The sequence below is a fragment of the Pristiophorus japonicus genome, chromosome 10 (genome assembly GCF_044704955.1).
Source record: "Pristiophorus japonicus isolate sPriJap1 chromosome 10, sPriJap1.hap1, whole genome shotgun sequence".
Taxonomy (NCBI): domain Eukaryota; kingdom Metazoa; phylum Chordata; class Chondrichthyes; family Pristiophoridae; genus Pristiophorus; species Pristiophorus japonicus.
Genome location: NC_091986.1, coordinates 179,943,809 through 180,065,704, shown reverse-complemented (window position 1 = coordinate 180,065,704; position 121,896 = coordinate 179,943,809). Strand labels below are relative to the sequence as shown.

General features: G+C 44.3%; 1 protein-coding gene across 3 annotated transcripts; it reads left to right on the top strand.

Annotated features, from left to right (window-relative positions):
• The first annotated feature begins 202 nt into the window (after window positions 1-202).
• LOC139275217 (periostin-like) lies at window positions 203-90,517 on the top strand. 3 transcript variants are annotated; one of them, XM_070892372.1, is made up of 23 exons: window positions 204-545; window positions 830-928; window positions 22,633-22,697; window positions 26,739-26,896; window positions 32,568-32,732; window positions 35,517-35,663; window positions 36,961-37,102; window positions 40,513-40,725; window positions 42,941-43,075; window positions 45,319-45,467; window positions 52,622-52,758; window positions 53,501-53,631; window positions 60,770-60,900; window positions 61,864-61,966; window positions 63,409-63,476; window positions 71,850-71,895; window positions 77,427-77,504; window positions 79,906-79,986; window positions 81,010-81,057; window positions 84,133-84,219; window positions 85,599-85,685; window positions 86,655-86,696; window positions 89,468-90,517. In XM_070892372.1, exons 1-23 carry the CDS (start codon window positions 427-429, stop codon window positions 89,530-89,532), a joined length of 2,496 nt encoding a protein of 831 aa, XP_070748473.1. In that variant the 5' UTR covers window positions 204-426; the 3' UTR covers window positions 89,533-90,517. The 3 variants fall into 3 exon arrangements, with proteins under 3 accessions (XP_070748475.1, XP_070748473.1, XP_070748474.1); XM_070892373.1 differs by lacking the exon at window positions 77,427-77,504; XM_070892374.1 differs by lacking the exons at window positions 77,427-77,504; window positions 79,906-79,986 and having other exon boundaries at window positions 203-545.
• The last annotated feature ends 31,379 nt before the right edge of the window (window positions 90,518-121,896 follow it).

The following is a 121,896-nucleotide window of genomic DNA, read 5'->3' as shown; positions in this document are numbered from 1 at the left end:
GCGAGAAACAGGCACCCTTGTATCTATCTGTCTCAGCCTCTCAGAAGGTAGTAGCACCTTTATGCCGAACTGAATCCGGATCGGTGTACAATTGGCAAATCAATTTACACTTGGATCAGGTTTCAGAGGGGGTGTGCGTTTTGTGCCTGGGTTGTTCAACTGGAGTGGCTGTGTTTATTTTAATGGGTCTGGGACACTTTCGGTAACTTTCGTGATTCATCGACCCGGATTGCGGGAGTTTTGTGTTGCAGTCTGCATGTTGTTCCTTTGGATGTGATCGACAGTTGAGTTTACTGCCTGTTCTCAGGGTGGGTGTAATGGTATGTTTGTCTGGGCTGGTCCTCCTCCGGGCTCAGCCGTGGTATAAAAGCTGCCTGCTGCCTCTTTCTCCTGCCCAGTCTGCGAAGGTGACACAGCTGCCAAAAGATGAAGCTCTTATTTTTAAGCACCTTCAGCCTCTTTGTTTTAACATCCTTCGATCAAGCCGAGTCATCTTACTATGACAAAATAGTGACCCACAGTCGAATCAGAGCAAAGGAGAAAGGGTAAGAAAATATATTGAATTTTCATCTGAAAATAACAATTCCACCAAACCACGAAAGTGTATACTCAGAATATATCTTCAATAAAAAAATCTACTTGTAACAAACAGAACTTACAAACTTTAAAGTGAACTTTCAGAGACGGTTTTAATGCTAAAAGTTTGAGGCTACTTTAGAAAGTGACTCAACAAGCCTCCTGCACACCATCCCATTCATTCTTTAATGGTTACATTATTAGACTGTTTCAATCGCTCTCTTCATTTATCTCTTTTGTTTTCTGTTTGCAGACCTAATGTGTGCGCCCTTCAACAAGTGGCCGGGACTAAAAAGAAATACTTCAGCACTTGTAGAAACTGGTATCGAAAGTCCATCTGCGGCAAAAAAGCGTAAGTTTAATGCAGCCTTTCATTCAAATAATCCCGAACCAGCGTGGTGAAACAGTCGATTTACTCCGGTGACTTGCAATCCTTGACCAGCTTCAAACTGTATGATTCATAGAATCAGCTGCACAGTTCCAAGTTTGGGAGGCAGATGGGATTGATACTAGTTGAATTTATTCGATCAAAATCTATCAGGTTAAACCTCGATTATTAGATGGTGTATTTTCTTGGTTCCAGAGCAGGTTGATTTTACTTTCTAAATCGAGGGGGCGCCAGGATTCTGTATTATTGACCAAAGTTAGCCAGCAAGGTTTTGAAATGTGGAAATCTAGTTGAAGTTCATTTAAGGACTCTTACAGATTGGCAAACGGATCATGCCACTTGAATTCGAATTAGTTGAACTGTTCTTGACCCAGATATTTGAATAACTTTGATAATTTGTAAGTTTATATATCTCATTACACTATAAAAAAATCTGCTTCTTTCAAATGTGGATGCAAAGTCTTATTGGCTCGTAGCTGCTCTATGATAGGAGCCCCTTTCGGCAGGCAAACGAGATTACCACGGCAAGTCCAACAAAGTTATACCACTGGAGCAGGGCAGCTCTGAGGAAATTTCCGGACATAGTGCCTGGCATTAATGTATAACAACAACTTGCATTTATATAGCACCTTTAATGCAGAAAAACATAAGAGGTACAGAAAATGGATGCTTGAGCCAAAGAAGGAGAAATCAGGAGGGGATAGGTGGGCTTCAAAGACCGTCTTAAAGGAGGAGGGAGAACTGGGGGGGTGAATTCCTGAACACAGTCTAGGTGGCTGAAGGCACAGCTGCCAAACGGTGGGATAAAAGGAGGAGGGGGATGCACAAGAGGTCAAAGTCAGAGGAGCGGAGAGTTTGGGAGAGGGTTTGTAGAGTTGGAGGAGGTTACAGAGGTGGGAAGGGAGGAAGCCATGAAACGATTTAAGAACACGGATGAAAATTTGAAATTTGAAATGTTGGGGGACTGAGAGTTGTCAGCCTTCTCGGATTGCCAGGGAGTCTCCCGAAATGTATGATCGATCTCCTGCGAGCTGCTGCTGGCAATCCTGGAGAACAGCTGCGGTTGACTCCTGGGCATCGATTGTGTGCCCATCGATTGTGTGCCCACCGATTGTGTGCCCATCGATTGTGTGCCCACCAATTGTGTGCCCACCGATTGTGTTGGTCAGTATCAATGCCTATCCCAAGTAAGCTTTACCAAACTCATCAGACATCATAGCATCTAGACATCCGTTTCAATGCTTTGTAACACTAATGGAAATACCATTCAACCTGTGATGTGGTTTGGAAGAAGTCCATAGCACGGTACATATCAAAGGCTTATTTTCTCATTTTCCGTCAGCCATGGAGATCAGCTAACAGATTCAATGCAAATCAAACGATTATAGCCAGAGGTGCATAGTCATTTTCAATAGCTGATTTCTAATCCCTAAAAAAAAAGGTACAGATCATAAAATAAAGATTATGCAAAGGAAGATGAAACTGTAATAAATTGGCAAATTATAAGAGTCTTACACATATAGTTTTAACGTTTTGTTATGAACCTTGTGAAAGGTGAGCATTGTTAGTGCTAAGGAGGTCAACAACAACTCTCAGGTGAGGTAATAGTTTTATAAACTTCAAATGATCAGCACTCAAATGAGAAAAAAAGAAAGACTTGCATTTATATAGCACCTTTCACAAGCACCAGACATCCCAAAGCACTTTACAGCCAATTAAGTAGTTTCGGAGTGTAGTCACTATTGTAATGTAGGAAATGCAGCAGCCAAATTGCGCACAGCAAGCTCCCACAAACAGTAATGTGATAATGACGAGATAATCTTTTATAGTGATGTTGATAGAACATAGAAACATAGAAATTAGGTGCAGGAGCACGCCATTCAGCCCTTCGAGCCTGCACCACCATTCAATAAGATCATGGCTGATCATTCAACCTCAGTACCCCTTTCCTGCTTTTTCTCCATACCCCTTCATCCCTTTGGTCGTAAGGGCCATATCTAATTCCCTTTTGAATATATCTAACGAACTGGCCTCAACAACTTTCTGCGGTAGAGAATTCCACAGGTTAACCACTCTCTGAGTGAAGAAGTTTCTCCTCATCTCGGGTCCTAAATGGCGTACCTCTTATTCTTAGACTGTGACCTCTTGTTCTGGAACTCCCCAGCAACAGGAATGTTCTTCCTGCCTCTAACCTGTCTAATCCTTTCAGGATTTTATATATTTCTATGAGATCCCCTCTCATTCTTCTAAACTCCAGTGGATACATGCCCAGTTGATCCAGTCTCTCCTCATATGTCAGTCCTGTCATCCCGGGAATCAATCTGGTGAACCTTCGCTGCACTCTCTCAATAGCAAGAATGTCCTTCCTCAGATTAGGAGACCAAAACTGAACACAATATTCCAGGTGTGGCCTCACCAAGGCTCTGTACAACTGCAGTAAGACCTCCCTGCTCCTATACTCAAATCCTCTAGCTATGAAGGCCAACATACCATTTGCCTTCTTCATCATCTGCTGTACCTGCATGCCAAACTTCAATGACTGATGTACCATGACACCCAGGTCTCATTACACATCCCCTTTTCCTAATCTGATTATATTCTGTCTTCCTGTTTTTTCCACCAAAGTGGATAACCTCACATTTATCCACATTATCCTGCATCTGCCACGCATTTGCCCACTCCACTAACCTGTCCAAGTCACCCTGCAGCCTCTTAGCATCCTCCTCACAGCTCACACCACCACCCAGCTAAGTGTCATCTGCAAACTTGGAGATATTACATTCAATTCCTTCATCTAAATCATTGATGTATATTGTAAATAGCTGGCGTCCCAGCACTGAACCCTGCGGCACCCCACTGGTCGCTGCCTACCATTCTGAAAAGGACCCGTTTATTCTGACTCTCTGCTTCCTGTCTGCCAACCAGTTCTCTATCCACATCAGTACATTACCTCAATACCATGTGCTTTAATTTTGCACACCAATCTCTTGTGTGGGACCTTGTCAAAAGCATTTTGAAAGTCGAAATACACCACATCCACTGGTTCTCCCTTGTCTACTCTACTCGCTACATCCTCAAAAAATTCTAGGAGATTTGTCAAGCATGATTTCCCTTTCATAAATCCATGCTGACTTGGACCGATCCTGTCACTGCTTTCCAAATGCGCTGCAATTTCATCTTTAATAATTGATTCCAACATTTTCCCCACCACCGATGTCAGGCTAACCGGTCTATAATTCCCTGTTTTCTCTCTCCCTCCTTTTTTAATAAGTGCTGTTACATTCGCTACCCTCCAGTCCATAGGAATTGATCCAGAGTCAATAGAATGTTGGAAAATGATCACCAATGCATCCACTATTTCTAGGGCCATTTCCTTAAGTACTCTGGGATGCAGACTATCAGGTCCTGGGGATTTATCGGCCTTCAATCCCATCAATTTCCCTAACACAATTTCCTGACTAATAAGGATTAAGGGGCAAATATTGGCCAGGACACTGGGGATAATTCCGCTGCTCTTCTTCGAAATAGTGCCATGAGATCATTTACATCAACCTGAGAGAGTAGATGGTGCTTCTGTTTAACGGCTCATCCGAAAGTCAGCACCTCCGACAGTGCAGCACTTCCTCAGGACTGCACTGGAATGTCAGCTAGCTTTATGTGCTCAAGTCCCTGGAGTGGGACTTGAACCCACAACTTTCTGACTCAGAGATGAGTGTGCTACGCACTGACATTGTGGCTCAGTGGGCAGCACAAATGAGGAAAGAAATATAATGGACATTTGAAGGTAGACCATTCATTTCTGCTGTATATTGTTAAATTAATTAATATATCATGCGACCAGATGCTATGTGATTGAACCTCCAGGAATAGATCCAAACAGAGTAGGTTGCTTAGGAATTGGTAACCAGCAGGTCAGCAAGTAATTGACAAACAGGACGTTATGTGGGATAAGATATGGGCAACAGAGTTTTTGATGAACTGAAGTTAACTGAGGGTGCAGAATGGGAGGTTGGCTAGAAGCCTGTTGAAATAGTTGAGTCTGGATGTGACAAAAGTATGGACACTTTCAGTGGCAGATGGGCTGAGGTAGTGGGAGAAGCATTTAGTGTTACGGAGGTGAAATACCTGGTCTATGTGATGGGTATAAATATATAAGATTAATTATTAAAGTTGAAAAATTACTGTTGCTAATATTAGTGGATGAATGCTTAACCTGTTTACATGGCATTTCTCTGCTATTTTTCGACTGCATTAATCCATTAAAAATGAACAGGTTAACTAGTATTGCCAACAATCTCTGGCAGATGGAGTATAATGTGGGAAAATGTGAGGTTATCCATTTTTGCAGAAAAAATAGAAAAGCACATTATAATTTAAATGGAGGAAAATTGCAAAGTACTGCGGTACAGTGGGACCTGGGGGCCCTTGTGCATGAAACACAAAAAGTTAGTATGCAGGTACAGCAAGTAATCAGGAAGGCAAATGGAGTGTTGGCCTTTATTGCAAGAGGGTTGGAGTATAAAAGCGGAGAAGTCCTGCTACAACTGTACAGGGTATTGGTGAGGCCACACCTAGAGTACTGCATACAGTTTTGGTCTCCATATTTAAGGAAGGATATACTTGCATTGGAGGCAGTTCAGAGAAGATTTACTAGGTTGATTCTGGAGATGAGGGGGTTGACTTATGAAGATAGGTTGAGTAAGTTGGGACTATACTCATTGGAATTCAGAAGAATAAGAGGTGATCTTAATGAAATATATAAGATAATGAGCTGGCTCAACAAGGTGGATGCAGAGAGGATATTTCCACTCATCGGGAAAACTAAAACTAGGGGGCATAGTCTCAGAGTAAGGGGCCACCCATTTAAAACTGAGATGAGGAGGAATTTCTTCTCTCAGAGGTTGTAAATCTGTGAAATTCTCTGCCCCAGAGAGCTGTGGAGGCTGGGTCATTAAATATATTTAAGGCGGAGACAGACAGGTTTTTGAGCGATAAAGGAATTGGGGTAATGTGGAGCGGGCAGGGAAGTGGAGCTGAGTCCATGATCAGATCAGCCATGATCTTATTAAATGGCGGAGCAGGCTCGAGGGGCCAAATGGCCTACTCCTGCTCCTTTTATGTTCTTATGTTAATCAGTCAGTGCCAATAGTGAAATTGTTCTCCTGCATCAGGTCCTTGTCTATATCATTAAGAGTGCATTAACACTTCCAGATTAATATCTTTGTGAAGTGATTGGGGCTTAACACCAACATTAAACTAGGAGTGTAAATCTGCTTCATGATCAAACCTGACTCCAGAGGGAAATTGTAGGGCACTCCTCAAAACAGACAGTCTCCATTTCCTTTGGAGTATAAATCCAGTGCGGTGTCAAACCTGGTAATGTGCAAACCCATCTAACCACAGTTTAAATTTTTATGGAGTGGAAGTCTGCCTGTGCTACTTTCTAAGCATTTAAATGTGAAAGTAATGTGAGCGCTCTGCCTGTGCCTGTATCCAGTTACGTACATGGCTCTCTCCTGGGCGGATGGATCAGTTCCAGCAGGTAGAGGCAGCAGTATGAATGCAGTTCTGCCTAACTGGAACCCAAACATTGTGATGGGCTCTAACAATGCGATTATAAAACTCCAAACTTGCGTTGAAGTAAAGCTGTGTTAGCATATTGACATAAAAGTGGAAATATAACTTGTCTTGTTCCCCAGTTGTGAGTCCCAACTCCAGGAGGTAGACTCACGTTGCCTGCAATTTTGCAGTATATCTGCCCACCCCCAGCATATACACGGAGAATTGACCCCAATAAACCCAGGCTAGTGCAAAGCTAAATTTTAAAATGCCCTGAAAAGTTTTGGAAACTTATTGTTGATTTGCCAGGATGCAAAGGTTAATGCAACAATATAACATTGCATAGACAGCAACAAGAACAGTTTACTGAGCACATGTCACTCCACTATTTAAGAACTGTGAGAGAGAGAAACTGGGGAATTATAGACCAGTTAGCCTAACATCTGTTGTCGGGATCTTACTAGAGTCTATAATTAAGGATAGAGTGACTGAAGCCCATGAAAATTTTCAGTCAATCAGAGTGAGCCAGCATGGAGTTGTAAAGGCTAAGCCATGCCTGACGAAGCTGACTGAATTTTTTGAAGAGATGACTAAAGTAGTGGACAGGGGAATGTCTATAAATGTTACTTATATGAACTTCCAAAAGGCATTTAATAAAGTCTCTGATAAGAGAATAGATCTGTGTTGGGGCCTCAATTATTCACTGTTTATTAGCGACATAGATAATGGGATAGAAAGCCACATATCCAATGACACAAAGCTAAGCAGCATAATAAGCAGTGTAGATTGAAGCATTAAATTACAAAGCGATATTAATAGATTAAACAAATGGGCAAAACTGCGGCAAATGGACTTCAATGTAGGCAAATGTGAGGTCATCCACTTTGGACCTAAAAAGGATAGAACAGGGTACTTTCTAAATTGTGAAAAGCTAAAAACAGTGAAGGTCCAAATAGACTTGGGGATCCATGTCCATAGATCATTAAACTGTCATGGACAGGGACAGAAAATAATCACAGTCTAATGGAATGCTGGCCTTTATATCTAAAGGACTAGAATACAAGCGGGTAGAAGTTATGCTGCAGCTATACAAAACCCTGGTTAGACCACACCTGGAGTACTGTGAGCAGATCTGGACACCACACCATAGGAAGGATATAATGGCCTTGGAGGGAGTGCAGCGTAGATTTACCAGAATGACACCCAGACTTCGAGGGTTAAATTTTGAGGAGAGATTATACAAACTAGGGTTGTATTCCTTAAGCTTTAGAAGGTTGTGTGGTGATTTGATCGAAGTTTTTAAGATATTATGGGGAACTGATAGGGCAGATAGAAACTATTTCCGATGGTTGGAGAGTCGAGGACTAGGGGGCATAGTCTAAAAATTAGAAAGAGGCCTTTCAGGAGTGAAGTGAGGAAGCACTTCTACACACAAATGATGGTAGCAGCTTAGAACTCTTGCCCGCAAATGGCAATTGATGCTAGGTCAATTGTTAATTTTAATTCTGTGATAGATAGATTTTTGTTAACGAAGGGCAATAAGGGATATGGGGCAGAGGTGGGTATATCGAGTTAGGTCAAAGATCAGCCATGATCTCATTGAATGGCGGAAGAGGCTCGAGGGGCTAAATGGCTGATTCCTGTTCCTACATTCCACAGATTGGCACATACTCAACAGTGTAACATCATCTGCTTATTTGCACTTTACTGTATACATTAACCTGCAGATTGTCAGGTTTTAAAACACTGAGGTATCAATGATCCCTCTAATTTTATTTTGGGTGTTAAATTTGCCACTGCGTGGTATCTTTTTCAGCAGCAGTAGCTGATGAGCAGCCTGTGCAGGACCTCCTGATTGATGCGCGGTGGCGCGCCATAGGGGGAACATTGTGAGGCATGTAGCTCAAGAGTTCAAAGGTCAATGGTTTTGGTTACTAAACTTTATAGGGAGCTGTAAAACACTATAAATTTGTTTTATTAGACAAATCTGAAGTGTGCTTATTTTTTTTCTAATATTGCCAATTTATGTTATAGTTTCTGTCTAATTAACGAGTACCTCAACTATTTCCATATACGTGCATTAGTATTATGTCAACTTCAAATTCAACTAAAGCAGGAATTGGATAGAGGGAAAAAAACAAAGCAGACTAGCATGGTATTGGAATGCATGTGTGTTAACGCAAAATGTGTTACAAATAAGGTTGACAAGCTACAGGCGCAGGTTGCCACATGGGGTTATGATATAGTAGCTATAACGGAGACCTGGTTGAAACAGGAGCAGGAATGGGAACTAAAAATTCTTGCAATGTATTCAGGGGGCATAGGGAAGGAAAAAGGGGGGAGGGGGGAGTAGTGGTTGGCATTATTGATCAAGACGGACGACGATATACGAGAGAGTTTAAAGACTGAAGGGCCGAAATTGACTCTTTTTCAAAGAGGTGGCCACAGGTCGGTAATGATTCGGTGCGGAGTAAAGACCTTTTTTGAAATTGCCCTGTCTGGGTTGTCCAGTGGTAATTGAAACCGCACCTGTGCTCCTGCCCCGTTGGGCACCCGCGGAACCTCCCCACCAGCCAGCGGTAACCCCCTTGCAGCCCCGCGTGGGAAATTGCCCCACAGGAACGGCACTGCCGCCGGTCAGTGCCACTGATAGCCTTCCTCTGCGGGAAGCTGTGTGTGCCTGGGCAGCACGTCCACCCATCTATAACAAGGAAAGCAACAGTATTAAAACCCATCCCATGGGATCCCACTGCATACTTCCAGGATGTCAAGGTTTTGGCGAGGGTACAGAGGAATGTTTACAAGAATGATATTAGGGATGAGGGACTTCAGTTATGTGGAGATATTGGAGAAGCTGGGATTGTTCTTCATGGAGCAGAGAAGGTCAAGGGGAGACATAATAGAGGTATTCAAAATTATGAGGGGTTTTGATAGAGTAAGCAGGGAGAAACTGTTTCCTCTGGCAAGTGGGTCAGTAACCAGAGGTCATAGATTTAAAATAATTGGCGAAAGAAGTAGAGGGGAAATGAGGAGAATTTTTTCACATAGGGTTGTTAAGATCTGGAAGGCACTACCTGAAAGGGTGGTGGAATCAGGTTCCATAGGAACTTTCAAAAGGCAATTAGATATGTATTTGAAGAGAACTAGGGGCCAAAATTACCCCTTTTAATAAGACCTCTAGCCGCCTGGAAGCGGCGGCCATGGGAGGCGCGGAATGGCTGCCGACTCTCAGTGGAGGGGCCGCCATTTTAGAAATTGCCCTTCCTCATGAGCGGAGTGGTGTCTGGGACCGTAACACCCATTTTCCCACTGCGACATACATACACCTGCCGACCTCTTACCATCTGGCGGGGACCCCTTTGCGAAATTGCCCCTTACCTGAAATTGCCCCTTACCTGAAATTGCCCCGGTTGAGCGGCGCCAGCGCAGGCCAGTGCCCCTGACTGCTTTTGCTCTTGGTGCACTCTAAATGGCGGCATGGCCGACTTTAAAGGGGAGGGCGTACTGCTGTGGCCGGCATGTTATTTTTTTTTGTCAGCCGACTGCCAGGTCAGCCCAACAATTATGTCCCCCGGGTTCGGCCGGGCCGCCAACAGGCAGCCTGGCAGCCCCTCTTGGGTACCAGGCAATTGGCCCGGCTGAAACCCTCTCTGGTGGCCCAGTGGACTTAACTAAAATAAACGCAGAGTTCGCATCAGCCCTCCGCTTGAAGTGAAGGGGAGAGACGTTGTGACGTGCTAGCCTGATGACATCATCAGCGCGGCGCTGATGACTGACAGCGGCGGACACTCTGTCCCGCCCCAACTTCCGTCCCGCTAGTGACGTCCACTCTGCTTTGCTCCCACGTCCGCCCCCACGATGATCCACTTCTGCCCCACTGGAAAAAAAACCCCATGGAGCTGAATTTTGCTGGATAGGCTGCCGCATCCATTGCGGCGGCCAATGCACTTCAAAAACGGTAGGTGTGCCCCGTTTCCGGCAGAGGGTAATTTCTACCCCCTAATTTGCAGGGTTATGGAGAAAGAGCTGGGGTGTGGGACTAAATTGGGCAACTCTTTCAAAGAGCCAGCACAGGCACGATTGGCCGAATGGCCTTCTTCTGTGCTGTATGATTCGATGATTTTATGATTGTAACAAATAGCATTGGAGATGTCTCCAGCACTCTTTTCTCCCAAGGACTTTATTTTCTTCTTTAATTTTGAAAAATGTTAAATAAGATGGTGTTAGCGACCAAAAATCAGCCATTTACACACATTTATAATAACGATCCTTTAACACTTCTCAAACAATGAAGTAGTCATTTAACTAGTACAGGTAATGAAAGGTTTGGTCGTCCAGCTGTGGAGTGTATATTTGATGTACGTACTGACTCAATGAAAATGCTGATTTATCCAGCCTTACAATAATTAGATAACCATCGGTGAAATCTAAAACATAATGTGGTCTTGGGGACTCTGTGTTCCAGCAAGCTGGAATCTAGTTCAGACATGTGGGATAAAGGTTTCCTTTCTTTGATGTTTTCAATGAAAGAACTTCCGGTAATCTTAAATCTATTCCCAGTGGAAGCAGCAATAATTGCCATTTTGGTAATATTCCCCTTCCTCTCCGCCGCCCCCCCCACCCTCCATTCCCACCCTTAGAGTTAAGCCAAAAGGATCGGGAGTACTGGAATATGAAATATCCTAATGGTATAGTAAAGGCTTCTCTTCTGAGCTTGTGAAAGAGGAAGAGGCTAAGACAAATGTAGGCAGATCATAGCCTTGCTTTTCATTTGACCCATGATATTCCAGACCTGAGAGTTTTGGATGTGGACACTACTTGAAGAGCTGAACATTTTCCCTGACTCCGAGCTTTCATCTTTTTCAGAATGAGCATAAAAAAAGACAAGTAAAAAAAGAAACAGGTGGCGCAGTCTCACATGACTTGAAGTCCCAACGTGCCATGCCACATCGGAGTAAGATAGGGATTCACACTCGTAATCTTGCTTGAGCTACAGTCTCAATCAGCCACATGATTGTGGGGAAGAACCAAACAGGCAGTTCCCTATAGAGACCAGGGAAGGAGGGGTAAACTAGAGGAAATTCTATCTTGAGCTATTTTCATATACCTCCTTGCGGCATTGGCAGAAGCCGGGGAGAAGCAATGAAGAGGGATTAGGAAGAAAAAAATATGGTGGCTCATTCTTAAAAAGGCAAATGGGTTGTATCAACACACTGAGTTGAGGAGCGGCAAGATACACGTTTGTGCCCACACACGCGAAAATATTGTTGACCAAGTCAGGAAGGAGCCACAAAGATGAAGCAAAATACTTCTCCACTGGGAGGAACAATCAACAGTTCTGACGAAGGGTCATCGAACCTGTCATGTATCTTACATTATTATAGATAACTGTATCCTAACATGTTATACATGACTGTAATAAGATATGACCTGTAACCACCAGCATACCTTACCACCAGAGGTGCACTTGCAAGAGACAGGTATATAAGGACAGGTCTCAGGCAAGTGCAGCATTCCAGAGCTGTGAAATAAAGGTGCAGGTCCAGAGTGACCTTGACTTCACTACATGTGAATCTGTACTAAGGGGACAGGACTTTACAGTGGCGACGAGTTACGGGATTACAGAATCCACAGAATGGCGAACAACGGATCAGATGAAAAGTACAATGCTGGAGACAATTGGGAGGACTTTATAGAAAGGCTTCAGCAAAGCTTTGTAACCAAAGACTGGTTAGGCGACGATAAGGCAGACAAGAGAAGAGCCCATCTCTTGACCAGCTGTGGCTCGAAAACATATGCTTTAATGAAGGATCTGTTGGCACCTGAGAAACCAGCAAGCAAGTCGTTTGAAGAATTGAGCACACTGGTAAGAGACCACCTGAAGCCAGCGAGCAGCCTACACATGGCCAGACACAGGTTCGACAACTACAGACGCTGTGTGGGCCAGAGCATACCCGACTTCGTGGCGGAACTTCGGAGGTTGGCTAGTTTATGTGAGTTCTCCAATGAACTGAGGAGAGAAATGCTGAGAGACTTTTTCATTGAAGGAATAGGCCACGCAGGCATATTCCGAAAGCTCATAGAGACCAAGAACCTGACCTTAGAGGCAACAGCACTGGTTGCACAGACATTCTTGGTAGGGGAAGAAGAAACGAGGTTGATTTACAATGCAGGTACAACAACTAACGAAATATCGGAACAAGAAGTTCACAGCACGAAACAAGCTGCTACCCCCACACACAGACAAAACCGGGAGAACAGGCTCTCGACAGCAGGCAGAAGCCATCAAGGGCCACAGGAACGGCCGTTCACACCTGATCAATCCACAATGCGAGCAATCAACTACAAACTGAGAGAAGCTCAAGAGAGATCAGCCAGACGCAGCTCATTCTTTGGGAACACTTTGAACAATGGAATAGGTCTGTGCTGGAGGTGTGGGCGTGGGCACTCGTCAAGGGAATGTCGATTTCAGCAGGCTGTTTGCAGAAATTGTGAATATACAGGGCATTTGGCCCGCATGTGCAAAAAAATGGCAGCTCGGCTGGTATACGAATCGGATGGGTCGGAAAGCGGACCAGAAGATGGTGGGGACAGTACCCGGGACACCGATGTACAGCGGGTCAACACGATCAATGGCCGTTGCTCCTACAACAGGACGCCTCCTATAATGATGAGGGTCCTACTCAACGGGATATCTGTCAACATGGAGCTGGATACGGGAGCGAGTCAATCTCTCATGGGCGCTCAACAATTTGAACAACTGTGGCCGCATAAAAGAGACAGACCAAAACTCACAAGGGTCGACACCAAACTAAGGACCTATACCAAAGAAATCGTACCAGTCCTCGGCAGCGCCATGCTCTCTGTCACACACAAAGGGACAGTGAACCGACTTTCCCTGTGGATTGTCCCCGGAGACCCCCCAGCAGTGCTGGGGAGAAGCTGGCTGGAAAAACTAAACTGGAAATGGGATGATGTCCATGCCATGTCATTAGAGGAACGGACCTCCTGCTCAACAGCTTTAAAGCGATTTGAACATCTCTTTCAGCCAGGTGTGGGCACTTTCAAAGGGGCCAAAGTCAAAATCTACATCACACAGGATGCTAGACCAGTCCATCACAAGGCCAGAGCTGTACCCTATGTGATGAGGGAAAAGATTGAAGACGAACTAGACAGGCTTCTGCGGGAAGGCATTATATCATCTGTGGAATTTAGTGACTGGGCAAGTCCCATCGTCCCAGTCATGAAGCCTGATGGATCCGTACGAATCTGTGGGGACTACAAATTCACCATAAACAGAGTCTCCCTACAGGACCAGCACCCGTTGCCCAGAGCGGAGGACTTATTTGCCACATTGGCTGGAGGTAAACTTTACTCAAAATTAGACCTCACATCTGTGTATATGACGCAAGAATTGACCGAGGAATCCAAGCTACTCACCACCATCAACACACATCGAGGCCTTTTCATGTACAATCGATGCCCATTCAGCATCAGGTCGGCAGCTGCCATATTTCAGCGCAACATGGAGAGTCTGCTCATGTCCATCCCGGGGACGGGGGTATTTCAAGACGACATACTTATCACGGGCAGGAACACCGACTCCCATCTCCGTAATTTGGAGGAAGTACTAAAGCGGTTGGATCGGGTTGGCCTACAAGTCAAGAAATTCAAGTGCCTGTTTCTCGCACCCGAGGTTGCATTTTTGGGCAGAAGGATTGCCGCTGATCGAATCCGCCCAATAGAGTCCAAAACAGAAGCAATTCGCCTGGCACCCAGGCCCCGAAATGTCTCAGAAGTGCGCACCTTTCTCGGGCTACTCAATTACTTTGGGAACTTTATGCAGAACATAAGCACGCTGCTGTAGCCTCTCCACGTGCTACTCAGGAAGGGGTGCGATTGGTTTTTGGGGGACGCCCAGGAACGCGCCTTCAATAAGGCACGCAACCTTCTGTGTTCCAACGGTGTTTTGACTTTCTTTGACCCAGGTAAAAAGCTAGTTCTGCAATGCGTCAGCATATGGGGTCGGGTGCGTTTTGCAACATGTCAATAGTGCGGGCAAATTACAACCCATAGCTTATGCTTCCAGGTCACTTTCCCGGGCGGAGCGCGGGTATGGAATGGTAGAGAAGGAGGCGCTCGCGTGCGTGTACGGTGTCAAAAAGATGCACCAATACCTTTTCGGGGCTCAGTTCGCGTTAGAAACCAACCACAAGCCCCTCACGTCCCTCCTATTCGAAAGCAAGGCAATAAACGCCAACGCCGCGGCGCGAATTCAACGGTGGGCACTCATGCTGGCGTCCTACGACTATACCATAAGGCACAGACCAAAGGTGCACCATTTGTGCCCAACTCAGCAATGCCCCCAGGGAGGCTCCACTGAGCCCCTGGCCCTGGCCTTCCAAACCGTGGTCACGGGTGCACATAGATTATGCGGGCTTATTCATGGGCAAAATTCATGGGTAGTTGTCGATGCATTTTCAAAGTGGATCGAATGCACCATTTTAAACTCGAGCACAACCTCCACCACTGTGGATTGCCTCGCAACCATGTTTGCAACGCATGGAATCCCTGACACATTGGTCAGTGACAATGGTCCGTGCTTCACCAGTGCAGAATTCCAAGACTTTATAATTGACCACGGCATAAATCACGTCAAGACGGCACCGTTCAAGCCGGCCTCCAACGGCCAGGCGGAGAGAGCAGTGCAAATCATTGAACAAGGCATGCTTAAAATCCAAGGTCCCACGCTGCAGGGTCGCCTGTCGCGACTGCTGCTGGCATACAGATGTCATCTGCACTCACTGACTGGGATCCCCCCCGCGCAACTGTTGATGAAAAGGACTTTAAAAACAAGGCTCTCATTAATCCTCCCAGACATGCACGAAATCGTTGAGGCAAAGCGCCGTAAGCGGACTGAGTACCATGACAGAAATTCGAGGGGGAGATGGAATGAGATAGGGGACAAAGTGTTTGTACTAAACTATGGCAGGGGTCCCAAATGGCTTGCAGGAGCAGTAACGGGCAAGGAAGGAAACAGGCTACTGGTAGTACAAATGGACAATGGCAAAACCTGCCGGAGGCATGTAGACCAAGTCAAAAGCAGATTTACCAACAACACTGCGGAACCAGAGGCAGACTACAATGTGGAACTCGCACCACACCTGGTGGAAGACAGAGGGAACAATCTGAGGAAAGGGCAATCCCAACAGACAGCCCAGGCGAGTCAACAATAATCACACCAATCAAAACAGACAGCCCAGGCGAGATACCAGCAACCACACCCAAAGAAAAACAGACACCAAGGCAAACAACTGAACCACAACTCAGACGCTCCACGCGAGAGCGTAGACCACCTGAGAGACTGAACCTATAAAGGCAATAAGACCTTGGGGGAGGTGATGTCATGTATCTTACATTATTATATATAACTGTATCCTAACATGCTAGACATGACTGCAATAAGATATGACCTGTAACCACCAGCATACCTTACCACCGGGGGTGCACTTGCAAGAGACAGGTATATAAGAACAGGTCTCAGGCAAGTGCAGCATTCCAGAGCTGTGAAATAAAGGTGCAGGTCCAGAGTGACCTTGACTTCACTACATGCCTTTTGTGAATCTGTACTGAGGGGACAGGACTTTACAGACCCGAAACGTTAACTCTGCTTTCTCTCCACAGATGCTGCCTGACCTGCTGAGATTTCCAGCATTTTCTGTTTTTAATCAGCAGCAACGTGTTCCTGAGAGTGTTCTATTCATCTCATAGTTTCTGATTGCAAGGCAGCATTACAGAGATCTGAGGGACAGATAATCTGCCTGCCTGTACTTTAGCAATAAATTAACACCTGTCACGGAATGAGAGAATAATTACAAATGAATACAGCCTGCATAAGCTTTTCAAAGGCAGCGGTGTCGCTCACTGGCACTGTACATTTGTTTAACATTTAAGTGAAAATTGATCTTCCCTTTTTAAAATACATTAAAATTAAATCTGTGCAGAACTTACTGTTGGGTCTCAAGATAAGCAATTGTTTGTACAAGAAAATGTGTCAAAGACTTTTAGTTTTTGAGGGATCTGCATTACTAACCATTGATGTGGTAGTGTATATTTACATTATTAGATTACACTGAAGAGATGTGTTCATGTGAAATCTGGACTTTGTTAAGTCTTTGACATTTAAATACTGCTATGACAGGAAATCAGCTCTCAGGCAGTTCCTGTTTGTGTACACATTATCTGTAGTAAAATATAAAACAGATCGTGCAAATCTGAAAGGAAACAGAAGTCAGCTGGTAAAACGTCATCTGTGGAGAGTACAGACAAGTTCACATTTCAGGTGTAACCTTTCATCAGTTCTTTCCACATTATCTGTAGTGTTTGTTTCTGTGAAAATCAAGGACATTTCTTTTACTGCAGGCTAACCAGGGAGATAAGCTACTAAGAAAGTAATCTTGGAACGTCTTTATTGTTAAGCTGGCTCCCTACTTTCTGGTCTACTGGAAAGATTTACTTCTGGTTGATAAGCAAACTCTAGTCCCAAGAGAAGTGCTGCGCCTAAATCACAATGATAAGGTACTAATGCAGTCTGGTACTTTGACTTACTCATTTTCATTTAAGGTTCTCCCACCATTGACATTGGTTGTTGTCCAATGATTCCTTCAAAAGCCGGCCTGAGCTCATATTCTGTAATGACCTCTGCTGAGATAATTTTCTGGTGCAGAGCCATTCCGTGGAACATATAGAACCGGCCACTCAGACTGCGGTCTGGTGATACCTTTTCCCTAAAGAGGTTTTTACTAAGCGGAAATGGGCTGCTTATTGAACTTAATATCATATCCCCAGTGTGCTGCTGTCTTGTAATCCTGGCTGGAAGGAATGTTTGCTTTTCCAGATGGCATCCTTCCAAAACTGCAAATGCAGTTTCCAAAAGTCTCAATGTAGGAAAAGACCATTCCTGCTGGGAACAGGTGGTGCAGACAATAGTTAATTGTATTGTTTTACCTTTTTTCTTGCAGCCACGTATGCTTTTGCCCTTATTACAGTCAATGGGCCGGCACAAATGAAGCCTATTAAATAAAGTTGTCTCCCTCGTGTCGGCCAGGTTATATTCCTGCAGACAGGGGTGTTCCACTTTTCTCTAAAACTTAGAATGCCACAGTCCATTCCAAGTGCTATGTATGGTGCAATGTGTGCATGCACAGCGACACTCCAAATTTAAGAGGCTGTAAAAGACTTACCAACCCACAGCTCAGCAATTCAAAGTTCATAATATTAAAAAAGTGTCAGTAATTGTATTTGTTTCTTTTCCAATAACTTTCATATAGTGAGAACAGGGCTGCTTTGAACCTGCTATCTAGTCTGGCTTGCATATGACTCTTGTCATATGTCTTTTACTCTTAAATACCCTTTGAACTGGCCCTCCACCTTTTCAAGGCAACTAGGGATGGTTAATAACTTATAGCCTTGCCAGCATGCCCCTTCCCAAGAGAGAACCATTCTTTTAAGCCAGAAGTTTCAGGAATGCCACCTGACATTGCGGGCATTTTTAGATCTGCAACTACACAAATTTGCGGACATAGTTTGAAGTAGTGTCACAGCATACATTCAGAGTTGAGGAGACAAACGGGCCAATTTTCCTGTCCCTTGACCTCTTTAATTTTGGCTTGGGGTTTCTGGGGCTTTCCGGGTGACACAGCAGTTAGCACAGGTCAAGTAAGTGGAGCAATTTTAATGAGGCACGAAGAGGCATTCCTGTCTTCCTGCCTCCTTCCTTGGTCTAATGTTATGGGGTTCCTCGAGGCAAATCATCCAAAGAAGACGGCCCTGTGACCTGCCCATAGACCCAAACCAACCAGAAAGTCTGTGGGGTTTCGGGGTAGTCAGAAAAAGTAAGACAGAGACTCGTTTGACATTGGGGGTAACTTTTAACTTTGGGGTTGCAAAACTGGCACTGTTGGCACTATTGGATAACCCAGTCCAATTTTCCTTTCCATTGAAGCCAGTTTTCTGCCCGCATCAAAGTTAAAAGTTATCCCCCATTGCTTACTCCTCCCCATGTTCCCCCCTGCCCCCCCATCAATTTTCTTTTCTCCAGTTGGTTGCCAGAAGGTTCCAATGTTTGAGGCTTGAGATCGAGCCATGGGCCTGAGAAGCCTTCAGTTGGATCTCATGTTTATCTGTCTCTTATCTCATTCATGACACACTTGTGAGATTGACACGTATAAATTATGCATTGTACTCGCACGTGGCACATAACTGCTGGTTATCATAAATCCCCGGCATCAACTATTTAAAAGAAATTAATTGAAAACATTTTTGCATTTGTTATATAAAAATACACAATGTTCAATAGCGTTACATCTTGATACGAACTTCCTTAAAGTGCCAGCCTTGCCTCAGATAGTAGTACTCTGTGCCTCTGAATTAGAAGATTCACTCCTTGACCTGAGCACCTAATCACCCCACCGCTTGAATGTAATACTGGGGGAGTGCTGCCCTGTCAGAGGTGCTATCTTCAGCTGAGACATTAAACCCGATCCCCGCCTGCCTTCTTGGGTGGATGTAAAAAAATATCCAATAGCACTATTCAAAGAAGAGCAGGGGCATTCTCTTGGCGAACATCTCAACTCTCAACCAACACCTAAAAAAGCAGGTGATGTGGTAATTGATTTAATTGATGTCAAGATCAGATCAGCCATAATCTTATTGAATGGCAGAGCAGGCTTGAGTGACCATGTGGCCTACTCCTGCTCCTATTTCTTAAGTTCTTATGTTTGTGGAAGCTTGCTGTGCACAAATGGGCTGTTGTGTTTCCTATGTTACAACACTGACTAAACTTCAACAGTATGTCATTGGCTGTAAAGCACTCTGGGACACCCTAAGGTTGTGAAAGGTGCCTTATGAATGTGTCTTTTTCTTTCAAGTGTTCGTTATCTTGCAAAGTATCTTCAGAGACTGTTTGATAAACAAATCCATCCATCTAATACAATTTAGGCTTTGAAATTGCATTGCCGGTTTTAAGCCTGTGGCTACGGATCCAATTTGACGGGTGGGGTGCACAGGCTCATTCTGCATCAGAGGGGCACCTGCTCGCCATATTGGTAAAAGCATTTCCATAGGCGTTGAGGGCGAATGCCAGAAACAGGCGTTAGATTCTTTTGCGTATTCAAATAACAGGCCTAATGCCTGTTTGATGCCCACTTTGCAAAATCTGGCTTGCAACTATCCGCAGCATGTGCCGTACATGTTGCAGTCAACCTCATCAAATGGTTGGGAACCAAATCAGCGATCCTTAAAGGGGCCGTTGGAGGCTGCCACCAAGAATGTAATTGTGGAGATGGAAGGAGAAGAATTGCTCCTCCTGGTTTCACGTTAATTCTGCGGGCTCCTGCTGGCCACCACTCACCTCCCACTCATCCCGATTGCCTCTCTCCCCGTCCAGGATGCTCCTCTGGACTTCGGCAGGCAGCTGAGCCAGACAAATTTTCTCCCCATCTGTGACCACGGCCTCTGAGGCCACGACTTGGACTCGCAACTCACCGGTAATAAAGAAATGAAGCCGTGTGCACCAATTTTGTGTGGGCCTCCCGCCACGAGGCACGTGCAGCATGTGTTGCCCCAATTCACACACGTGGCATATGTGGCACATTTGCTCGCCTCATCTTCTAAAGCAAACACCCCATGAAAAATAAAGCATTGGAGACACCACATTACCTCTATCTTCCCACAATAACATTCAGCTGTCTGGAATGTGACATGTCAGTGAACCTAATCAATGACTGTTAAACAAATGATTCCAAAGAGATCCATTTGTTTGCACGTTTTAGCATTGATCTTTCTTTACATCACATGGCTCCACAGTAAGTTATTTGTCTCCTACCCTGGTTACCTAGCAGCTGCCTTTCTTTGTTCATCAGGTTAGCAGATGTTCCGAATTAGGCATGTGCTCATGTATATAGCAAATAAAAGTGGCCTGATTTGGCTTTGTTGTGCAGCACAAGCTCCCACCTGCAGGGTGTAGGTTTAATTTTGCTTTGCAGCAATGTAACATGATTCATGGGTGTGTGCAAACAATCCAGGTGCAGCTAAAATGGACCTGCCTTCCCTGCAGTTGACTTAAGTTTTTTATTGTCAATTCTGAACCTTTCTAATCTGTAGATGTGCTATCTGATGTCAGTTCCATGAAATTCTGTCTGGCTTTCTGCTGTAGACATAATACACAGCTCTATTTGCTGTGTGACTTAAGTGCTTCAATGGAATGACTGAATTGCTTTTTTTCCCTTGGCAGTCACTGACACAATGTATGCTTTACGGCTACCTTAAGTATTTGAAGAAAAAACATATTGTCTAAAATTTGCATGTGGATTATCAACTATAGTGAGTATTCCCTCTTGGTGTTAGTAGGATCATAAACGTGGTGGGAAGGTTTCCTCTATTTGCCGTTTCCAGTGACATCCTGAACTTGCTCATTTTAGAATGATTTCACTGCAGAGAATAAACATGGGAAACCTTTCCACAGTGTTTATGATTTAGGTCACACTAACAACAACCAGGGGAAATCGTTCCCCTGTACTTTCTTCTGCTGGATTTTTTATCAACTTTTAATTGAGGGCAACAATCTCTGGCAACATCTTTTGCGAGGACTACTTGTGTATCGGTGATTTCTTACACATTGCACTCCACATTTCAAATATGTCATGCTGACTGGGCACTTCCAAAGTAGAAGTCAGGCACTTCCCTGGAAAGGACTGTCATCATTCTTGTTAAGACTAACCTTGTGGAGTGAGAACGATGCTGAATTCAGCTACAGCAACTGTTATGTATGTAACTATGTAATACTTGCCACCAGAGGGTGCGACTGTTGGAGTCCTAATGGTCACCTGCACACATGTGCAGGGCCAGTATAAAAGGTGGCTGCCATGTTGTTTAGGCACTCTGGAGTTGTAATACAGAAGACTAAGGCCACACTAAGTTTAGCTCACAGTACTCAGCCTCGTGGAGTTCTTCTATACACAACAACTACATCCTACAGCTAGACAAGCTGTGACTAAGAACTGGCTGATGAAATCCTGACTCCGGATTTAGTTGAGCCTCATGGTCTTGAGGGGGAGTTTTTGCCTGCCAAGAGTATATTCTGGGAAATCGAGAGCAAGTTCCATACAATTTCCAGACAATTAAGAGGAATGGCCAGGAAACCTTAGAAAACGAGCCTGCGATTTTACGATATGCGCTCCCAGTGGGCGAAGCTTTATGCTTTATTCCCAAAAGTGACCGCACCTTCACAAACAGGCTCTGCTGAGGGCCATTAATAAAGGAAAAGTGGGACACATATGGCCACCAGGCTATGTTGAGTACCACTATTCTTGGGCCTGTTATATCCTGTGTTGATTCCTAAATTAATGTAGGTGTTGCTATGCTGGGAGATCTTTAGTTGAACGTTAGTAGCATTTAAAACCTGCTTTATCCAATAGATGTGGAGTTCCTATCACTATACTATTTCATGCACACAGAATTAGGCTTTCTGCATATTATGCCAACAATGTATATGTGTATGACTCGGGTTAAAATTCAACAAGTAGCAGTATATTGCCAACCCATTATACACTCCACCCAATTTTTCTTTCAAAGGAACAGATAATTGAGCAGGATGTATAATAGGCGGCCAATTCACACCCAGCCATTTTGCACCAACAACAAAGCTGAATTTTAACCTTTTTATGTTGTAACCAAGAAGGATTGCACTAATAAAAAGACACATTTCCGGCTACCCAGTTGCAGGTTCATTTCATCCATCAGCACTGTGAGTTCCAGCAGGGTTCAACTTGCACCAGTGATTTGTGAATAGAACCCCTGACTTGACGAGTTAGACAGAGTATTTATTTGAGTGCGCAACAGTCTTGCATTTATTAACCAAGCTAGTGAACAGAACTACCAGCCACAGAGAATGGTATATTAAATGTTCAGAACTGTGAATAATCCAATCATAACTCATTATCAAAATACCTGTTTGTTCTCAGTAGAGGTTTAAACAGTATATGATTATCCAACTTCTCGGTTATTTTGTGGCCAGTTTATATTCTTATTTTCAATTTTTTAAATTATAGGATGATCCTATATGAATGCTGCCCAGGTTACATGAGGCTTGATGAAGCACGTGGGTGTCCAGCAGGTAATTAAAATGCCCTGAATTAATAACTTTAACACTAGGTTAGTTGTTATCTTAATTGTTGCGTATACCAAAATCACTGAGAAATAGTGAATTTTATTTAATTATAATACGTGCCAATTATATTTTTTCTTCATACAATGGTATCACCGTAATCTGCTACCATGCAGGGGCCTCACCTGTGGATAATGGAAATGAGTACGTAATCTAGAGTCCCTGGGGCCGAAATTCAGCCTCCCTATAAGGCCTGTTACCGCCGAAAAGCGGCGGTCACACAGCGATGTCGACGGCTGCTGATTTTTTGTCGAATGGCCGCCCTTCGCGAAATTCTCCTCGATGGTTTTCCCGGCGGTCCTCACTTCTGCCCTGCTGCTGCCGAAACCTCCGAAGTGCATCATCAAAGCGTGCACCACCGATCTCCCACCCTGCAAGCAAAATTCCCCCCCAAAAAATCTTGCGGCCGCTGCACGGTGTCCCCGAGTTTTTTCTGTGTTTGCAGTGTGTGCAAAATGGCAGTGCGGTCGCCATTAAAGGGGAGGGCGCACTGCTGTGGCCACCATCTTATTTTGTTTTGTTGGCCGATTACCAGATCGGCACAACAACTATGCCCCCTGGTTTGGCCAACAGGCAGCCTGGCACCCCCTCTTGGCCCGGCCGAAACCCTCCCTGGTTGCCCAGTGGACCTAACTAAAATAATCGCAGAGCTTGCAGCAGCCGTCCCCTTTAAGTTAAGGGGAGAGACATGGTGACATGCCAGTGTGATGACGTCATCAGTGCTACTGACAGCGGAAGACACTCCGCCCGCTCCCACTTCCGGCCCTAATATGACGGATACTCCACTTCCGGCTCCATTATGATTGACTTCCGCTGCACTCGGAAAAAAAAGACAAAGAGCTGAATTTCGCACAAGAGACCACCGTATCCACCGCGGCGGTGAAAACACAGAAAAAGCGGTCGGTGTAACTCGTTTCCAGCAGGGGTGAATTTCGACCCCCCTAACTGTTGGTTTTATATATATGTTACAGCATTACCCTAGACACAGCAATGAAAACAGATATCCTGCAAATAACATCAACTGAATTTAATCGTCCTTGTACGAAAAATTTGATTCATTTTAGACAAGATGAGATTGATGTTAACAATCTGTGCAATGAGATGACACCTTGCACAAAGCTTTGTCCCCACAAAAATTCTGGCAGAATATTAAGAAGGCACATGATTTGAATGAGACAATGAAGGTTGATTTTCAGTTGATATACCTGTATACTAACGCTCCATGATTGCGCACCAGTAACACAGAGCATAGAAGTATCAGCTTCCTCTACCGTTCAAGATTATCCTCATGAACCATGTGCCAAATGGAAGAAAGCCAATGTCATCTGCAATGATTCCAAGCTGGATTCTGAAGATGATTACATAACACCCAAATTTTGCTCTCAGCTCAACCCATGATGAGATTATCACCTTGTAATCACTTGTACTTGACTAATTTTCCTCTCCTCACCCCGAGACGCTGAGGGTAATTGTAGTTCCTTTAATGCTGCTCACTCTCCCCACCCAGGGATGCTGAGGGTAATCTCTCCGCCTCTCTACCTCTCCTTCCTCCTTCAAGACGCTCCTTAAAACATACCTCTTTGACCAAGCTTTTGGTCACCTGTGCTAATTTCTACTTATGTGGCTCAGGTGTCAATTTTTTTAATTTGATAATACTCCTGTGAAGCATCTTGGGACGTTTCACTACGTTAAAGGCGCTATATAAATACAAGTTGTTGTTATTATAGAACTGCTCCTCCTTTTCCCACCCAGAGATACTGAGGATAATTGTAGTGACCTTACTACTCCCCCTCTTCCCACCCAAAGATACTGTAGTGTTGCTGCTTCCTGCTCTCTGCAGCCAGAGATGCTGAAAGTATGATGAACCTTTATAAAACACTGGCTCGGCCTCAACTGGAGTTCTGTGTCCAATTCTGGGCACTGCACTTTAGGAAGGATGTGAAGGCCTTAGAGAGGGTGCAGAAAAGATTTACAAGACTCGATGGACAATGGCCTCGTTCTGTGCTGTAACCATTCTATGATTCTATGATTCTAAGTAATTTTAATACCCTGTTGCTATCTTACTTGAGATCAGCATATTCAGCATTGACAGCCTTCCTAGGCTGCATGGTGCAGCTATTCAATGGATAAACCTGATGAGCCATCAGGGGAGATGAATCACATTGTTAATCATTTAAAGAGAACTTATAAATCTTGCCTTGTCATGTTAATCATTGAGCATTTGTTGCTATAGTACAGCAATAGCCAATGGCCATATTAACCGTTATTTAATAATGTTTAACCAATCTATCAATCATAGTCTAACAATTTCAAACCAATTGCTCGCATCTGTGAAGAAGATAGCAATCTTGTAAGTTTATACATCACTAGTAACAGCAAAATCCTTCTTCGTAAGCTGTTTGCTCCACTTCCGTGTGTGCATGTTTTGGTTCCATTCCACTTATTATACTACTTAATAATTATACTTGAAATGTTACCAGTTGAAGACATTTTGAAACCATGTTAATGAAGCGAGATGAGTCTCAAAATGGGATTGCTTCATGAGTTATTTTTCCCTGATATAATTCTTTACTAGAACGCGAGCTTTAAGAGATGCAACAGGAGGTAATTTCAACATGGGGGAGTGGGTGGGATGGAGTGCAGGTGGAGGGCTAAATGGGGCAAAAATAGAAGCATGCTGGGAAGCTGGCTCCATCCCCTCGACTTCCGTCTTTTACTCAGGGAGGACACAGGGCAGGCAGTCGACCCGCTGCCAGGAGGCAGGTTGGCATTTTAAATATGTTGATGCAGCTGGAAGCCTCGGATTTAACCTGTTCTGCGGTCTTTCCTGTGGCCAGCCAGGTTTCCCGGGGCTAGGGAATCCCAGCAGCTGCATCGAGGTGACAACTTCGGGGAGTATTCCTTGTTGGCCAGGAGGAGCAAGAGTGCTTCCTCCCAGCTCCCCAAGCTCCCCACCATCAGACCACCCGCTCCCCCCATAAAAAAATTCCCACCTCCCCCAGGGTCAGAACCTCACCCCCCTGGGTTCAGAGATCCCTCTGAGGTCAGGGATCGGAACCGGGATTGGACCACCGCACCCCCCCCCCCCCCCCGAGAATCGTACCCCACCCCTGGTATCAGACCACCACCCGGAATCGGGGCTCAGACCATCTACTGCCAGACTCGGGGACTGGACCTACCTGGGTGGGCCTGTGGCCTCATCTCCAGTGTTCCCCGCCCGACTGGAGGCCAAGCCTGTCAATCAGGCTGACCTCTTAGTCAATAATGTAAGGTGCACGCTGTGGCGTTAAATCTCCACTGCATCCAAGGAAACCAAGTCTTCCGGGTTTCCTGCCATTACCGGGACCCCCATTCCCAGCACACCAAAATGTTCAAATTCACCCCAGAGTTTTGGTGGAATATGTGTCAGACACATTCAAAAAAGCATGCTCCATGAATAGATATCCTTGATCCAATGTGAATGAAGCAATAAATGCATCATTTGCACTTCAGTGAGTAACAGTGAGTCACTGTAGAACACAACATTTGGAATGACACTTTCCAACATTACTAAGCATTTGACATGATGTAACTGAAGCAGTTCACAGCCAATGAAATTTTAAGAGACTTATGGAAAAGGCAACCAGATGGTACACTTTACAATACCAGGAAAGGTATAGTGCACTGCCTGTCAGACCCTGCCTCAAAATCTCTGCCAGGGAAAGTAGATAAACATTGTGTAGTCCCAAATTAATCTTATATTGGCTGCCCAGCTTCTTCCACTTCGACAGTGTTATCCCAACTCTCAGCACTGTTACTACAGTACTGGGAATGCCCATCATGAAATTGGTGATATGGTGACACTTTGTATTATTAGTATAATATTGTGCAAGCCAGAAGTCAGTTTCGTAATGTAAAAAAACTCCAAAGGCATACATTCTGTTTACTGGTGTATATTCCTACGAAGATTAGCTTTGACTAAAACACTTCCTTGTTTATTTTTCTTTCTAGTTGCCCCTATTGACCATGTCTATGGTACTTTGGGTATTGTGGGTGCTCGAAGCACACAGAGTTATGCAGACAGATCTAATCTAAGAAAAGAGATTGAAGGAGTTGGATCTTTCACTTTCTTTGCACCAAGTAATGAAGCCTGGACGCTGCTGGATGCTGTAAGTTGTCTAGAAATCATTTGCAAGAGAAACGGTCCTTTTCAACAGCCAATAAGATCAATAAAGTTGTGCAAAGATGACAAGGTTTTGATGGAGTGGATGCAGAGAGAGTGTTTCCACTTGTGGAGAAGAGCATAAATATAAGATAGTCACCAAGAGATCCAATAGAGAATTCAGAAGAAACTTCTCTACCCAGGGCGTGGTGAGAATGTGGAACTCGCTACTGCAGGGAGTAGTTGAGGCAACTAGTACAGACGCATTTTTAATAATGTTAGTAATGAGGCTCGACAAGCATACGAGGCAGAAGGGGATAGAGGGTTTTGCTGATAGATTTAGATGAGGAAAGACGGGAGGAGACGGTGGAGCATAAATGCCGGCATGGGCTGGCTTGGCCGAATGGCCTGTTTCTGTGCCAGGTATCCTATGTAATCCTTTGTAAATTACAAGCTAGCTGAGGACAGTCAATTTGAACAGCTGTGGCTATAGTTTGAATTCCACCGCTAGCTGATAAAAGTAATCACTAGGCGTGATGAGCCACACTGCAATGTAGGTGTTCCACCTGAGAAAGTCACTCCTTAAAGTAAGAAAGACTCCTTTGAAAAAAAACATAAAACTTACAGAATTAAAAACGTCTGTTCAGATTGTGAATCAATCCACTGCCACTTCGGCTGAAGAAAGACTGTGCTGAGGCAGTGGCTGTGCTGGGGTGTGGGAGGAAGAGAGAACGAACTAGGAAGCAAAACATCAGGGTAAATACGATACTGAAAAAAGCTAAGGCCTTAAACAAAAACTTGGCATGAATCAAAAATATTTCTCTGTTCATAGAAACATAGAAACATAGAAAATAGGTGCAGGAGCAGGCCATTCAGCCCTTCTAGCCTGCACCGCCATTCAATGAGTTCATGGCTGAACATGAAACTTCAGTACCCCCTTCCTGCTTTCTCGCCATAACCCTTGATCCCCCGAGTAGTAAGGACTTCATCTAACTCCCTTTTGAATATATTTAGTGAATTGGCCTCAACTACTTTCTGTGGTAGAGAATTCCACAGGTTCACCACTCTCTGGGTGAAGAAGTTTCTCCTCATCTCGGTCCTAAATGGCTTACCCCTTATCCTCAGACTGTGACCCCTGGTTCTGGACTTCCCCAACATTGGGAACATTCTTTCTGCATCTAACCTGTCTAAACCCGTCAGAATTTTAAACGTTTCTATGAGGTCCCCTCTCATTCTTCTGAACTCCAGTGAATACAAGCCCAATTGATCCAATCTTTCTTGATAGGTCAGTCCCGCCATCCCGGGAATCAGTCTGGTGAACCTTCGCTGCACTCCCTCAATAGCAAGAATGTCCTTCCTCAAGTTAGGAGACCAAAACTGTACACAATACTCCAGGTGTGGCCTCACCAAGGCCCTGTACAACTGTAGCAACACCTCCCTGCCCCTGTATTCAAATCCCCTCGCTATGAAGGCCAACATGCCATTTGCTTTCTTAACCGCCTGCTGTACCTGCATGCCAACCTTCAATGACTGATGTACCATGACACCCAGGTCTCGTTGCACCTTCCCTTTTCCTAATCTGTCACCATTCAGATAATAGTCTGTCTCTCTGTTTTTACCACCAAAGTGGATAACCTCACATTTATCCACATTATACTTCATCTGCCATGCATTTGCCCACTCACCTAACCTATCCAAGTCACTCTGCAGCCTAATAGCATCCTCCTCGCAGCTCACACTGCCACCCAACTTAGTATCATCCGCAAATTTGGAGATACTGCATTTAATCCCCTCGTCTAAATCATTAATGTACAATGTAAACAGCTGGGGCCCCAGCACAGAACCTTGCGGCACTCCACTAGTCACTGCCTGCCATTCTGAAAAGTACCCGTTTACTCCTACTCTTTGCTTCCTGTCTGACAACCAGTTCTCAATCCACGTCAGCACACTACCCCCAATCCCATGTGCTTTAACTTTGCACATTAATCTCTTGTGTGGGACCTTGTCGAAAGCCTTCTGAAAGTCCAAATATACCACATCAACTGGTTCTCCTTTGTCCACTTTACTGGAAACATCCTCAAAAAATTCCAGAAGATTTGTCAAGCATGATTTCCCTTTCACAAATCCATGCTGACTTGGACCTATCATGTCACCATTTTCCAGATGCACTGCTATGACATCCTTAATAATTGATTCCATCATTTTACCCACTACTGAGGTCAGGCTGACCGGTCTATAATTCCCTGTTTTCTCTCTCCCTCCTTTTTTAAAAAGTGGGGTTACATTGGCTACCCTCCACTCCATAGGAACTGATCCAGAGTCAATGGAATGTTGGAAAATGACTGTCAATGCATCCGCTATTTCCAAGGCCACCTCCTTAAGTACTCTAGGATGCAGGCCATCAGGCCCTGGGGATTTATCTGCCTTCAATCCCATCAATTTCCCCAACACAATTTCCCGACTAATAAAGATTTCCCTCAGTTCCTCTTCCTTACTAGACCCTCTGACCCCTTTTATATCCGGAAGGTTGTTTGTATCCTCCTTAGTGAATACCGAACCAAAGTACTTGTTCAATTGATCCGCCATTTCTTTGTTCCCCGTTATGACTTCCCCTGATTCTGACTGCAGGGGACCTACGTTTGTCTTCACCAACCTTTTTCTCTTTACATACCTATAGAAACTTTTGCAATCCGCCTTAATGTTCCCTGCAAGCTTCTTCTCGTACTCCATTTTCCCTGTCCTAATCAAACCCTTTGTCCTCCTCTGCTGAGTTCTAAATTTCTCCCAGTCCCCAGGTTCGCTGCTATTTCTGGCCAATTTGTATGCCACTTCCTTGGCTTTAATACTATCCCTGATTTCCCTAGATAGCCACGGTTGAGCCACCTTCCCCTTTTTATTTTTACGCCAGACAGGAATGTACAATTGTTGTACTTCATCCATGCGGTCTCTAAATGTCTGCCATTGCCCATCCACAGTCAACCCCCTAAGTATCATTCGCCAATCTATCCTAGCCAATTCTCGCCTCATACCTTCAAAGTTACCCTTCTTTAAGTTCTGGACCATGGTCTCTGAATTTACTGTTTCATTCTCCATCCTAATGCAGAATTCCACCATATTATGGTCACTCTTCCCCAAGGGGCCTCGCACAATGAGATTGCTAATTAATCCTCTCTCATTACACAACACCCAGTCTAAGATGGCCTCCCCCCTAGTTGGTTCCTCAACATATTGGTCTAGAAAACCATCCCTTATGCACTCCAGGAAATCCTCCTCCACCGTATTGCTTCCAGTTTGGCTAGCCCAATCTATGTGCATATTAAAGTCACCCATTATAACTGCTACACCTTTATTGCATGCACCCCTAATTTCCTGTTTGATGCCCTCCCCAACATCCCTATTACTGTTTGGAGGTCTGTACACAACTCCTACTAACGTTTTTTGCCCTTTGGTGTTCTGCAGCTCTACCCATATAGATTCCACATCATCCAAGCTAATGTCTTTCCTAACTATTGCATTAATCTCCTCTTTAACCAGCAATGCTACCCCACCTCCTTTTCCTTTTATTCTATCCTTCCTGAATGTTGAATACCCCTGAATGTTGAGTTCCCAGCCCTGATCATCCTGGAGCCACGTCTCCGTAATCCCAATCACATCATATTTGTTAACATCTATTTGCACAATTAATTCATCCACCTTATTGCGGATACTCCTTGCATTAAGACACAAAGCCTTCAGGCTTGTTTTATTAACACCCTTTGTCCTTTTAGAATTTTGCTGTACAGTGGCCCTTTTTGTTCTTTGCCTTGGGTTTCTCTGCCCTACACTTTTCCTCATCTCCTTTCTGTCTTTTGCTTTTGGCTCCTTTTTGTTTCCCTCTGTCTCCCTGCATTGGTTCCCATCCCCCTGCCATATTAGTTTAAATCCTCCCCAACAGCACTAGCAAACACTCCCCCGAGGACATTGGTTCCAGTCCTGCCCAGGTGCAGACCGTCCGGTTTGTACTGGTCCCACCTCCCCCAGAACCGGTCCCAATGCCCCAGGAATTTGAATCCCTCCCTGCTGCACCACTGCTCAAGCCACGTATTCATCTGCGCTATCCTGCGATTCCTACTCTGACTATCACGTGGCACTGGTAGCAATCCCGAGATTACTACTTTTGAGGTCCTACTTTTTAATTTAGCTCCTAGCTCCTTAAATTCGTTTCGTAGGACCTCATCCCTTTTTTTGCCTATGTCGTTGGTACCAATGTGCACCACGACAACTGGCTGTTCTCCCTCCCATTTCAGAATGTCCTGCACCCGCTCCGAGACATCCTTGACCCTTGCACCAGGGAGGCAACATACCATCCTGGAGTCTCGGTTGCGGCCGCAGAAACGCCTATCTATTCCCCTCACAATTGAATCCCCTATCACTATCGCTCTCCCACTCTTTTTCTTGCCCTCCTGTGCAGCAGAGCCAGCCACGGTGCCATGAACTTGGCTGCTGCTGCCCTCCCCTGATGAGTCATTCCCCTCAACAGTACCCAAAGCGGTGTATCTGTTTTGCAGGGGGATGACCGCAGGGGACCCCTGCACTACCTTCCTTGCTCTACTCTTCCTGCTGGTCTTCCATTCCCTATCTGGCTGTGGACCCTTTCCCTGCGGTAAGACCAACTCACTACACGTGATACTCACGTCATTCTCAGCATCGTGGATGCTCCAGAGTGAATCCACCTTCAGCTCCAATTCCGTAACGCGGACCGTCAGGAGCTGGAGGCGGATACACTTCCCGCACACATAGTCGTCAGGGACACCGGAAGCGTCCCTGAGTTCCCACATGGTACAGGAGGAGCACAACACCCGACCGAGCTCTCCTGCCATGTCTTAACCCTTAGATACACTTAAACTGGTAATAACAATGTTAAAAGTTACTGACCAATATAAGAAGAAAAAGAAAAACTACTCACCAATCACCAGCCAATCACTTACCCCCTAGGCTGTGACGTCACCTTTGTTTTTTTGCCTTCTCCCTGTAGCTGCACCGGTACGCCTCTCGCCGACCCCGGACTCGCGCTGCTCCGAGCTCCCGCTGGCCTTTATAGGCCTCTTGCCGACCCCGGACTCGCGCTGCTCCGAGCTCCCGCTGGCCTTTATAGGCCTCTTGCCGACCCCGGACTCGCGCTGCTCCGAGCTCCCGCTGGCCTTTATAGGCCTCTCGCCGACCCCGGACTCGCGCTGCTCCGAGCTCCCGCCTCCTCGACTGACTGCTCCGAGCTCCCGCTGGCCTTTATAGGCCTCTCGCCGACCCCGGACTCGCGCTGCTCCGAGCTCCCGCCTCCTCGACTGACTGCTCCGAGCTCCCGCTGGCCTTTATAGGCCTCTCGCCGACCCCGGACTCGCGCTGCTCCGAGCTCCCGCCTCCTCGACTGACTGCTCCGAGCTCCCGCTGGCCTTTATAGGCCTCTCGCCGACCCCGGACTCGCGCTGCTCCGAGCTCCCGCCTCCTCGACATTTAACTTACGTGACATTTAATTATGAATATTTGTAAGATCCTACAAATAGTCTGTGATAATTTATGGTATTAATTCAATTATGAAGTTTTAGTCTTATATATAATATTATCTATTTGTAAATAGCATTGTAGATTGTAGGCACAAAGGAATAGTTAAGTAACTGACATTGCCTTGTGTTCCTTATCAGGAGATTCGTGATGCACTGCTAAGCAATGTGAACATTGAACTCCTCAATGCTTTACGTTACCATATGGTGAACTATCGCTTATTGACAAAGGATATGAAGGATGGAATGACTGTTGTGTCTATGTACAATGACCTCGGCCTCCTCATTAATCACTATCCAAATGGGGTAGGTTTGTGGCCTATACTCAGTTTTACACTTTTCAGCACTTTTGAAGCATGTCAGCCTTCAGTATAAAATAAGTTAGCATAAATGTTTCTGGTCAATGATGATGCCCATAATGTTGATGGTGGGGTATTCGATGATGGTAAAGACGTTGAATGTCAAGGGCTGGTGGTTAGACTCTCTCGTGTTGGAGATGGTCATTGCCTAGCACTTGTGTGGCGCGAATGTTACTTGCCACTTCAACAACCCTAGCCTGGTTGTTGTCCAGGTCTTGCTATATGTGGGCATGGACTGCTTCATTATCTTTCTTCTTTCCTTAAACTACTGAATCTCGCTGAGGTCCAAACCCTCACCCAAATGCCCATTTATGATATGTGAGCCTTTACAGTCAGTGTTGCTGAGTATCGACTTCGGAGACCATCACTGCCTTTCATTTGACATTCACGTGCCTGCACTTCAGGAGTGGTCATTACTAGGATCAGGAGCAGAATCCTGAGTTGGTTTTACCCCTTCCTAGCCCATGAGTGCTGTCATCAATTGTTGCACTGTAGGGTTTTTTTGCTCTGCCCAATTATGGGGGTCTTTGGGTGGCCTCTGTTGTTTGTCTGTGGTTCTGTAGGTCCTACTCCTCCAGCTGCTTTTCCAACTATATTCAAACTGGGCCGGGTAGTGCCCATTGGTTGAGGATTTCCCCGCTTCAGGCCCAACTTGACCCCTGATTGGCCTTCCAGAATGCACTTTTCCCCCATTGGCCAGTGCTTCTATCTCGCTTTTGAGCCAGACTCCAAAATGTAATCAGAAGATGTCACAGGTAAGTGTGAGCACAGATGTATTGTTTCAGTGCACATTGGTGCCTCAACGTCTGTTGGTCCATTGTAATGTCCCGGGAGTCAATTACCACAGTGATCTCCGGGCTATTGTCCATATTAATTCGGTAGATAATGGTCCACATTCATAATTTGATTATGGGTGAGTCATATTTTCAAACTGGGCCGAGTAGCCCCATTGGTTGAGGATTTCCCTGCTTCAGGCCCGACTCGACCCCTGATTGGCCTGCCAGAATGCACTTTTCCCCCATTGGCCAGTGCCTCTGTCTCACTTGTGAGCCAGACTCCACAATGTCTGTATCCGTCCACACATTTCCCAGCCTGTCTGGTTTGAGGGTTTGACTTGGCCAAAAATATTCATTTAAAATGAATAAGACAATCCCTTTTAGTTTACTTGTCCTTAGGGTATTCCAATAAAATGCGGCCGTGGATTTTTGAACCTTACAGCACCCATACCATTGCCACGATACATCAACTCACTTAATAGAAAGGAGGGATGGAACCTGGAACATTCCTTGTCTTTATGACACTTTAACAGTCTACTTATCCATTGAGATCCCTGGGCAGCTCCCATTTTATGAAACCAATTATATATTAGAGATATACTGTAAATGCAAAAATAGCCTTTTTTTAAAGACACAATTATGCTTTTTGGGAGGTTTTCGAGCATCCTTCACCCCGAGAACAGCCTGCTATGTAAACTCTAGGGCAAGATTTCCTTTGTTTTCTATCTGTACTGAAATCATAAATAAAGAATATGCTTATGACTTATTACAAATATTGAACAAAGGAAACCTCCCACCAGCTGGCCCCTCACTGCAGTATTGGCTGCTCAGGAATGTCTGTGTGCAGCAAATGCAGGGGTAGATTTTACGAATCAGTACTCCTGGAGCAGAGCTTTGCTTAGTGGGAGTACATATCAGAAATTCAGGTGCACAGGTCAGTGCAGCCCACACAATGTCCCATCCATTAAATGAATGACCTCTGAGCCAAAATTCTTGACATGTTCTCTTGTCACGACAGGAGTGCTAATTCATAAACTTTACCCCCGTGATATCTGCTGCAGCTCAACATATGAGTCGCAGCTTTTCAGCTGTTTTTGAAGAAATACTTTAAAAACGATTCGATGAATTTACTAATTACAATAGGAGTTGGGATCTATGGGAGTATTGATTAATATAATAAAACAGCAAAGAAAAAGATGACTGCAGGATAACATAATTAAAGATTACGGGGGGGAATTTTAACCCCCAAAAATGGGTGGGTTGGGGTCGGGTAGGAGGTTAAAGGGTTAAAAAAAAGAGAATCCTGACCCCCAACCCGCCTCCAACCCACCCACTTCCGGTTTTAACAGAGGCGGGACAGGTGGGGAGCGGGGTGGGGAGTGGGATTGGACAGCCAACCTGGTCCCAGGAGGTGGTTTGCCATTTAAGTATAACGAGGCTCGTGCTTCATGATCCACCATTTCAAATGTAACTTTGGCTGGCCAGGTTTTCCAGGCCTCAGAGAACTCGTTAGTTAAAGGGAGGCGGGGACTACTAGATCCAGGAGGTAAGTGTCTTTCTACTTACCTGCTGGATCCAACATCCCTGCCTCGCCAACCCATCGTGGTTGGATACCCCGACCCGTCTGAACTGCCCCCGAGGCCTCTGACCCTCGCCCGAAGCCTCCAATCTGCCCCTGACCCTCTGGCCTTCTGCCCTTCCACCTCCAACCCCCAATCACACCTCCGGCCCCCGAGCATGGAGGAAAGGGAGTGGAAGAAGATTGAAGTTATATCTGGAAAATACTCTTGTATACTTCAGCTATACAAATGTAACCTTTATAATATTCCTGGATGTGTTCAATTATCAGCAGTCTTGCAATTTAGGTTCAAAATGTTTGTATACTATGAGTTTAAAAAAATCTACCAATTGTAAAACCTGACTGAATATATTTCTTCCTTTTTGTCCTTTTGCAGATTGTTACAGTGAACTGTGCTAGAGTAATTTATGCAAACCAGATTGCCACCAATGGTATTGTGCATGTCATTGACCGCGTTATCACAGCAGTTGGTAACACCATAGAGGATGTCATTGAAGGAACTGATGAGCTTTCATCTCTCAGGGTAAGTGTCATCATTGTACAACAAAATGAAGGGGTATTCACTTCTGACTGTCAGCGCATTAAATAGTGACAATTATTGAAGTTGTTGGTGTTTATTGTAAACCTTCAGTTACACAGAAAGTATTCAAGCATTATTAGGTTTAAATGTTTGTAGACTAAATGCTTACTGTTCTGCCTGAAAACCTGAGTAACCTAGCACAATAATCCAATAGTTAAGACGAGATAACTTCCCACCTATCCTATAAATTCTGGCAAGATTAGCATTGTACAACACCATAAGGCATAAGCCTGGGATGCCTGTTGGGATCACAACCCAATGAAATTTGGAGCCAGTAATATTGATGCTTACAATGACCTAGTCAATGGAGTAACTCTTGTTCCTATACCCAATGTGGTTGCACATCATGGAAATCATACATCACTGATGATGGGAAGAGGCTAGGTGGACCATTATGTTCACCTATCACCTAAATACCAATAACATCACATGCCATGCCACTATCACTTGTAAACACATACACCTATATTCAGTTCTGATGAAGGGTCATCGACCTGAAACGTTAACTCTGTTTCTCCTGCCTGACATGCTGAGCATTTCCAGCATTTTCTGTTTTTATTTCAGATTCCAGCACCCACAGTATTTTGCTTTTGCGCCTATATTTCTCTATTCTGCTAATGTTCAACAAGCAGTTAACTGACCGTGAAAACCAGCTGTCTCAGCTTTAGTGAGCTGACACCTCTTGTAGTTCTGGAGTCAGCCCCATTAACAAAGTGGAGATGAACTCTTGGCATTGCAAATGTCTGATTGGGAGGTTGCCTATTGCAGAATGGATTTAAAGGCTCACAGCAGTTTAAAGGGGTAGACCTCATAGTTTGTGGCTTTTCAAACTTCTTTAGTGGTTCTTAATGTGCAGGGTCATGGTTCTTCATTCCAATTTTCCTTTTGGTTTTGCTCAATTTATACAGGTTTGTAAGTTAAAACTAATCAAGTAATTAAAAACGTGGCCATTTAACTTTAAATTGGGCCATCCCAGAGACTATTTTGCCATCTATATTTGTCATTGGACTGTTAACTGGAGGTGTCATTTATTTTATCAATGTACATGCCTGAAGATCGTTTATCTTAATGAAAATTCTAAAAAAAAATTGCACAATTCTGGTGGCTCAACTTGTTTTTATCACATAGCTATATTTGCATAGTGGATCATTAAAACACTTGGATGAATGTTTATATGCCGAATCCTAAAATGTCACGAATTCTAACTTATTGGATACCATCTAATGTTCCTTCCCTTTAGGCGGCTGCCACTGCCTCAGGGTTGCTTGAAATCCTTGGCAAAGATGGACATTACACAGTCTTTGCTCCAACCAATGAAGCCTTCGATAAACTTTCACAAGAGGTGCTGGAACGCATCCTGAGTGACCCTGTGGCACTAAAAGGTACTTTGTTAACTGATGTGTAATGCAATAAATGACTGAGCACAGGTCAGTTAGCTCAAAGCAAATATTTGGATTATCCTTTATGTTTGACGCTCTGCCCGCATTCCACAGTTTGTTTCAGTTTGTCTCTGTATTTGCATTTCAGATATGTTAAAACAGTTTGCTGGCCGAATAGGCACAAGGGCATGGATCTTGACTTTGTACAATAGTGTAAAATGGGTGATATCGAGTCAGCTATCCATTGAAGTCAATGGAAATATAACTCGGGGAGGTGTAAAACAGGCCGCTGACTCGCTATCATTCGTTTTAGACTGTCGCTTAATGTGTATCCCAATGTGTTTTCAGTCTGCAAAGGGTTTTTAAAAATAACATAGCATCCTGTTGGTCATAAATCCAGTCCTGATGCTATGTAAACATAGTTTGAAGAATGTAATTAGCTACTTGCATCTTTATTGTCCCATAAATGTCAGAATAGTCTTTGGGGATTCTGCAAGCAAATGGCTTTATGTATGCCAGAGACTTAGGACTCAATTTTTCCCAATTATCTGCGGCGTTTTTTTGGCGTGTACCGTTTCTTTTGAGTAAATTCAAATCTCCAAGTTTCCCCAAAGTTTCTGAGCTAGTGTAATTCAATTAGGTAGAATTTTATTCGGCTACAATTTTTTTTACCTCATTGAGGCGTAACCTGCCACCCGCGCCAATTCTGGCCATTTAAGCAAGTTTGGCCAGCTCCGATTTACTCCAATTTTTCTTAGGACGGTGTATGTGACCACTCTGGAAAAACCTTCTGGGCAGTTAACAAAATCGGCGCAGATAAGAGAACCAGCACAGCAGATGCAGTTCCAAGGTCGGGACAGCAGCAGCAGGGAGGGAGAGAGAGGAGGAGAGGAGAGAATGGTGGCGGGGGGGGGGGGGGGGGGTTGGGGGTGGGGGGGGAGAGGAGAGAGGGGGAGAGAGGAGAGAGGAGAGAGGGAAGCAGGTCTTTCGGTCAGGGTTAGGAGCGGCATCTGGCACCGGGAGGGGAGGGAAGCCTTTTGGCCAGGGCTTGCAGCAACAACTGGCACTGGGAGGAGGGGGGAAGGAGGCCTTTCGGCCAGGGCTAGGAGCGGCAACCGACACCGGGAGTGGGATTGGGGGGCGGGGGGAGAGGGGATAGACTTTTGACATAAACTCTTTAATAATTTAATGCTGGTAAGCTGCTGCAATGTGCAAGGTGCTTGTGCAGGTTGCTGTGAGCTGGCCAGAATATGTTGTATGTTTCACACTCAGCCTGCAGTGTGTCCCTCGTTACCCTGGCAACCCGATATTTTTGGCGCAGGTCTTAGGCTCCACCCCCAATGTTAAAGGACAGGTTACGCAGCGCCAAAATCAACAATTCAAATACAGGAGCGAGCTTCAGCTTGCTTCAGCGTCTCTGGTTGCCCTGGTAACTTCAGCTTTTCACACATGCCCAGAGTGTTTTTGGAGTAGACTTGAAGTTCCACCCCCCCCCAGACTAACTTCAGAGAGTGCTTCGCCATATTCAAATAATTCTTTGGCGACAGTCACAATTTTTTTTCCGGCACAAATGGACACAAAAAAATCGACCACACATCCTTCTGGGCACCAAAAATCAGCAAAGAGGTAAATTGAGCCCCAAGTGTGGTTTGGCAAGCTTTGCACCCACTCAGCTAATGCTCGTGAAAAGCCTCTCGGTTAAATTCCTGCCTACACTTGGCACCCCTCCGCTGGAGGGGAGGGAAGTGGCTGCTGCTGCAGGAGATGGACAGCTGTAGCAGTTAAAGGGACAGGCAGCCTCGGCGGCGTTGAGTCAACCGCTTCGTTCTATGCTTGTCAGCCACACGCTTCTAGTAAGACGTGCACAGCATTCGTTCAGCACACAGAACAGACTATATTCATACAGCATAGGTGATCAATATATGCAGCACCAAGGTAGTGCGGGTTTCTCTCTTTCGGACTTCTAACCTGTCCAGCTCCCTCATGATTAATTACCCTCCAGATGTAGTTCGGGTCCTTCATTGAAACACCTGTGAACTCATCCTCTTTTTGGCGTGGAAGCAAGTCATCCTCGTTTCGAGGGACCGCCTATGATTAATTACCTCCAGACTTCATGATTTAGCTGTCTCCAGACCTTCCCAAGGATAGCTTATTTACCTAAATTATAACAGACATCCATTCTATACTATGGTTAATTGATCCCTCTGCTTCTATTTGTTGCATTAATCACTAAAATTATATATTAATCATTCATGTCGATGTTGTTTCAGTCACATATTTCCTTGCACAGGCATTCCTTGCAGATGATGAAAAGACATCTGGAATGGAACATAACTCATCCCTCCCCCTCGCTCATAGCCAGTCTACTATTCCATCTCTCCTGTTGTCCCTAGGAAGCCTGTTGCTCCATGACCAGTTATAGTTATACAGTTCAGTTTGATTATTATTTCTCAATTCCCCAACAGGAGGTAGAAATGAATTGGCAAAATCTACCAATCAATTCAGCTACCCATTATACATTCCTCCTGATTTCATTTCTATTGACTTTAATTTTTATTTTTAGTTCAGTTGGTATATCGCTTTTTGCATTTTTGGCTTTAAACCATTTCTTGCCATACCATACTCTACCTGATGTCACCAATTTGGCAGCTGAATTGGGTACGATTAGAAGTGGAATCCACTGCATATGTGCTCTACATTTATTACCTTTCTATTGGCTTTGATTGAAATAATAGGCCTGTTTAATTTTAATCGCCCCTGCCTCCATTCCCAATCCCCACCTTCCATCCCCAATCTCTGCCCTGCCTCCGGCTCGGCAGGATCAGTGCAGGTGGGGGTTAATATCACATTCCAAATATGTTCCCACACCTGCCTGAATTCAGGTACAGAATGGTCTCCCGCCCCAGAGGAGCAAGGTCCTAATTTAAATGGCAAAGTTGCCCCCCAATGGCACCATTTTACACAGGCCTGACTACACCCTGCCCAGTCTCGGTCCCTTCAGCAAAATCTGGTGGTGGACATGAACCTGACCACAAAAGGCCCAGATAAGTCATATCTTGGGTTTCTTCTAGATCCTGGACTAACCCGATCCAGGACTATACCAATCCTTCTCCCCATTCCTGACTTATATTGTTGAGGACCAGTTTCCTAGGTCCCTGGCAGCGGTCTGACCCCCCCACAAATTTCACCTGCCACCCACCAGCAGTGATGTAATTCCAGACAGCTTTGAGTGGGAGTCAGTATCGGAATATTTTTCTGGGACTCAGAATTAAAATCTCCCAGGCCTCATGTTCCATATGATTGCCACCCTCTTTGGGCCCACACCCCCAAGTTAAAAATCCGGGCTTGCGTATCAGAGTTTGAATGTGATCTAGTCAGTTTGTCGACATAAATATATTGTTATTTTCTTGCAGCAATGCTGAACTACCACATTCTCAACTCTGTCCAGTGTTCAGAAGCCATCATGTCTGGATCAACGTATGCTACCTTGGAAGGAACACATATAGAGATTGGATGTGATGGTGATAGTCTTACTGTTAATGGACAGAAGATGGTCAATCGCAAAGACATTGTGACAAGTAATGGTGTGATTCACTTAATCGATAAAGTGCTGATTCCAGATGCAGGTAAATAGTTACATTATATGTACATCTTCTCTTCCTTGTACACTTTCCAAAGAAACTTTATTGCACGTGTAGCTTTTGACAATTGAATAAGAGTTAAGCACAATAAATTCATTTCAGCTAGTTTGAAACTAGGGTACTGAGGGAATGATCAGCCATGATCTTATTGAATGGCGGTGCAGGCTCGAAGGGCTGAATGGCCTACTCCTGCACCTATTTTCTATGTTTCTATGTAAAAGTTCTATACCTTTCTTACAAAAATTAGTGCTTACTGTATAAGGAGCAAAACTGGGAGTTTGTACCAATTTGAAAATATCTGCTTTAGTCCTGGGAATTAATTCATGAAGCAGAAGATGCTGAAATCACCCTTGTTTATAAAAATGCAAATATCCTTAGAATGGGGGTAACACTTTACCCCAAAGTTAGACTTATACCAGTTATTAAGTATACACAATGGCACTGATGCAGTGAATCAGTTGGAGCTGACACAATGAAAATCCATTGTGAAACCATTACCGTGGCTAGGTGTTATTACTGCTAGCCCAGTTAAGTGTGATACTGCACGAGTAAACCTACAGTGAGTTTTAGTGCCACATTTTCTCCAGTGGAGGAACTGATTTGATGGCATGTATGGAATTAAAGCCAAGCAGAATAATAAGGGTCATCACATCCAAGTCCGGTTATATAATTCCCCAACATTCACAGAGACATACAATTTCCATTTAATCGTACAGCTCATCAGCACAGACACTCAAATTGTGGAATAATGAAATGTTTGAAAAAAGAGCAAGTGTATTGCAGAAGAATATATTTAACACAATGGTGTTCAATGGAGCAATGCATCATTTCAAATGTGTGTGTTACACGTTCAAATAACTATTACAGCTATTGGAAGCCCAGTGAGACTATTATACTAGAAAGCTATATCATTAGGAAGATTAATACGACCCTATTTGTATAATATTTGTATAATACTCAGTCATTAAATTGCCAAAGATGTTTTATTAGAACAATATTCAATCATCTGAAAAATCATAATCCTTTAAACTACAATATATTTAAATGAGCAGAAAAATGTTTCATGTGTATTCACTATTATTTGTTTAATTTTCCTGATTTTGTCACTATAAATATGGGTATTCATCTCTTGTATTTGTGTGGAATTTCCTCTAAGTGAATGGGTAAAACTGTGGCAAATGGATTTCAATGTAGGCAAATGTGAGGTCATCAACTTAATTTTAAATCTGAGACTATAGATTTTTGGTAACCAAAGATATTGAGAGATATGAGGCTAAGGCGGGTAAATGGAGTTAGGTCGCAGATCAGCCATGATCTCATTGAATGGCGGAACAGGTCTCGAGGGGTTGAATGGCCTAATCCTGCTCCTATGTTCCTAAAAATAATTCTTGTTGGGTAGTTAGGTGCTCGGATTCCCTATACTGCTATTAAATTCTGCTTGTACGAGTCCTGATTGCGGAGGCGCAGTTTACAGTTTTTTTTAAGATGCCTCAATTATATTGGGCATTTACTATAAGTGTAGGTACACTGTGCTGATGACAATGTATCAGATCTGTATCTGTAGTGCTGCTCCAAACCACTGAGCAAGTTAGACCACCCAGGGTGCACGGCCAGTATAAACTCGCCCAAACGAATTAAAGTTACACACTCACGCATTGTTTGTTGACCTGGAAAGTTAGGTTGGAACCAGTTATTAAGTTCACATTATGGCACTGATGCAGTGGATTAATCAGAGCTGACATAATAAGTAACTATCAGCAGGTCTTATTTGTGCTGGCACAGTTAAATGATACTGTGCTGGTAGATCTACAATATCTTTTAGTGCCACATTTGCCATTAGAGTGATGTTAATGTGGTATTACAGGTCAAGTGAAATGAGCACATCATTCAAACGTTGGGTGTGTACAGAGGTCTGAGAGTTGAAAAATAACGAAGTGTATATGTGACTAGATCACATAATAACTCTGTACTGATAACGACAGAGATGAAAGATGGAAACTTACAGATCTCTAAGAGAAAATATCAATAGTCATTCATATATTACCCAATGATTTGAATCCGACAGCTAGATTAATACAATTGTTTATTGAGCAGAATGATTGATTGTTTTTAATACAAGCTTGGTTCCATTAAAGAACCTCTGATATACTACTGATAAAATGGACCATCACGAATAACCTATTCCTTGTTGCATTTAAAGCCATGCAGGTCTTGGAGCTGACAAACGGCAAACAGACCACGTTTTATGACTTAGTGAAGGAAACTGGAGTTTCTGCTGCTCTCACAGAAGATAATGAGTACACATTATTTGCTCCTATAAATGATGCCTTCAATGGTAAACTATCATTGTCAAATATTTCATGCTAAATTTTTTGGCAAAATTAACCTGGAAGTAACATTTGCGATATCATTGTGCAAATACTTAAGTCTGACTGCTCTTTTAACAGAGACATGACATTGGTTATTCTAAATACTATAATATCTCGTTAAGAATCGCAGAATAAGGAGTATGATATAAGCAATTAATCACTTGTGCATAATATTGTGGATTTTAATTAGTGGTGTCTTTATAACTTAAGTTCTAATAGAATCGATTAGTTCTGAAGACTAATCCTGATCAGGATAACTGTTTTAAGCACTTTCTTTCTATTTGGCAACATTAAATTATCCTTATTACACTTTAGATATAGTAACTTTTACATGTTTCAAAGTAGATAGTAACCTTTCTCACAACAAATTAATTTAGAGTTAGTCGTCATCATCATAGGCAGTCCCTCAGAATCGAGGAAGTCTTGTTTCCACTCTTAACATGAGTTCTTAGGTGGCTATACAGTCCAATATGAGAACCACAGTCTCTGTCACAGGTGGGGCAGATAGTCGTTGAAGGAAGGGGTGGGTGGGACAGGTTTGCTGCACGCTCTTTCCGCTGCCTGCGCTTGATTTCTGCATGCTCTCAGTGACGAGACTCGAGGTGCTCAGCGCCCTCCCGGATGCGCTTCCTCCACTTAGGGCGGTCTTTGGCCAGGATCTCCCAGGTGTCGGTGGGGATGTTGCACTTTATCAGGGAGGCTTTGATGGTACCCACCTTTGACTCATTTACCGTGAAGGAGTTCCGAATAGAGTGCTTGCTTTGGGAGTCTCATGTCTGGCATGCGAACTATGTGGCCTGCCCAGCAGAGCTGATCATGTGTGGTCAGTGCTTTGATGCTGGCGATGTTGGCCTGGTCGAGGACGCTAATATTGGTGCGTCTGTCCTCCCAGAGGATTTGTAGGATCTTGCGGAGACATCATTTCTCCAGCAACTTGAGGTGTCTACTGTACATGGTCCATGTTTCTGAGCCATACAGGAGGGCGGGTATTACCCTGTAGATCATGAACTTGGTGGCAGTTTTGAGGGCCTGGTCTTCAGACACTCTTTTCCTCAGGTGGCCGAAGAAGTTAGAATAGAAGTGCTAGGTGACAACCTTTATTCATTCACGGCAACACGTAGTCAGACTGCACAAAGCTTCGTGTCACTGTTTGTCTCTTCTGTTGCTCGTTAATATTATCTCAATGGAGCTATGTTCAAAATTATTCCTCTTTGTTAGTTTTTCTTCGCTAGTGGTGAGCCTCATTATACAATGTAAATCAGGGTCCCATAAAAGGGGTTCTTTTGGAGCTGGAGGTCTACTATCTGTTGTTTTTAGACAAGCAAACAGAAGGCCTCATGACCAGCAGCCATTAGTGCATATGCAGGCCTCTTTTTCCACTTTCTGCCCCTCATTCTAGTTACAGGACCTGCCAGTGAAGAGACTGCTGCTGGGGTAAGTCAGGGCTATGTTAATGACCTAAACCCACAAATCCAGGTGGGTTTGGGAAAGGTTAAGTACAGTATACTTTGACTGCGCTGTGCCTGATTAATGCTGCAGGACAGGGTGGTGAGGAATGCTGGGCCGATTTGTTAAAATTCCACTAATTCAGGAATACTGATGGATTCCAAGCATCTATGTTTGCACTATCTGCATTGTCATCTGCTTCCATTGCTAACCTGTTTTGTGGTTGACCTGCATGGTCCATGGTAAGATTAATTAACGAGGAAGGAGCATTCATTATCAGTACTCCTTTTAAAAATCAAACCATTAAAAAGAATCCTGTTCAACTAGTTGATATACTTTAGTTGCTTTTTTTTGGTTTCGATGGCTTGTTCAAATTTATTTTCTTAACCGCTGATAATGATTGATCTGAACAATTGGAATCTGTCAGTTTAAAGGAATCAAGTTAGCAGATCACATCACTAAGCATCCTGGGTTGATGACTGTACCTACTTAGCTTAATGTAGTTCGCTCACATAATATGCCTGGTAACCTTTCCAAACAAAGTCTCAGATAATGTAAGAAGTCATTATTATTTAAGCAAGCATATTACTGAATTAACAATAATAGATGTTGAATAAACAGTAATGTGGTGAAAGGGTGATTAGTTTATATCAATTCGATTTATGAGTATATACATATGACACCCCTTCCTTCAAAATAGATCTCCTCGAGGATCATCAGACTATTCAGTTTGAAGGTTATCTTTTCCTTTTCTATTTGACAGCGGAAATTATGGGACTTGATCAGCGAATACTGAAACTAATCCTGCAAAACCATGTTCTGAAACTGAAAGTGGTCCTCAATGAGTTGTACAACGGACAAAAGCTGGAGACGTTGGGAGGAAATTTCCTCAGAGTTTTTATCTACCGCACTGTAAGTACACAAGGAGGGAATTTCCATGTGTGCGTTCCTGAGGTAGATCCCTCATCTACAGATGAGGTGTAGTTCCCAAGCTCAAGTCTGAGGTGCAGTTCCCATGATTTTCCATTATGATTTCCCAATATGCATATCCTGCAAGCAAAGCTCCCCCAAGAGTGTGCAATGAAAAAATTCAACCCGTGACCTCGTCATTTAAATTGCACTTTTATTCCTTGCATTTTTCTACAATGTTTTTAATATATAATGATGTAAAAGCAATTTTGAAGAAATACTGAATTTGGAATTTTAAAGTTAAACTCCACATTGCTCAAACATATTGCCCAGGTATTGGGAAATAACTATAAGAAATAGAAAGCTTTGTTAGAAAAAAAAAATCAGCTGGTGAAAGACTATACTGATTTAGATTATAATTCTTTTTAGAAAGTCCCCCGGAGTCGAGGATGACTTGCTTCCACACTAAAATGAGTTCTAAGGTGACTGATGAGACCAATGCGGGATCTACAGTCTCTGTCACCGGTGGGGCAGATAGTGTTTGGAGGGACGGGTGGATGGGGTGCTTGATTGGTCGTTCGCTCCTCCCACCTTTTGTGCTTGGCTTCTGTGTGGTCCCGGTGAAGAGAATCGAAGTGTTCAGTGCCTTCTCGGCTGTTCCTCCTCCACTTTGAGTGGTCTTGGGCCAGGAATTCCCATGCGTCGGTGGAGATCTTACATTTTTTTCAAGGAGGCTTTGAGGTTACCCTTGAAGCGTTTTCTCTGCCCTCTTGGGGCTCGCCTGCCGTGACGTAGCTCGGAGTAGAGTGCTTGTTTCGGGAGTCTAGCATCGGGCATGCAGACTATGTGGCCCATCCATCGAAGCTGATCGAGCGTGGTCAATGCCTTGATGCTGGGGATATTGACCTGAGAGAGAACGCTGACATTAGTGCGCCTATCCTGACAATAAATTTGCAGGGGCAGCGTTGGTAGTGCTTCTCCAGTGCTTTGAGATAGTGCCATTTTTGGTACAGTTATTCATTTATAAAAATTAGACAGTGCTGAACATACACAGCAGGTTCATCAGCATCTATAAACTGAAAATACAGGTAAATGTCCAGGTACAATAACCATTCATCAGAACCGAAAACTGCAGGATAATATCCTGCATGTCCAGAACAATGTCCTTAGAAGAGTTAAAAAAAAAGAGGGAACAATAGATACTCCAGTCACAAAGATGAAACAAATGGGTAGATTATCTAAAATCTGCTTTAATAGAAAAGCAGAAAATTGTAAGATGATATAAAAGATCATCTCAATGAGACAATGAAAAGAGAATAAATCATCATAGACAGTCCCTCAAAGCGAGGATGACTTGCTTCCACGCCAAAAAGGGATGAGTTCACAGGTGTTTCAATGAAGGACCTAATATTCCAGATCCAGAACTACATCTTGGAGGGTGGAAGATGCCTATGTTTGGAATTTTTAAACGTGTGGTGGCCGTTGCACACCAGCCACCACACGGGCTTGACAGAGCTAGGTCTTGGTCCAGTGGCAAAGATTACCCAGGACGACTGGAGACCAGCTCTGCTGCATGGACCGAGCACGCACACATATAGCAGTATGGGCTTGTCCGTGCTGACCAATAAATAGCTGTGGTATTGAAAAGGTCTGGGAAAATGCTGCGCAAGGAAAAAGGCGAAATTAAGAATTCATTTTTTTATATCCCCCTGCTGACTCAGGAGTTCTAAAAAGTAAACAGAAAATATTGGAAACACATAATAAATAACGGTTCAATGCCATGCCCACCCCCAGTTAGAACTGTATTCTGATGAAAAGTCTAGAAAAATATGCCATTTCTCCAGGGTTTACGCAAACCTTCCATCGAAATTATGGTGGATATTTGGGAAAACGCCTGTGGAAATGCAACCCAGAAATTTCTAAATATTTAGATGCAGAGAAATGATTAGAAGTAGCAAGCATGAACTTCTGAAAGGAAGATCGTGCTTAACAAACATGAGCAGGATCTTTGAGGAGGCAATAGATATGGTGGATGAGAGAAATGCAGTGGATGTGGTGTACATGGACGTTCAGAAGGCCTTTGAGTATTGGAGAGGATTAAAAGGTATGAGATTAGGGGGGGATGGGGGGGAGAGTAGAAAATTGGATCAAAAACTGGATAGAAGGGAGGAAACTGAGAGTAGGAGTTGAAGGTAATGTCTCAGAGTGTTTGGATGTGGTTAATTCTAACTATATTCACAGTGATTGTTAAGAGTTGTTAAGAGTAAAACCGTTGCATTGGTCAGATGACAGGTTTATCCTTGAACTTTAAATGCCTTTTCAAAAAAATCTCAGGAAACAAATTACAATAAAAATTTGTAAGGAATCAGAATCCATTCAACAAGAAAATTATACCAAGAAAACTGTATTAAGTAAATACTTGCAGTTGCAACTTAAAAAAAAATGACATTAGGGAGCCGAAAGGCTCTAAATATATTGAAAGGCTGTCATCGTTTATAGGCTGAAAATACTTTCCTGGAAAACCCATGGAATTTTTTTGACTTTAGTTCTATTGGGCCCAAATTTGCCCAGGAGTTGCTCCGTTTTTTTTAGAGCAACTTGATTTTTCTGGAGCATCTTAAAAATCCCCAGTATCTTGTCCCCCCCCATCAAAACTCCCACCCCATCAAAACTCTCCCCGCCATCAAAACTCCCCCCGATCAAAACTCCCCCCCCCATCAAAACTCCCCCCCTCTACCCCCCATCAAACCCCCCATCAAAACTCCTCCCCATCAAAACTCCCCCCCCATCAAAACTTCCCCCCTCTACCCCCCCATAAATCCCCCCCATCAAAACTCCCACCCCATCAAAACTCTCCCCCCATCAAAACTCCCCCCCATCAAAACTCCCCCCCCCATCAAAACTCCCCCCCTCTACACCCCCCATCAAACCCCCCCCCATCAAAACTCCCCCTCCATCAAAACTCTCCTCCCCCATCAAAACTCCCCCTCCCATCAAAACTCTCCCCCATCAAAACTCTCCCCCCATCTAAAACTCCCCCCCCCCATCAAAACTCCCCCCATCAAAACTCTTCTCTCCCTGCCCCCCCCATCAAAACTCCCCCCCAACAAAACTCCCCCCACATCCTGATCAAAACTCTCTCCCCCGCCCCGGATCAAAACTCTTCCCCCCCCCCACCGCATCAAAGCTCTCCTCCTCCCCCCACCATCAAAACTCTCCTCACTAAACAAAGCACAACCATCAATAATAAATAAAAAATAAAACTTAAGTCCTACCTCGGCCCGGGAAGTCAGTGGGCCGGCCAGCCGGTGCGGGAGGCCACTCGGCCGGGGATAGATGCGGGACTCTCTCCATGACGTGCAGCAGCCCGTCGTGATGCCACTCGGCCTGAGATAGGGACGGGACATCGGGTCCCACGCTGCAGAGGAGCTACCGCGCATGCGCGAAACCTCCAGTGCATATGCGTTGAGCTGCCGGCACTCTTTTAAACGCAGGGCCCTAGCTCTACCCCGTAATTTAATTGCCATGCCGCGCCAAGCCCTGGGAGAGTCGGCAGAGGGACCAGAATCCGGGGATATCTTTTTGGTGCTGTTTGGATCATAGGAAATCGCCGCATCTCACATGAGTGCGCCGAAAAAAACGGGTGGACCAAATTTGGGCCCATTGGTACTAGGGATACATTTTTGGCAAGGTCATTTTGTCCCTCAAGATAATTGTTTAAAATTGTTGCCAGTGGATTGAATTGTATAAATTAGAACAGTATTGAAGAGATAGAAACAGGAAATGCTGGAAATCTCAGAGGGTCAGGCAGCATTTGTGAAGAGAAAAACAGAGTTAATGTTTCAGTTCAATGACCCTTCGTCAGAGTATTGAAGAGAGATTAATTACAGCTTTTATTCCCCAGTCATCTACTTTGCAAACTCAGACTAAATTGAGCTAAAATGAACCAACTAGGAATCTTGGTGTGTTCACAATTCTTCTGATGCAAAACAGAAATGTATTTGCTCAAATGAGGGTAACAGCATAGTCAATGAATAAAGTTGAAATAAAGTTTTTGGGAATTACGCTGCTTTTAGCCGATCAGATCTATGCCAGTGATGCTTCTGCATTTGTTGCAGAGCAATGGCCTGTAAAATGTCCAAGAGGTACATGCTGCAACATTATTGATGAAACTGCCAAACATTACTGTTATTTTTCAAAAATTACTTATAAATCAATAACAACTACATCAACAACTTATATTTATATGGCACTTCTAATGCAGTGAAACATCCCAAGGTGCTTCACAGGAGTATTATGTGCTATAAATTTGACACCGAGTCGTATAAGTAGAAATTAGTGCAGGTGTCCAAAATCTTGGTCAAAGAAGTAGATTTTGAGGAGCGTCTTGAAGGAGGAAAGAGAGGTAGAGAGATGTAGAGGTTTAGGCAGGGAGTTCCAGAGTTTCGGGCCTAGGCAACAGAAGGCACGGCCACCAATGGTTGAGTGATTATAATCAGAGATACTCAAGTGGGCAGTATTAGAGGAGCGTAGGCATCTCGGCGGGGGGGGGGGGGGGGGCGGGCGTCGGGGGGCGGGTGTTGTAGGGCTGGAGGAGATTACGGAGATAGGCCTGGGGCCAAATTCAATCACGCTGGAAAGCTGGCACACCTATCTTTTTTTAAAGAGTTTTTACTGCCGTTTTGAAAGAGGTCCCCTCTTTCGCGAAATTCAACTCATTGTCTTTTTTGTTTGAATCGGGCAGGAAGTCGATCATAAAGGGAGCAGAAGTGCTAGTGAGGAGCGAAGTGGACGCGCGATAGGTTCTCCGCCGCTGTCACTCAGCAGCGGAGCAGTGGTGACATCATTGCACATCTGTGTCACCACGTATCTTGCCTCCGTTAAAGGGGAGAGAATCAGCCATCAGTCGCATCGGACACTGGACCACCAGGGAGGGTTTTGGCCAGCCCAGCGGCTTGGCATCCAAGAGGGGGTGCCAGGCTGCCTGTTGACGGCCGGCCGAACCCGGGGACAAATGGAAGTTGGGCTGGCAAAAAAAATAAAATGGTGGCCGTGGCATTGGGCCCTCACCTTTAATGACTGCTGCACAGCCAGGGCGAGCGTGACTTGGTGCGAGTTAGGACAGGGGCAGCCAAATTTTGGATCACCTCTAGTTTACATAGGGTAGAATGTTGGAGGCCAGCCAGGAGCGCGTTGGAATAGTCAAGCATACAAGGTGCACCGACAGAAAAAGCTGTCAGGGCCAACACTCGGCGGCAATAACATTTTGCTCACTAAATTTCACGGGAGGTGGGGGTCCTGGCAGTGTGCGCACTGATGACGCATGCACGGCCGGTTAGCAGTGGCAGGGCTGAAGTGGGTACCGCCAGAAAACTTCCTGAGCTGACTTTAGTTTGTGGCGGCCATTCAACTAGAAATCGGCGGCCGCTCATCTCCGCTGCATGACCGCCGCAAACGGGTGGTAATGGGCCTTATTGGGGAGCTGAATTGGGGAGGAGTGAGGCCATGGAGAGATTTGAAAATAAGGATGAGAATCCTGAAATCGAGGCATTGCTTAACCAGAAGCCAACATAGGTCAGCAATCACAGGGGTAATGGGCGAGCGTGACTTGGTGCGAGTTAGGACAGGGGCAGCCAAATTTTGGATCACCTCTAGTTTACGTAGGGTAGAATGTTGGAGGCCAGCCAGGAGCGCGTTGGAATAGTCAAGTCTAGACTTAACAAAGGCATGGATGAGGGCTTCAGCAGCAGATGAGCTGAGGCAAGGACAGAGACGGGTGATGCTACGGAGATGGAAATAGGCGGTTTTAGTTATGCTGCAGATATGTGGTCAAAAGCTCATTTCAGGGTCAAATATGACAACCAGACTCAGACAGGAGTTGTAGAGAGGGATGGAGACAGTGGCTAGGGAATGGAGTTTGTGGCTGGGACCAAAAATAATGGGTTCGTTCTTCCCAATGTTCAATTGGAGAAAATTGCTGCTCATCCAGAACTTGATGTCGAACAAGCAGTCTGACAATTTACAGACCATAGAGGGGTCGAGCTAAGTGGCAGTGAGATAGAGCTAGGTTTCATCAGCTACAGGTGGAAACTGATGCTGTGTTTCCGGATGATGTCGCCAAGGGGAACCATGTAGATGAGAAATAGGAGGGGGCAAGGTTAGATCCCTGGGGCACCAGAGGTAACGAGGCGGGGGCAGGAAGAGAAGTCGTTGCAGGTGATTCTCTGGCTAAGATTGATAGATAAGAATGGAACCAGGCGAGTGCAGTCCCACCCAGCTGGACGACGGTGGAGAGGCGTGGAAAAGGATAGAGTGGTCAACCGCATCAAAGGCTGCAGACAAGTCAAGAAGGCCAAGGATGGATAGGTTGCCTTTATTACAGTCACAAAGGATGTAATTTGTGACTTAGATGAGCGCCATTTCGGTACTGTGGGAGGTGTGGAAACCGGATTGGAGGGATTCAAATATGGAATTGCGGGAAAGATGGGTACAGAATTGTGGAGGCGTCAACATGTTCAAGAACTTTGGAGAGGAAAGGGATGTTGGAGATGGGGCAGTAGTTTGCCAGGCCGGAGGTGTCGAAAGTTGGTTTTTTGAGGAGAGGGGTGATGGTGGTAGATTTGAGGGGGAGGGGGACAGTACCTGAGGAGAGAGAACCGTTAACAATGTCAGCTAACATGGGAGCCAGAAAAGGAAGTTGGGTGGTGAGCAGTTTGGAAGTTGGATGATCAACCGCCAATGTCTCATAGCAGATTTAAAATAGCTTTTGCTCTGTAAGTAACAATAAACCTGTAAAGTCCTGTCCCCTCAGTACAGATTCACACGAGGCATGTAGTGAAGTCAAGGTCACTCTGGACCTGCACCTTTATTTCACAGCTCTGGAATGCTGCACTTGCCTGAGACCTGTGCTTATATATCTGTCTCTTGCAAGTGCACCCCTGATGGTAAGGTATGCTGGTGGTTACAGGTCATATCTTATTACAGTCATGTCTAGCATGTTAGGATACAGTTATATATAATAATGTAAGATACATGACAAAACCAAGGGAAATATTAAGTCTTCCTTGATAAAACAACACTTCTTTCTAAGGTGCCAAAGAATGACCATGTTAAAACTGTCAGGCTAATGAAGGGAGATTGTCTTTGCTTTCCGGCAGGCGGTCTGCATTGAGAATTCCTGCATGATCAGAGGCAGCAAGCAGGGAAGAAACGGTGTCATTCACATGATCAGAAAGGTCATCGTTCCTGCAGAGAAGTCAATGCTGCAAATTCTGAGAGACGATCCTCGCTTTAGGTAAGCATTGAGTTGTTCCAGCTGTTAGGGTTTGGGTCCTTTGTCGTTCTTTTAGTTCATGGGAAACAATAGGCCAATTGCTTCAGATATGGCACTAACATTTGTATAACTGAACAGAGCAAGGAATAGGCACGTGATATCTGTGCACACAGCGGTAGATTTTAACTTCTGGCTGGCTGACTGGCGGAGCATGACGGCCACCCGCCCGCTTCTGGTGGCGAACAGGCTGCAGCCATTTTGACGCCCGACCCTCATTTAAATAGAACCGACAAGCTGTTGGGCATCAAACGGGCATCCTGATAAAGCTCGCTGGATCTGGGCTGACGCAATATTGGGTGGGGGTGGGGGCTCGTGATCATGGAAAGCGGGGGGGCAGGGCAACAGTCACCCAGGTTAATTTTGTGGGGACTCATGGAGCATTCCTACATAGAACCAAGAGAAATACAGTAGCTGGCATTACAAACTAAGGGAACCTTGAACCATGTGACTACACACACTTGCACTCGTCAACTTCTTGAATAGATTTCCACTTGGTGCAGTAATTTCTGACTGGATGGAGTAAAAGAATACAGAATAATTGTTAATGCTGAAGAGATATGAAACTGTTCTGTTTGGGTTCTCAACATGGATCTTCATATTAGAGCATGCTAAGTGGGAAGAATGTCCTTATCCCATTTATATCCTCCTCATTTTTTTTCCTGTCCATGAATTTCCACTAAATTTTTGGTTACTTTCTTATCAGCATATTCCTGAGTCTGGCAGAAAGTGCAGGTTTGACAGAACTGCTCACTGAAGGAGGAGACTGGACTTTATTTGTTCCAACCAATGATGTATTTGAAAGCCTATCATCAGCTGAGCTACAGGAGTTGACAAGTAAGAATTCAAAGATTTAAGAATCCATTTCGAAGGTTTCAGATTTTTTTTTAAACATTAAGTTCTAAATTTAATATTGTTGCGCCTATTTTATGGGCCTAAAACGGGTGCAATGATGCAGAGGTCCTGTTCCCGTCTGCATGAGAGCTCGGGACACTGCTAACATGCTCGGGGCCTTTTTTTACGGCATCCTGAAATGAGCACAGGCCTAATTTCAACATTGAAATGAGGCTCCAGTCTTGGTTTCAGATCCAGGTGTCTAAATTTGTTTGCTCTAGTCGGAAGTTGCAATGCCGAGGTCTTGAGCAGCTTAAAGGGAAGGCTGGAGACTGCTCCAAAAAAAAACGCACAAACATTTAAAATGTTGCTTTTTGTGGAGTCAAAGGAGCAGGCATGACCTTCGTGGCTCCACAAAACAATTGCCGGCCACTGCCGGCTGACCCTCGACCCCTCCCGATCGCTCCCCCCCAGAATTACCTCTGGGTCTTGGAGCAAGATGACTTGATTGGCACCTGCAGCTTGCCTGATCTATTCTGATGATTCTTCACTTTGGTCCTTGGGTCATCTCATCACTGTACGCTTCTGGAACCATGGCAGGTTTGGGGCATAAAGCAATTTCCTCCCAATTTTCTTTTATTTTTATGGCGCTTTTAAAATGCAAAGGCATATTCATGAATATTTATTCCCAAGGTGTACTTCAGGTATATTACTAAAATGTTATCTTAGTTTAGTTGATAGCCTGTGTTAGAATGTTGTGGGTTCAAGCCTCAATATCAACCTGAGTACGTAACGTAGGCTGAAGAAGAATTGCATTGTCAGAGAGATATTAAAGTGAGACTTTATCTATCTGCCTTCTTGGGTGGACATAAAAGATCCCGTAACATTATTTACAGTTTTGGTTTCCATATTTACAAAAGGATATACTTGCTTTGGAGGCAGTTCAGAGAAGGTTCACTAGATTGATTCCGGGGATGAGGGGATTGACTTATGAGGAAAGGTTGAGTAGGTTGGGCCTCTACTCATTGGAATTCAGAAGAATGAGAGGTGATCTTATCGTAACATATAAGATTATGAGGGGACTTGACGAGGTGGATGCAGCGAGGATGTTTCCACTGATGGGGGAGACTAGAACTAGGAGACATCATCTTAAATAGGCTGCCCATTTAAAACTGAGATGAGGAGGAATTTCTTCTCTCAGAGGGTTGTAAATCTATGGAATTTGCTGCCTCAGAGAGCTGTGAAAGCTGGGTCATTGAATAAATTTAAGACAGAAATAGACAGTTTCTTAACCAATAAGGGAATAAGGGGTTATGGGGAGTGGGCAGGGAAGAGGATCTGAGTCCATGATCAGATCAGCCATGATCATATTAAATGGCGGAGCAGGCTTGAGGGGCCATATGGCCTACTACCACTCCTACTTCTTATGTTCTTATTTGGAAAATAACGAGGGCAACGTTCTGGCCAGCATCCATCCCTTGACCAAAATCAGATTACTTGTTTATTTGTTCATTTGATGTACTGGCCAACATTCCTTCCTAGACCAGAAACAGATTATTTGGTCATTCATTGATTTGGCATCCTGGCCAATATTGCATCCGCAACCAAAAACAGATTCTTTGTTCATTCGGTGTCCTGCCAATATTACTCCTGCGACCAAAAACAGATTATTTGCAGATTCGTTTGTTCTTTGTGTGAAAACTGGCTGTTGCAGTTGCCCATGTAACAGTAGTGCATTGCAAAAAATGATTGAAATGTGCTTCGGAAACTTCTGAGGATGTGATCTGGTGCTGCTTAATGCAAGTTCTTGTGGTTTCATATATCTCTCTAAAAGTAATCATGGAAATTCACTGGCAGCTTTACAGTCCGAGGAGAGTGCTTTGTGTTCAAAGTATGGAGGAAAATCAGGGGCAATTTCCGTTGGCCTAATGCCCCTTACACTCTGAAAAAGAGGAAAGAGGGTGGAGACAGTCAAAAGTTGTAAAATAAAACCTTCTGATCATTGGCCATTTTCAAGCAGGTCTTGAAATGGGCGCTCAGTCTTATTTCAATATTTATATAGGGGTCCTACATCTGGTTCTTCCGTTCTCCCCCCTCCGCTCCCTGAGATTGCCTGCACCCACCCCACTTTATGTATACACTTTCGGCTGGACTCCACGGAGGAACCACCAGATTCCATGCCCTCTCAATCAATGAGCTGCCTGTTACCACTCACCAGGCTAGATTTTACACTTTTGTGCATGTTGTTCAAAAATGGGCGCGATTTCCGGCGTGGGCGATGAAAATGGGTTTTTAGATCGCTGGCTTCTCGTCCATTCTCAAAGCACCTAGTCTCCATTTTTGAAATTGGGTGTTACCACGAGCGATATGAAATGGGCGTTAGTGTTAAATCTCTCTGACCTTCTGCCCTAAAGTGTCGCCGTCCTTGGCAATGGCATTGCAACGCTTGATTTAGATGAAAGAATTGAGTGTAATATCTCAAGTTTGCAGATGACACTAAACTGGTTGGCGGTGTGAGCTGTGAGGGGGACGCTAAGAGGCTGCAGGGTGACTTGGACAGGTTAGGTGAGTGGGCAAATGCATGGCAGATGTAGTATAATGTGGATAAATGTGAGGTTATCCACTTTGGGGGCAAAAACGCGAAGACAGAATATTATCTGAATGGCGGTAGATTAGGAAAAGGGGAGGTGCAACGAGACCTGGATGTCATGGTTCATGAGTCATTGAAAGTTGGCATACAGGTACAGCAGGCAGTGAAGAAGGCAAATGGTATGTTGGCCTTCATAGCTAGGGGATTTGAGTATAGGAGCTGGGAGGTCTTACTGCAGTTGTACAGAGCGTTAGTGAGGCCTCACCTGGAATATTGTGTTCAGTTTTGATCTCCTAATCTGAGGAAGGACATTCTTGCTATTGGGGAAGTGCAGCGAAGGTTCACCAGACTGATTCCTGGGATGGTTGGACTGACATATGAGGAGAGACTGGATCAACTGGATCTTTATACATTGGAGTTTAGAAGGATGGGAGGGGATCTCATAGAAACATATAAGATTCTGACGGGACGGGACAGGTTAGATGCGGGTAGAATGTTCCCAATGTTGGGGAAGTGCAGAACCAGGGGACACAATCTTAGGATAAGGGGAAGGCCATTTAGGACTGTGATGAGGAGAAATTTCTTCACTCAGAGAGTTGTTAACCAGTGGAATTCCCTGCCGCAGAGAGTTGTTGATGCCAGTTCATTCGATATATTCAAGAGGGAGTTAGATCAAGGGATATGGAGAGAAAGCAGGAAAGGGGTACTGAGGTAATGATCAGCCATGATCTTATTGAATGGTGGTGCAGGCTCGAAGGGCCGAATGGCCTAATCCTGCACCTATTTTCTATGTTTCTATGTTTCTACGATTCCCGCGATTCAGGAGGTCAAGGATCATAGAAACATAGAAAATAGGTGCAGGAGTAGGCCATTCGGCCCTTCGAGCCTGCACCACCATTCAATATGATCACGGCTAATCATGCAACTTCAGTACCCCATTCCTGCTTTCTCTCTTGATCTAACTCCCTCTTGAATATATCTAACGAACTGGCCTCAACAACATTCTGTGGTAGAGAATTCCACAGGTTCACAATTCTCTGAGTGAAGAAATTTCTCCTCATCTCGGTCCTAAATGGCTTACCCTTTAGCCTTAGACTCCAACCCCTGGTTTTGGACTTCCCCAATATCGGGAACTTTCTTTCTGCATCTATCCTGTCCAATCCCGTCAGAATTGTATATGTTTCTATGAGATCCTCTCTCATTCTTCTAAATTCCAGTGAATATAAGCCTAGTCGATCCAGTCTTTCTTCATATGTCAGTCCTGCCATCCCGGGAATCAGTCTGGTGAACCTTCGCTGCCCTCCCTCAATAGCAAGAATGTCCTTTCTCAGATTAGGAGACCAAAACTGTATAAAATATTCAAGCTGTGGCCTCACCAAGGCCCTGTACAACTACAGTAAGACCTCCCTGCTCCTATACTCAAATCCTCTTGCTATGAAGGCCAACATGCCATTTTCCTCCTTCACCACCTGCTGTACCTGCATGCCTACCTTCAATGACTGATGTACCATGATACCCAGATCTCGTTGCACCTCCCCTTTTCCTAATCTGCCACCATTCAGATAATATTCTGCCTTCCTGTTTTTGCCACCAAAGTGGATAACCTCACATTTATCTACATTATACTGAATCTGCCATGCATTTGCCCACTCACCTAACCTGTCCAAGACACCCTGTTGCCTCTTAGCATCCCCCTTGCAGCTCACACCACCACTCAGCTTAGTGTTATCTGCAAACTTGGAGATATTACATTCAATTCCTTCGTCTAAATTATTAATGTATATTGTAAATAGCTGGGCTCCCAGCACTGAACCTTGTGGTACCCCACTAGTCACTGCCTGCCCATTCTGAAAAGGACCCGTTTATTCCTACTCTCTGCTTCCTGTCTGCCAACCAGTTCTGTATCCACGTCAATACATTACCCCAAATACAATGTGCTTTAATTTTGCACATTAATCTCTTGTGTGGGACCTTGTCAAAAGCCTTTTGAAAGTCCAAATACTCCAAATCCACTGGTTCTCCCTTGTTCACTCTACTAGTTACATCCTCAAAATATTCTAGAAGATTTGCATCATGACATGCACAGAAGAGGAGACAGAGAGAGAGGGAGCTGAGAGTGATTGAAAGTGTGTGTGGCTGTGGTGTGTGCTTGTTTGGCTGTTGTGGAGATTCACCAGCAGCAAAAAGCCTACAAAGCACCAAGAGCATAGTTGGCACCGAGTTTTTGTCCAACAAATAAGATATAACATGGAAGGGATGGAGGAGGCCCTGGAGCTGTTAGCCAGGAACATTGGTGGCAGAGGGCTCCCAGTGGTCCTGGAGCGCTGCACTGCACCCCAAGGTGCCAAGCCCCCATTGCCAACAACACATTAGAGCCAGGAGGAAGATCTTTCTTCTGGCTCAGAGCACGTTCCCACCTCAGGACCGTCCTCTCCCGTATCCGTCCAAGCAGCGGTTCTGCCGTCAACCCCTCTCCCCCACCCCCGAATGAAGCATTGCCTGGCTCCTTGGCCAGGCGGCTTGGAGTCAGGAGGGGAAGGGAGAGAGGTGGGAGGAGAAGCGGGGGTGGCGGGGGGGGGGGGAATGGGTTGGTTTTTACAGAAATACAGATGATTTCAGACAAATGTTCAGTTTAAATGTTTTTTATTTAACAAAACCTTGTTGCGCATTGGCTCAGATAGCTGCACCATTACATACTGGTGATTCCTTAACATCAAAGGGTATAATGACACTTAACTTCAATCAACTTAAACTTTAACTGTCACCAAGATGATGCCCACCATTGGTGTATGATCTGCACACCCAGCAGTACGTCAGCCTTGTAAATAACACCAACTTTCTTTCAGGCAAAGCGCTCATTGATGAACTCCTGATGTAAGGCTCTTACATCTATCATGACACCATGGGCCCTTTCATGCGGTCTACAGGGGGGCGGAGGCATGGCTTCAGCGTCAGCCTGATTGTCTGGGCCGATGTCAGCGTCCGCCTCCTCATCCTTCTCTTCCTCTCTGTGGTGAGGTGGACTGTCAGACTCCTCAGGCAATTCTTGTCCCCTCCTGATAGCCAAGTTGTGCAGCATGGAGCACACCACCACGAATTGAGCTACCTGTTCAGGGTGGTATTGGAGCTCGCCTCCTGAGTGGTCCAGGCATCTAAAGCGCTGCTTAAGCACTCCAATGGTTTTCTCCACGATATTGCGAGTGGCTCTGTGGCTCTCATTGTATCGCCTGTCGGCTTTGGTGTGGGTGTCACGCAGGGGAGGTCATCAGCCAGGTGGCGAGGCCATATCCTTTGTCACCAAGCATCCAGCATTGACCTTGTGGCTTATTGTTAAGTCAGATACAGTGCTCTCATGCAGGATGTGAGCTTCATGGATGCTGCCCGGAAATTTAGCATTCACTGCCATTATAATTTGCTTGTGGTCGACAACGAGTTGGACATTCAAGGGGTGGAATCCCTTCCGGTTCCTGAAAACCTCAGCATCCCGCATTGCGCTGTGCATTTAGTCTATTGCTCCCTTTACCTCCCCTTTTCCTAATCTATCACCATTCAGATAATATTCTGTCTTCCTGTTTTTGCCACCAAAGTGGATAACCTCACAGTTATCTACATTATACTGCATCTGCCATGCATTTACCCACTCACCTAACCTGTCCAATTCACCCTGCAGCCTCTTAGCATTCTCCTCACAGCTCACACTGCCACCCAGCTTAGTGTCATCTGCAAAGTTGGAGATATTACATTCAATTCCTTCGTCTAAATCATTAATGTATATTGGAAATAGCTGGGTTCCCAGCACTGAACCTTGCGGTACCCCAATAGTCACTACCTGCCATTCTGAAAAGGACCCGTTTATTCCTACTCTTTGCTTCCTGTCTGCCAACTAGTTCTCCATCCACGTCAATACATTACCCCCAATACCATATGCTTTAATTTTGCACACTAATCTTATGTGTGGCACTTTGTCAAAAGCCTTTTGAAAGTCCAAATAAATCACATTCTCTCTACTTGTTACATCCTCAAAAAATTCTAGAAGATTTGTCAAGGATGATTTCCCTTTCATAAATCCATGCTGACTTAGACCGATCCTGTCACTGCTTTCCAAATGCATTGCTATTATAGCTTTAATAATTGATTCCAACATTTTCCCCACTACCAATGTCAGGCTAACAAGTCTATAATTCCCTGTTTTCTCTCTCCCTCTTTTTTTAAAAAGTGGGGTCATATTAGCTACATGGGAACTGATCCAGAGTCGATAGAATTTTGGAAAATGACCTCCAATGCATCCACTTCTTTAAGAACTGACTTAAGTATTAAATATTGGATTTCTAATTACTGCGAGTTCAATGCAAAAACCCACAGAAAGTCTGTGGGCAAGTGCAAGTGTAATGAAAGGCTGCGCCATTTATTCGCCGCTGACCACAAAATCCGAGCCATTGATGAACACCGTCTGAGCACAGAACTTGCTCAAGCCTTGGTCTTCCAATTAGAAATTTCTTGAAAATTAACTTAGAGAGAAAATTAGACTGAAAATTGTTATTTGTTTTACAGGTGATAAAAATGCTCTCAGACACATCCTCCTTTACCACCTCCTCAAAGGCGTTTACATCGGAGGCGGTATTGAATATGGAGTCACAAATATACTGAAATCATACCAGGGCAGCAGAGTTATGATAAAACTGGTATGGTTCACCTCTGTCCCTTGACTAGATGTACATTGCAGCCTCGTTTACTTAAAGCTGAAATACTCCACAACATGTATGTTCAAACACATCCTTGTTATACAGTGGGAAAAGATGTCATTTAATCAACCAATACAAGGCATCTGTTGTTTATCGGATAAGTAATTAGCTGGCCAAAATCTTACCTGGTAAAATGACAGCCTATCATGTAGGGGAAATTTTAACAAGGAAAAATGGACTAACTTTTTACTGGGGGAAATGATAATGTATACCTGTATAGAGCATATGTCCTTAATACATGGAACATCTAACCTTCTCACGGGGCAATATCTGAGTCACAACATCTTGATCTGTTCCATGCCCTTCAGCAAGTCAGTAAACACCTGAAAGACTTGACTGTTTACTGTACTACAGTTCCATCGGTACAGGACACCCTTAGTACTTCACCTAAATGGTCATTATTCATGTGTGAGCCTTGTCAGTGAATGTTGGCAGTCTTTAAAACAATGGTGAGGAAAGGAACAGTGGGAATTTGTAGCCAAGCGTACCCCCACACCCCCCCCCCCTCCTTCCACCCACCTTCCCCTCCCCCTCCCTTTGTTTACCTGTATTTGTAACAGGGATTGCTGAATAACATTCGTGAGTGAGAACTCTGGGCAATTTATCCTCCATGACCCAGAGATGCCGTGGACACTTGTAACACGTCACTGCTTTCCCGGCTTGGATCAACTAATACAGCACAGACCGGGGATTGAACCTGAGACCTTTGTGGTTTGTATGGCTCAGTTACTCAATGGGTAAAATCACTGAACCATTAAGAGAGCCTTACTTAACTTTAAAGATGAAACCAAGAAATATCATTGTTCACAAATTAGAAGTACATGGGTCATCTATTGTAAAGAAAACAAATTATTGATCAAAGGCTGAGAGTGCACTCAAGTCATCAATCCTCTTTGCTTTTAGGTGAACAACACAATGTTGGTAAATAATGTGAAGTCCAAGGAATCTGATCTCATGGCAAACAATGGTGTTATTCATGTAGTCAACTCATTACTCTTTCCAAAAGGTAAGCTTTCTATTCTCTATATGATGGGTTACAGAACCTCTTCCAATTTTCCAATTAGTTAAATCTGAAAGGATTCATTGCTAAATGAACCCTTTCAATCTGTGTGCTGTCTGTCCATCTATCCCTGTGTGTTTCAGAATGGTAGCAGACCTGCATTGGGAATTTCCTCAGGGATTCTTCCGATCTTTGCCTGCCCCCATACCCCCATGACATTGGTGGTAGATTGGCACAAACTCGTTTTTACTCAGTTTATGTGGAGTTTCCTCTGTCCTCCTGTTGAAGTTACAGCAGCCAATCAGGAGAATCTCAGGGCATTTTTTTGTGCTGATATCATCTTAACCTAGGTGAAGTTTCAAAAAGGCCTAATATAGATACAAATCCAGCATGACATTTCTGACTGTTCCAATCCAAGAAAGACATTTTTTAAAGTTTCAGTCAGAACCATTAAAGTACACTTGGCATTTTGTTCTTTGCCAACATAACAACAGGTTCTATCTAATCACTTCAAAAGTGTGTGAAGGATTTTGAGATGTTTCAATGGTGGCATTTTTCATAATGACATGAATGCAGACATTTTTTCCTTGTTTATTCTCCCGGGACAAAGAATCTTGTGTACTTGAGTTATCTGTACAAATGGTCAGCCTGTGTAAATTCCACTTTGTGTGGGAAGAGCTAATGCCACCACCACATAGATCTCACCATAATCCAGCTTCCTTCTGAATTAATATGGATTAATCCACAATTTTTACCAAAATAAGAGTGGCCATTTTTTGACTTGTGAGCATGAGCAGTGAATGTTGGCATTCTACTCAATCATACGGGTGAATCCCCGTCTCGCTCAATCCCAACAACCGCACATAGACACTTTTTCAGTATAGGTCAGTGGCTAGCAGCCAATAGTAAGCACCACACGGACTACAGCGGTTCAAGAAGGCAGCTCACCACTGCCTTCTCAAGGACATTTGGGGATGGGCAATAAATGCTGGCCTTGCCAGTGATGCCCACATCCCAGGAATGAATTAAAAAAAGAATCAGGAATAAGAAGCATGGCTGATATGTTCTCCACTTCAGTCGAAGGATGCAAAGGCTATTTGTAGATCCTCACTGTCACCCCAGATACCTCCGCAGCAAGGATTGAACCTGACATCCTCCTGCTCTGTATGGTTCAGCACCACACAAAATGGCCACAAGGCACTGGATAAGCTTGTCATTTTTTTTTGTATTTTTCTCTAATGTGGGCAAATGCCAAATTTTGCTATGTATTACATGACGGGACATTATTAGTTGATATAATTCACCATTATGTTTTAATCACCAGTTATGAATGCTGCTTTTTGTCTTAATTATTAATGTAATTGATTATTAGAGTGTGGGAATATTGATTGTTTACATACATTAGTAAATTAAGGTCATGACTTTAAATCTTTAATCCATTTCAACAGATCTTCCTGTAGGAACTGACTATCTGTACAGAATTCTTACAAAAATAATCAAGTACATTCAGTTTAAGGTAAGTTTAAAAAAAATAAAATTGGAATGTCAAGAACCAAATAAATATATTATATACCTTTTGAATTAGTAAAATGAAATATGCTTAAATAAATGATATGTAACAATCAGCAGTGAGATACTATCAATATCCTTACAGGGAGCATGGCCACTTGTGAGCAACAAAGCCACAAGTGTGCTATGGCTAGTTCCTTGGGTGGAGATATTGAACATGGTGGAAATATTGATCATATCTTAATGCTGACAAGATTTTGCAAGCACCCCAGGGATCATGTGGATCTACCAACGAATGAAAGAAGGGAATCCCCATTCATGCTAATGGAAATTATGTATGTATGGAAACCCCATAAGTATGAATGGGAATACCACAAAACATACATGTACATATAAAATAAAGTTTTTAAAAATGACATATTTAAAATTAATTAAAGTGCCATTTAATTAAATATTGAAAAATAAATTTAAATGTTTTAAGGGTCTAAAAAAATAACTTTACCATTGTACAGGTTTTTTAATGTTTAAATGATTGAAAAAGGAACACTTCAATTTTTTTTTTAACTCTTACGCTGGTAAAAGCAGGCCGTGCAGGCGTAAGAATTTCACGGGCATTCGCGGGGCAGAAGTTGGGCAAATAGCCCAATTCTCCGCCCACGGATGCCCTTTACCCGGGACTGCGTTGGATCAGTAGATCACAAGTTCTGGGTTTTCAAGCATGCACTTTGCATACGAAAACTCGGAACATGTGCGGACCTTACGGGCACGTATGCACCTCATACTCACCCATAGGTGTCGCAAATTACAGGCCATTATCTTGCATTTTCCCACTAAAGGTAGCTGGAAATCATGATTTTTATCCTCATCTCTGATTTATGTAGGACTTTGTGACCTTGAAATTACACCGTCATAAATAACTGAGAAAACTTTCCGAAACTAAAGAACTAGTACAAGAGAGAGAGGCTGCACCTAAACCAAGTGGGAAGAGAGCCTTGCAAATAACATTGAGGCAGCAATCGAAAATCATTTAACCAACATAGGTTGTGAGCTGGGTCGATGGAGGGTTGAGGGCAGGGATGAAACGGGATCTCAGATGAGACTTATCGTAGGGGACAAGCTAGTCAACAGGTCGGTGTGGACATAAATATCTGGAGAGTCACACATGAGCTGGAGACCAGAAATAAGCGCAGGAGGGGTAACTTGAAAGGAGATGAGATGTACATGAATACAAGATTCATTAGGAATACAGGGGTCAGCTTTGACTTTTGGTTGAGTAACCGGTGGAGTGTGCTGGTCAGCTGACAATTCTGGCGACAAAGAGGCCCCTATGATTTTAAACCCTGGCATCATTTAAATCTAGCCAGTGACATGTGGGGTGCCAAATGGCTTGCAGGGTTGAGGCCTCCAAATCGGGCTGTTGTGATTGCCAGCAAAATAAGTTGCCGGGGAAAGGGGACGCGATCGTGGAGGGTGGGGGTCCCAGGATGACACTGGTTCAGATTATTTTTGTGGACCCCCAGAGGAGCAAGACCCACAAAATTAATTTGCCATTTATATTTAGTGGGCCTCTTTGGTTCCATCGTCCATGGCACTGCGTAGGCTCCGACGCATTCCTAAAATGAAAATCGGGGTTCTATTTATGTCATAGGACACCAATTTCCATATTAAAAGGAGCCTGTTGCCTGAAACGAGCAGATGTTTGGGACACCTGACAGTAGACCCCTTTCACAAGCAGTGCCAATAGACTAACACATAATTCATACCTAAATTATTAGCTGGTCAAATAAATTCAGCAGCTTGAAGGAAAAACCATGTACGTTTTACATGTTGCTGTTCAATCCTGGCTGCATCGCTGGTGCTAATGGGGTGGTAAGGTTTCTGATTCCATTTTGAGACCTGTTAATGCCAGTCAAAGGCGATCAAAATCGACCCCATGATGCCAGAACTGGAGGCTGTTGCAGCAATAAAAAACTACAAAGTAATGGGAATATCAGAAGCATGGTTAAATACTCAAGATGGCAATGAAAATAATATTCAGAGGCATAGGGTGTCCGGAAAAGACAGTGGTGACAAAAGAGGGGCTGGTGTAGCCTACACATGAGATACGTGGAAAGTAAATAAACATGATGCTGTGGAATGGGCGTGGGGGGAAGCTGCAGAATAAACCACTATGAGTAGACATCTCTAAAGTGAAAAAAATCCAAGATTATACGAGAGGTATTCTACAGATCCCAGGTCAACATAAGAAGGAGGACAAGTTGCTCTATGAAGGGATAGAAAGGGTAGATGAGAACAGAAAAGTTATTTCAATCAACCAAATATAAACTGGGGTAACACAAATGTTTTAGAATCAGAGAAATACAATGTAATATTGTAATGTAAGAACTGTTTTATGATCAAGTGCATCAAGTAAGCAATCAAAGCAGTTCTCATCTTGCTCTGATATTTGTAAATGATCCAGGTAATATATACAGGAAATAAAAATCATAGCACCCTGGGGAACAGTGACTATAAAATGATGAAGTATATTATGATCTAAGTGCCAGAAATGTCTAAACAGCAGCCAGGTGGATAACTTTAAAAGGGCTAAATTCAATGAAACGAGGAAACAGCTACAGTAAATAGATTGGCAGAGATTTTTCAACAATTCTCTGGAGGAAAGTGAAACACCTTTGAAAGTATAATGCTGAGCATGCAGGATAAATAAATTCCAAAACTTAACTAGCAAACGGAGCAAACCCAAAATCGATTAACAAATTCAAAGTGAGATAAAGAGGGAAATTACCTCTACAAATCCTATAGGGAAAAAAGAGGGAAGGGGATCAATGCGGAAACAGGTTAAAAAGATGATCAGGGCTGTGAAGAGAGAGACCAAAGAAGGCGTAGCAGCAGAAGCTAAATAAGTACATCAGTAGCATCATCATCATCATCATCATTATAGGCAGTCCCTCAAAATCGAGAAAGACTTGCTTCCACTCTAAGGTGACTGTACAGTCCAATATGGGAATTACAGTCCCTGTCACAGGTGGGGCAGAGAGTGGTTGAAGGAAAGGGTGGGTGGGTAGGCTGGTTTTCTGCATGCTTCTTCCGCTGTCTGCGCTTGGTTTCTGCATGCTCTCGGCGACGAGACTCGAGCTGCTCAGCGCTCTCCCGGATGCTCTTCCTCCATTAGGGTGGTCTTGGGCCAGGGACTCCCAGTAGCATAACAGTAAGAGGGCAGTCAAGAAAAGAGTTCAAAATGGTAAAAGGTGTAAATAGAATTGAATAGATACAGAATAGAATAGAATTGAAACTGAGATAAAGACAAAATGGTTCATAATGAATAGTTTATGTTCAAAAAGGGGGCGAGCGAAGGTATAGAAACATAGAAACATAGAAAATAGGTGCAGGAGTAGGCCATTCAGCCATTCGAGCCTGCATCACCATTCAATAAGATCATGGCTGATCATTCCCTCAGTACCTCTTTCCTGCTTACTCTCCATATCCCTTGATCCCTTTAGCCATAAGGGCAATATCTAATTCCCTCTTGAATATATCTAACAAACTGGCATCAACAACTCTCTGCGGTAGAGAATTCCACAGGTTCACAACTCTCTGAGTGAAGAAGATTCTCCTCATCTTGGTCCTACATGGCTTACCCCTTATCCTTAGACTGTTACCCCTGGTTCTGGACTTCCCCAACATCGGGAACATTCTTCCTGCATCTAACCTGTCCAAACCCGTCAGAATTCTATATGTTTCTATGAGATCACCTCTCATCCTTCTAAACTCCAGTGAATACAGGCCCAGTCGATCCAGTCTCTCCTCATATGTCAGTCCTTCCATCCCGGGAATCAGTCTGGTGAACCTTCGCTGTACTCCCTCAATAGCAAGAATGTCCTTCCTCAGATTATGAGACCAAAACTGAACACAATATTCCAGGTGAGACCTCACCAAGGCCCTGTACAACTGCAGTAAGACCTCCCTGCTCCAATACTCAAATCCCCTAGCTATGAAGGCCAACATGCCAATTGCCTTCTTCACAACCTGCTGTACCTACATACCAACTTTCAATGACTGATGTACCATAATACCCAGGTCTCGTTGCACCTCCCCTTTTCCTAATATGCCGCCATTCAGATAATATTCTGCCTTCACGTTTTTACTATCAAAGTGGATAACCTTACATTTATCCACATTATACTGCATCTGCCATGCATTTGCCCATTCACCTAACCTGTCCAAGTCACCCTGCAGCCTCTTAGCATCCTCCTTGCGGCTCACACCGCCACCCAGCTTCGTGTCATCTGCAAACTTGGAGATATTACACTCAATTCCTTCGTCCAAATAATGAACATATATTGTAAATAGCTGGGGTCCCAGCACTGAACCTTGCGGTACCCGAGTAGTCACTGCCTGGCATTCTGAAAAGGACCCGTTAATCCCGACTCTCTGCTTCCTGTCTGCCAACCAATTCTCTATCCACGTCAGTACATTACCCCCAATACCATGTGCTTTAATTTTGCACAACAATCTCTTGTGTGGGACCTTGTCAAAAACCTTTTGAAAGTCCAAATGCACCACATCCACTGTTTCTCCCTTGTGCACTCTACTAGTTACATCCTCAAAAAATTCTAGAAGATTTGTCAAGCATGATTTCCCTTTCATAAATCCATGCTGACTTCGACCAAGCCTGTCACTGCTTTCCAAATGCGCTCCTATTTCATCTTTAATAATTGATTCCAACATTTTCCCCACCACCGATGTCAGGCTAACCGGTCTATAGTTCTCCGTTTTCTCTCTCCCTTCTTTTTATAAAAGTGATGTTACATTAGCTACCCTCCAGTCCATAGGAACTGATCCAGAGTCGTTAGACTGTTGGAAAATGATCACCAATGCATCCACTATTTCTAGGGCCACTTCCTTAAGTACTCTGGGATGCAGACTATCAGGCCCTGGGGATTTATCGGCCTTCAATCCCATCAATTTCCCTAACACAATTTCCTGACTAATAAGGATTTCCTTCAGTTCCTCCTTCTCGCTAGATCCTCTGTCCCCTAGTATTTCCGGAAGGTTATTCGTGTCTTTCTTCAAGAAGACAGAACCAAAGTATTTGTTCAATTGGTCTGCCTTTTCTTTGTTCCCCATTATAAATTCACCTGATTCTGACTGTAAGGGACCTACATTTGTCTTCACTAATCTCTTTCTCTTCACACATCTAAGGAAGATTTTGCCTTCATTTTTTATGTTCCCAGCAAGCTTCCTCTCGCACTCTTATTTCCCCCCTCCCAATTAAACACTTTGTCCTCATCTGCTGAATTCTAAATTTCTCCCTGTCCTCAGGTTTGCTACTTTTTCTTGAATTTAACACTATCCCTAATTTCCCTTGTTAGCCACGGTTGAGCCACCTTCCTCGTTTTATTTTTACGCCAGACAGGAATGTACAATTGTTGAAGTTCATCCATGTGATACTTAAATACCTATCCACCGTCAACCTTTTAAGTATCATTTGCCAGTCTATTGTAGCCAATTCACGTCTTATACCATCAAAGTTACCTTTCTCCAAGTTCAGGATCCTAGTCTCTGAATTAACTGTGTCACTCTCCATCTTAGTAAAGAATTCTACCATATTATGGTCACTCTTCCCCAAGGGGCCTCGCACAACAAGATTGCTAATTAGCCCTTTCTCATTACACATCACCCAGTCTAGGATGGCCAGCCCTCTGGTTGGTTGCTCGACATATTGGTCTAGAAAACCATCCTTAATACTCTCCAGGAAATCCTCCTCTACCGTATTGCTACCAGTTTGGTTAGCCCAATCTATATGTAGATTAAAGTCGCCCATGATTACTGCTGTACCTTTATTGCACTCATCCCTAATTTCTTGTTTGATGCTGTCCCCAAACTCACTACTACTGTTTGGTGGTTTGTACACAACTCCCACTAGCGTCTTCTGCCCTTTGGAATTCCGCAGCTCTACCCATACAGATTCCACATCATCCAAGCTAATGTCCTTCCTTACTATTGCGTTAATTTCCTCTTTTACCAATAACGCTACCCCACCTCCTTTTCCTTTCTGTCTATCCTTCCTGAATGTTAACTACCCCTGGATGTTGAGTTTCCAGCCTTGGTCACCCTGGAGCCATATCTTCATAATCCCAATTATATCATATTCATTAATAGCTGCCTGCGCAGTTAATTCGTCCACCTTATTACGAATACTCCTCGCATTGAGGCATAGAGTCTTCAGGCTTGTCTTTTTAATCCCTTTATAATTTTGCTATAATGTGGCCCTTTTTGATTTTTGCCTTGGGTTTCTCTGCCCTCCACTTTTACTTTTCTTCTTTCTATCTTTTGTTTCTGCCCCATTTTACTTCCCTCTGTCTCCCTGCCCACTGCCATATTAGGTTAACCCCTCCCCAACAGCACTAGCAAACACTCTCACTAGGACATTGGTTCCAGTCCTGCCCAGGTGCAGACCGTCTGTTTTGTACTGGTCCCACCTCCCCCAGAACCGGTTCCAATGTACCAGGAATTTAAATCCCTCCCTTCTGCATCACTCCTCAAGCCACATATTCATCTTAGCTATCCTGCTATTTCTACTCTGATTAGCATGTGGAACTTGTAGCAATCCTGAGATTACTACGTTTGAGGTCCTGCTTTTTAACTTAATCCCTAGCTCCCTAAATTCAGCTTGTAGGACCTCATCCCATTTTTTACCTATATCTTTGGTACCTATATGCACCACGACAACTGGCTGTTCACCCTCCCCCTCCAAAATGTCCTGCAGCCGCTCCGAGACATCCTTGACCCTTGCACCAGGGAGGGAACATACTATCCTGGAGTCTCGGTTGCGACAGCAGAAATGCCTATCTATTCCCCTTACAATAGAATCCCCTACCACTATAGCTCCCCCATTCTTTTTCCTGCCCTTCTGTGCAGCAGAGCCACCTATGGTGCCATGAACTTGCTGCTGCTGCCCTCCCCTGATGAGTCATCCCCCCCAACAGTACCCAAAACGGTGTATCTGTTTTGCAGGGGATGACCATAGGGGACCCCTGCACTACCTTCCTTCCACTGCTCTTCCTGCTGGTCACCCATTCCCTCTCTGCCTTTGTAACCTGTGGTGTGATCAACTCACTAAACATGCTATTCACGACATCCTCAGCATTGCGGATGCTCCAGCGTGAAGCCACCTGCAGCTCCAGTGCCGCAATGTGGTCTGTCAGGAGCTGCAGCTGGACACACTTCCCGCACATGTAGTATCTCTCTTGTATGGTGAATGGTTGTACCCTACAGGATATATTTCATTTTAGTTATGCTTCTTGTGGCTGTGAATATTCTTTTTGTGAATTGGAATCTCAGTTTGACCTAACAGACAATCGGCTATAATGTTCCACTGGAAAGTATCATGGTGAAAAGTTAAGTTGTGGGACAAAACTTTGTGAGCATGCTTTAATGCTTACCTTGCCATACTTATTGGGTGACTGGGAATAACATTAACCTACAGGAGTTTGCTGTTTAGTCAATCGCTTTGCTGTCTTTCTTGTCCATGGGACTTTCGTTTTGTTCCCCCTAGATTTTTCAAATTTGTTCTTCTTTAAATAAAATGTAAATATTGTTGAAGAATAATACTGTAAGAGGAGTGATGAAAGATATGTGTGTTATCCCTTCACATCTCATTGTGAAACCTGTACAGTGTTCAATCAAATGGAAAAATATTAATGGTTTTATGAAATTTATGTATTTTATGAATTCTTTACAGATAAACTTTAATTTCTTCTTTTAGCTGCTATCATACTATTTTAACCAGAATAAAATACATTTCAGAGGAATGTAAACCCTCTAATATTTCTTCTATGGAAGAAGACTGAGTGAGGACTAAGTACATCACCCCTGTGCTCGCTGACCTACATTGGCTCTTGGTTAAGCAACGCCTCGATTTAAAAATTCTTATCCTTGTTTTCAAGTCCCACCATAGTCTCGCCCTGCTCTATCTCTGTAATCTCCTCCAGCCCTACAACCCTCCAAGATATCTGCACTCCAGCAATTGTGCCTCTTGCGCATCCCCGATTTTAATCACTCTACCATTGGTATCCGTGCCCTCAGCTGCCAAGGCCTTAAGCGCTGGAATTCCCTTCATAAACCTCTCCGCCTCTCTACCTCTCCTTCCTCCTTTAATACGCTCCTTAAACCTTACCTCTTTGACCAAGTTTTTGGTCATCTACCCTACTATCTCCTTATGTGGCTCAGTGTCAAATTTTGTATTATAATGTTCCTGTGAATCGCCTTGGGACGTTTTACCATGTTAAGGGTGCTATATAAATATAAGTTGTTGTTGTATTATATGAATAACATAATTATACAATATCTCTTTTGTTCCATTACTTTCTTTGTATAGTTTATCCCGGGTTACACCTACAAAGAAATCAGACTGCCCATCATCAGTAAGTTCTTTAACTATTCGCAGTATTTTTGAAAGTTTGAAATGTTTGTACATGTATTGTAATTAATGCTTTTTGCTATAAAACATCTATTTGTCTTCTTTTGAAATTAATAGTTTAAGATTTAAAACACAAAAAAATGTCATTAGGTTGTATCAAACAAAGAAAAAAATAAAACAAAATGATAAAACAGAAAGCATCAGAGGATGAAGGGGTCATCTGAGAGATCTGAGGTTGCTATATATGTTTGTCATGGTTATCAAGACTCGCCTGTCTTCAAGCTACACCGCGTTAAACCCAGACTATTTTCAATTCCAATGAATCTGTGAAGGGACTGCCAAATTCAAGTCTATGCCCATCCCTTGGAGAATCTTTCAGGAGCTACCATTGTCAGGAATCCCCCATCCAAAATCAGGCAGTATCACAGCGCAGAATGAAGGAAAATTCTGAGTGAAGCCTGCTGCTGCCTCACTCTGTCCCCACTGGGACTGCTGCTGTCCTCTCCTTCCATGGGAATGGAAGTTGGGGGTCCGGCGGGGGGCAGAGGGGGATCTGGGTTGTGGAGAACAGGGCCCATGTTCCCAGAGGATTTCCTGCCTATCTACTTCGGTTACTGCTGCTTCCTGGGGCCGCCATAAGGAAAGTGACAGTAAGTCCTGGGAAGCAGTGGGAACAACCCTGAGTTCTCCCCGTAGAGGAAAATGGCATTGTAGCAGCTTCCTCGTCCTCAAACTTCACCCCACTTGCCTTTTTATGTAGGCCTTGTTGTGTGCCAAGGCCTACCAGGATGCCAATTCCTGTAAATTTCTTCTGATGTTGCCTTGCCAGAACACTGCCACTGGGAGGAGAATCGTGGTCCATGACTCTTTATCAGAAACTTCTCATTTGGCTCTGATTTTTTTCTGTTTTTGAGTGTAATCCTCCAAGGTTGGTAATGACTGAGTATGTTGTCACTCAAGCATGTGAGTGTAACCTGGACCATAGTCTCCAGTTTAACAGCAGTCTGCTTTCCCTTGGTTTTGCATGTCCATGTCATGGGGATGTACTCCAAAGGTTGGTAGCAATGTATATCCTCAGGTTTAACCTTGCTCAAAGGGATTACTTGGAGGACGACCAAGAAAAATGCCCAAATAACTCTTGAGTTATTAGTTTATCCTCTGACCATTTTCTATCAAATGGAGCACAAACGGAAGGATTTGAAAACAATTTAAAAGCCATGATATAACTTTGATGGGAATCTACAGGATGACAACTTCTGCAGGCCTATGCATGAAAAGAAGCAGCTGAAGAGATAGAAAAGGAAAATGTTATAACAAATTGCAAGAGATGTTATGCCAAGTTCTCTGGCATGAACTTCTCCTGCTTATGGTTGGTTTTAAATTGTAAATGCACTCTTGTCTGTAAACTGGTCTTGGGTTGACATGAAATTGCATGGAAAATTAAAATGGAAGATGCCTTTTAACCTTCATAAGCCAGAATCAATTTTAAATTTATATAACACCCACTGGTAAGAGAAGAAAAGCCATATGTTAACCTGGACCTCACCAAATGGGATGACTGACTGATTAATAAATGAGTTGTGACAAAAGGACACCGTACCTCCGTATGGAAGAAGAGTCTGCCGACAAGTTAATACTGGATCTGACGAGTGCTTTGCTTAGCTGAAGTGCAGATGAAAATGACAAGAAGAATGCTCACAATATGAACCTGAATGTGCCGAAGGAATCCGTGAAGCCCACTCCATGATGGTAATCGGCAGACAATTTGCCCTATTTGCTGACCTGGCTGGTGAAGGAGATGGAAAGCTTATAGAATTCCTGGAAGAATCTGTGGTATAGACTGCTCGGACCAAAGAGAAAATTAAATCAGAAAGTGGCACAGGACCAAATACTGCTTTCTTGTGATAGAAGGGACTAAGTTAACCAGAAGTACAAGTGACATCAACTGTGGATAAAACTAGCAAAAATTAGATCCAAAAATAGTTTAGTCAAAGGTAGCAGGAACTGAGCAGTAAGATGAGACTTGATATTGTAGTTAAGTGTGAAAAACCATGAAGTGGGTAAGGCAAATTGACAAGATGGAACTAAGAAGCTCTTTGATTGCAAGTAAGATCATTGGTTCCAATCAAATGAAGGACAAAGAAGATGGTGAGGATCAAAGCACCTTGCCAGTCTGAGAGTCATGCTCTCAGTAGCAAACAGGAAGTCACCCACTGCTGATGATCAGACAATATGGTTGACATCAGGACAAAGAAAGTAACATTGTTACAGTACAAAGCAGTCTGGGGTAGCAAGAGAGAGGCAGAGAAAAGTAATATTGGAGGAGGTAGAAATTAAGGCAGACGATGAGAAGAAAGGTCTTGGACATATTTGGAAGCATGTGAAGATGAAGGGCCGAAGTAATGTAAGAGTTTCATCGTATTATCAAAATGGTGAATGGGGAAAAGTACCTGTAATTTGGAAAGTGACTGTAATTACACAAGAAGGTTGCGAAGGAGCAAAATAAAAATTCCAGAGGCATCTATCTGCTTGGAATGCAGGGAAGATACTTGTAAGATCTGTCTGAATGGAATCTGAAACCTTCAGATGGAAAGTCAGTGTGGTTTTGGAAAGAGGTGCTGATTAGATCTTCACACTGAAATAGGTGGTTGGGAAGTTCTACGAGTATAGGAATAATCTGTGGATAGAAGAGAAATGTATTGATGATGGTCGGGAGTTGTTGGTGCTCTATGCAGTAGCTGCACAAATTACCAAATTGCAAAAGCAGATAGTCAAAGGAACAAAAGATTGCATGAGAATTGAAATCAAAGTCAATGCACTCTGTCATATTATCACCCATCGTGTTCAGTATTGTCTTGGATCATATTATGAGTGAGGCAATGTGAAGTAAATATACTAAAGGAAGTTGCCATGAAAATGTAAGAATAGGCTGGATTATTCAGGTGATGCTGCCATTCTCCTTGGATCCTTGGTTGGCACCATCATAATGACTAAGCAGCATTGTAATGAAAGAAAGAAGGAAGAAGGTTCGACATCATCTTCCTGCAGATCTATGCTTGTAGTACAGGGATGAAGAAACATAGAAACATAGAGTAGGCCATTCGGCCCTTCGCGCCTGCACCACCATTCAATAAGATCATTGCTGATCATTCACCTCAGTACCCCTTTCCTGTTTTCTCTCCATACCCCTTGATCCCTTTAGCTGTAAGGGCCATATCTAACTCCCTCTTGAATATATCCAATGAACTGGCATCAACAACTCTCTGCAGTAGGTAATTCCATAGGTTAACAACTCTCTGAGTGAAGAAGTTTCCCCTCATCTCAGTCCTAAATGGCTTACCCCTTATCCTTAGTCTGTGTCCCCTGGTTCTGGACTTCCCTAACATTGGGAACATTCTTCCTGCATCTAACCTGTCCAGTCCCGTCAGAATTTTATATGTTTCTATGAGATCCCCTCTCATCCTTCTAAACTCCAGTGAATAAAGCCCAGTTGATCCAGTCTCTCCTCATATGTCAGTCCAGCCATCCCGGGAATCAGTCTGGTGAACCTTCGCCGCACTCCCTCAATAGCAAGTACATCCTTCCTCAGATTAGGAGACCAAAACTGAACACAATATTCCAGGTGAGACCTCACCAAGGCCCTGTACAACTGCAGTAAGACCTCCCTGCTCGTATACTCAAAACCCCTAGCTATGAAGGCCAACATACCATTTGCCTTCTTTACCGCCTGCTGTACCTGCATGCCAACTTTCAATGACTGATGTACCATGACACCCAGGTCTCGTTGCACCTCCCCTTTTCCTAATCTGCCGCCATTCAGATAATTTTCTGCCTTCGTGTTTTTGCCACCAAAGTGGATAACTTTACATTTATCCACATTATACTGCATCTGCCATGCATTTGCCCACTCAGCTAACCTGTCCAATTCATCCTGGAACCTCTTAGCATCCCCCTCACAGCTCACACCGCCACCCAGTTTAGTGTCATCTGCAAACTTGGAGATATTACACTCAATTCCTTCATCCAATCATTAATGTATATTGTAAATAGCTGGGGTCCCAGCACTGAGTGCTGCAGCACCCCACTAGTCACTGCCTGCCATTCTGAAAAGGACCCGTTTATCCCGACTCTCTGCGTTCCGTCTGCCAACCAGTTCTCTATCCACGTCAGTACATTATCCCCAATACCATGTGCTTTAATTTTGCACACCAATCTCTTGTGTGGGACCTTGTCAAAAGCCTTTAGAAAGTCCAATTACACCACATCCACTGGTTCTCCCTTGTCCACTCTACTAGTTACATCCTCAAAAAATTCCAGAAGATTTGTCAAGCATGATTTCCCTTTCATAAATCCATGTTGACTTGGACCGATCCTGTCACTGCTTTCCAAATGCGCTGTTATTTCATCTTTAATAATTGATTCCAACATTTTCCCCACTAATAATGTCAAGCTAACCAGTCTATAATTACCTGTTTTCTCTCTCCCTCCTTTTTTAAAAAGTGATGTTACATTAGCTACCCTCCAGTCCATAGGAACTGATCCAGAGTCGATAGACTGTTGGAAAATGATCACCAATGCATCGACTATTTCTTGGGCCACTTCCTTAAGTACTCTGGGATGCAGACTATCAGGCCCCAGGGATTTATCGGCCTTCAATCCCATCAATTTCCCTAACACAATTTCCCACCTAATAAGGATATCCTTCAGTTCCTCATTCTCACTAGACCCTCGGTCCCCTAGTACTTCCGGAAGGTTATTTGTGTCTTCCTTCCTGAAGACAGAACAAAAGTATTTGTTCAACTGGTCTGCCATTTCTTTGTTCCCCATTATAAATTCAGCTGAAAGCCAGAAAAAAGTGGCCTCGATGGTGAGGAGATGGAAGTGATGATGAGTTATATGCCTGCGAAGCTGTATGCTTGAAGAAGAGGGATTCTACAAAAAATGGAAGAATTACATTAACATGGAATGGGATTTTTTTTTGACAGACTATGGAAGGTCAGAGATGTATCAGTAAGTAGAAAGGAGAGTGAATATGGTGCAGAAAGGTGGACCCTGTCAAAAGAACAGGAGTGAAGTTAGGATGTTTTTGGAACATATAGTGCAAGTAGGATCATTATTATTGGATAAGAAGCAATGAGAAGGACTTAACTTAGTTAACAGTGACAGGACAAAAAAGTACCTATTATGGCAAAAAATTAATTCAGTAACTAGTACACTAAAGAGAAGGCATCCAATAAAATGACCATGCTGATAAAACAGAGTAAATTTGCTTACAAACTACTTTTTGTTAATTCAAAATTATTTTTGACAGTGACTTATGTGGACAATCAAATCAATCTTAAGTTTACTTATTGAAATCTCTATGTATTATCATAACATTTCTTGTATTTTAATCATTTCAAAGCTGTCTCTCCAAAACCGTGGGCATATGATTCAGATCACAGGTTGCTGTTAAACTGGAGGAAGTGGTGATCGATTAATGTGTTATAGCTTGAGGGTACCTGTCGTTAAATCCTATTGTCCTTGCATTTTCAGCTCGTATTATCAAGGTCATTTCTCAGCCAAACATTACCAGAGAAATTGGGACAACCATTACCCGACTGATTCCATATGGTAGATACACATTCACATGCACTGTGTTTGCAGCAGCTGTTCCTTCTTTTCCTAACTGCTCTTTCCCTAATCTTTCCTCTTTTCTACCCTTCTCTCTCGAAGCCAACGGGCTTTGTGGAGGTGCAGGCGACTCAATTATTTTTCCTTTCTGACTAATGTTTATAAAGCACTGTCGCATATTTGTGGTGCAAATGAATGCCAAATAATGCACTGATAAATCTTTTAATGTGCAATAGGTCTCATGTCTTGGCAGGGATCTGTCTTTTATTAAACCTGAGAGATAATTTTATGAATTTATTTGTCTTGCCTGCTAAGAATTTACAGTACAGAACCTGATTCTGTGTCTCGTGTCTGTGTCTGCTCTTTGCTGAAGCCATCAAAAATCTAATTAGCATTTTCCCCTTAGCCCTATATCTTCCTCTGCTTCAAATATTTATCCACTTTTGCCTTTATATTTATTTATCATTGTCTCTACCTCCCTTTGTCAAAGCATCGCATTCTCCAATAACCCCCTGTTTAACCAAACTTCCTCTATTCCTACTCACAATAATAATTTTAGAATGATGATCCCCCCCCCCCACCCCAAGTCATTGACTCCCCAAACATAAGGAATGATAAATGGATCTAAAATTGTGATGAGCATGTACTTGAATTCCTAATATTTGCACGGACCGTGTTACCGATTTGCGCGGGGAACGTGAACTTGTACAATTATCTGTGCAATATTAACCCAGTGAGAAAAGGTACATTTTCAATGAAGTGGACACTTCTCTATATCAAAAGTAAAAATCAGCTATGTATGAAAACTAGTTTTATATAAATTTACGTGAAGTTGTAAACAAAAAGCTACTTTTTGTTGCCAGCATCACGGCTGATGGAAGTGGGGCAAGGCAGGGTAGGGGAGCTTTTCACATAAGAACGTCTGAAATAGGAGCAGGAGTAGGCCATTCGGCCCCTCGAGCCTGCTCCGCCATTCATTGAGATCATGGTTGATCTTCTACCTCACAACCACTTTCCTGCACTATCCCCATAGCCAATGATTCCCTCAATATCCAAGCTTAGTAATCGGCGCTGACCCTAATGTATTTCCTGGTGTCAGGTTACTATCATAATTTCAACAGCCTCCCACCAAGATTTCCACCTGTGTCTCACACCTCTTCACTGAAGTTAAGGAAATTGCCTGCTGCCATTGGACTCTGATTCCTGCAGCAGCTTCAAGGGCCAGGCAGCATTGTAACACAATCAGTTACAGCCTCTGCTGAAGAACTATCTTGGAAGCAATGGGAAATTGTGGCTGATGGAGCCATAATTGTGCTGGCTCCATCGGGGTGGAATCGTTACTGTGCAATCAGCATGTGGCTGAACCAAGAGGCACGAGAATCAATGGAGATTGATCAGTGGGCCTCATCATATCTCCACAGACGGCTCACCCGAGTGAAGACTTCAATTTTGGGCCAGCACCAGCCCTCAGGTAAGTGCCAGGTGGAGGGGTCAGAGTGGGCATGGGACACCTTTTTAAAATAAAAAAGCCCCACAAAAATTTAGGAATGGGACCATCGCCTGCACAGATTGGCTGTAGGCCATCCCTTTGCTAAATGAATATGCTTTGTGCTCATTTTAGGCCTAAATGTAGCTTTCTACTGAACGTAATTCACCTGTACTTTGGCCACCCTAGATATAAATGAGGGACTAGTAATGTTACATTGGTATTGTAACAAGCATGCTGAGGGTGTACATTTCTACTACCTCATGCTTTACCCATTGGCAATCAAAACAGTAAATATTCAACTACTCTTCTGTTAATGATATGGACAGTAACACTGTTGACAGTAGTAAGATGGCAGGAGACCAATAAAAACGATCCAATTTGACATCCAATTCATTTGTTGCGCAACTGAGCCTCATTATCATTTGAACATGCATTTGCCTTTTGTCCTGTTAAGCACGAGCTTGCAACCAAACTGAAGTGTTTAAAAACTGAAGTGATTAAAAATAAACCTTCTCGTTACCCTGACCTCAGTTGGCTTTTCAGAAATGGAAAATCAAGAGGTGTTCGATAAACCTGCAAGTCTGAGCCTAATTGCACCACTGTACTGGAACGGGATTAATACCCACAGAAAAACTGGTCTGCCTGCTGTTGACACTGGAAAAACTATTTTAAATGGGTTAACGTTGCTTATAAAATAGTGGGCCAAGGAATTTGATACAAATGCATGAATGGTAATACTGTATTGTGTAAGTAGATTTCCATTTTATGTTAGACTCAGTCCGACAAAGGAAATTCGTCATTTACTTATCAGTTTCAAGATTTATAGACTTGATTCAAGTCCAGGTTCACTCGACTTGAATCTGGAGGAGTGGATGCTAGTTAAATAACAGCACAAATATCTTTGCTTCTCAGAAACTAAGGTCACAGAAATTACAAGAATTGTTACAACTAAGCCAGAAATAAAAGTAATTAGTGGAAAGGTCATTCAAAGCGGTGAGTTCTTAATTAGTTATTATGATTATTTTTATCTAGTTATGTTAAAATGTATGCCATTCTCATAAGTAATTTTAATAAGTAAATATAATAGAAAATCAGACAGCAGTTCTCAACACTTAATCATTCTTCATTCATTCATTCATACTTACATATTTGATAGGATGGGCATCAATTTGATACTCCATGAAAAGTAAATTATGAATTAGTAAAGTACTAATAGTGCTAAGAAGGAAGAGGAGCACTGAGGGATGCATAGATAGCAATTGTAGGGCCCAGGAGGGGATGAAGAAGACTCAGAAGAGAAGCAGAATCAGACTCAAACATCGGTCCAACGGGCGTGCCACGGACTGGGCCGAAGAACGTGACCACGACTGCAAGTTCTGTGAGGTGTGCAGAGGAGGCATAAGAAGAGGCTATTGCCAGCAGGAGGCTGGATGGAAGTTGGCCAGTGAGGATGGCAACTGCAGTGCTTGGGCCAGTAGGAAGGACTGGGTGGAAAAACAGGGCAGCGGGAGCAGCAGAGGCAACAATAGCAAAGATCGCTACAAGGCCCAGAAGAAGTGAAGAGGAGATCAGACCCTGCAAAATATCAGAAGAATGTTGGGCAGTGGGAGCAGCAGAGACCAGTACAAGGATGGTGGCTGCATGCTGGCAGGGGAGAAGGTGAAGAAGAGACTGAGCCAAGCTGGACTGGCACTGGAATGCACATTGCGCAAATGGAAGGGACAGGGACTGGGAAAAGGGTGGGCCCAAGGCCTACATGTTCTGGCACAAGGATCGTGCAACGCAAACCAATTTCTAGCCATGTTTTAATCTAAATAATAAATAAGTAGAGTTTAAAGTTTTAATGATAGATGTGCCAAGAGTGGAAATGGAAAGCATGAGAAATTGGGAATTAACATTACAATTGAGTATACTGGTTGATTTACAATGGTATAATACCATAAAGGGTATTGATATTGTTTCAGCAGAGACTTAATGTAATTTTATTATTCTCTCTCTTTCTCGACGGTGATTCAGGAACATTTGACGGCGATGCTGACACCCTTGCCAAATTTATTGACGGAGGTTTGTAGTTTACTTTTCAAGAAATGTTCCAATTTGATAACTTATGATCAGTGTTGTGTACTGAACTAATTTTGACCGCATAAGGGGATCGGAAAGAAAATTTCCAATTCCCCCGCCATACCACACCCCCCTCACCCCCACCCCCAAATTGGCCTTGGTGTTTTGCCTCTCCCACAATAAAAAATTGTAGACATTGAGACTGCTGACTCCGGGCAATGCTTGGTAACCTTTTATGGTAGAAAGAGAAGTTTATTTTTGTAGATTTTTTAAATGGACAATGATGTTACATGTTTAAATATTTACAGAGCAGCATGTTGAAATTACATTGAAATAAATCCTAATTTGACATTTGTGCCTGATTTCCTCACAAGGCGAGTGGATTATTCTGCAGCAACAAAACACTGAGCTAGCTGTTCACACAAGGATACTGCAGTAAATTTAATTCTGATAGTACAAATGGAATGCCTTGTGCTGCCCAATCTCCCATGTTTTACAATTGAAGTGGCAAATTTAAATGTAAATGTCTGCCTACCAAAGTTTATGCATTACCTTTATTACCAACTACCACTGAAATGCGATCTGAAAAAGTTAGTTGTTCAATTAATGGTAAATAACAAAAAGCAGCAATGTAAGGCCACCATCCTCTTAAACACATGGAAGGTGGTAAAGGAAATAGAAACATAGAAAATAGGTACAGGAGTAGGCCATTCAGCCCTTCAAGCCTGCACCGCCATTCAATGAGTTCATGGCTGAACATGCAACTTCAGTACCCCATTCCTGCTTTCTCGCCATACCCCTTGATCCCCCTAGTAGTAAGGACTACATCTAACTTCCACCAACTTGGTAAGGACAGGACCAGCTTCCAACTGGTCTTGCCTTCACCAATGGTACTGGCAAAGATCCGTATATTAGCCATGATGTGCCCCCATTTATACCACAGAATTCTGCTTCCACAGGTAGCTCTAATAATGATGCTAGAAAGGATGAAGAAAAAGTACCATAAACTGGCAGGAGCCTGTTCTCATCAAAGGTCGTGGTATAGTCAGTAGCACTGTTCCCAGTTACTACCAGTAACAGAATGTAATCTTCTAAATCCAAAGACACTTCAGAGAAAAAACTGTCGGTGATCTAAAATAATCTTTTTGAGCTAAATAAGTAAGGATTAATTCGATAGCATTCATATATAGCTTGTTTTCAAGGCATCCATTGCATAAATCCTGTAAGTAGATATGGGATTAATATTCCTGCCCTCCAGCCCACAAATGCTGGGTAGGAGTAAAGCACCTTGTGTGCAGAACTTGCCCAGGCTCAGGACCAGGAGCACCTTCAATCTGAAGGGAATACCTGGTACAGACCCAACACCAGCTTTTTGGGTGCCCCTGCATCTAAGCGCCAATGGCCATAATTGCAGGAAATGGAGGCAGGAAGCCGGGAATGCCCTTGCCATCTCATGAACAGCTCTGTCTTGGACCTATTGATTTGTAGTTGCAGGCCCTGCTTACTCTGCTGTGGAACATCAGAAATCCGAGGCCTACATAAAGTGGGCAGAGGCCTGATTCCATGGCCTCAATTTTAGCTCTCCCTGCCTGGTTTCTGCTGGGGGCGGGACAGATAAAATGGAACAGGGGACTTACCCATTCTTTTCCCCACCCGCCACCCCGGATCTGACCGACTACATTTTAAATTGAAGGAGGCATGGACATCCACCCCAAGCTGGCAGGGTCTTCTATAAATATGCTGGTCGGGCTCCGATGATGTGATCGAAGCTGGATCTGCTATTTCAACTGGAGGCCTGAGCGAAGGAGTAGTGGTGACTTTCCCACCAGGCCAAACCTGCCGGGAGCTGGTTCGAGGGCCAGAGGAGGTCCAGCGAGGTAAATTGACTTAAAAAAAAGTTTCCTTGTTGGCCTGAAGAAGCAGGAGTACTTGGGCCTCCTTTGCCCTGGGCTTACCACCCCCTCCCTCCCCACCATCCCCTGATTGTTATCAGTGCTGGACTCTCTCACCACTTACCGGATGATTATTCACACGGATGCCCTGCCAGCCTGAAATTCCCACCACTGCCCGCCGACCAGGCAATGAATATTTCAATGAGACCCTGGAGTCAAATCCTACCTGATTTTCAGGTGATGAAGACGAAAATCTACCCAAGTGTCACTTCAACAACTGAGTAAAATATTATTTTCCTTTAATTACTGCCTGAGGTTTGTTCAGAAACAGTGGAATTCTACTAATGTACATCACTGTCTTGATGCACAACTATAGTGTTATGGAAATAGTGGGGAAATGGTATGTTATAGTGAAGAACAGTACTGCAGCGTTGGACTTGTTCCTCTGTAAATACATCAGACCCATGCCTTACATGGAGTAAGATCCGAAATGATCATTGAACAATGCAGTTCTGCATTGTGCATTCTCATTTGACCCAGACTGATGGGATAAAATCCTTTTTACTGTGACAGCTGTTAAAAGTTAAAGTTTGAGTTTGATTTTAAGTTCAGAAGACAAATCTAAATCCACCCCTCTAATACTACTGAAGTTTTTTAAGATGGAATGCTTCCATCAGTTCTTAGCTTGACGATTAGATAAATATCACAGGAAGAACTGGATATTTTGAAAATTGTTCCATTTCCTCCACCAAAACGATTACCCAGAAATTACCTCATGAGATATTATTGTATAAATGCTTTGTGCAATTGTCTGAAACTCTTCTCTCTACTACTTTAATGGAAGCATTAACCTATTAAAATAAATGGGTAAACATATCTGTTAAAATATACTACAGGAATTTAATATTAATCATTTGAATAATAATATCACATAGCTTAATTTTTAGGTTTATGTCTTGGCCACTCAATGACATTAATAAAATGTATGAATCTGATTTTTAAAAATGAGACTACAAGTGTTTTTTATCAGGTACAGTTAAAAAATCATTGCACTAAAAATCTTGGTAATTATAATCAGGAATTCAAATTGGCTAATCTTTTTGTATTTTCTATATATTATGTGCATCTTCATGCGGTAGAAGTAGTGAAAATATTTAAGATTCACCATTGACATCTATCTTGTCAGGAACAAAGTTCACCGAAGTTACCAGGATTATTGAGGGTGATCCCAAATTATTTGAGGATGAAGAAATCCAAAAACTCCTTCACGGAGGTGAGTGAGCTAGTGGCTCTGGCCTTTGCCTCCTGACATTTGCTGGACATTTGATACTCAAACACTGCATTTGAGGACGTCCTCAAACAGTCGAAAGAAACATTTCTCTAGTTTACTGACAAAGTTCTTTGGTACCGGATGTCAAAACACAGCCTGAAAAAATTTCTGCCGAATTCATTAACAATCCAAGGTTGCATTTGTTTATGTCCACTTCACATTTTTTCCATGGATAGTTAAACCTTACTTGTGGAAACCTCCATTTATCTGTATTCTCCATTTATTCCATAATACAAGGGAATATTCCTCTGTATTTACTATCAAAGTTATTGTACTCTGGACACTGATAAAAATCAAACACAACTTGCGGAGGCCACCATTTCTCTTTGTGCATTTATTTTTATTCATTAGCAAAGGTGTTTTACAATTGATAGTGGATATTCACTTCAAATGCAGATTATAGAAACCTTCCTACGCTTATGAATGGGTACAGTCATTTGTGTTAACTATTGAAGTTGTTTTCTGTGGATATCAGGATAATCAAACGCAGCCAATGGAAACCTCCTCCCCTACATTGTCCTTTTTATTAACAATCTTTGTATTCTGTGTCAAAATTATTGCATTCTGAATAGTGAATGATCAGTCCCTAATCATCCCCCCCCCCACCCACCCTCCCATTAACAATCTTTAGGCGTTTTCATTTGTATTTGAGGTTGATACTAAACATGGTTAGCTTAGAGAGTGCATGGCTAAAAGTGCTGGTATATGATTTTTGTGCCACAATCTGAGTTGGTTATATTGGTCAAGTTCACAAGTGGTGTAGCAATGCATCTACCACAGCTAGCAACAAAGTGCTCCATTTGAAGAGAGAAAATATTGAAGGTTGCGAGACTTATCCGCTGTCTATCACTTTTATACTACCCTTCCATTAACCATAAATATGATATAATTTGCTCATCTGTGAATTTTAAAGTAATTCACCAAGATGTTATTCACAGATTTTCAATATCAACAAATTTGTGTGCTCTTCGAAAGGCTAAACAATTGGGTGTTTTATGTCTTATGTTTTATGTTTTATTGGGTGTTTATTCGAAATGGGAAAAAGTCCACTTTACAACTTTGTGCTGGGTTAAACCTATCTGATTAAAGAAACTACAATCTTTCCTGTAGCATTGACAATGGAAAACAGAAAATTTGGTTTGTTAATTCTCAATAATTATAAGACTGGCACACTGTATGTCATTGAATAATTGGAGATTCTTCCACATTCAGCCAAGAATGACTTGGCTCAGCAACCTTCCTAAATGAAGTGATACCTTCCTGTATTGATACCTGCTGTACACCAAATACCAATGCTGTGTCATTCACTGTTACTTCTGCAGGCTCCTCATCCAGATTCACTAAAGTTACGATTGAGGGTGAGCCATTGAGCGAACATGAAAAAGAAGTCACCAGACTTATTCATGCAGGTTAGAGCATCCTCTGAAATTCACAGCATGTTTGCAATTATATTTACTCATACAACAGGCTGAGGAAGCTACTGGAACAAAATCAAAGCGATAGTGACAATTATGATCTCTTTGCATAGTGACTTTTTACTGAGGCCTTGTTGTAGTTTGTGGAAACTTTCAGGAAAGCTTAGTTCATAGGATCAGCCAAGTCCAAAAACTGTGCATTAGAGCCGCTGCAGTGACTGCAGGGCTGAGTTCACACTGAAGAAAAGTGCCATAGCTGTCACAGAAAGAAAGAAAGAATGACTTGCATTTATATAGCTCCTTTTATGACCCCCGGTAGAATCAAAGCACTTTTCAGCCAATGAAGTACTTTTGAAGTGTAATCACTGTTGTAATATAGGAAATGCTGAAGCCAATTTGCGCACAGCAAGCTCCCACAAACAGCAGTGTGGTAAAGATCAGATAACCTGTTTCAGTGATGTTAATTGAGGGATAAATATTGGCTATGACACCAGGGATAACTCCCCTGCTCTTCTTCAAAATAGTGCCATATGATCTTTTACATCCACCTGAGAGAGCACATGGAGCCTCGGCTTAACGTCTCACCCAAAAGACGGCACCTCCGATAGTGCGGCATTCCCTCAGTTCCTCAGCCACTCTAGATTTTTGTGCTCAAGTCCCTGGAGTGGGACTTACACCCACAACCTTCTGACTTCTGACAGCATGAACTGCTGTGATATTTTTTTGTGGTTAATTCCAGTTGTAAATAAATCTTCTTTAAAGAGGAATGAATATATAAAATGATATATTTGCACCCTGAAGCTATTTAGATTTACCCATCAGGTAGAACCAAATTAAATGTACCAGAGGAAAATTCTGATGACCAACATACAGTCGCTTGCCTTTCTCTTTACAGATCCTGACTGACCGTATATTTCATACATTTCTGCTTTTGTTTCTAATTGAATGTATTTTCTTTTAAAGAACCTACAAGGAGAATGAATTATGCTTTTAAAAGGATACCAGGTATGTTAGTCTTAATTACTTATAAAGATGCTGGATATCCTGTTCATTTTTCAGTGTGAGATAACTTTTCAGTGTTTGACACGGTGCTTAGGTTCTCCAATTGCAACAGAGCTGTCAGCCTTGTGTTTGGAAATTTGAAGCCAGTGAATCAAGGTGGTTTATGCTATCTATAAAATATGGGAAAGATATAGATTAGTGGTTTATAGAGTTTTTTCTGCAAATATTTTCACATTCCCAGGAACCCTCCCCATCCTCACTTCCAAAAGACTGGGGTAGCAATTCATCTTGGGCAGTCGGGCCGTATCAAATCAGTCGCCCGTTATATGCCCTGCCCGATATGCAGTTCCATTGAAGTGATGGTGAGAATGTGGAACTCCCTACAACATTGAGCCGAATAGCATAGATGCATTTAAGAGGAAGCTAAATAAGTGGATGAGGGAAAAATTAATAGAAGGTTATCTTGATGGAGTAAGATGAAGTAAATAGAGTGGGAGGAGCTATCGGCATAGAAACAATGGCCTTTTCTTATGCTGTAAATGTCATGTAACTCTATGTAATATACCGCAACAGAAATAACTGTCTGGTAAGCCAATAAATAAAGACATCTGATGGCAGATGAACAGAAAGCAGATAACTTCAGAACATAAGAACATAAGAAATGTGAGTTGGAGTAGGCCATTTGGTCCCTTGAGCCTGCTTTGCCATTCATCAAGATCATGGCTGATCTTTTACCTCACCTCCACCTTCCCGCACTATCCCCATATCCCTCAATTCCCTTTGTTCCCCAAAATGTATCTGTCTTGAATAAAATCAATGACTGAGCATCCACAGCTCGCTGGGATAGATAATTCCAAAGATTCACAACCCTTTGAGTGAAGACATTTCTCCTTAACTCAGTTCTAAATGGCTGACCTCTTATTTTGTGACTGTGACCTTGTGTTCTAGATACCTCAGCCAGAGGAAGCATTTTCCCAGCATTAACCCGATCAAGCCCTTTAAGAATTTTATATGTTTGAGTTAGATTCAGGGACCCCCTTGGAATTCCTCAAGAAACCCTCAGCTCCCAGAATCCCTGTTTGAAAATTTGTGCTATAAACCAACATCAAATTTCCTAAGAAATACAAGCTTATTAGCTCCACACATGCAATCAATGATTGTTTATGAACAATAACTTTCAATCTGATTGAGACATTTCAGTCATCTTATTTTAAGAGTTATATGTCTTAATTTTAACATCAATACAATGTTTAGAGCTAAATATATACCATGGCATGCTGAAATTTAGCATTTTTCAGAAACAGGATTCATTTTTTAACATCTTTACAAATTATGTTTTAAAAACCATTGGGCAGAAATTGCCCCTTTCTATAAGGCCCATGGCTGCCTGAAAGCGGTCATCAGTGCAGCGCTGATGACTTGCAGCGTCAGCCAATCCGCCCCACCTCCATTTCCGTCCCGCTTCAAAAAAAAGCACGAAGTGCTGAATTTCTCCAGTTTGGCCATCCCATGCAAGGGGGTGGCCAGGACACCTCAAGAGTGGTAGGTGCGGCTCGTTTTGGGCGGTGAGCAATTTCGGCCCCAGATCACTTACTGGGGGCAATCACCACTGTTAAAACAAGTGTGAAATCATAACAGACCCTAAATAAAATAGTGACATGTAAAATAACAGAAACAAAAGCAGTTTATAGAACTATCTACACAGCATTGTGCTCGTGCTCCTCTCAGCTCCACATTCAGGCAGGTATTTTTTTAATTACAGTTTTGTGCCGGCCTTCAGCGGTGCTGTTAAGGTTCGGCACTAGCTGCATTCAGGGCGGCCCAATTTTGCATGGGGGCCTCAAACAGCGGTTCGTTCCCCCTATTTGAATATGCAAAGGGCCGGCTCTGGACACCTCTTTTTCTGCCGCCTTCAATATGGTCAGTAGATTATTTCCGGCGTGTAATGAGCGCGTGCCCCGCCCCCGAAATCAGATGCTTATGCACCCATTTTGCACTTGAACAACGAGCAGGCGTGATCGAATTTCTAGGCCATAGATCCAGATTATTATGTTACCTACTCTCAAACACAAAATAGCAGAGTTACTATTTGTACGTAGTTTCTGGCTGATACTAAGATAAGAACATAAGATAAAGCTTTACAGCTCATCAAGTCCACTCCATCCAATATTCGTGTATCCTCATTCCATTATGGACTTCTCCTCACTCCCCGATCGCCACAGTCACTTGTTGACCTCTGCTTTAAAAAACATTAATTTCCTTCCCCTACCTCTCCTGGGGGAAAAGAATCTCACAATCCTATTGATCTATATAGCCTTCCATCCTCCTCTCAATAAATACACATGGCTAGGAACCATGCATTATTTATTTTGACATTGTATTTTCCTTTGTTGTTTGTCACTGCTCCAGCTGAGTTAGGTCTTGCTGAGACAGAGTCAATTTAAGAGACGACTTTGGAGATGAAACAACTTGGTGTTGAGGGAAATTATCTTAAAAGTTATGTTATTGTACACAATGTGGAAACAATATATTCAAGGAATATATTATCACAATAAATGTCAAATTCTGAAATGAGATATAGCAGTGGAATTGTTAATAAAAATTCTCACACAATTGAATTTTGTATGAGAAGTTCTTTGAATAATTATAACATTATTAGCACTGGCTAAAGAATAACAAAACAGCCCTATTGCATAGCTTGCTACTCATTTTACAAGAATGCACTTAACTGTATTTTCGAATATAACCTTAAGTACCATAATTTCCACATTCAGCTGGATCAAGAAGAGCAAGACAAGCATTGAAGAGAATCCCACGAAGAAAACCAATTCGATCTTAAGGAGGATTTGAAACTTTTTGCTATCTGAAAATGCAGGACATCCAACTGAATAAGAACAGTCTCATTTTAAATTGAGGCCTGGCCTACAGCAATCACAAATGATAAGGATGTCAGTTTTGCACATGTCGCAAACTCCTGTCAGTTTACATGAATGTTGAATAGCAAAAGTCAAAACATATTAACTTCCTATTTCACTATGTTTGACATTGAATTCTTGTAGTATATTTTAGAAACAAAATTGGATAGATTCTGGAGGCATTTCATTGGTACTATTGGAAAATTAAGTCAGGGATCTTTCAGAATGTAAAATGCATAATTTACTAAATAGGCATTTATTTGTTCCTTTTATTTCTGGTAACATTACTTTGTTTTGCCAGGTTAAAATTATGGCATATCTGGGGGGGAAAAAGCAACGAATGAATATGTATCTTCTGGTTTTCTCAGTAGTGAGATTATCATAAGCACAACGGGAATCTGTTCAAGAACATATCAATTAGAATTTTTTCAAAATAAACTGCTTAAAAAGATTAAAAATTAGTTTACGTTTTCTGTTTGTTTCCATTTTTGAAGCTGGGCTTAATAAATACGGATGGGGAATTGGCTAATGCATGGAAACTGATATGTCTGCATGGTTAAGAAACAAAATATTAAAATCAGTGCTTGCTCTAGTGAGTCTATGGGTTATTTCCAACATGCATTTTATATTAAGACATAAAAAGCTTTGCAGTCCTCAAGCACAAATTCAAGTTGTTCGTACTTTTGTAAATTGAGTCATATTAACTTTTTTCTGACCACTTTTTAAGAACTCAAGTTTTGTATCATTAAAAGACTTGTTCTTTATTTCTGCTTTTTGCAGTTTGAAGCATACCTTGATGCTATTTTGGGAAACCAACCTTGCCTAAAAATCTGTGGAAAATATGCTGAACTTGGTGCTTTTTTTGTATTCTCTTTGAGAAACAATTATTCATTAAAGAATACTTCCTCATGTGTGGTTTTAGTTTTAATTAATCCTGTTTTCTCATGTTTATCCATTTGACTGTAGTAATCATTCTATAGGGCTAGACTTTCCACTTCAGATCACTGAGCTAGTGCCCATATATCGCCCATTTTTTGGGCCCTAGCGATCTGAATGGAAAGTAGCTCTAAGACATTTAAGGAATGATTCCCTGATTGGGCGCTCCCTGGGAGAGCAGCACTTGCAGGGAATTCAGGTTAGGAAATCGTGAAATTTCAGTTCCTCATTTTTTTGTCTATTCATTTAAATGGACTGACAAGCTGAGGTTGCAGACCCAGTATTTCATAGTCTGTACTGACGAGGAGTTACATTTCTCACCGGAAGTTGGGCAATCAGCCCTTTAAATTGATCTTCATTATTGGGTTTTGGCCCTGATAGTAGCTGGGTGCGAGGGAGCCCGGTAGTGGCCGAAAGACCCGGCAAGTTTGGGGACGTGGCGGCTGTGCCGATCTTAAAATAAAAGTATGCAGACTCCCGGCCAATGCCCAGACAGATTGACAAACTGGCTGACGAGTGACAGCAGGAATTTGCGGCAGGAGGATGCAGCTGGGGAATGGTCCAAGCAGTTCGTGGGGGGTGTGGCTGTGATCGAAGGGTGGGGGAGGGGGGGAGGCACTGTAGATAGTCAGGAGGAGGGGGCTCTGTATATGGTCAGGAGGAAGGGGGTGCTCAGTATGTGATCAGGAGGGGTGAGTCCCTGTATGTGATCAGGAGGGGGACTCTGTATGTGATCAGGAGGGGGGGGTGCTCTGTGATCGGGGGGTGGGGGCGCTCTGTATGTGATCAGGGGGGGCGCTCTGTATGTGATCAGGAGGGGCGCTCAGTATGTGATCAGGAGGGGCGCTCAGTATGTGATCAGGAGGGGGGGGCGCTCTGTATGTGATCAGGAGGGGCGCTCCGTATGTGATCAGGAGGGGGGGGCGCTCTGTATGTGATCAGGAGGGGCGCTCAGTATGTGATCAGGAGGGGGGGGCGCTCTGTATGTGATCAGGAGGGGCGCTCAGTATGTGATCAGGGGGAGGGGCACTCTGTATGTGATCAGGAGGGGCGCTCTGTATGTGATCAGGAGGGGGACTCTGTATGTGATCAGGAGGGGGACTCTGTATGCGATCAGGAGGGGCGCTCTGTATGTGATCAGGAGGGGGGGGCGCTCTGTATGTGATCAGGGGGGGGGCTCTGTATGTGATCAGGGGGGGCCGCTCTGTATGTGATCAGGAGGGGGACTCTGCATGTGATCAGGAGGGGCGCTCTGTATGTGATCAGGAGGGGGGCTCTGTATGTGATCAGGAGGGGGGGGGCGCTCTGTATGTGATCAGGAGGGGGACTCTGTATGTGATCAGGAGGGGGACTCTGTATGTGATCAGGAGGGGGGCTCTGTATGTGATCAGGGGGGGGGCGCTCTGTATGTGATCAGGAGGGGGGTGCTCAGTCTGTGATCAGGAGGGGGGGGCGCTCAGTATGTGACCAGGAAGGGGGGGGGCGCTCTGTATGTGATCAGGAGGAGGGGGTCTCTGTATGTGATCAGGACGGGTGCTCAGTATGTGATCAGGAGGGGGGGGGGCTCTGTATGTGATCAGGAGGGGGGGCTCTGTATGTGATCAGGAGGGGGGGGTGCTCTGTATGTGATCAGGAGGGGTGCTCAGTATGTGATCAGGACGGGGGGGTTGCTCTGTATGTGATCAGGAGGGGGGGCTCTGTATGTGATCAGGAGGGGGGGGTGCTCTGTATGTGATCAGGAGGGGTGCTCAGTATGTGATCAGGACGGGGGGGTTGCTCTGTATGTGATCAGGAGGGGGTGCGCTCTGTATGTGATCTGGAGGGGGGGGGGGCGCTCTGTATGTGATCAGGAAGATGGGAAGCCCCTGAGGCTGGGGGTGGGGAGGTGGGGTGATAAAACTGCAAAGCACCTTTCGCTATCAATATGGATGGTCCACTTTGTTTTCAGTCAACGTTGGTGGAATATCCATTGTGGGCTAATTAAATCAGAAAGACATTGACCCTGAATTTCCCAGCGGGTTTTCCCAATCTTCTGCAGATCGGCAGAACTCCCAGAGGAACGACGTAATCAGCTGAAAATGTTCATTGCCAGTCAAGGACCCTGGTACAGCTGCAGAGCTGGCTTACAATGAGAGCTATGGCCCCACAAGAAACATCATCGATCTAGCACTCAGCGTGCTCAAACAATGCTTCAGCTGCCTGACCATTCCAGAGGAGCTTTGCAGTCGGCTCCATCAACACAACAGTGGTGCCCAGTGGCTGGAAACCCTCAGCCAGCCACCTCACAAAGAAATATTTGCATTTATATATCGCCTTTCATGACCATCGGATGTCCCAAAGAGCTTTGCAGCCAATGAAGTACTTTTGAAGTGTAGTCACTGTTGCAATGTAGGAAACACAGCAGCCAATTTGCGCACAGCAAGCTCCTGCAAATAGCAAAGTGAACATGACCAAATAATCTGTTTTTGTTATGTTGATTGAGGGATAAATATTGGCCAGGGCAGTAGCACCATGGGATCTTTTGCATCCACCTGAGAGAGCAGATGGGGTCTCTGTTTAATGTCTCATCAGAAAGATGGCATCTCCAACAGTACAGCACTCTCTCAGTACTCCACTGGAGTGTCAACCTAGATTTTTGTTCTCAAGTCTCTGGAGAGGAATTTGAACCCACAGCCATCTGACTCAGAGGCGAGACTGCTACCCACTGATCACAGCTGATACTTGCTACTGAGGCAGCATTGAGAAGAAGTTGTGACATTGAAATCGTACCCAATTATAGGCACCAAGGGGAAGCACAGTAAAACAAAGTGATGGTAAGCACACATTTGTTTTCATGACTGATGAGATATGTCAGAATGAATTTAGATAAGGTGGGGCAATGCCTGCAAGCAAGAGTAGCAGAATGTTTTCCAAAGGGGAGTCCCAGTAGTAATGGAAAAGTAAACGTCAGCACTTGAATGAGTTGATGTAATTGTCAAAGGGAGATCATGATAGATTGTCTGAATTTACAGTGGCATAGATTTTATTTAGCTGAAGATGTTCCTTTTGAATTCTGCCTTGTAAGTGGTTTCCCTTAGGTGTTTTTGACGCACAAGTTATACTAGTTCTAGACCTGGGAGTGATTACTGTACTGAACAGATGAATGAGTCACGGACCAATACTTCGGTCTCAACCGTCAATGCTTTATTAAAGCTACCTCAACACAGCAAAACTACAAGTAAATACAGTGACGATGCAGTACAGTTCAATACCCTGGCATGTCTAAACTGCCCCTATCGCGAAGTACCCAATGTCTAAACCCTCTGCTCGGATCCACAGTGTACCACCGAATCTGTACCGACTGGCTGGGCATACCCCTATGTTCCTTGCAGTAAAACCTCCCCACTAAAACCCTTCTAAGGCTGGGTTGGGAGAATGCACACCACCTTCTCATACAATGGCTGTGATCTTAAAGATGAGTAGGGAGGGATGATGCTCACCGATTCGTTGGCTTACTCGCTGCTTCTCCTGGTGAAAACGTGTCTCTTCTGGTTCCGTACTGTCTATAGTATCCAAGTCCCAGTCTCAAGATTAGCTTCAGAGTTGAATAACAAGGCTCTGGTTGCTCGTTGGTGGTTTCTTCTCTCCGTCCCAGAGAGAGTGCTCGGTCCTTGTAGAGGTAAAATAAGCGAGAACAAAAGAGAGAGAGAGTGATGGCCACACAGCCATCTTTTATATCCAAAGTCTGTTTGCTTCTTCTGGCTAAATCTGTCTGAGTGGCCCATGTGTATTCCAGTGATAGCTAGTGATGGGTTTTCACTTCCAACCAGTCTGGGTCTTAATGGCTTTCTTTTGTTCTGTTTTTTTGCCTCTCTGGGTTATCTCATTCAGGTAATAGCTTGATCACTGACCAGTTTACATCTGATCTATCTCTGACGAGTTCACATTGCTTAACAATGGACCCTCCATCTTTGTCCATTACCTGTGATGAGTTGCCTTCTCCTGGCCATTGTAACTTGTCCCAGACTACCCCCGCCCATCAGATGTGGATTTCGTGTACAACATGGAAAAATACTTGGGCCCCTTCCACAACAGGTTGTCAGCTCTTTCTGCAGTGAGAAATATTGAAATGCAATGTCCAGATAATGCCCATCAATCCTTGGGGAGCCGATGCTTACAGCCTGCAACTATCTGGCAGTTGCCAAAGACTTCTCGCATGGACCCAGGTTCCTGACAGGAGTCATGAGCCATATCCGGAGGATATATCGCTGGTTGCCCAACAACAACGTACATTTATATAGCGCCTTTAATGTAGCAAAATGTTCCAAGGCGCTTCACAGGCGCGTTATCAGCCAATCCCTTCCTATTAATAAATATGCCAGACTGGTGATGGGAACATGCAAGGCAATGTGGGTAAAGTCTATTGTACCTTGTACCCTGGGGAAGCCTGCCATGCAGGCGAAGCCTAATTCTCCATTGTCATGGTTCGCTCTTCCATGGGGAAGGAGATATAGGTCCTCCTCCTCGTATACAGATCCTCAGTGACCTCCTCAATCACGACTTCAGCAGCCTGCTGACCTTTTTGGCTTCAGTCACTTTCTACTTTATCCTCCCGGATATTAATCAGCAGTTTTTAGCAGATGGCAACATTGTGTAACATGTAGCAGACTACAGCGATGCAGGACATCCTAGTATGACTATACTGGAGGGCACCCACAAATCTATCCAGGCAACTGAAGTGATTTCAGAATCCCTATGGTCTGTTCATTGACAATCCTGATGCCGCCATGAGCCTCATTGTATTGGTGTTCTTAAGGGTTTTCGGGTTCCGAACCAGTGTCATCATCCATTGCTGTAGAGATTAGCTTTGGTCACCAATTAGCCATTCAGACATCTGCCTATGACCTGTGACCATTGGTGGGATTGTGCATTGCAAAACAAAAGAATGATGGCAGCATCTGGATACCATGCATAATGAGGTGCTTCATAGTGCAGACTGACTGCACGTTGAGGGAATGATACCTGTTCTTGCTAGAAAAATTGATTATGTTCTCAAAGGGGGAACTGTTACAAGTTTGGGATCTTACCTTGAATATTCTCTCAGGTACAGCCATGCTAGACACTCCCGTAAGTGGTCTGAATGTGTTATATTTAGGTCTGTGTCAGTAAGCCCAATGTCTACCAATACGATAGCATAGCCCAAGGGTGCTACAGTAGTATCCCATTGTGAACTTAACTGGATATTGAAGGCTTTTGCAAGTGTGCTTCTTTAATCTTTTCAAAGGCAGGCTAAGAAAACACTTGGCAAGACGAGATATGATTGGTTACGCTTTGATTGTAAGTAACCATACAAAGCAATATCTATGATCAGACTCACTTCATTGAATCAGTACAATTTGTCTTTGCATAATAATAAAGCACATAAGGAACACACCACACTTCCTCACATCAGGTCAATGGGAAAGTATTCCTCCTCCACACTTATACATGAGAAGTGAAACTCTCCCACAAGACGTTTCTAGCCAGCCAAAGTTAATTAAGTTTCATGACTTGAGCTGTATTAGGTTGAGCCACGAGAAGAGCTATGAGCTTGTATAGGCAGTCAGTAATTATTAGCTGGCTCATTTTAAATGGGAAAATATATCATCATATCTTAGCAATCTAGTTAGTGGAGATGAAGACAGTTAGCAAGCAGGATTTTCGTCAGCTTTAATGTCAGAGTTCGGGCACTGCTGTGGCAGTCAGAAGATCGGGCCGGAAAGCACTACGTTTGTGACCCAGAGCATTCTCTAGTGGATGGATCCTGCAGCATTAAAAACGCCAGCTAGATGATTTTAAAATGTATTCACTAGATGTGGGTGTGGATGGCAGGGCTGGCATTTATTGCCCATCCCTAATTGCCCTTGAGAAGATGGTGGTAAGCCGCCTTCTTTAACCACTGTCGTCAGTGTGGTGAAGGTACTCCCACAGTGCTGACTTTGTTGTAGCGGTTTGGTACAACTGAGTAGTCTGCTAGGCCATTTCAGAGGGCAGTTAAGAGTCAACCACATTGCTGTTGGTCTGGAGTCACATATAGGCCAGACCAGGTAAGGACGCCAGATTTCCTTCCCTAAAGGGCATTAGTGAACTAGTTGGGTTTTTCCGACAACCCGATATGGTCACCATTACTGATACTAGTACTTTTTAAATTCCAGATCTATTTAATTAACTGAATTTAAATTCCCCCAGCTGTCGTGCTTATACCCTGCATTCTGTTTCCCCCAGATCGGGGGGCACGGTTTAATGTTTTTTGTTGACTCCTAAAAGAGTTTCTAAATGTCCAGGCTAGTTTTAGGGAATGATAGGAAACAACCCACTCTAGCTGCATACTTCACATTAAGCGGCAAAGACTGACAGCAAGCAGGAGTTGGTCTGGAGACTTCAAACGTCCTCACTGCTTTGATTGCTTAAACAAATTGAGTGAGCACAAAGCAAACTCTGCAGAGTTGACTGGAAATATGTGGGAGGAAAAATATAGAGATAGGGAGTGCTGGAGAAAAATTCATTCAACCATGCCAATCAGCTCAAGGCACTTAAATACATTCAGTAAGCAGAATAAATGACAATGATCGTAAGCTGCCTCTGAATGGATTAATGTATCAGATCAATGCACAGTAATTTAGCAAATAATTTAGCAGTATCTTAAATTAAAATGTAAGTATTAATTAAAGTATAATTACGTTGAGGTGATAATATACATAGGTTTTGGTGGCACAAAGAAGTTTTTTTTACCTGTACGGTACCCAACACCGGAGCCAATGTAAGTCAGCGAGGGTGATGGGTAAACGGGACTTGGTACGAGTTAGAATTCGGGCAGGAGAATTCTGTGTAACGCTTCCCATGTCCCCACTGGGAGTAGTTGATACATATGCAGGGTAAAGTGTGATTAATGTTAGATTAATTAACTACTTCAAAAACTCCACCGGAAAGCACACTGGTACTTCAATGGCCAGAGTAATTGCTCACATCCAGCATAGTAACGGTCAATAGCAATAAACAAAGTATTGATGCTGTGGTCAGTGTTAAACCTCAACTTGAGTGAAATGTATCATCTTCAAAGTACCAGCAGCTTTCAACAGATCAGTGTCAGAAGATGGCACGGTCCTGCTCCATGTTCCCTGCCACCTCCAGGATCCTGGCCATCAGGTTATTCCCACTCCCGTGTGCAGCGGGCACATTGGGTTCGCTCAATCGTGCCCACTATAAGGGGTGGGAACTGTAGTGCCAATGGTGTTGGGGAGCAGTTTCAAATATCCATATGGGCAATGTAATTTGTGTTTTTCTGAGAGCTATTTACAATAGAATTCTGTTGCAGATCTGATTCACTAATGCCAAAAACTATGAAGAAATATTGTTGTCAAATTCAGGGTTCAAACTGGCCAAAGTGTAAAATGTCTTCATAAGTTGTAGTAGCACAGTAAGAACTTTAACCTAACTTCAGGGCTGTATTAGAGACAAGTCAGGAGTGATATAAATGAAGGGTCCATGATTAAGTACTGCTTTTTCCTAATTTTCTCTACAAAACAATGTTGACGTTAATTTTACATAATAAAGTAGTTCAAGTTTTATGATGCCCAATTGTCAGGTTGTAATTTAATCATAGAAAATGTGGTTTTAGGATATTTCCCATAGGGAGAGGAATTCATGTGTCACTATGATTAAAATTCAGCCCACTGATATAAAAATTTGGCCCAGTGAGTACTAATGTTAATTTACACCTCACGCTCAACAAGCTCCCCGCTGGAGTGGAACTAAACTATAGAACCATTGGGAACCTGTTCAACCTTCGTCGCCTCCAGGCTAGATCCAAGACCGTCCCGTCCTCTGTCGTCAAACTACAGTACGTGGACAACGCTTGCGTCTGTGCACATTCAGAGGTTGAACTCCAAGCCATCGTCAACATCTTCACCGAGGCGTACGAAAGTATGGGTCTTACACTAAACATCCATAAGACAAAGGTCCTCTACCAACCTGACCCCACCATACAGCACTGCCCTCCAGTCATCAAGATCCACGGCGCGGCCTTCGACAACGTGGACCACTTTCCATACCTCAAGAGCCTATTATCAGCAAGGGCAGACATCGACTACGAGGTTCAACACCACCTCCAGGTCGCTTGAGGAAGAGAGTATTCGAAGATCAGGCCCTCAAATCTAGCACCAAGCTTATGGTCTACAGGGCTGTAGAATACCCGCCCTCTTGTATGGCTCCGAGATGTGGACCATGTAGAGTAGACACCTCAAATCTCTGGAGAAATACCACTAACAATGTTTCAGCAGGATCCTGCAAATCCCCTGGGAGGATAGGCGCACCAACGTCAGTGTTCTCGATCAGGCCAACATCTCCAGCATCGAAGCACTGACCACACTCAACAAGCTCTGTTGGGCGGGCCACATTGTCCGCATGCCCGACACAAGGCTCCCAAACAAGTGCTCTACTTGGAACTCCTACACGGCAAGTGCGCCCCTGGTGGTCAGAGAAACGTTTCAAGGACACCCTCAAAGCCTCCTTGATAAAATGCAACATCCCCAATGACACCTGGGAGTCCCTGGCCAAAGACTGCCCTAAGTGGAGGAAGAGCATCCGGGAGGGCGCTGAGCACCTCGAGTCTCGTCACTGAGAGCATGCAGAAAACAAGCACAGGCAGCGGAAGGAGCGTGCGGCAAACCAGACTCCCCACCCACCCTTTCCCTCAATGACTGTCTGTGACAGAGACTTTAATTCCCGTATTGGACTATTCAGTCACCTGAGAACTCACCTTTAGAGTGGAAGCAAGTCTTCCTCGATTTCGAGGGACTGCCTATGATGCCTATAATGATGATAATTTACACCCTCATACTGTCAGTGAATAATGTCTCCCAACTGGCTGACTCACTGAGATCATCAGCACCGAGAGTTTAAACACGTAAACTTAATAGAAGTGGACAAGAGAAACAAAAAGACGCTTATGTTTTATTATAATGCATTCAAAATGGTTAATGTTTTAATGTCAAGGAGTCCTCAGCATTACTACAACTATTTATAAAGACTTGAGGAGGTCATCAGGGACAAATCCGAGATTTTGCAAAGTGGAATACAGCTAGTGGTGGAAAAATAGGGCAGTCGGCATCCTCCCATGGTTGCTACTATGTGATTCATGTCATAACTTCACCTGAAATTTGTATTGAAGTCAAAGCAGTCGGTTCTCTTGTAACCTCAATCCCATTTGTTAATTGTGCAGGGAAGGGAAAAAAATGCATATGCTGGAAATTTGATTCAAAAACAAAAACATGCCAGAAATACATAATTGGTATATCAACCTCTGGAAAGACAAAAGGTTAACTTTTTAGATATAAACATATCAGTAGAATGGAAAACTGAAAGACAGGCAAGCCCCTTAGTAGGGTTGAAAAAGGAACAACAGACAGTCCAATCAGAAAACGGAAAACGACATGCAAACTATCAACAGGCACTGTTAAATTATGTAAATGATCACCCCGCTTCCTGTAAGGACTCTCTTCCATTCTACAAGTTTCTGGGTCTCTGTCACATCTGTTCTGGTAATGCCACCCTCTACACCAGTGCTTCTGATATGTCTTCCTTTTTGCTTAACTGAGGATTCCCCTCCACCATGGTTGACAATGCCCACGACTGTGCCTGTTCCATTTCCTGCACTTCTGCTATCACCCCTTCCCCTCCCTCCCAGAACCACGGTAGAGTTCCTTGTGTCCTCACCGACCACCCCACCAGCCTTCACATTCAACGGATCATCCTTCACCATTTCCACCTCCTACAGCGTGATCCCACCACCAAACACAACTTCCCCTCCCCTTCCCTTTCAGTATTCCAAGGGACCGTTCCCTCCGTGACACCCTGGTCCACTCTTCAATCACCCCCAACACTGCCTCCCCTTCCCTTGGCATCTATCCATGCAAGCGCATGAGATGCAACACTTACCCTTTTACCTCCTCCATTCCTACTGTCCAGAGTCCCAAATACTCCTTCAAGGATTTACCTGCACTTCATTCAATTTAGTACACTGTATTTGCTGCTCATGATGTGGTCTCCTTTACATTGGGGAGACCAAACGCAGATTGGGAGATCATTTTGCGGAACACCTCCGTTCAGTCCGCAAGCGGTCCCTGTGGTTCTGGTCACCTGTCATTTTAATTCTCTGCCCCACTCCCACTCTGACCTCTCTATCCTTGGACTCCTACACTCTTCCAATGAAGCTCAATGTAAGCTCAATGAACAGTACCTCATCTTTCATTTAGGTACTCTACAGCCCGGGCTTAAGATTGAGTTCAACAATTTCAGATCATAACCATTGCTCCCACTTTTTTTTAAACAGCAGCTGTTGTTAATGATTCTGCTATTGCCATTTACCTCCTTCAAACCCATCTTTTGAATCTTTACTTGTCCCATTACCATCCCCTTTTACCTTCTACCATCATCCCCTTTGTCATTTAATCTCTCCTGCTTTCCACCCTATCACAGACTTTCCCTTTTGTTTTTTCCTCCATTTCCCCTTTCACTGCATCAAACATGGGCTAGACTTTCCACTTCACATCGCTGGGCTAGTGCCCATTTATCATCCAAAAAGGCCTGCTATCGCCCATTTTGACTCAAAAGTGGAAAGTTGGGCCAGCAGATCGCCGGAAAATTGACGTCCCAACTTTCGGCTCACATCGCCAAGGTGATCACTGAGGTGATCGCCCACACATCGCCCAGCCCAACTTTTGGTACATCACCGGGTTGATCGCTCGCCGAGAACATCGCTGGAGAATAGTTGCTTTTCCCTGGCCTTCCTCACAGAGCTCGGCACTACGGACTCCAATTTGATCATCGCAGGGAGAGAGGAGGCTGCTTAAACAGGGGCTTAGATAGTTTGTGAATTATTTAAGGACCTTTTCAAGATAGAGCCACTCACAATTAGATGTTTTATTATATTTATATTAATAAGTGATGTTTCATCCTTACTTGGTCTGGCCTGGCCATTGTTTTACAACAGTTGCATTCATGTTTTACTAAAACTTATGTTATTAGAAGACATTGCACAACAATTGTAAAGCGAAAGAAAATTGTTTTAATAAAATAACAGCTCTTGAACATTATTTTTAAATAACAAACACAAAAACACCCTCACACCCCTCCCCCCTCCACCACCCCACCCACACCCCAACAGTGAAACAACAATAAAAACACCAACAATAAACAATGTGGACAATATAAAAAAGATTGCACCCCCCCTCCCTACCTGCAGCCACTTTCCCTCCAGATCCCGTCTCCTTACCTCACCCACCCATTGCAGTTCCCGGGTACTGCTATGAAGCTGGCGTGGAGTGGGCAATGGCAAGACTTCCTGCCATGGTGCGGGATGTGGTGGCACAATCGCCTGTTGAGCTGTTGGAGGGGAAGACGAGTCAGGAGGTGGTGCTTCCTCCTGAACTGCCTGTGTGCTGGTGCTTGTGGTCACGGGATCTTGGAGTGCAGCGCCGTGTACCACCAAGAACACATGCCGCAATGCATAGTAGGAGGCGGTGTTTTCACGCATCTCATGGATCACCCGCTGCATCGCCTCCGCTTGGCGCAAGAGCAGACACCCGGGGAAATTCCTCTGTGAACCCCACAAACATCTGGAGCTGTTCGCGATTGATTGTGACAGACTCCGCGCACAGTTGTGCCAGGCTCTCTCCACGATCGTCCAGGGTAGGCCTTTGCTCAAGCCGCAGACCCGGCCTCCGTGGGGGTCTGTGATAGCACCAATATGCACCTTGGCATCGCCAACTGCATGCCGCTTGTTGCCGCTACCTCTTCGGTGGAAATCAACGTCGTGGCCGCAGGTTCAACAGACAGAGGGATGCAAGGGGCATCCTCCTCTGTCTCCAGGTATTCCTCCTCCTCTGGCTCGGTGGTCTCCTCTTCACCACCCGTGGTGAATGACACATGCAGTGGGGTAGGTGCATATGAGGGTGTGTCCTCCATTGGCATCTCTAGAGCTGGGAGTCCTGCAAAACACAATTGAGCTAATTAGAACAGAAGGGATTGTTGCGCCGTGCTCGCATACGTAGGACGAACAGCACTACTCCAATAAATGTGAGTGAGAGATGTTACATATTAATGCATCATATGGTGGTACATCTATCTGCAAATCACTGCATCAGAGAGCTGTGGAGGCTGGATCAGTCGCAGATAGACAGAATGATAAGGGAGCGAGGGTTTATGGGGTGCGGACAGAGAAGCAGACAGATGGCCTGCTCTTATGTTCTTATGTTCTTATGTTGTCAACCTCAGAGTAGCACAGAGTAGCACAGAGGCTGCATGCATAACATGATATCATCCATCTATTCTATTATAATGAAATGATGTTACATTACTTTAACACTGCTGACACGTTACTCACGTGATGCATGGGAGGGTCCGGCAACATCACGGGTGGTGACCGTGTGAATGTGGACCCCCACTAGTGCTGCAACACGTTCCTCAAGGCCGGTTAGTGGCTGTATTACAGCAGGGCGTCCTCTGGTGCACCTCAGCTGCGCCCGATTATGAGATATCTTCCTCTGCAAACGTGAAAAGAGCATGGCTTAAGCTACTTGACTCGGTTGTACCATTTATAGACAACAGTTTCCAACGTTATATTATAATAGGGTTTATGTCCACAATTGATGCACGGTTGTAACAAAGATCGGTGTAATTTGGAGCTCATGCTTGACACAAACATCTCTCTCAGATACAATCTACATTGAACTCGGCAATGACAGTCGCTAATGTCCAAAATTGTCCCAGGGCAAACAGTGAGCAAAGGCAGCTCTCCCCCAGTCTATGCTGGGTCCCTGTGTAAGTGACAGCAGCCAGAGAGACTTAAAAAGGGCACAGGTTCATAACCATGTGCAGTTCTTAGAGGAGATGATATATCTTATATATGTTAGAATAACAAGCTTACATTCAATCCAGGAGATTGACTATTATAATTAAAATTATATTTAGAATTTGCATCATTCCAGTATAAAATCGTACTTACTCTTGCTGAAGCCACAAGGCTGTTCCAGCACTTGTGGCATGGTCAGATCCCCTGGCTTCCCACCACGCCCCCCCCAGTCAATTGGGCCCACCGGGAGTGGACCTCCACAACAAGGGCCTCGTTGGTTCCTCCCCGTCTCCATATCTCTAACACTTTCATCACTGTCAGACATATTGTTTACCTTTCTCTCTATCTCTCTCTCTCTTTTCTCTCTCCTCTCTGTCTCTGCCTTCCTCCTCTCTCTCGATCTCTCTCTCTCTCTCTATCCTCTCTTGATCTCTTTCACCCTTCTGCACATGTGTGGATGACCTCTGACCTTCAAAAACACAGGAAAAGATGTCTATCAAAAAAAAAACCACACATGGGCAGAAGCCCATTGCTAGGGAAGCTTTTGGCCTTCACCATCGCTGCGCTGCAGAAGATAAAGGTACACGGAGTCAGAGGAAATGTATTAGCATGGATAGAGAATTGGCTGGCCATCAGAAAGCAGTGAGTTGGGATAAATGGGTCCTTTTTGGGTTGGAAATCGGTGGTTAGTGGTGTGCCACAGGGATCGGTGCTGGGACCACAACTGTTTACAATATACATAGATGACCTGGGAGAGGGGACAGAGTGTAGTGTACAAAATTTTCAGATGACACAAAGATTAGTGGGAAAGCGGGTTGTGTAGAGGACACAGAGAGGCTGCAAAGAGATTTAGATAGGTTAAGCAAATGGGCTAAGGTTTGGCAGATGGAATACAATGTCGGAAAATGTGAGGTCATCCACCTTGGAAAAAAAAACAGTAAAAGGGAATATTATTTGAATGGGGAGAAATTATAACATGCTGCGGTGCAGAGGGACCTGGGGGTCCTTGTGCATGAATCCCAAAAAGTTAGTTTGCAGGTGCAGCAGGTAATCAGGAAGGCGAATGGAATGTTGGCCTTCATTGTGAGAGGGATGGAATACAAAAGCAGGGAGGTCCTGCTGCAACTGTATAGGGTATTGGTGAGGCCGCACCTGGAGTACTGCATGCAGTTTTGCTCACCTTACTTAAGGAAGGATATACTAGCCTTGGAGGGGGTACAGAGACGATTCACTAGGCTGATTCCGGAGATGAGGGGGTTACCTTATGATGATAGATTGAGTAGACTGGGTCTTTACTCGTTGGAATTCAGAAGGATGAGGGGTGATCTCATAGAGACATTCAAAATAATGAAAGGGATAGACAAAATAGAGGCAGAGAGGTTGTTTCCACTGGTCGGGGAGACTAGAACTAAGGTCACAGCCTCAAAATACGGGGGAGCTAATTTAAAACCGAGTTGAGAAGGAATTTCTTCTCCCAGAGGGTTGTGAATCTGTGGAATTCTCTGCCCAAGGAAGCAGTTGAGGCTAGCTCATTGAATGTATTCAAGTCACAGATAGATAGATTTTTAACCAATAAGGGAATTAAGGGTTATGGGGAGCGGGCGGGTAAGTGGAGCTGAGTCCACGGCCAGATCAGCCATGATCTTGTTGAATGGCGGAGCAGGCTCGAGGGGCTAGGTGGACTACTCCTGTTCCCAATTCTTATGTTTTTATGTTCTTATTGTGTTCTATGGGCAATGTCACATCACTGGGCTCTCGTTTCACCCATTTCACATCGCTGGGCTATCGCCGAGCCGAAAGTCACGATCCAAAAAATGGGCGATGGTCCAGTGATCATGAAGGCTGAAACATCGCTATGGCTGGAACATTGCTCATTTTTTGGGCACTACTGAGCAAAGTGGAAAGTCTAGCCTGTTATATCTATAAATTTTTCCAGTTCTGATGGAAGGTTATCAACTTGAAACATTAACTTTGTTTCTCTCGCCAAAGATGCTGCCTAACCTGCTGAGTATTTCCAGCATTTTCTGTTTTATTTCAGAGTTTGTGCAGTATTTTGCTTTTGTAAAATACCATTGCATTTCTTCACCTAAAATAAACTATTTGGACTGTGTTATTTTAGCAAGCACATTACTGTGGTAATGGTAGCTCAACTTTATATGAACTGTTGAGTTGTCTGAGGATGAGGAAAAGAACATTGTGCACTGTGTTTTTGTGAGGTTTTGGTAATCATCCAGTGACTACTGAAAGCTGGTGAAGGAATAAGGACTGATCTTAACAGCTGAGCAAAGTATGAGTAGTGTTCATGAGTCTACTGAAAATAGAAGACTGATGTGTTTCCTCAACCAGCTACCTGATAAAACAATGATGATTATGACAAGTGACTTGGGGAGGCATAGAATCATAGAATCTTACAGCATAGGAGTCCATTCAGCCCATCATGTCTATGTCAGCTCTTTGAAAGAGCTGTCCAATTTAATCCCACACCCCAGTTTTTCTCCATAACCCTGCAAATTAGTTCTTTTCCAATTGCCTTTTGAAAGTTCCTATGGAATCTGATTCCACCACCCTTTCAGGTAATGCCTTCCAGATCTTAACAACCCTCTGTGTGAAGAAGGGTCTCCTCATTTCCCCTCTCGTTCTTTTGCCAATTATTTTAAATCGATGACCTCTGGTTACCGACCCACTGGCCAGAGGAAACAGTTTCTCACTACTTGCTCCATCAAAGTCCCTCATAATTTTCAATACCTCTATTAGATCTCCCCTTAACTTTCTTTGCTCTAAGAAGAACAATCTCAGCTTCTTCAATCTCGCCACATGGCATGACATGACATGATAAAATCCTTGAATTTACATATTTATTCGGCATAGCATAATTTTTTGTTCAAGTAGCTCAATTATACAAAGTCCTGGAAGCAGTGAAAGTACTTGTTTTGGAGTAAGTGTGAACGATGCCACATTACTTGACACAACAAGTCACTTCCCCTGGTGTTGTATGTTCTTTCATTATTGTGACAGCCCATAATTTATAACTGCTGAAGACATCTAGTACCACATTTTATACACAGGCCAAGTTGCAAACTGATGGCACCAAGCCACTGAAAGTATCACATCCCAATAAGTCAAGGATCTTTTATTTTATAACATTTTACAACATTTTTTAGGTGCTTTTAGGTACCAATGTATTATTTTCAGATGCACCGATAGAAAGCCAATGACACATCTGGGCACTTTTAAAATTGAGTTTTAAATAATTTCCAAACATCATGCTGTGTGATTTGTAAGTGATAATTTGCATAATTATTTTCACATGTAAATGATTATTGTCAGACAAAATGGGAAGGAATTAGTTTCAGATACCACATAAAAGGGTATAAAGTGAATTTGGCCAATTTAACAGATTGGACCAGAAGTGAACTTCTGACCGGTCGCTGATAAAAAAAACTAGCCAAATGGATTGTATCATCCATGTAAATAGTTTTGTGAGGTCAAGTTAATTGTAAGTATGGTTGTAATATAATGTGTACTTTGAGAGAAATTGTGATAGAATAAGCGCTTCTTATATTGTACTTGAATTCTCACGTAGGGTTGTATAGATTCAGTTTGGTTTAATTGAAACCAACTTGCACCTGGCTTGCAGTATTATTTTATGACTGAGACATTTTGCAAAATATCCTTTTCATGTTTTTATTATTATTCAACATGTGTATATCTATCTATTAAACTCCATAAGCAAGTCCAAATATCTATTAAACTCCATAATCAAGTCCAGCAGACCATGTTAATACCTCCCCGATAACTGAATTCATATGTGAGTATACAATACATAGGAACATAAGAACAGGAGTAGGCCACTTGGCATATTAAACCTGCTTCCCCCATTTTATGAGCCATGACAACTTTATCTCTTAAATCCAAATTTCCTGCCTTTTCTTCATATCCCTTAATAACTGTTCATCCCAAGTTAGTTTCTGCCTCCTTTTTAACCACTTTGAGCTAGAAATTGCGTTTTGAATAATCGCAAAAGCATTGCCAGGCGAAAATGCTTTGCTGCTCCCGAGAACTTCAGCTTTATCGCTCGAAGAGGGCTGTGGAGTGATAAATCAAGTGCTACCACTTCCCTTCGAGTGCTAAAGTATGTGAGAGGGACGGTGTCGGCAGAGCGCTGAGTAATATTCAATGCAGCGCTGCTGTCTATACAGGCTCCTTCCCTCGCTTAAAGGGAAGGGGCAATAATGGGTTGAATCATTCTTAATGTTCTCTCTGTGGGGCCATGGGACGTGCGTGACTTGCATTACAGCCCCAAGCACTGTAAGAGAGTGAAGGGCTGAGGAATTGTGCCGAAATCAGGGCTCAAAAGCAAACAGAAGGCACCAGAATGGTGCGAGTAAAAAATGTTTGCCCTACCTGACCACCACTGCCTTTAAATATCGCTCCCAAAGCGGCTAGCCAAGGTGACAACACCACCTGCAACTACAGTGAGACTAACTTCCAAATTGTCATGTTTGTAACCTTCACATAACTGTAGCCTTTATGTAACAACACTGTACACTGTATACAACTGAATAATGCACACCTTGACCACAGGGGGTGAACTTGTGGGAGACACTCCTCACCTGGTCATCCAGGTATAATAAAGGGAGGTCCCACGCAGGGTCAGCACTTCTTGGTCCTGGGAATAAAGGTTCAGGTCATGTAATTACTTTGTCTGCAGTACATGCCTCGTGTGATTCTATAGTAAGGTGTAAGGACAGCACATTTGGCGACGAGAAATGGGAATCAACGACCCACGAGGATGGCCACCGGTAGCACAGAGGAACAGTAATGTGTTGGTGAGGACTGGGACGATTTCATTGAGAGGCTCCAGCAGAGCTTTGTCACGAAGGACTGGCTGGGAGAGGAAGCGGCTGGCAAGCGAAGAGCGCATCCACTGACCAGCTGTGGATCCAAGATGTATGCGCTGATGAAGGACCTGCTCGCACCCGAGAAGCCGGCGGACAAGTCTTTTGAAGAGCTCAGCACTCTGATCGGTGAGCACCTCAAACCGATGAGCAGTATACATGTGGCCCGGCACCGGTTCTATACACACCAGCGTCGGGAGGGACAAAGCATATCGAACTTCGTTGCGGACCTTCGGCGTTTGGCCAGCCTCTGTAAGTTCGCAGACACCTGCAGGGGGGAGATGTTAAGGGATTTCTTCATTGAGGGCATTGGTCATGCCGGGATTTTCAGGAAGCTTATTGAGACTAAGGATTTGACTTTGGAAAGGGTAATGTTGATAGCTCAGACCTTCATGGCAAGGGAAGAGGAGACCAAGATCATTTACGCACGCAGCCCTGGTTCCAACATGGCGATGGACCAAGGAGTTAACATTGTAAACAAGATTCAGAACCCCGTAGGCAGGCAAGGGCAATTCGACACCGCCCAGGCAGTAACAGACTCTAGGGTGGGCTAGCAACAGAGACAATGGCAGGGGGATCAGCAATTCACGCCATCACAAGGGACAATGCATCCCGGGATGGGACCATTGACACTCAGCAACAGAGTGCTCAGGAGTAATCAAAGAGACAATCAGAGAGGAATGCCTGTTAACAGTTCCTTTGTTCACAACAATCTCAGCTCATGCTGGAGGTGCGGTGGCAAACATGCTGCAAGAACCTGTAGGTTTCAGTAATTGATCTGCAGAAACTGTAACTTCAGTGGACATCTGCAGAATGTGCAGAAAGCCCGTAGCGAGGCTAGTTTATGAAGCAGAGGAACCAGACGAGGGATCTGCAAGGCAGGGTGATGCTTGGGGCAAAGCCATGGACACTGAAGCCCAGCGGGTTCATGTGGCAGACGTTCACAGCTCGTATACCAAAACGCCACCTATGATGATGAAAGTTCTATTAAATGGCATCCCAGTGCACATGGAGCTGGACACAGGAGCCAGCGAGTCACTTATGAGTGCCCAACAATTTGAAAAACTATGGCCACTCAAAACTAACAGGCCCAAACTGGAACGCATTGACATGCAGTTACGGACGTACACCAGAGAGATCATCCCAGTACTAGGCAGTGCAAACTTGGTGGTCACACACAATGGATCAGAGAACCGGCTGCCACTCTAGATTGTCCCGGGGAATGGTCCCACACTCTTGGGGAGGAGCTGGCTAGCCGAGATGAACTGAAAATGGGGGGGATGTGCACGTCATTTCATCTGTGGAGCGAAGTTCATGCTCACAGGCCCTACAGAAATTCGAGCCACTTTTTCAACCAGGTGTCGGGACTTTTAAGGGCACCAAAGTAGTGATACACATCACCCCGGACGTCAGACCAGTGCACCACAAAGGCAGAGCCGTGCCGTATGTGATGCGTGAGAGAATTGAGAGTGAGTTGGACAGGCTGCTAAGAGAGGGCATAATTTCACCTGTTGAATTCAGTGACTGGGCAAGCCCCATCGTTCCTGTCCTTAAAGCGGATGGCTCGGTCAGGATTTGTGGCGACTACAAGGCCACCATCAACCGAGTGTCACTACAGGACCAATACCCGCTTCCGAGAGCGGAGGATCTTTTTGCCATGCTGGCAGGTGGCAAGCTGTTCACCAAGTTGGATCTCACTTCAGCCTACATGACTCAGGAACTGGCCGACGAATCCAAGCTTTTGACCACCATCACTACGCACAAGGGACTATTCGTTTACAACAGGTGTCCATTTGGCATTCGCTCAGCGGCCGCTATCTTCCAGAGGAACATGGAAAGCTTGCTTAAATCCATCCCTGGAACAATCGTATTCCAAGATGACATCCTAATCACGGGTCGAGACACCGAGGAACACCTCCACAACCTGGAGGAGGTGCTACGCCGACTGGACCGGGTAGGCCTGCGACTAAAGAAGTCCAAGTGTGTGTTTTTGGCCCCAGAGGTTGAGCTTTGGGCAGGAGGGTTGCCGCAGATGGGATCCGGCCTACCGAATCCAAAACGAACGGCGTGCGCCCAGGCCCAGCAATACATCAGAGTTGCGGTCATTTCTGGGACTATTGAACTACTTCGGGAACTTTCTGCCGAACTTAAGCACATTGTTGGAGCCGCTGCATGTGCTCCTGCGTAAGGGTTGTGAATGGTTTTGGGGGGACTGTCAAGAACGGACTTTCAATCGGGCGCGGAATCTGCTTTGTTCTAACAAGCTGTTGACCTTGTATAACCCCTGTAAGAAACTGGTTGTAACGTGTGATGCATCATCCTATGGGGTTGGGTGCGTGTTGCAGAGTAATGATGAGGGCCAACTCCAACCTGTGGCTTATACCTCCAGGTCGCTCTCCCAGGCAGAACCGGGATATGGGATAGTTAAAAGGGAAGCATTCGCATGTGTCTACAGGGTGAAAAAGGTGCACCAGTATCTTTTCGGCAGAAGGTTCGAGTTAGAAACGGACCACAAACCGTTAACATCACTGTTGTCCGACAGCAAGGCTGTCAATGCCAATGCGTCAGCTCGCATACGGCGGTGGGCCCTCACGCTGGCTGCGTATGACTACACCATACGGCACCGGCCAGGCATCAAAAATGAGGGGGCGCGGAGCAAAGCACGGAGATGGTCATGGCCGTTGAGGCTTTCGACACCACAGGCTCCCCCATCACAGCCCGCCAGATCAAAATCTGGACCAACAGAGATCCCCTCCTATCCCTGATAAAGAAATGTGTCCTGACCGGGGATTGGGCGCCCGCACACGGAGCGTGCCCCGAGGAGGTCAGGCCGTTTCACAGATGGATGGACGAGCTCTCCATCCAAGCCAACTGCCTGCTATGGGGCAACCAGGTAGTCATGCCCCACAAAGAAAGGGAAGCATTCATCAGGGAACTCCACACCGAGCACCCAGATATCGTGCTAATGAAGGCCATTGCCCGGTCACATGTATGGTGGCCGGGAATTGACTCAGACTTGGAACACTGGGTTCGCAGGTGCACGATGTGTGCTCAGCTGGGAAATGCCCCTAGGGAGGCCACACTCAGCCCGTGGTCCTGGCCCACCAGGCCATGGTCACATGTTCACGTAGACTACACGGGCCCGTTCATGGGAAAAATGTTCCTGATTGTTGTCGATGCATACTCGGATCGAGTGCATCATATTGAATTCGTGCACGACATCCACCACTGTGGAGAGTCTGCGTACAGGCTTTGCGACCCACGGCTTGCCTGACATCCTGGTTAGCGACAACGGCCCATGTTTCACTAGCTATGAATTCCAGGAGTTTATGTCGGGTAATGGTATCAAACACGTCAGGACAGCACCGTTCAAGCCGGCTTCCAATGGCCAGGCGGAACGTGTGGTTCAAATCATAAAACAGGGCATGCTCCGGATTCAAGGACCCTCCCTTCAGTACCACCTATCGCCCCTCCTGCTGGCCTGTAGGTCCTGGCCACATTCGCTCATGGGAGTCCCGCCCGCAGAACTATTCATGAAACGCACGCTAAAAATGCGGCTGTCCCTCATTCATCCAGCCCTGTCAGACATTGTTGAGAACAAGCGCCAGTCCCAAATCGAGTGCCATGATCGCAACTCAGTGGGGAGATGCTTAGAAATCGATGACCCTGTATTCGTTCTCGATCATGCTTTGGGACCCAAGTGGCTTGAGGGTACTGTAATTGGCAAAGAGGGGAATAGGGTCATAGTGGTCAGACTTAACAATGGGCAGATATGCCACAAACATCTGGACCAAGTAAAGAAAAGGTTCAGCATGGACACTGAGGAACCTGAGGAAGATCATGAGATGTCATCCATACCACCGCCAGAGAACGAGCAACAAGGACATTCACCAGCATGCACAGTCCCTGCGGCCAGCCCGGACAGGTGACTGAGACGTATGCCAAGGCCCAACCACCAGAGCCCCAACTGCGGCGCTCCACGAGAGAGCGTCGACCGCCTGAAAGAGTCAATCTTTGACCCAAAGACGTTGGGGGGAGGTGATGTCATGTTTATAACCTTCACATAACTGTAACCTTTATGTAACAATACTGTACACTGTATACAACTGAGTAATGCACACCTTGACCACAGGGGGTGAACTTGTGGGAGACATTCCTCACCTGGTCATCCAGGTATATAAAGGGAGGTACCATGCAGGGTCAGCACTTCTTGGTCCTCGGAATAAAGGTTCAGGTCACGTAGTGACTTTGTCTGCAGTACATGCCTCGTGTGATTCTATAGTAAGGTGTAAGGATACCACACATATCTTTCTCGAAAGATTTAGCAAAACGAGACTGCTGGGTGTTATGTATGGAGAAAGAGTCGGACTGAACACAGTGAGATCAAAGTAAAGTATGACTTTAGTCTTTTATTGCAGGTCTCCAGAGTGCCTCTCCAACCTGTGAAGCCTTCTTAAGTACCTGTGCTCCCAAGGGATTATGGGAGCCCTTGGGACTCCGGGGAATGAGCCCTCTGGTGGCTGTACAGTGTAAATACAAGTACACATGTATAACAACATTTCCCCCCGCAAAGTCAATAGTGTAACTAGTTACAATGTGAGTCGATCTGGGGCCCTTCTTGCCCTGGTTGATCGTCTCGGTGTGAAAGCTGCTGTTTTTAAATCATTTGTTGGGCACTCGCTGGGCTGCTGTGCAGCTGGTCTTGCTGGGCTGCCTGGTGTGTTGGACCCTGCAGGGCTGCTGTGGATGATGGGTTCCGCTTCGTGGTCAACCGTCGTGTCGGTTGCCACTGTTGTGTGTGTTGGGGGATCGAAAAAGGTAGGGTCCAAGGTGGGTTGCTCAGGATAGTCCGTGAATCTGAGTTTGATTTGGTCCAAGTGTTTCCGGTGAATGAGTACATTTGAAACTTTGACCTGAAACACCCTGCTCCCCTCTTTGGCCACGACAGTGCTGGGAAGCCACTTGGAACCTTGTCCATAATTTAATAAAATACAGGATCATTGACTTCAATCTCGTGTGACACATTTGCGCTATCATGGTATGCACTTTGTTGAAGCCGCCTGCTCTCTACCTGTTCATGTAGATCAGGGTGAACTAACGAGAGCCTTGCCTTAAGTGCTCTTTTCATGAGCAGTTCAGCAGGTGGGATCCCAGTGAGCGAATGGGGTCTCGTGCGATAGCTAAGCAGAACTCGGGATAGGCGAGTCTGCAGTGAACCTTCAGTTACCCTCTTCAATCCTTGCTTGATGGTTTGCACTGCTCTCTCTCTGCCTGACCATTGGACGCTGGTTTAAACGGGGCAGATGTGACATGTTTGATCCCGTTCCGAGTAATGAATTCTTTGAACTCAGCACTGGTAAAACATGGCCCGCTGTCACTCACCAGGACATCGGGTAAGCCGTGTGTGGCAGGCTTTCAGTGGTGGCAGCGGACGTGCTAGCCGACATTACCTCACATTCAATCCACTTGGAGTATGCGTCTACAACCACAAGGAACATTTTACCCAAGACCGGGACTGCATAGTCGACGTGTATCTTAGACCACGATTTGAAGGGCCAAGACCATAAACTTAGCGGCGCCTCCCTGGGTACATTGCTTAACTGCGAGCATGTATTACATCTGTGAACGCAGGACTCTAAGTCCGCATTGATACCGGGCCACCACACGTGGGATCTGGCTATCGCTTTCATCATTACAATACCTGGGTGGGTACTGTGGAGGTAATTGATGAAGGTGCCTCTGCCCTTCTTGGGGACGACTACTCGATTGCCCCACAGAAGGCAGTCTGCCTGTATAGACATTTCACCTTTGCGCCACTGGAACGACTTTATCTCTTCCTGCATTTCCACTGGGACACTGGACAAGCTCCCGTGAAGCAAATAGCTTTTGACTAGAGATAATAAGGGGTCCTAGCTTGTCGAAGTTTTGATTTGCCAGGCAGTGACGGGTGATTGCTCACTCTCAAATGCTTCCATAACCATAGCTAGATCTGCTGGCTGCGCCATTTCCACCCCCGTGGTGGGCAATGGTAGCCGACTGAGAAAATTGGCGCAGTTTTCTGTGCCTGGCCTGTGGCGGATGGCATAGTTGTATGAGGACAACGTGAGCGCCCATCTCTGGATGCGGGCCGATGCGTTGGTATTTATCCCTTTACTCTCGGAAAAGGGGGATATAAGTGGCTTATGGTCCGTTTCCAATTCGAATTTTAGCCCAAACAGGTATTGATGCATTTTTTTTTAATCCCATAGACACACGTTAATGCTTCTTTTTCAATCATGCTGTAGGCTCTCTCGGCTTTCGACAGACTCCTGGATGCATAAGCAACCGGTTGCAGTTTCCCGAAATCATTCGCTTGTTGCAGTACACATCCGATGCCATATGACGATGCATCATCACATGCTAGTACCAAACGCTTACATGGATCATACAACACAAGCAATTTGTTTGAGCATAACAATTTTCTCACTTTTATAAAGGCATTTTCTTGGCTTTTGTCCCAAATCCATTCTCCCCCTTTTCGTAGTAAGATATGTAGTGGTTCTAGCAGGGTGCTGAGACCCGGTAAGAAGTTACCAAAGTAGTTCAAGAGTCCAAGAAACGACTGCAGCTCCGTCACATTCTGTAGCCTCGGTGCATTCTCGATTGCCTCCGTCTTCACGTTGGTGGGCCTGATGCCGTCCGCTGCAATCCTCCTTCCCAGGAACTCCACTTCAGGCGTCAGGAAAATGCACTTCGAGCGTTTTAACCTGAGCCCCACGTGGTTGAGTCGACTAAGAACCTCTTCCAGGTTCTGCAGGTGCTCGACTGTGTTCTGACCTGTGACCAAGATGTCGTCCTGGAAGACCACGGTGTGCGGGACCGACTTCAGTAAACTTTCCATGTTTCTCTGGAATATCGCTGCTGGTGATCGGATTCCAAACGGGCATCTATTATAAACAAAAGGACCTCTGTGCCTGTTGATGCAGGTGGGGGCTTTCGATGATTCCTCCAATAGGCTGAAGTCAGATCCAGCTTCGTGAACGTCTTTCCTCCCACCAGCGTTGCAAAGAGGTCGTCAGCTTTTAGCAGTGGGTATTAGTCTTGCAGGAGAAATGATTGATAGTTACTTTGTAATCGCCACAGATTCTGACGATGCTGTCTCCCTTGAGGACTGGGACAATAGGACTGGCCCACTCGCTGAACTCGATTGGTGAAATGATGCCCTCTCGTTGCAGCCGGTCTAGCTCAATCTCTACTCTTTCTCTCATCATGTACAGTACTGCTCTCGCCTTGTGATGGATGGGGTCGCGCCCCTGGAATTAGGTGGATCTGCACTTTTACTCCTTGGAATTTCCCGATGCCTGGTTCGAACAGCGAAGGAAATTTGTTTAAGACCTGGGCACACGAAGTGTCGTCAGCGGGCGATAGCGCTCAGACTTCGTCCCAGTTCCAGCGTATCTTTCCCAGCCAGCTCCTGCCGAGCAGTGTGGGACCATCGTCCGGTACCACCCAGAGTGGTAGCTTGTGCACTGCTCCATCGTAGGAGACCTTTACGGTAGCACTGCCGATTACAGGAATCAGTTCTTTAGTGTAAGTTCTTAGTCTCGTGCGAACTGGAGTAAAGACTGGCCTTAAGGCCTTATTACACCACAATCGTTTTAAAGGCTTTTTGCCCATGATGGACTGGCTCGTGCCCGTATCCAGCTCCATTGACACTGGGAGTCCATTTAGTTCAATGTTCAGCATTATCAGGGGACAATTTGTGGTGATTGTGTGCACCCCATGTACCTCTGCCTCCTCTATCTGAGGCTCTCGTTCGTAGTGATCCTCCGTGGATCTGTCCTCCTCTGCAACGTAGTGGTTTGCAGGTTTAACGGGCTTAGTAGCTCGCCTGCACACTCGTTGGATGTGTCCCATTGTTCCACAGCCCTTGCAAACGTATCCTTTGAATCGGCCTGAATGGAAACGATGATCACCCCCGCAGCACCAACAAGGTGTTAATGGCCTTGCATTCATCACCCTTGATGGTGGACTCTGAGACATCTGCGGACGTGTAGCTGCAGGTATGTGAGACCTGCCCTGTATGTTCCGATTCGAAAACAACATCACTTTGTTCACAGTACTTGTGGCAGCACTTGTGTGCTGAGAAATTTGCTTCGTATTGTCACTGGTGGCAATGAACGCCTGGGCTATCGCTATAGCCTTACTCAAGGTTGGGTCTCTACAGTCAAAAGTTTGCGAAGTATGGTTTCATGGCCAATGCCAAGTGCAAAAAAGTCTCTGAGCATGTGCTCCAAATGTCCTTTAAATTCGCAATGTCCTGTAAGGCGTCTTAGCTCGGCGACATAACTCGTCACTTCCTGGCCTTCAGACCTTTTGTCGGTGTAGAACCGGTACCTCGCCATCAGAGTGCTTACCTTCGGGTTCAAATGCTCTCAGACTAGTGTGCACAAATCGTCGTACGATTTCTCCGTGGGTTTCGCTGGAGTGAGCAGATTTTTCATGAGGCCATACGTTGGTGCCCCACAGAGGGTGAGGAGGATCATTCTACGTTTGGTAGCGCTCTCTTCCCCATCTAGCTCATTGGCCAAGAAGTATTGATCGAGTCACTCCACAAAAGTTTCCCAATCATCTCCCTCTGAAAATTTCTCCAGGTTGCCCACTGTTCTCTGCATCTTTAGGTTCACTATCTGTATCTCATTGCCAGCTGTTGTGTATGGAGAAAGAGTCAGACTGAACACTGTGAGCTCAAAGTAAAGTGTGACCTTAGTCTTTTATTGCAGGTCTCCAGAGTGCTTCTCCAACCTGTGAAGCTTTCTTAAATACCTGTGTTCCCAAGGGATTATGGGATCCTTTGGGACTCCGGGGAATGAGCCCTCTGGTGGCTGTACAGAGTAAATACAAGTCCACATATATAACACTGGGTATCCTTGGGACGAAGCCACAACATGTGATGTGCCATGTGGAGAAAGGTTGCAGTGGCACCAAGTGCCAACACTTTTATTTCCTAAGAATTGTAGGCCTGTGCCACAAGAAGCTCAATGACCTGACAATAGTGGGCAAGGACACATTGGCCAGTTCCCCTTTTACTTCTTGGGCACTGTGCGGAATATTACCCATTTTTCATTAATATTAACCCTTCATATTGTTCTCTGGGAGGCACTCACTCAAGATCTTATAGTATGTTCCTGATATTAACATGGAGATAGGAACAGAACATGATGAGGGATAGGTACTTGCCATCAGTGGAATATCATGCTCCATCAACGAGGCTGGCTGTCCAGTGGAGGAGGGTGACAACATTATTCTTTCATACAAGCATCTCCCACAAAACAACTTCACTTTCACTGGAACTCCAAATGTTGGCTACTCTGATCAATTGTTTCATTTGCAGATCAACATTCTCAAAGTGCCATTACTTAACAATATCCATTTCATTATGTAAAGATCAAGAACACCTGATGGAGAGGACTAAGACTCCTCAGAGGAGCTGATACCTTCTAGGGTTGCACCAGTGTAGTAGGCACTAGGACAGATAATATGTAATGAGTCTGGATTAATTAATGATTTTGAAATGAAGGATCCTCTTGGGAAGAGTGATAATAGTATGGTAGAATTTCAACTTCAGTTTGAGGGTGAGGAAGCTAGATCTCAAGCCAGTGTCCTGAACTTAAATAAAGGCAATTACAAAGGAATGAAGGCAGAGTTGGCTAAAGTTGACCGGGAAAATAGATTAAAGGTTAAGACTGTAGAAAAGCAGTGGCAAACAGTTAAGGAGATATTTCATAACTCTCAGCAAAGATATATTTCAGTGAGAAAAAAAGTCTCTAAGTAGAGGATGAACCATCCGTGGCTAAGTAAGGAAGTAAAGGATGGTATCAATTTGAAAACAAAAGTACACAATGTTGCGAAGAATAGTGGAAGGCCAGAGGATTGGGAAACTTTTAGAAACCAGCAAATGACGACTTAAAAAATGATAAAGAGAGAGAAGATAGCCTATGAGTGTAAACTAGCAAGAAATATAAAAACAGACGGTAAGAGCTTCTACAGGTATATAAAAAGTAAGAGAGTAGCTAAAGTAAACTTTGGTCCCCTGGAGGATGAGACTGGAGAATTAATAATGGGAAACAGGGAAATGGCAGAGACTTTGAATAAATATTTTGTATCGGTCTTCACGGTAGAAGACACTAAAAACATCCCAATAATTGATTATCAAAGGGCTATTGGGAAGAGGGAAACTTAAAACAATCACTATCACTAGAGAAAAAGTACCAGGCAAACTAATGGGACTAAAGGTGGACAAGTCCTTTGGACTTGATGGCCTGCATCCTAGGGTCTTAAAAGAAGAAGCTGCAGAGATAGTGGATGCATTGGTTGTAATCTACCAACACTCCCTGGATTCTGGAGAGCTCCCAGTGGATTGGAAAACTGCAAATGTAATGCCCCTATTCAAGAAAGGAGGGAGACAGAAAGCAGGAAACTATTGACCAGTTAGCCTAACATCTGTCATTGGGAAAATGTTGGGATCCATTATTAAGGAAGTAGTAGTATCTAACTGCACAAGATAAGAGCTCATGGGTTGGAGGTAATATATTATCATGGATAGAGAATTGGCTAACTAACAGAATCAGGGAGTCGGGATAAATGGGTCATTTTCAGGTTGGCAAACCATAACTAGTGTGGTGCCACAGGGATCAGTGCTGGGGCCTCAACTATTTACAATCTATATTATTGACTTGGAAGAAGGGACTGAGTGTAATGTAGCCAAATTTGCTGATGATACAAAGATAGGTGGGAAAGCAAGTTGTGAGGAGGAAGCAAATAATCTGCAAAGGGATATAGACAGGCTAAGTGAGAGTGCAAAAATTTGGCAGATGGAGTATAATGTGAGAAGATGTGAGGGTATCCACTTTGGTAGGAAAAATAAAAAAGCAAATTATTATTTAAATTGGGAGAGATTACAAAATGCTGCAGTACAGAGGGATCTGGGGGTTCTTGTAAAAGGTAAGCATGCAAGTACAAAAAGTAATTAGAAAGGTAAATGGAATGTTGGCTTTTATTGCAAGGGGGATGGAGTATAAAAGTGGGGAAGTCCTGCTACAACTATATAGGGCACTGGTGAGACCACATCTAGAGTACTGCATACAAGTTTGGTCTCCTTATTTAAGGAGGGATATATTTGCATTGGGATCAGTTCAGAGAAGGTTCATTAGGTTGATTCCAGAGATGATGGGGTTGGCATATAAAGAAAGGTTGAGCAGGTTGGCACTATGCTCATTGGAGTTTAGATGAATGAGAGGTGATCTTATTGAAACGTATAAGATTCTGAGGGGCTTGACAGAATAGATGCAGAGAGGATGTCTCCCCTTGTGAGGAAATCTAGAACTAGGGGACATAGTTTCAGAATAAGTGGTCGCCCGTTTAAAACAAAAATGAGGAAGAATTTATTTTCTCAGAGGGTCGGGAATCCTTAGACCTGTGGAGGCTGGGTCATTGAATGTATTTAAGGTGGAGATAGACAAATTTCTGAACGTTAAGGGAGACAAGGATTATGGGGAGTGGCAGGGAAGTGGAGTTGAGGCCAAGATCAGATCAGCCATGATCTTACATAATGGCAGAGCAGGCTCGAGGGTCCAAATGGTCTACTCCTGCTCCTATTTCTTATGTTCTTATGTTATGTAGCTGCCAGCACCTTGGTTGGTCCACGTAGAGAGGTGGATGAGATTGCACTTGGTTACTCACACGACACACGTGAGCACGGGCAGAGAATGATGACAGGGACAGCTGATGAGATTATGTGTTGGAGAGTGCCGTCCTTTCCAAGCTCCGCTGATCAGGACAGAGATGCAGAACTCCTGTGGCCAGCACTGAACAGGAGAATGCTGGAGGGACAGCAACAACTGACTGAGGCATTGGCACACTGCACACAATGCTAGAGAGGAGGGAGGAGTTCAAATCTGCAATCGACCATGGTGCGTGTGGCAAGCTCGATGGAAACTGTACACAGCCAGTCACATGAGTCAATGCTGACAACCATCGCCTCCAGCATGCAGGCTCAGACAGCAGCTGTGCAGACTCTGGCTGTGAGCATCTCGACCGATTTTGACAAGCGTGTACAGAGACTCATCATCATAGGCAGTCCCTCAGAATCGAGGAAGACTTGCTTCCACTCTTAAAATGAGTTCCTAAGTAGCTGAACAGTCCAATACGAGAACCACAGTCCCTGTCACAGGTGGGACAGATAGTCGTTGAGGGAAGGGGTGGGTGGGACAGGTTTGCCGCACGCTCTTTCCGCTGCCTGCGCTTGATTTCTGCATGCTCTCGGCGATGGGACTCGAGGTGCTCAGCGCCCTCCCAGATGCACTTCCTCCACTTAGGGCGGTCATTGGTCAGGGACTCCCAGGTGTCAGTGGGGATGTTGCACTTTATCAGGGAGGCTTTGAGAGTGTCCTTGTAACGTTTCCTCTGCCCACCTTTGGCTCGTTTGCCGTGAAGGAGTTCCGAGTAGAGAGCTTGCTTTGGGAATCTTGTGTCTGGCATGCGAACAATGTGGCCTGCCCAGCGGAGCTGATCAAGTGTGGTCAGTGCTTCAATGCTGGGGATGTTGGCCTGGTCAAGGATACTAATGTTGGTATATCTGTCTTCCCAGGGGATTTGTAGGATCTTTCGTTGGCGGAATTTCTCCAGTGACTAGAGGTCTCTACTGTACATGGTTCATGCCTCTGAGCCATACAGGAGGGTGGGTATTACTACAGCCCTGTAGATCGTGAGCTTGGTGGCAGTTTTGAGGGCCTGGTCTTCAAACACTCATTTCCTCAGGCAGCCGAAGGCTGCACTGGCGCACTGGAGGCGGTGTTGAATCTCGTCGTCAATGTCTGCCCTTGTTGATAAGAGGCTCCCGAGATATGGGAAATGGTCCACATTGTCCAGGGCTGCACCGTGGATCTTGATGACTGGGGGGCAGTGCTGTGCAGCGATGACAGGCTGGTAGAGGACCTTTGTCTTGCGGATGTTTAGCATAAGGCCCATGCTTTCATACGCCTCAGTAAATGTCGACTATGTCCTGGAGTTCAGCCTCTGTATGTGCGCAGATGCAGGCGTCGTCCGCATACTGTAGCTCGACGACAGAGGTTGGGGTGGTCTTGGACCTGGCCTGGAGACGGCGAAGGTTGAACAGGTTCCCACTGGTTCTGTAGTTTAGTTCCACTCCAGCGGGAAGCTTGTTGAGTGTGAGGTGGCAGCGAGGAAGATTGAGAAGAGGGTTGGAGTGATGACGCTGCCCTGTTTGACCCTGGTCCGGACGTGGATTGGGTCTGTAATGGATCTGTTGGTAAGGATTACGGCCTGCATGTCATCGTGGAGCAGGCGGAAGATGGTGGCGAACTTTGGGGGCATCCAAAATGGAGGAGGACGCTCCAAAGACCCTGCGGTTGACAGTGTCAAAGACCTTTGTAAGGTCGAAGAAGGCAATATATAAGGGCTGGTGCTGTTCCCTGCCTTTTTCCTGGAGCTGTCGCGCTGCAAAAATCATGTCCGTTGTTCCCCACAGGGGACGAAATCCGCACTGCAACTCCAGGAGGAACTCCTCGGCCACAGGGAGAAGACGG

What these genes read in the sequence shown, in the direction of transcription:
- LOC139275217 (XM_070892372.1), top strand. Translation starts at nt 427, where the DNA reads ATGAAGCTCTTATTTTTAAGCACCTTCAGCCTCTTTGTTTTAACATCC. An exon ending in TCCATCTGCGGCAAAAAAGC is followed by an intron (nt 929 to 22,632) that starts GTAAGTTTAATG and finishes TTTAAATTATAG; the next exon opens with GATGATCCTATATGAATGCT. An exon ending in CTCATTACTCTTTCCAAAAG is followed by an intron (nt 61,967 to 63,408) that starts GTAAGCTTTCTA and finishes CCATTTCAACAG; the next exon opens with ATCTTCCTGTAGGAACTGAC.